We start from the raw sequence: 144179 nt of genomic DNA, 5'->3' as shown, positions 1-144179 counted from the left end.
CCTCATCCTTTTCTGTTGCTCCTTCATTTTCCTTCCCCTCCCTTTTCTACGTCTCCTCTCTTCTTGTTGTTCTTCTGCCCACCTGCCCTTATACTACTGCTTTTCCTTTGTTATTCTTCTTTTTCATTTTCTTCTTGTCCTCATTCTCTCTTTTCGTGTTCTTCTTGCATCTCCTTTTTCTTTATCTTCCATTTTCCTCTTCGTATCCTTCCTCATCATTATTATTATCATCCCTTTTTACTGCTCCCCCATTCTACATGTACGTCTGCTCGTCCTTCGTAATTCTTCTCCTCCTCCCACCTCATCGATTTATGAAGATAAAATTATAAGGAAATGATAGAAATGCTAACGAAGATAATACTTATAATAGAGAAATGAAGTAAATTCAGTAAATAAAATCATATCCTCCACTTTTCCTTTGCTTTTCTTTCCTCCGTTTTTTGTTCTTATTTATAGAACTTTTGGGAGTCATGGCCCCATCCTTCCATACACAGTGCTGAGCGGTTGGGGTCCGGGGCGGAGCCCCCGAAACTTCTTGATATCAAAGTCATTTAAACCTCGCAGATTGCCGCTATTTTAATAAATGTTGTATGCAGTCCATCTTTTTTCCGCTCTTTAATTTCAATTATCGGTAGCCCGGTCGTTTTTTTTTTCTTGTCCTTTTTCTTCGTTTTCCAATTAAGCTTTTTATTAATTAAATTTTACCTTCGTTTCCCGCTATTGTTACCATTTTGTCATCTTTTTATTTATTTCCCACCGTGCTTTTGCATTACATCGGCCTAGTTCGGAATGATTTGTTCAAATATTCTTCTTTCGTACATTTTCCCGCTTTCCTTCCTTTTCCATTAAAAATGTTTTTTTCTTCGTTTTCTTTTCCCTTTCCCTTTCCTTTTCCTCCTTTCCTTCCCCTTTCTATCTACCTCCCTTTTTTCTTTTTCCCGTTTTTCTTTTATTTTCCCGGTGAAATCCGCCAGGGGGGAGGGGGGCAACTTGCCCCCCCCCCTCCTGCCCCCCCCCCCCCGCCTGTTACGCAACTGGCTACGGCATGGTCTTCTGATTCATGTTAAATTAAATCGACGGGTTGGTTCCCCCACAGTCATTCCAATCGGGCGGAACGGGTAATTATCATAGGTCCAAGAACTCATGGGCAATGACATAGCTAGGGAAGCGATCTGCAGATGTAAGAGGGTTTCCTGTTTGCAATTCTCCCACTCCATTTTTGTCACTTGTATTTCTTATTAATCTTTTTACCTCCTCATTTCTTTATCCCTTCCCCTTGTCATGTTTCCTTGCATTAATTCTTCTTCCTTTTATCTTTGAATCTTTAATCCATTTTTTCCGTCGCCGCAAATAGGAGCCCGCTTCAACCCCTATAATCATGTTGCTTTTGTTATCTTTCCTATCCTGATAATTACTGATGTGGTATAAGTGCTTTAGGTTCCTACATTAGCAATTCGATAACTATATTTCTTCGGTACACGATTTTCCCTTTCTCTTTCTCATGTTTTTCTTAAATCTTAGTATAGTTATTTTTTTTTCTTCTCTAAATTTCCTTTGACTCATTTTCCTTTTTTATTCACTTATTTTGCTCTGTATATCTTTTCATGAAATATTGCTAGAAGGGGTTCGCAATCAGATTAAATTTGCGGCCAATTTAACTCCGAGCTTTTAGGCTTCATTTTTCTTCATTCTCTTCTTGTTAGCTGAATGAATAAAGAACCGTTTCAGCATGGCCACTCCATGTCTAATTTCCCTCTGTTCCCCTTTCACTCTCTCCCTTCCCCCCTTTATTTCTCCCCCCATCGTCCACCAGCTCTCTCTACTTCTTTCCCCTTATTTTCTGTCTCTATCCATTTCAATATTATTTTGTCCCCCCTCTCCCGTTGATTCTCGATCCTAAATTTCTTCCCCTCTCAAATTTCCTTTTTTTTTTCTCTTTCAACTGTTTTCCTTCCTATTTTTGTTGACCCTTCCTCTTCTTCCATCCCAATATTATTTTCCTATTTCTCTCTGTTTCCCCTTCCTTTTCTTTCCCTATGACTTGTTAGTTTTCTTCTTCATCTTTTCACCTTCCCTTTTGGTCCCGCTTCTTTAAAACAAGGAGATAAAGAAATTATCCCGGGGAAATGGTTGCCCGTCCAAAAATTGAACAAACTATTAACAACAGTTTCTAATAAATCTTTGATATATCTATGCGTAATAGTGTCAAGCTGTTCCGGTCATATTTATTTTATCATTCTATTTCCTTCTGTCTTTTTTTTTGTTTGTTTTTGTTTGGGGGGGGGGGCTCCCGACATTTGTTTCAGATGCGAGTTATAATGAACATTACAAATTGACGTGAATTCTACGAATGGCTTGGGCCTATACGAAACGAAAATGTGCGAAATCTTATTTTCCCACCTAAAACATCATGAATTGACTTTCTTCCAATTGCACAAAAAAAGAGGTTTTCATGGTTATTGCAGCAAATTCGAAAGATCCATAACGATTTATGAAACGTGCGTGATTTTTTATTAAGCTACCGTGGCTTTATAAATGCACCCGAACTTCCATTACAGACATGATAGATGCGAACCACAGTTCAGAACAGTGACCCGAACTCTCCGATCCGACAGTCAATATGAAGGCACGCATTTGTTTTGGTCGTAGAGGGAGCTATTTAGAATAGATTCTTCGATATTTCGACAGAAATTAAGACTTGCAGGAAAGACGAACAAAAGAACGGTGGCATCAATGGGCCTTTGATGGCGGCCGTTCCTTTGAAGAGAAGGGAACGTTGGGCAGGAAAGCCGAAGCGAAAACCCGGATGCAGTAAAGACGGTATAGAACGGTGCATGGACTTTTGACAAGCTCCCTTAAACAGAAAAAAATCAAAGAAGCGGATCAACCAAAGTTTGAGAAAAATTGAATAAATAACAAGAAAGTTATGAGCATATGAAGTTTAGATCATTATCATAATGTAGATCCTCCAGTTGGCATTGCGACAAAGATGTGTGATGTCACTTGTGAACAACTTTCCCATTACTTTTCTATATATTTCACTTAAACTGCCTCTTTAATCACATATGTCAGTAGATCATGTATTCATTCTATAAGAGGGCATGTAATATGGATTTTTGAAGAATACATAATGGATAAAGAGTTTGTATCCCTCTAAGAAAGAACAAAAAAGGAAATTTTAGGGGTATTTTATAGTCCCTCACAGGGAAAGTTGTTCACATGTGACATCACACATATTTGTCACATTGCCAATAGGAGGATCTCCATTTTGTCAGGGAGACCTTCCCTTTCAAAACAGTGTGAGAGGAGAAAGATAAAAAAAAACCGATCCGTGAAGATAGAATAATGTATAAGGCAAGTGAGGGTCTTTATTGTATTGCCAATTGTCAGAAAATAGCATTTTTATCATTATGATAAAAAAAAACTGCAAAACATCTTGGGAGAGTTAAGATACTAATTACAATCGTCTTTGCCTTAAGTCTCTAGTTTAATAATGATCCATTTATTAAATATCATCGTGTACTCATTTATTCACTTCCTCTAGTCGCCCCATGGAAATAGTTTACTAAGATTAGATGAATGTTTATTACAAAAGTGGTGGCCATCATGTTAATCCCCGTGTTTTTGGAAAGATAAAAATTAATTAAACAGAATGGTGAAAATTTGAAAGAAATCGGACAAGCAATATGAAAGTTATGGGTGGTTTAAATTGAGATCCTAAGACAATGTAGATTTCAAATCGGTAACTGGGTAAGGTAAGTAAATTATGACAAGGGGTAATGACAATTTTCCCATAGGCCATGTTCTTAACTATCAGGGATTTGTGGTTTTCTCTTGAGTACCTATTACCCTGGGGCAGTAATCTAAATATAACCCAGGTAATATATTGTTTCATGCCCTCATGAAAGAAAAAATATGATTCTGAGAAAGACTTTTGAAGAAGAAAATACATTTTATGTATTGGAGTATATGGACGAGCAGTCCTTACCTTGCATTACTATGACATCACATACGCCGCCAATATGAAGTCTCCATGGGTATAGTGATTTTCATTGTTTACAACTTTTAGAAATTCATAACTTTCTTTTGTTTGTCCGATATTGTTCAAACTGTCACCTATCAACTTGTCAGATTTGTATCTTTCCTCTAAAAACAAGTTTCTATTTGGGTTGGCTGCCCCTTTAAGATGCCATCGCGAGCATTGGGGGAAAAACACCTTACAAAGGTGACATTTTGATGATAATCGCGTCATTCTCAAACATTTTTTTGGTAATTACCTACACTGAATAAATCAAACGAAAACAAGAATTACAAACAGGTGATGAATTTATTGAAAATACGCTCCTGCATTAGAGAAATTTCCTTCTATTTTTGACGTATCTAAACATAGCCATGTGGGTGTATTGCGCCATCGAATGCGATCTCACGTACGCATTTCTAACAGAAAATCGATTAGTATCTGTTCATAACAATGTTAATAGGTGTTCTAAATCTACCGCTGAGAAGTTAGTCACAAATTCGGCCAGTTGACTTATTACTTTTATAATTACTAGCATTATTATTGTTAAATTATGAATTATATTACTTTGTTGACGTTGTCATTACATTCTTAATCATTATAAATTCTAAACTACAATCATTTTGTGGACATTATACCACAGTACCATTTTATATACATGTATGTATACATAAAATCATTGATTTTCATAAAAAACGGTATGTGATCGTCGAAAATTTGTGGACATCAAATGATTTTTGTCGGAATAAAGCATATATATACATGTATATTTACATACATGTATACTTATATACATGTATACTTATAATCTCCTAGCAGATCATTTGACTTTGTATATATATATATATATATATATATGTATAGTGTGATGATAAGTTTACTTCTACCAATCGCTGTTGAGTTGTGAATATTAAACATAATCAATTTTTGCAAATCACAATAGTCTGTAATTACAGGTATGTCTTTTTCATTTATATCATTATTATTTTAATTGAATTAATTATTAATTATTCATCAATTTATTTATCTGTTCATTCATTAATTTGTCATTATGGAATATATTCAACTTGGTGATAATTCATTGATGTGCAAAACAAACTTGGATGTTGTATCTCCTAATATTTTTCAGACGCTTCTGACGAAGTCTCAATTAAAAGACGAAAGCTAAAGCAAATAATGGTGTCCTGCGTCATCTGTTGAGTTGGCCTCGCCTCATCTCATTATATATATATATATGTATATATATATATATATATATATGTATATATATATATATATATATATGTATATATATATATATATATGTATATATATATATATATATTTATATATGTATACATAAAATGTATAGCTTTGATCCAGCTGAAGCATGGCGGCTTGTCACTGTTCGAAACCCACCTTCACCCGACAAAGGAAATTATAATTGGTATAGTGTCGAAAATCTGTCTATCTGACGGTCAATCGGATCGGGGTCGCCCTAGCCACTAACCCGTCTCTGTGGTCTAGTGGTTAAGGCACCGGCGTTCAAAGCTGGGGGCCCGGGTTCGATTCCCGGCAGAGACATTTTTTCGGCATCACCAATTTTTCCAAAGGGTAGATAGCTCTGGGGAACCTTGATTTAAGCTACGCCTACCATTGTTCTCTTCATCCATTTCTTTACAATATTTAAATAAAAGAGTTGCCAAAGCTGTTGTACATGTATAACTTTACACATTTGTATACGTTCTCCCTTACGTGTACTGTATCAAAGCAATAGCTTTGATCCAGCTGAAGCATGGCGGCTTGTCATTGTTCGAAACCCACCTTCACCCGACAAAGGAAATTATAATTGGTATAGTGTCGAAAATCTGTCTATCTGACGGTCAATCGGATCGGGGTCGCCCTAGCCACTAACCCGTCTCTGTGGTCTAGTGGTTAAGGCACCGGCGTTCAAAGCTGGGGGCCCGGGTTCGATTCCCGGCAGAGACATTTTTTCGGCATCACCAATTTTTCCAAAGGGTAGATAGCTCTGGGGAACCTTGATTTAAGCTACGCCTACCATAGTTCTCTTCATCCATTTCTTTACAATATTTAAATAAAAGAGTTGCCAAAGCTGTTGTACATGTATAACTTTACACATTTATATATGTATATATATATATATATATATGTATATATATATATATATATATGTGTATATATATATATATATATATATATCACGTATATATATATTTATCAGAAGCTCGGTTAGTCTTGGATATTCTTCCCGAATTTTCCTAATTTTTGCATGAAAGTCTCTCTTCAGTTTCTTCTATTTCATTCGAGCAAACTAAACTCCTCAAAAAAGTTTGGAAATCTGACTTTGATCGATAACCCCTCCTCAGTTTTAGTAAATATTAATGCGTAAGTAATATCAATGAATAGATCATTTAATTATCTTTAAAATTATAACCTACATGATATGATTATGGTTCACATGGAGGTACAGTGCTTTGAAATGTGGGGCAAGGTCAAAATTCAAAAGTTGAAAAAATGACACAATATTGAAAGTCACTGTTCTTTTTTCCGTGGTGATGAGTGAGTTTCTCAGCTGTTTCTTTTAATTGTTTTCATGCACTTTAACATCAACATTATCATGCAATCAAACACACCTCTGCACAAGCAAACACAGAAGAAAGAAACAAACATGCATGGGTATTTCAAACCACGACTCAAGCCATGTTATCTCACAGAACCATCACTGCATAAACCACAACAAAACATAAAAATGAATAAGCAGGGGCTTGATTTGAATGGATTTTCATTTCTATTGACAGAGACAAAAGAATCTTGTTCTGCATTGACCCTTCATGACTATTTCTGCCCGTTTTGCAGCTTTTCAATGCATACCTCATCCAACATTTTTTAATCCTGCTCTTTTCGTTATGGCACGATCATAACAAGCGTGGTATCATTTTAAAGAAAATTAAATGATCTTTTTAATGATATCAAATATTTATTATGTAAAATTGGGAGTTTGGAGAAATTAATGGCCAAACTCAGATTTCCAAACTTTTTTGAGGGGTTTATTTGGTTGGGGTTACATTTCCGTCACCATAAGTGAACGATATTGCTTCTCGAAGATGATATTTTCACTTGTAATGCTTTGTTAATTTGTTTGTCAATGTTTTTTATTCATATTACCATGAAAAGTATAATTACGGGCATTTTCTTTCCTTATGGTATAAGTACGCATCAAAGTTTATGTACGAAAAAGTGAAATATTTGCATTTAAAGAAAGCTTAAATCCTAAACTTTGCTTTTCGATTATTAAAAAGATTAGCATTGCCCTAGGGGATATAAAGTAGATAATCTATTTTCGTAATAATTATTCGTATAACTGTTTTATTCGATTGCTAGGAAACTCATATCTGTTTGCAATATCCATTAGTATTTTCTGGAATACATTTCAGAACAAATATTCATTAATTCATTTTAATTTTCAGAGCGGGGACTTCAATCTCGAAAACCGTTTTATATTATTTCGCCTGTTTTGAATCCAATATCCCTTTTTCGGCTCTCTAATCCTTTGCCATTTAGGTTTATGATACAAATCCTCCAATTTGAATTATTACTTGCCATATTTCGGATCATGTGAAAAAGAAATACGATTCAAGGCGAGAGACCATCCGGCATCCTTGTGCATAGGGTGGAAGGAGTCGGGTCGGGTCATGGAGAGGACTTCGAATGTAAAAGAATAAGATAAGTGCTGAAGCACATTAAGGGAAGGATGAGAGATGACAACACAAAAATGAAGCAGAATCGATTATGACATCAAACCAAAATATAAATTTTGATTGGAAATTGGCCAAGTAATTTTTCGATGAAAAAGAAGGATTAAAGAAAAAAAGAGATCAGTGGCAGCCGTAATGAAAACTTGTACGTATGAATTTCTGATTTCACAACCAACTAACAACGTACCATCTCGGTGTATCTACTCATTACTCTATTGTATCTTATATATAATAAGAAATGGTAGTTTTTAGAGGTATAAGTGAATATTTGCATATCATGTCATTCGTGAATAAGAATTTGTTGTCTTTGACTCAATCTTAAATTCAGGTATAACTTAACCCATATAATAATACCCCTACGGATGCTTGCAATAGAGTCAATAACACCAAATAAAAGCACAACATTAAACCTCGCCAGAAACTGTTACACCACCTTTTATGGCGCGCCAATTGTCCCATAAAGACAATAAACTCAGATTATTGCCGATAAACTTAGCTCTTTGAACGAAAAACTTAAACGAACAAGATTGAGAAATCGAGAAAAACTCAGTTTATTACCGAAAAACGGAGTTTTCATGAAAACCTAGTTTATCGCTCAAAAAAAAAAAAATCAGTTTATCGGCGATAAACTAGGTTTTTAATGTGATAATCTTTTTTTTTCAAATGGAAATGTGAAAAACATAGTTTATTGTGTGATAGACTGAGTTTACACTTGAAAACTTGATTCATACTCTGTTTATCAAGCAAAAAACTCAGCTTTTCAAATTCGAAAAACTAAGTTTTTCGATTAAAAAAATCTAAATTTATTCACTCTCATTTATTCGGCTGTGCAGTCACAGATCAACGGGGGGGGGGGGGAATGGGTGTGGGTAAGGGTTTTAACAAATAAAATCAATAACATTTTGGGGTCTGTCAAAACTAGTTTTTGGTTGAAGATAAAGCGATCTAAAAGGAGGGATCATTACCTTGGGGTAAAAGGGCGCTAGAAGTGGGGGCAGGAGTGGCACTTGCCCCCCCCCCTCCTTAAAAAAATGACAAACTCGGTCACTTCGTTCCCTCACTTTCGAATTTCCTCTAAGATCTGTATGCATCTTGCCCCCTCTAGGCCCCAGGACAACAACAACAAAAACATCGCATAAAGCATAGGGAAGGGGGCAAAAACGAATGTTGCAACCCCAAGGGTTTATTGTTGGGAGGGGTTAAGGGGGGGGGGGCAACTTCCGCCTCTACTCTACGCTTCCAGCGCCTTTGGCCCAAATGACAAGGATCCATCCTTTTTTAAGCAACTTTACACCCCTCCCCAAAACACGTTTTACCACCCAAAACTTTATTTGTAGGGGGCACAAGAACACCTTCTTCCACCCCTGCAAACAGCACCCTTGGACTCAATGACAATGATCCCCTTTCTTTAAATAATCATACCCCTCCCCCTGCTGATCCCTGACTGCACAACCAACATAATGAAATAACTCTGATTATCGAAATAAACACAACTAAGTTTATCAAATTCGATAAACCAAGTTTTTCAAATTCGAAAACACAATACAGTTTATCGAATTCGAAAAACTTAGTTTATCGCCGCGTTAATTTCAGTTTATCACTTGAAAAACTCTGGATTTTTTTTAGTCGAAAACCATAGTTTTTTGCAAAACTCTGTTTTTTCAAAAAAAAGTCGATTGTAAAACTTAATTTTTCAATTCGATGAACTAAGTTTTTCAAATTAGAAAAAAACCCTCAGTTTATGACTTGGAAAGATCAGTTTTTTAGTCTAAGTTTCATAGTTTTTCGCGAAACTCTGTTTTTTAATTGAAAAAAAGTATATTAAAAAACTTAGTTTATAGCTTTAAAAAATTAAGTTTATCGGAAAACCCTTTTATAAAACGAAAAACTAATTTTATCGATTGAAAAACTATGCTTCGAGTGAAAGACTATGTTTAAAAGATAAACTGAGTTTCTCTTAATAAACTGGGTTTTCGAGTGATAAAATGAATTTATCGGAGAGAAATTGAGTTTTTCGAGAGAAAAACCTAGCTTTTTTATCAAAAAATTGAGTTTATCGGCGAAAATGTAGCTTTTCTCCTTTACGGGACCAAGGGCGGCAATAACCTTCCCGATATATACTCTTTTCAAAGCAGGTCTTCGTGTTTTTCTTATGTCTGTGAATGTCCTTGGAGTGAATGTTTAGTAACGACTGTAGGTCCAGGTGAACTCGGATCTCAAAAGCGAGAAAAATATGATTTACAATGATAATACAAAGCGTACGTATATGCGAACGGTCATAAACAGGGGAGTACCAAGAAATGTGCATCTTGCTCGTATTTCAAAGTAACACTTCCAGAAGACAAGCGGGTCCCATGTTACGTCATAATTATGTTTGAAAGACGTCAAAGGGGTGTAACATTACAATATGTTTACCCTCTTGACTTATTATAGTCTTAAGTTTCTTTTTTCGTCTGGGACAACACTTGTCAGCGAGGGTGTATATTTGGCCGCAGAAGGATAGCAAACTACGAATACAAAGAAGGGGAAGGGGATAAGTCTGCCGGATATATATATATATATTTTTTTTTTTCGAGGAATGCGGGGGGTCGTTATCATTAATTTCCATGACTGGCTATAGCTCCTCAAAAACTAATAAAACATGGATGTTTTTGTAAAAAAAAAGAAAACTATCCGATCATCACTAACGGAAACTAAAATTTCCCAAATTTCAATCAGACAATAAAGCACACATTACAATCGCGCTTCCCCTGGTGGGATCACGTAAACGTTGTCTGTATAGTCGACGTGCTGGTATAACCTTGGGTAGAACTACAGAAATGGAGCCCTCGCTTTAATTCAGCAATAATTTCGCTAAAATGTAGTAATTGAGCGATAAAGATAATGTGTGCAAGATCCTTTCTCTACAGACCACCCGGTTTCCAGTTGCAACGTAGATTTTAGCAAAATTATCAATTAGTAACGATTATGGGCTACATGGGGATACCCCATACTGGCAATTACGGGACTCGGGTGGTGGTTTGTTTGTCACAAAAAGCCACAGCGTTTATGCGAAATTTAGGGTTAAGTGATCGATGCTTTCATCAGGTTTCCTTTTTCAATTTAAGGGGTTATGCTCGTAAAACGCAGAGAGGCGAATCGGTTCTAATGAAGGGCAAGGAGCTGCTGCTGCTGCTGTCACTTTACTTTCGGGTATTAAATGGCATGTCGTCCCATGAATCTTTCAACGTCCACATTGAAAATATTATTTTTCCTTTTCCGTTAATTGTGAAAAGAAGACCCCCACACAAAGTGTGAAAATTCATGTTTAAGATGGAACCCGAGTGAAACAACATTTCTCTTAGAAATTATCACAGTTTTGTAACAGATGTGTCAAGAGGTCTCCTGAAGATATAAAGAAACCTCAACGGCAGTACATTAAACTCCCTCAAAGATCTTCGCAGGACTTTTTTTTCTCTTTTGAAACAAAAAATGGAACATTTCTGTTGAGTCGGACATATTAAATGGCATACGACGAAACACTCCCTGGTCTACTAAGGTTTTGTGAACTGATGAACATGTGTTTATGTATTAAAAACCACCCTTGTCTACAGGGGCCGGTAAGACCCTGTAGCAGCGTATTAGGAATTGTAAACTTCATTTTACTCACTACTTGTTTTACTTGTGAAATTGGTGAATTCGATTACTCGAAATGGCGAATGCGAGCATTAATTTACAGCTTGTTAATAGGAAGGATGGTGCAGTTATCACATAAAATATTTTAATATGATTTTTAATCAATCGCTTTGACAATTTTACCTTAATGTAGAATGTTTCCGTTACGTGTAGAAACCTTTATCACGTTCTTTTCTAAAATTATGTTTTGCTTATGATATTCCGTTGTTGTTATTGTCAAGATCACGATTGTCGTAATTAAATTCGTTATTATAGTAACATCTTTCATTCCGTAATTTCATTATCATTACCCTAGATGATAATATAAGATAAGATATGATTAGATTCTATTAACTATTTAGACCCCCTTTAGGGATATAAGAGTATTATATTTACAATGAATACCATCGACCATAATAGGCATAGAAAACATGAACATGGAATAACAATTGAGATAAACTTTAGCTACACGAATACAAGGTTAATGCCATTAAAAAGCCAAACGTGCAGGATTCTTACCAACCCTGCCACTACAGGTAACAACACTCCTATATTTTTTTATTTTTTTATTTTTTTAAAACAAAATTCACCTGCTTGGGTTCGTGTGCAAAGTGAAGCATATATTTTTTTTACAAATTGCACATTCTTTTCAGATGGCAGCTTTTTTTCTACAGTAAATAGTTTATTTAACTGTAACATACAAACTCGAGTCCAGAAAATCACATCGTGTATACAAAAAACATTATTTTGCTGTGTTTGTTGTTAGTTTTGTTTTGTTGTTTTTTGTGCATATGAGCTTGATTTTATAGAGCGCCAGAGAAATGCTTGAAGAAGCCGTCATTTCTGCCAGCACTAACGTCGCCGCCACTATCATTACCGGGGTTACCGTCTTCATCGACATTATATCAAGAAATATCGTGTCCGACCCCTTTAGGTATGACAGAACATGTAGGTGTTGTGTAAGGGCGGTGATCGTGCTTGTAATCCTTCGCCTTGAGGAAAAGATAACGCCTTTATCCACCAGGCTTACCATTTGTCATTAAGACTTTATTTCTATCAAATATTCATGAACAGTGATTGAAAAGTATGACAAGATATTTATGTTAGCGTTTGTCTACATTTAATCTTTGCAATTGGTACAGCAGTATTTAGGCAAATCCATGATGATTTTGTTTTGCAATTGTTAACGAAAAGAGCTAAAAATTGTTTCAAAGCATTAGACACATTTGAATTGATTGATATTCAAATTCGTTAGAAAATATATTTTGTACACCTAAATCAGAATGTAAATATACATCAGATTCAGTACAATTTCATAATAATGTGCAGATACATCTTGCGTGTTCAAAAAGTAGAAATCCGGTTGTGTAAAGCACTGGAGAGAGGTGGAATATTTTACTTTGCAGAAGGAGAGTTGTGGAGCTCAACGACAGGCTTTTTTTGTTCAAAAGCTTGTTAAAGATATTGAAATTGACTACAGGTATGATTATATCACATTGATTAAAAACAAAACAACGAAAATGTTTAAAGGTATATATAACGTATCATATCCGGTAAAAGGGTTATCGGCAAAATCCTTTACGAAAAAAAAACCAAGTTCCTTTAATTTTCGCCAAAGTGAAATAAACTTTTCCGCTGACTGAGGTAAGTCCTACGGAACTGAATCCGTCACCTTGTTAGAACTTCGAGGTAGAGAATATTATAATTTTGTTTCTGGACTGATACCAAGGCCCCACTGGAATCCAGAGAACAGTAGGGACTATGCATGTTCGCCACCAGCTTTGCTGCATATATGTGCCAGAAAACCAACCACCAGTCGGTATCAAACTGTCCATGAAATTCACTGGCCTTGACATTGATGAACATAGTTGGTAAATTGATACCTGGCATAGACAGAATACATGAGGTCGCCACTAATACCGTGTTTACACTTGATCGGCTTTTGGTTCAGAACCGCGAGCCGATGCAAAAAAACCTGAAATGATACGCACACCAACAATATACGTCATAATGAAGACAACGCTGGATCCGTGCGCTTACAATTACGTCAAAATGGTATACAAATAATGAATGTGTATGCGTGCAATGGGAAGAATATTTTCATGAGATGAAAGATGTAAAGTTCCATTCAACGAGGCGTTAGCCGAGTTGAATGGAACTTTTAATCTTTCATCGAATGTAAATATTCTTTCCATTGCACAATTATTTACATTCATTATTTGTTTTATATAGCTCATATAAAGCCCCTTTCACAATTGACGTACGACCATTTGCGACCTTTTGGTCGTGCGTCAGGCTGCAACAGGCATCAATCGCTAGTCATCTCATAAGATCGCACAGAGGCTTTCACAGTTGCAACAGCTGTCGTACAACAAAAACAACCAGTAAACCCCGTTGCACGAGTAAGTCGCATATGCTCTTATTGTGCTCGTGCGATCACATGCGAGTGTTGCACGAGGGATTGCGAGTGGAACGGTCGCATACATGCGAATGAAACGGTAGTGCAATGTTGTAAGCCGTTGCGATCGGTCTTGCAACAGTCTTATGGCCCATAGTATTATCGCAACCAGTCGCAAGACAGGTCTCTGTAAATGTAGGTCGCTTTCACATGTGCAAGTGTTGTACGACCTCCAGTCAAGTAAATGCGACTACTTAGTCGTACCACCTCTCGCACCAAGTCGTACAACGTTGAACAACACTCGCACGATGATCGCCCGAGCGATGGTACGACCCCGGGTACGGCCTGATGCGAGTGAATCGATCGTATTTGATCGCGTTCGGATTTTGAACATGTTCAAAGTTCAGATGTGACCAGTCACGACCACCTCGAGTTCGTGCGACCGTCTACAACGACTGCGAGTGCTCGCAAGACACCAAGAGATCGATCGTGCAACAACAAGAAAAAACTGTTGCAGGCGGTCGTAAACTGGTCGGACGTCAATTGTGAAAGGGGCTGAACGGTCGCATACAAGCGAATGCAACGGTAGTGGAATGTTGTAAGCCGTAATTTCGATCGATCTTGCAACAGTCTTATATTATCGCACCCAGTCGCAAGACTGGTCTCTGTAGGTCTCCAGCACATTGGAAGTGTTGTACGACCTCCAGTCGACTAAATGCGACTATACTTAGTTGTGCCACCTCTCGCACCAAGTCGTACAACGTTGAACAACACTAACACGATGGTCGCCTGACCGATGGTACGACCTGTTGCGAGTGAATCAATCGTATTTGATCGCGTTTGGATTTTGAACATGTTCAAAGTTCAGATGCGACCAGTCACGATCACATCCGACCACCCCGAGTTTGTGCGATCGTCTACAACGACTGCGAGTGCTCGCAAGACACCAAGGGATCGATCGTGCAACAACAAGAAAAAATTGTTGCAGGTGGTCGTAAACAGGTCGTACGTCAATTGTGAAAGGGGCTTAAGTTACAAAGTTTTAAAAAATTTAAAAAAAGGAATAAAAAAGATAAAGATTAGGGTTGGCCTATTTCCAGCAACTCCTTTTCTCAGATAATTGCTAGTCGGTGGATTACACCATGTATCGACAGTTCATCAGCCCTTTGCTTTCATGTTTGTGACGCGCATTGCTTCATGGATCTGAGTCGAGCGCGCACAGTCAGTTTGATCTGCGCTAACTTCATGCGCGCAAACACACACACTACACAAAAAGGTAAGTAGACATACACATGATTATACTGAGGGAGCGCTAGCGCGCGTACCGTGCAATGGAAAAATAAAAAATGCATGGTCACCGTGCAATGGAAAATTACAAAATGCACGCAGTAAAGAATGGACCAAATATTGAACACCTTTCAACCAATCAGATGGCAAGAATCTTCGTTTGAGTTATATAATACAGTATGAAATGCGCACCAACTGCCGATGCAGAATCGGCTTTCTGTTTACACGCAGTAAAAAAGCCGATTCTGCATCGGCCCGCGGTTCTGCACCTACTACTTTGGTGGCGCAAAATTGCCGGTTCTGAACAACGAGCCGATGCAAGTTAATCGCGTTTACATGCACTATGAAAAAGCCGATGCAAAAGCCGATTAAGTGTAAACATTGTGAAGCGCTTTGAACAGCCGTAGATTGATAAAGCGCTATATAAATGCAAATTATTATTATTATGTTTTATTATTATGTTTGTTGTCTGCTTATCATTATCGCCGTTATTATTATTATTAATTATGTTATTATTGATAATATCATGAATATTATTATCATTATTATCGGCATTAGTAATATTATTATCATTATCGTCAATATTATTACTGTCATCGTACTATCATCATCCTAATAATTACTGTAACCATAATTAATTCTACTAAGACTACTTCTACTACTGCTATTTTTGCTTCTAAAATACTGCTACGACTGCTGCTACTACTACCTTAATTTAATGTTAATGATCATTGTTTATTTCTGATTCATTTTAATTGACAGTAAGATATAATGGTATAATATAATGGCACATACAGCAGTCCGCTGTATGTGCCGCGAGTCGTCCGTGGCGGGCAAAGAGTTAAGAATAGCAACAACAAATAACCCCCAAAATATTATTATCATTATTTTCATTGTTTCATTCATCATTTTATTATGGCATCTCTTTTCATCATCGATTTAACATTGCATTCTTATTAATTCATTGGAACAATAACAGTACAATAATATTTTTAATAGAATTCGAATCCAATAGAAATGTTCATTTTGACTTACACCCTCATTGATAAAAAATGTCATATTTTGTAATGACATTGTTTAAACCTTTTTGATATGTGATTATTTATCGATGAAAACAAAATTTCATTAAAGAAAAGGATATTGATAAAAACCCAGATAAATTTGTTAATTATAGCAGCGCTAGAATTATACTAAATGAAGGTGAAGCCGAAATCATTATTTAACCGCATTAGCCAAAGAACGTTTCTGCAAAGATGGATTCAATTATTATTTCTTGATATTGGCGGTCTCAAACGGTTTAAAATGAAAACACGTTGCTTGCAAAATCCATTAAATTAGTACAGAAATATCATTTAGACGCAAATTAAGCGGACAAGGTCTTGGATAGTAGTACATAAAAGGTATTTCGAGAGAAAGATAATGGTATGATTTTGCTCAATCTCCATTTCGAGGACAAGACCTGCTATTGTCAATTGACAAACAAAATGGACTAAAAACCCACGGTGATATGACTAATGGAGATTTTTTAATATTATTTCCATTTTTCTTTGAGCAATATGGATGCTTCCAGAATACGAAGATGGCGGGTTAACACAATAATGTTGCCTCGCATTTTCCCTTCCCTTCCATCCGACCTATCGTTTTGTAAGTAAGGATTGGTGAATTTACAACATGATTTCAGCGGATAAATTCAAGAATTATAAGAAGATTATTTTGAAATTGGATCGGGCTAATGATTCATTTCATTACCTACACTAATTAAAACACGATTTAGGGTGTGAGAAAAAAACAAGAAAGTTATGAAAACGCTTCCATCACCACGGTCATTTTGGGTAATTCCTCTTAAATCTATAACAGTTCAAAAATATATATGTTTATTTTTTATTTTTTTTCTTGAATTGGTGGGAAATAATATAGTCTTTGGACGAGATTGAATCTATCCAACCTCCGTCGTCAGATTACCGCACTCTATGGTATCACGGACCACGAATCATGCATACATTTGTCATTTCGCAGACAGGTAAAAGACACGTGAATTTAGGGGTTTAAAATCAATAGGATTAAGTCTAACAAAGGTAGACGGTCACTAATATTCAGCGAGACATCAATACTGCTTTCATGCCAATGAAAACTAAAATCAATAGTTGCCATATTAAACTAAAATAAGACAAAAAAATCAAATAGAAATAAAAGGTAAGCTAATGTTCAGGATCGTATGCCTTTACGATGCCTATTCTGCGTATAGAGGTCACTGCGAAATTTCTAGAGTGTGAAAGGGTGCACTCATGAGTGGTGTGCATAGAGGTGGTTCGCCTCTGCCGTGCTTCTACCCGAGTAGTGTAACTGCGCATGTCATGACATCGACAAATGAAATAGAATCTTAAAACACAAGTTAGAACAGAACTTGCAATAGAAGTAATCATGTATACATGCCCATAACAATGAAATGTAGCAGTATCAAATTCAATACCAACTATTGTGTCATGAAATATTTTGCCTCTTGGTGATTTTTTTTATTTCAGTTTTTTGTGAAATTGTGAAACCCCATTTCCGTGTATTGCCGTTGTTCCGTGTAAGAATAATGTTAAGCCAAGCCTCAATATTTCAATTTTGGATTTCGTTGTTAAAGCAACATCGGTTAGAAGTACAAAAGACGCACGATATTTCATTGATAAAACTAAAAATTAAATATTAGCATAGTGTTTGAATGTGCCAGTTAATTCACAGTCTGAAATGATAAAAGTGAGACGACCTATATTCACTTGAGTTAGATAACCGTGTTAAAGAAACTTATAGCATTGGGTGTCCGATTATTTCAAAGATTTATTCCGTCACATAGAGCTTGTCTAAATTATAAAAAATAGACAGGTTAAAATTTAAATAAGAGACAAAATTGTAATGTACCTTTTAGGTGTTACGTGTTTTGATTAAGGATTGTGGGGACTAGTGGTTACGACTCTCGTCTTTCAATTAGAGGGACGTGGGTTCGAATACAAACCATGGCGTATTTTCCTTCAGCAAGAAATTTACCCACATTGTGCACTCGACCCAGGTGAGATGAATGGGTACCCGGTAGGATTTATCCCTGGAATGCTTTAGCGTCTATATGGCTGCTCAGCTACAGCCAGGGTACTAATATTATAACAAGTATCAAGCGCAGTATATATGCAATTGCATAAATACAAATGCGCTATATAAATGGACCATATCATTATCATTATTATTATTATTGATAACAGTAAAGAAGCCAAGGTACGAAAGAGAGAGTCTTAGTACATTCGTTTTTTTTTTCTTTAAACCAGATGTGGGGTTGTTATTGTTTGAAATTTAAGGTTTCATAACTAAAAATACAATGACAGAAAAAAACAAACTCCGTTGAAGATGTAGTGTAGCAAAAAGTTAAGAACATTTGAATAATTTAGTATAAGCTATGAGAAATCATGTCAAGTGTTACATTTTCAAAGTAGGAAACAATAAAAAAATATAGAAATATTGGGAATCAAATACTTGTAAAATACGAAAGGAAAAGTGAGAGTATAATGTTATATATACAGAAGTTGCGATGCATATGGCTACTTAATGTAAAAAGATAAGCGTTTCGTATAGTTTTAACGGTTATTTTAAAACCAGCTTTAAATAATCTATAAGTGCTGTGCATTTTTACAGCTACTTTCCTTTTTCAAATAAAATGAAAGGTACGTATGGACTTGGCCTATGAGAGGAAACAAATTAATAAGAATAAACAAGACATTAAATTAGTTCCTATTCCAAACGATGACATTATTACTTCTTTTGTATGAATACGTAAGCGTCGTAGAGGAAAAATAAAATATTTTCTTTATCATTAAGGAGTTAAGTTCATGATTAATGTATTTGCGAAGTTACTTAAGACAAACTACATGTATAGTACTTTATTTGCTTTACCTTTTTAAAAGTAATTTCTGTGGCTTCAACAGTTTTTATCTCCCACTGGTTTTTTTTTTATTCTTTGTGTTTATCCGGTAATAATGAATGTGAAATAACGTAAATGTGATATTTGATGAGGTGTGAACAAATAGGAACAAACTGCGAACATCGGAGCATTAATGAAAATTCCTACCGACAGAGATGACTAACGTAAATTGTTTGAAAAATCTTACCTCTTATCGTTTCAGCTTCTAAAGGCACTTTTGGTAGCTGCTTGAACCAACGACCAATGATAAAATACTGATGATATTCAGCTATAAAACAAAAGCTTTTCCAGTTCTACTCTGCTTCGTTTAGGTCAGCGCTTGAATTAAAGTAGATGCGATCCCATAAATGGGAGGACGTGAGTGATGGTGGCGCAAGGAGATCAATGTAGTGAATAACTTGATGACTATATGAGCACAGTATACTCCTTTGATGTGATTGGTGTGATTGCGGTGGATTAATGATGGGAATTGCCGATGTGGGAGGCCGTTATAAACCTTTCCACCACGTGAGTCTTCGAGCAAATATCCAGGGCGGGGCAGGGGAGGGGGCGTGAAAATCACCACGACCTCTCACCATATAGACTTTTTAGAACGCATCAATGAGCACGTCCAGCATGACAGTCCAGTGTTCTTTCATATTAATTGTGCATTGAAGTCTTTCACGAGTTATTGTTTGGTATTGCTCTGTCTGTCTTTCATTTGTGAACTGTTCTGTTTCCCTTCCAAACGCATATAATTGACTTCACTGCATAGTTGTGTATTATGCGATTCATGAGGGTGCTTACACTCTAAAATCACTGAGTAAAATTTTACCCAAAATTGGGTAGAAAGGGAACATGCATGTTTGCTGGATAGTTTTTTTTTTACCCCATATTGGGCAAAATCAATGTTTTAAAGGTAAATTTCAACGCTACCTTGCGTAAATTTTACAAAATATTTGGTATCCTTTTACCCAACCAATATGCATGTTCCCATATTACCCAATATTGGGTAAACTTTTAAAAAAGTGTATATACCGCTGTTGTATTGAAGATTTCAGTTCTTCTTATATCGTAAAATGGTGTTTCACTTGTAGAGCATACAGATATCTTTATCCGGAACCAAACACTGTCGATCATCCACGATTCCCAATTTAAATCCTGCTCCCCTCCTCGAAGAAACTTATGTAAACCACTGAAGGATGCATACTTCTAAGTAAATCGTTGAATTTAACATATTGTAAGTCTTTATTTCATTTAAACCCACTAGAAATAATGTGTACATATTTCCGGCTGGTCCTTGGTACATTATCTATTATCAGTGAAGCGTAAGGGACACGCGATGAGTTATTTCAAGTAGTCCTATTATATCTGATTGGATAACAATAGTGTATTGATTATGTGGATTGATTATTAGTGCGCTCCATTTCTCATATATAGTCACGGGTGGCGGAACGCCTCTAAGACCGTATTGACTTATTGTATTCATTTGGATTGGGACATTGCACCCTATTTGACCTATTGTCTCTTTCAGTTATACAGTGTATGTGTGTGTGTTGGTGGGGGGGGGGGGGCAGGTTTAGTTAGTATACAATTATATACAATCACAATATTTACAAGTAATCGAAAATTATTTAAAACTGTCCAACAGTTATAAACATCACAAAAACAAAGATATAAATTAACAAAACTACAAAAATGACATCATGTAAATCAAGGCAAAACAATAGTATTGTATCGGAGTACTGTACCCCCACCCCCCCCCCCCAAAAAAAAAGACACTTGTCCATGTTGTCGGTTTCAAAGCCGAAAATTCCTTACAGGGATACAAATCAATTTGTGGGGAGGTCATGCAGAATAATATTTTGCATGTATGATCACATATTGCTGTGTGCATCGTACTAGTAATACAAATCACAAGTTAAGATACAAAAACAAATACATGTAGAATGGAAAAGGGGCAAAATATATCTATATATTAAAATGAAAATCATATACCAAATTAATTATTTTTCACATGACAAACATGTATTATATATATATATATGTAAATGTGTGAAATTATACATATGCAACAGCTTTGGTAACTCTTTAAAAAAAAATATTTGTGAAAGAAATGGATGAAGAGAACAATGGTAGGCGTAGCTTAAATCAAGGTTCCCCAAAGGGCAGATAGCTCTGCCCATGATATGACAAAAAAGAGAAAACAAAATCCGTTTCTGAAACAGTCGTGAAAAACACGTCTGTTCATGGACATACGGATTGTGAAACTCACCTTTCAAAGAAATCAATGCGCTGAAGATGGAGGAAGCGCACCGTAAAAGACGCATCTAAAGACGCGTTACCATGACTGCAAGATGACAATGGCGAATCTCCGGCTCCAAAACAGGAAAATCTGAAAAGGGCCTCACCGCCAACAGTCGAAGTTTAGCAGTAAAAAAGTACCTGAGTAAATATATACATATTTATATATATATATAAATATGTATATATATATACATAACTGTACTTTCCGAAAGTAATGGACGTATTTGTCTTAGTAAAGGGTGTATGTTTATGTCGGTGGTGGTGATAATGTGAGACGAAGAAAGTAAAGACGTTCCTCAAGAAATAGTTATAAAACACAATAAAAAAGTGTGTGACAGAGGAAGAGAGAGAGAGAGAGAGAGAGTCTAGAAAGAGAGGGAGAGTGGCTGAGGCAAAGTTTTGCAATGCTTCCTTAGGTCAATCGGGGTTATACCCTTTACTCTCAATTTTTCAGAATTATGGTATTTCATCAGGGTGGATAATATTCTGTATTAGCTTATCAAACACGACTAATCTACGGTAGATGTTAACATATAGATAATATGATCGATTCAGACGTCATTCTATTCTACGTTCAGAATATCTATCAATCTATATCTGAATCTGATCTTATAACTTATGTAAAATCTGGAAATAATCAAGGAACACTAACATTAAGTTTTATGAAATTATTATAAATTTCTATGTGCTCCCCTACCAAAAAAAAAAAAAAAAGGTTTTTAATTTGAACATATTTAACTCAATTATAGCTATATGTCTGATGAATGAAAATTAATAATATCCCTTCTACTATCTTTCCCTCTGAGTAAAAATTACATGCTCTCCTAAAATTAGATATCTTGCTAAAACAAAAACCATAACCCTGTTTACGAGGAATTCGCATACAAAGTATTCACTCCATTTTAATATCTATATACAGTATAGTGTTAATTTATGTTTTAAGCTTTGTTGCTGTTTTATGAGATTGAAAATAAAGTGAAATCAAAATTTAAAGTAAAAGGTTTATGAGTCGAACAATGGCGGCACCAGGATTTTCGAGGGGACAAGGGTGGGAAAACATTTTTTGGGGCATTTTTTTTTGCCAGTTGCCAAAAATGAGCGCCAAGCGTAGGTTAAAATTTGTAATATATGCCTTGCTTGAAAACGGACCTGTCAAGGACTGTTTACAGTGACTCGTGAAGATGATTTCACCAAATTAATAGTGCGAGCTGAAAATGCTTAATATCCTGAGATGATAGCTGGATGTTCTAAGCATTTTTGTAAACATGAACAGGATAGGTAAATTTTGAGTTTCAGCACGCTTTGTAATAATGAACACACAGGATGCATACATCGCTAAAACAATTATGAAAACCCGAAACATGAAAAAAATAATGTGTGCATATTGACCTAAATACTGGATTTTTAACCCCCACGTTATCCTATTGAACATATTATTTATTTACGTCAATCAACAGCCACTACGAGCGGAAAGTGCGAGCGAAATTATATATATATATGTATATATATATATATATATATACATGTGCATGTATGTATATATATATATATATATATATATATATGAGCCAAACATTTTGAGGGGCGAAGCATGGATAGAGCAAAATTGATGGCAAAAAAAATTGAAAGCGATTGAAGCGAGTAAAAAAATCACCTTCTTACTGTAAGAAAATTTTGTGACAGATTGTGACAATAATATTACACTAACCCCCTGGCTTATCATGTCATTGACATAGCCCATTTGGATATGACAAAATTGAAGATTGTGTTCAAGTTTACCAAATCTTTTCAGAATATCATTTAGACTTAATTTAATTCTTGCTGGCCAAAGAAGATAATAGAAGGAAAATCCTAGTGAAATAGAACATCAACATTGTTATGTTATCATTCTTTAGAGTTAGCTATTTTTAAAGTATGAAAATCGTTGCTAAAATTGCAATCAGGTGTGTCAGAATAATTCCTGTCATCAAATCAGTGTTATCTTTATAATTGTCATTTTTACTGTCATTATTTTCATTATTATTAATATTGTCATTATCATCACTAGTCATCATTGCAACACATTACCGATAAATAATGTTATTTTTCATCACTGCTGTTTTCTTTGTTACATTTGTGATGATAATTATGTGATAAGTACACTTGGTGACACTGCTAGTAAACTTACTACTACTGCTGCTGCTACTGTTGGCTGGTAGTTTTTACCATTAGTGCCATTAAATAATACAGAACAATTGAAACATTTATAATTACTTATATAAAAACAAATGAATATACAAAATACAAAATGCATTGAAAAAGCTTTGAAATTTCAAGGATCAACATCCTCAAGGCCAAGGCCCTCTCAAGGCCAAAGCTTGAATGTTCAAGGCCAATGCTTTGAAAAAGTAGGCCTTAAAGTCGCCCTACAGCCAAGGCCGAGAATAAAGGCACTACAACACTGGTCTGCGATATGATCCAACTCTTTTCTAGAATGTGAGCGACAATGCTTTGATATGCATTTTGTTTGTTTTATTCTGATGGCAATGGACAATCAGACAGTCACTCTTTTAGTATTACTACACTTACGTAGCGCATTTGATGCTAAAGACCACACCAGACTTCTGGAAATTCTGCATAATTGTTTTGGTATCAATGGTGTTGTTCTCAACTGGATCAAGTCATACTTGTCTGATCGGCATCAAAATGTTGTTGATGGTACTGTCTCAGATTCTTTCCAAGTATCTTTTGGCGTGCCCCAGGGCTCACGATTCTTGTCACTGTTATGCCGACGACACACAATTGTATATATGTTTTAGGCCATCTTCTACCTCTGCAGACACAAGTGTTCAAGTGTTTTAAACAAAGTTAATTTCATGTTATTTTTTGTATTTTATTGTATTTCTTAATTGTCATTTAGGGCCTCAAATATTAGCACAGGATGCTTTTCCAGAGGTCCTGGCTAATTTATATGTGTCTGTTTATTTTGTAACTTCTTGATTTTTTTATTTTGCCAATTAAATTGAATTGAACGTATCATTTTTATTCGTAGTTGGATGCTTAATGATAATCTGAAATTAAACGATAGCAAAAGTGATTTTTTGCTCATTGGCACCTCACAGCAGATCTCTAAAATTAATATCAACTGTATAAAAATTGGAGTATCAAATGTCGAACCCTCTGATACTGCAAGGAATCTAGGAGTTTATTTTGATACAAACCTCAATATGGAAACCCAAGTCTCAAATGTATGCGAATCAACATAATCTCCTCTAAAACCTTTGGCGCATTCGCAAATACTTTGATCAAGAAAGTATCAAACTGGTGGCGCATGCTCTGATTACAAGTAAGCTTGACTACTGTAATGGTTTGATGTTTGGAATGCCTGACAGTCTTATTTCTAAGTTACAAAAATTCCAAAATTCATGTGCAAGACTAATCTACCGTGTCCCAAAGTTCAGTTCCACTACACCCCTTCTGAGAGATCTCCACTGGATGTATGTACGTCAAAGAATTTCATATAAAATTATGTTAATTGTATATAAGACATTAATCGGACAAACCCCACATTACATTACAGAATTAGTCAAACTTAAACCCAATCACACATGTCGAAGCCTGCGAAGTTCTACAGACAAATTATTGTTCCAGATCCCATTTCACAAAACAAAAGTCACACTAGGTGATCGCGCATTTGTACTTACTGCCCCCAAACTATGGATTAGCCTGCCAAATGATATAAGAAGCTCTCCATCCTTGACTCTCTTCAAATTAAAATAAAAAACATATCTCTTTAGTAAAGAACATTTTCCGTGTAGACATAAGTAAAAAGAGCTCTGAACAAGCGAAGCTAAATATATCCATATAAAAGCTGCGCTGTACAAATTGATGTTCATTATTGCGATAATTCCATAAGTTTGGGAATCGGTGTTCTGTACGAAGGGAAGAAAGGCATTATTATATTAAGTTTGTCTTTTCCCTACCTATTTGGAAGCAACGATATATTTAACATATCAATTTAAATTAAATTCATCCTCTAACAGGCTAGTGCATTGAATATACAAATTTCATGAATGAAGGTGTATATTTACATAGTCTGCGATCGCTCTGCGGGGGTTTTCACGAAGATCGCTGACCGTATTGTTACATGCACGCACTCACCCTTCTCCCATAGATACAAGGATATACTCAAATACATTCAATGCAGACATTTATAGTCAAATTTTGGGTTTAATCTTACAGTCAAGATCCAAACAGCTGACGTTGTTAAAACTGATATTTGACTTTCCTTACATTAGTTAAAGGGGTAGATATACGTATGTAGGTTTCATTTGCGACGTCTTATGTGAGCAGCTTTCCCATATTTCTTGTCATATACATTTCATAATGTCCATTTATTTGATGGATCAAAAAAACTGTTATTCTTTAATAAAAGGGAGCGGGAAATGTCCACCGCATAAATAAAATGATTTTCTTTTTTCTAAAGGAAAATTGTCTTGGACGAATTATCATTGAAGATTTACCAATATGAACTTCCCGTGTAATCAAATATAATTAAAACAAAATAATAATTTAACTCTTAAAAATAGTCGTTCGGAAAATCTGGGTTAAAATTCAATTTTTAATCATTTTTACAAACGGCCTTTGTTTACAGGTCATCGGCCATCGTTTTACAAAATGCAATTTAGTAATAGTAAGATATTGGCAAGCAAGAAAAAAATATGATTATATGGGCTTCCCGTTAATCAAATATATTATAGACAAAATAATAATTTAACTCTTAAAATATTTGTTCGGAGAATCTGGGTTTCAATTTTGAATCATAATCCCTATAAACAGCGTCTTTTTACAGGTTTTCGGCAATAATTTTATAAAATGGGATTTCGTACTAAAAAGAATATTGGCATGCAGGAAGAAGAAAAAATGAATATAATATTATCCAAAGCTTCTTCCTACCCGATGGAATTCTAATAAATGAATAAAACCAAAGTAAACGACTATCAATTCTCCTTTGTCTGATTTTGCCATCTGTGCTATCTTTGATTCCTAAGAACTTGTAAGAGTTTATTAACTTAAGATATTTGTTTGAACATGAAAACATAAACATTCAATCATACATTTTAGCTAATTTAAGAGTTTACCCCTGCAGACAGTTTTTTTTTTTTATAAGAAATGAGAATTTGAATAAACAGAACACTGCAATTTTATCAAGATCGGATGTAAATTACGAAAATTATGACATTTGAAAATTGTCCTTTATTTTTTCTGAGAACAGTTGACAAAACGGTAATATGAAAATGAGAGATCCGATGATACCACTCACTTACTATTTCATTAATATTTCACTTGTTGACTAATATATTACCCCCCCCCCCTTTCGGGGGTTGTTGATGTAACAGTATATGGATACTCTCCATCTAATGATTCTAATCACATTAGGTTACAACAATGGCAATATCAAATATTCAACGAAAAACTAAACTTCGTTTCACTTTTTTCATTATAAAAATGAGAAGAATAAAAATACTTCATATATCATGTAATGAAATACAAAAGAAAAAAAAATCGAGTGGTGACCTCCTCATCTCACTCATTTGCATACCGATCAGGATTTCAAAATATCTATTGTGGGTTTTTTTAGAGGGGGTGTGGTCAGAGTTTTAATCTCGACTGGAGGTAAACATGTAGACGAGACCAAAATGAAAAAAAAAACATGTAAAACGGAAGTTTTTTTCCGTCAATTAAGAGGAATAATAAATTGATTTCGGCGATTGGCGACCGTTTACAAAGTGCGTGAAAATTAAAGCGGATTTAGAAAGCGATTATCCACTGACTACACCAATATAATGGACGTGCTGTCCTTTTGACAACCGCCTATATGGTACAGTACATATATTCCTCGAAAACAGGATGGACTTATTCGAGTGATTTGGATTATTTTTTTTAATGCACCGCTAATATACTGGTTTCAACGAAGAAAAAACAATAACACGACGACGCTGCAAGCATACATCTGACGTAGCCAGTAAAGGCGTGCTTAATGGAGCCTTAAAACTAGACAAGAACATGACATCAAAAGTTCTGCAATAATATACATGCATTTATAACTAAGTATCAAAGAGAGTTCGTGAATATTTTAAAAAATAATAGAAACGAAATCATTTAACTATATTTGCGTGAACTATTTGGCAGAGATTATGTGATCAAAACAAAAAAACAACCAGCTTCCCACCCACGGGTCCATTTAATAAATAATATTATAATTACGAATTTGAATCAGGTTAGGTTACTGAAATACTCGATTTGATTGGCTGACAGTGAATGTGTTATAGATATTGTACATCTGTTACCATAACAAGGCTTTATGAATCAGAACCCAGCTGGAGGATTTTTTTTGTGATAGTGATAATAACAGTAACAAATGAAGAGCTCAGTTGCAAAAGGGGTTAGGTCCATTTTTCATCAAATTTGATTTTAGTAGCTCTATAAGATGATACCAACTAAAAGTTGAAATTCCCATTAAAAAGTGAACAAAAATGGCAAAGAAAAATCCCTTTTTTTTTCAAAAGGGGTTAGGTCCATTTCAATTTTGTTGAAAAAGGGGTTAGGTCCACAAAGAAATGTTATGAAAAAGAATATTTCAAAAATATGAAGACAGGTAGATTTATTTTATACCCAATTTTATGCTCACATTGTTGGGTATCATGAAAATTTACTTTCGCATAAGAATATTGCAGTATGGGAGAATAAAAAAAACGATTTTCTTGGACTGTACCGAACCCCTTTTGCAACCAAACTCTTCTGAAGACATCCTTTGTCAAAAGAGATTAGGTCTATTTTTCATAAATTTTGTTGTTTTCTGTCTCAAATCCTATAGATTTTTAGTCGCTCTGATGATATTAATGTAAATTTTAAATTTTCATTGATATCATCAGAGCGACTAAAAATCTACCTAAAAGTGAATAAGAGTGGCAAAGAAAAATCACTTTTTTATTCCAAAGAGATTGGATTCATTTCAGTTTGCTTGCAAAAGGGATAAGGTCCACAATGATAATTTTTGAAAACATATATAGAAAAAATTGAAGACGGGTAGATTTCTTTTATAACCAATTTTATGTTCACATGATAAGGTAGTACATCATACCAAATTAGTTTCTCATAAGAAAACTGCAATAAGTGAGAATAAAAATCGCGATTTTTATCGGAATGGTCCAAGATGGATCTAACCTCTTCAAATGATAATAATAATTATTATTATAATGTGACTTATAAAGCGCTAAATCTACTCTGTATAGTGATTAAGGCGCATAAAGAGCTTAGAGTTAAATAAAAAAAAGTTTAAATAACAAAGATTAAAACAAACAAACAAAAAAATAAAAGAAAAAGAAAGGGAAAAATAGAGTAGTTTACAACACGATGTGTAGTGTATGCAGCCATGCGGAAAATAACAAAGTCAAACTAATTACGCAAATTTAGAGACACCTGCATGTGTAAGTTTAAATTATAGAATCTTTTATTAAGCAATGCTTACTTGAATAAATAATAACTAATAGTATTTTCTACAATCTAAAATCTAAAATTGCAATGGGAAGACGAGAAGGACTTAGATGTGGGTGTGTGTGCGGGCCTAAATATGTATGTGCGTGTGTATCTTGCGCGCGCACGCGTGTGTGTGTGTGTGTGTGTGTGAGAGAGAGAGAGGGGGGGATTAATCCTCACTGATTACAAGTCACGGATCAGTGGGCCAAAGTGGTTTCGTACAATATATTGGTCTATTCATTTCTTCGATTAGTAATGAAAGTAATAGGCCTATTTATATTTCGCGAGAGAACAAGGGAAAGGGAGGAAGAGGGATTAGACAAATATGCAATTGAGAATAAGGGGATTCACATGCTTACATGTATTATGCTTGTGTCACTCTTTCTTTCGAAACTTCCACTGCTTCTATCTTCGCTATACTTCCCACTACCACCACCACCGATACAGCTTTTACTACTGTTACCACTACTATTACTATTACTACTACTACTACTACTACTACTACTACTGCTACTACTACAACTTCTACTGCTACTGCTGCTACTGCTTCTGCTGCTACTAATATTACTACTACTATACTACTACTACTACTACTACTAATACTACTAACTACTACTGTTACTACTACTACTGTTATTATCACCACCACCACCACCACTGCTATTACTACTACTACTTCTACTACTGATATTGCTTACGACCTTTTGACAACTTTGAGTATTCAGCTTAACGTTACTTTTTTAAACATTTTTTTTAAACCGGAACAGGAAGATCCGCCACGTGCTGTGTTTCGATTCTAACGCCACTAGTGGTCATACAGACATAGCGCGCTTAGTTCCTTTCCCACTGCAGAACGTAAACAAAATCATGAAAATTAGATGACATAATGTTGGAGAAAAGAAAAAGTCCCGGGAAAACCCCAGGATAGAATGCTTAAACGCTTTTACCAGTCCCTTCATCGGCATAATCAAGCGATGGTGGTATCCGATACTAATTAGCATACATGCATTCGTGAATTCTTGGTAGCTATTTGTCAAAGCGAACCATACGAGAATCGGAGTTCCCCAAAGTGCTAGATTCCGCGTAATAAATAATGCAGTATTTAATGCATTTGTTTATAATCTAGATCGGAGGTTCCCATTTAGTGGCGCACGCACCATTCGTTATGCATAAGGCCTTACAAAAATGCCACAGGCAAGTAGTTATGAATAAGATGATAAAAACATTAAGTATTTTTTTTATCAAATGTTGGCAATTGTATGTATGTTATGCTATCATAAAAAAAAAAACATCAACAGATTACGGACCAAATAACAGGCCTAGTTTCTGAGATATTCGGGGAGGGATTGGCCTCTCACCAATATCATGCAACTTGATGCAGAAACGCCCCGGCAATTTATATAAGCCGTCATAATGAAAGAAAATTAAAAGCATAGGCTAATATTAATTTGACTTTAAAAAATCTCAGCTGCAAGGTCCAACTTGACACCTGTGTCTATGATATGTAAGCAAAATGAAGCCCAGAAAAAGATTGCGTCCGAAAATCATTATTTAGTGTTTCAGAAAAGCAAAATATAAATTGACCGGAAACACCATCTTAATTCATCACATACACTATTTGTGTTCTATGAACGACTCGAATACCTGAAATTATAAGATAGCGATTTGCATTCTGCTTACATTTTATCATTCTCACTAGCAGAACTTTGTGTTCATTTTTTTTCTCCAAAGTTTTAATACACGCACTCATACACTTTGTTCTTCTTGGTTTTAGAGTTCGCAAAGGTAGCGACTGCCTTTAAAGGCGTACTTGGCAATTATAATTAAAAATGTATACACACACACACCCTCCCTCACACACGCATATATATATACAAATATGTAAGAATTGCAGGTAAAAACGGCAAAGGCAAAAATTGCAGAGGTCGAAATGCCAGATGTATTAATGGAAGAGGTCAACAAAAATACACACACACACAGGTACATTGGCAGAGGTAAAAAAGGCAGAAATAAATATGGCAGAGGCAAAATTGACAGAGGTAATAGCGTAATGGCAGAGGCAAAATGTTTACAAAATGACAGATGTAAAAAAATGACACGCTACATCGACAAGGAAAGGAGAGAGCCTTTCCCCATTATATCAGTCATAACTATTGACCTTGAACTGTCTCTTTGTCGACTAAATAGGCTATATGAGTTGATCACATATTATTTGTGTTGTTTTTCCTCATGTTTTTATATGTTATTATCAGTTGATATGATTAAACTCAAATATTTACTTGCCAAAATGACCTCAAATAGTTATGAAAGAATGTATCTTGCTTAGTTCGTAATATAAAAAACCAATGTGTGCTACCTTGAACCCACTGAAATCTAAATGTTGGGGTAATAATTCGAACCTCTTGCACGAGTTCCATTCCTTTACCGCCTAAAAAAATACGCGCCAGTGTGAAAAGGTATGCAAGGCCATGGATAACAGAAAAATAATAAAACATTCTGTAATTAAAGTAATATTTTATATTTTTCATATCATAATGCATCCAAATAGATATTAACATGGCACGTATAGGTTTTTTTTAACGTGTAGCGAATCAGGGATTCAAATTTATTGGTGTTTCTTTCATATTACGTATCATTCTATCTACCTGTTTTAAAGGGAAATTCACCCTAGAGAAAAGTTTGTTGTAAAAATAGGCAAAAAATATAACGGTGAAGGCTTGAGGAAAATCCATTAAAAGAAGAAAAATATTAGAATTTTAAGTTTTTGATCTGTGATGTCATATACAAAAAGCTGCGCCATACTATATTCACTATAAAATTTATACTTTTTTTATATGTTGGTGGTTCGTGATGGCTTAAAAAATGTTCTTTCAGGAGCGGATGTGAAATGATTTGTTTGTTGATATACTGAAGATACAATAAAAACAACCTTTTCTAAACGACATTTAATTGTTTTTTTTCTACACGACTTGTGGAATCTGCTAGCAAATCACGTCTCCATTAAACATCAAATATCTTCGCTGATGTGGTTTACGGTAGACCATGTGAAGTTTTATAGAATCAGTGGATAGAAGAAGAGAAGAAATGGATAGGCGAGAAAGTGGAGATTTGAGAGTAGAGTATTCTTTCTTGAAAGTAGTCCTGAAAAGGACTGTAAACCAGGAAAGATTGATGAGTTGAGAACAGCTTGAGTAGTAGAGCTAATGAAGAGATGCTGGCTTGAGTCGGCGAGTAGAGATGATGAGTAGTAGAGAGACTCGACGTTTCCGGGCAGGCGTGAATGTTCGCTCGGCGTGCGGCGGTACTTGTGGAGTTCGTGCGGACGTGGGGGAAAGCGCTTGGCCGGCGGTCACGGCGGGCTGACGTCGTAGGTAGGATCAGGCGTTGCTTGATGATGTCACATGCTTGGTCTACAGGTACGCTGGTGAAGAAGGAGACGACATCAAAGCTGACGAGTGTGTCGGAGGGCCGGATCTTGGTCTTGGAGACGACGTCAATGAAGTGCTTGGAGTTGGTGACATGGTGCTGGGTCTGGCCTACGAGTGGCTGAAGGATGTTGGCCAGATGGCGTGCTGTGTTGTAGCAGGGTGACCCGCGGGTGGAGATGATAGGACGGAGAGGATGATAGGACCGTGACGGAGACGGAGAGGAGTGTTAGGCTTGTGTATCTTGTCCAATCTTTGATATATTTCCTCAAGACTTCGTCCATATTTTTAACACTATATTTTCTGCTATTTTTACATTAAAATTTATTTGAGGGTGAATTTCACTTTTAATGGATTAAGTACAATACTTAGTACCTAGGATCCAAAGTGTGCGCCAAATCTAAATATTAGTTGAGCAATTTTACATGAGAAGGCCGTTGGTCCAGCAAATAGTGTACAAGTACAAGCCAACCTAAGGGTTATCTATTGGGTGCCGACGATATATCTATTAAAATATCAAATAAACTTCATCTCGTGACACGACACTTATTGACCTCCAAAATCATCTCCAGCACTAACATTAACATTTCTTAATAAGGCTTTTGATAATTAATCATAATATGTGTGGAAGAGTCGTAGTGTAGCGATTTTGACTCTCGCCTTGCAGTCAGAGGGTCGTGTGTTCGATTCCCACCACGGCCTAGCGTCCTTTGGCAAGGCGTTAATCCACACGTTGCCACTATTCACCTAGGTGTTAAATGGGTACCCGGTAGGATGCGAAAGCCTATGTAGTATGCCTAGCAATTGAGTCTTGGAACTCTTGTTGGAATGCTCCCCAGGGAGTGGAGAAAGGGCATACATTGTGTGCGGGCATGTCAGGATCCGATGACCGGGGTTATAATAATTGCAATGTAAAGCTCTTAGAAACAAAGTGTAATAAGCGCTGTATAAATGTAACTATTATTTTTGGTATTATTATACGTGGTTTTGCATTTTACTGTTTTGATGACTATTTACATGTCTTTGATCTTTTCAATTATATTGTATAAAATCATGTTGTAAATTGACATAAGAGGGTCCAGTCTATAGTTCCCAGGGCACAACACGGCCTCTCCTCTTGTTAATGTATATTGAAGTTTTATGCATTTTTTGTAATTTTTCCAGGTGACAGGATATTAATTATTTTCAATTGTGATTTCGATATACTTGTGAAACATACAATTGAAGCATTTATCAAGGTTGTTCATTGGTTCCAGGTATATCAATTGATATAATTATCTATGATTAAACACATAATATGTATTTTTAGTAAAGAATATGGAAAAAGTAATATTTTTGATGACAACACATTTATGAACGAAATCCCCTGAGTTGTTCGAAAAGCATTAAATTCCTTGGAATTACTTTACATTACACATTTTCCTATAACAGCAACCGCGCTATTATATATAATAAGATATCAAAATCATATTGGTATTACCCTTAAAAACTCCGTAACATTTTGCCACAGAACGAGTTATATACATATATGATATTCCGATATAAGTGTCTTACCTTATCTTCAATATGGGAGTAATAATAGGCGAATTTCGAAGCAACAAAATTGGAACCCTTTTCATAAATTGCAAAAGAAAGTTTTAAGAATATACAAATTCACCTCTTAGATCTCATTCACCACCTTTATTTTGTTCGCCTCATAGCCTTAAATATGAAATGGTATAAAAACAAATTCAGATACTCTCTAAAATTGTTAGATTAAAATAGATTGCAATCAGGAACCAATCCAATGTTGGTTCGAAGTTTTTCAATCTAATAAATTTTTAATTCAGTCTTATTCGATTGAAACTTTCGATCCAATTTTAGATTGTTCACTGACCCAAATCTACTAGATTCACTTTCAATCTATGGAATTTAGAGAGTAGCAACTATTTCGAATAGTCCGTAACATAATATCTGCAAGAAACAAAATCCCGAATGTTTTTCATAAATCGTTTTTTTCAATACTCAGTAAATAAATGAATATACTTTTTTTTTCTTGTCTTATCTTGCATATACTGATCCCGCCCTCATTGTATATATGCTGGCGATCGTTCATGCTATATGAACGTTTTTTGTATATATATAATTTATTCCATGCTGCTAATTGTGAGTGCGTCGTGGTCTAGTGGTTCTTACTCTCGCCTTTGAAACAGAGGGTCGTGGGTTCGAATCCCAGCCATGGCGTGTTTTCCTTCAGCAAGAAATTTATCCACACTGTGCTGCACTCGACCCAGGTGAGGTGAATGGGTAACAGGCAGGAGTAATTCATTGCATGCACTGAGCACCAGCGATGGTAGCTCGAGCTAAAGCCGGGGTAATAATAGCAGCGCTTTGTATCCTCAGGCAAAAAGAGCTTTATAAATCCAGCTGTTATTTTTTTTATTATTATTAATATGTATCTCATTTCAATTTACCTGAAACTACCCTCTGCAAGCTTTAATCAAATTTCCGCAGTTTTAGTTATTTTTCTTATACATGTTGATTGTCATTCCTATACATATTGTTCAAGTTCAAGTTCAAGTTTATTTAAACCAATCAAAACAAGAGACATATTACACAGTTTAACACAAAATGAGAATACATGATAGGTTTGGGACCCCATTGAAGCAGAGCTTGTGAGAGGGGCACCTTATAAAGTACATTACAACAATAATGAGATGAAAAAAATATTTCCAATGATAATCTGGAGAGTAGATAAGAAAAATACATACAAACAAACACACACACACACATATGGTTTATCAAGAATCAATTTAAGATATTTTGTAATCTTTCAAATAAATATTTTCGACATAAAATTTAAAATATGGGCAGTGTTGGACTGGATCTAAAGCTTTGTGGTAACTTATTCCATTATTTTGTACAAACTATCACTGACAAAAGAATTCAAAGCAGTATTTGTTCTTGTAAGTGGTTGGTGGATAAGATTTTTCTGCCGTGTATTGTACAAATGGACATTTGAGTTAACAGTAAATGCATCTTTTAAAAATGAACAGTTTTGAGAGGATTGTGATTTGTACATAAATATCAAACAATTTAAGGAGACTAAACCATCAAGAGGCAAAATCTGCAATTGCAGAAATAAAGGAATACTTGAACATCTGTAATTCGAATATGTTATGAGACTCATAACTTTCTTCTGAAGAACTAGCAGTTTGTTTAAATGGTTCCTATATGTATTTCCCATGCAACATTACAATAATTTAAGTGTGGCATAATGATAGCATTGTAAAGAGTTACTATTAAAGGTCTGCTGAGGTAGAGAGAAACGTAACTTATAAATGACACCAACACTCCTTGATACCTTAGTACAACATAACTGAGGTGATTTTTCCATGATAAGTGATCATCAACTACAACTCCCAGAAACCTTACATCTTGACTTCGATTGATCTGATGGCCTCCTATTGATAATGGATTAGTATCTTCAGGGACTCTTTTACCCCTTGTTCTAAAGACAACATATTGAGTTTTACTAGCATTTAATAAAAGCTTGTTACAGCAAAACCATTTGAATATTTTTTTAATTTCATTGTTAGTTAAGAATATGAGAGTATGCATATCTTTTTGATGGGAAAGTAAGCAAGTGTCATCTGCGAATAGTGAATAAGTAAACAATTTTGATGAATTTAAATCATTGTTGTGCTGAGAAAATTAATAAATTGAATTGAATTGAGCTATTACATGGATGAAGAATGTAGAAAATAACAGATTTAATATAATTTAGATTTAGTTCTGCCGTTTCTTAACTGAGATAGACATGCATAAGACTGGTCATTGCAGTGAATGGACTGATTGGATATAAATTACATTCACGTTTGTAGTTAAGTGCTATCGACGAGTCCATCATGTCTACAGAGACGTTCTAATGCACCCATGAAACGTCTTTCTTGACATCATAACTTGAAGAGGCCAAACTCAACTGGATACTTAAAAGATTCCTGAGATTAGTGTTTTAGGAAAAGCTGTAATAATAGATGACCAAATCTAGGTTAAAGATGCACTTTTTAAAGTTCAAAGATATCAAAGGTTTCTCAACCTTTTGCCCGGATGAAAGGAATCTGCATTGCTAATTTGAAACTTTAAAGCCCGTCTAATGCTTACATAGAGGGCTATTATTTGTGAAATAGACTCGTCTATCGTTTCACATTATGATATCTCTAAAGTGTAGTAGCTATCGAATCAGTGCCCTCTCTCTAGGCGATGTTTTTGCTCTTATTTTTATTTATCTATTTTATTTGTGTATTCTTTATTTTATACTGCAGGGTAGGCCTTTTCAGTTATGCAAAACTGCTTTCCAAAGGCACCGTGCAGTTTAATAAATAACTCAACAATATGCAACAATAGGAATTCAATGTATGCAACATAACAATAAAATAAAAACAGAATGCATTATATACATATAGAGTGAATCAATAAGTATCATAGAATCCCTACATCAAGTTCTGAGAATTTTAATGATTAACAGTGCTTTTTCATGCATGGAGGGACGTGCACTTTTGTATATCACAAGGGAGCGAATTAAATAAGATGAGAGCAAAAAATTCCAAAAGATTTTCTTATATAATCCGTCCTTGGGCAGGGTATTTGAAGGAGACATTGTTCAGAATATCGTGTTTTATAAATTACATTACGTTTGCAGATAAGTGGTTCCAGGTAGGCTGGTGCTACTTCGTTTTGTATTTTGAAAGCAAGAACACAATATTGACATTTGATACGTTCCTCCACTGTTTGCCATTTGAGTGTTGTCTAAAGAATCAATTTGAACACTTAATTTAAAGTTTCAGTAATTGTAAATTAGGAAAAAAGTATATCATGAAAATGTTCAGCCGATTCTAAACTATTATATAAACAAAAATAGATACGCGGATACTATTTTTTGATGGGGCTCCGATCGGGATTATTGTAGTAAAATCGATGTATTGAAAAAGAATTAGTTCATATCATTTACATTATGACCGTTATACAGTTCTTTTAGGGTACATGCATTCCTATATTTTAGTAGAAGTAACATGCATATTTTTTGGAGGGGAGGGGGGTAAGGGTTTAAGAAAGCTCATGGGTAGTCTTTCAGATGGCGGCAAATGCAATCATTTCCGAAGGAATGGCAAAGATATTGATACTGATCTCAGTAGTAAAAGAGATAATGATAATGACTATATTGCTAAAAAACTAATAATAATAATGGCAGTGGCAATAAAGAAAATATCATGTCTTCCCTAGAATATCACTTAGTGCAATTGTTTTAGCGATACATATTGTCGACACAGATGTCACTATACAATTGTCGGGTGCATGAGCGTTCAAAAAATCTCTTTCTACAGTGCAGAACAATAAATCATCGCGTCAAGGAAGAGTATTACATGAAGGTTAACCTCTTTCCAAGAAATGTTGGTGTTGCTTCGGGATTCGAACCCCGGACCTTGTTGTTCGGAGATTGGTAAGACATATGCGTTCTACAACAACACAGCGTTGCTCTAGCAAAGTGATTCAAACTTTATGTTTTGTTTATTGCCTCCATAATAGATGAAGATACAAAGTTTAACCTTACTAGTCAAGTTTTTGAATAATATGTTTCTAGGTCCCCTTTCTTTCACTATATCAGGTTATTCTGTTTAATCTGAGACCTGGTGTGCTTTTATTATCACGTGTTAGGTAACTTCACGTGATATGTTGAGGCATGCGAAATGTGAAACGTGTCCGCCGGTCACGCCATCGGTATTATGTCACTCTGTTACAAGATCTGCAATTAAATATAGATATTTTAAAGAATCTTATCAGCAGTGATTTCATGACAACTGAATTTTCCGCTATAACGATGTGCAGTCTAAAGCAGGTAGATAATAGCAACCTTTCGCAATCCTCACGGACGCTAATATTAGGGTCCCCTAATACAAAAGTTAACGCTTAATCATACACTTGATGTTTAAGATTGATTGTACATTATAGTCAATATAATCAAACGTAGAAAACTGCTCTACAATCAATACTAAGCTTTGTGTTACAGGGGGGGTTACAGGCCCTACAGATCTGCTTTTCGTGTGCAAAATTCTTTCCTGCGACACCCGCACCATACATGCATGTACATTACGACTGATGGCTGGAGATATTCGAAATGCAGGACCTACAATAGATTATGACATGGATAAGAAAGTGGTTTTTCAAACAAATCGAGTGATATTGAGTGAGGAAAAAGTTACTGAATTAATGCTGAGATATAGATCATTACAGTCCATCGAATCGATATTGCATTTAATGTGGATTATTGGTGGATCTCTGGCAATTGATTCCATGGGTCAAATCACCTCTCCAGCCGAAACCATTTCGATTATGTACACAGCATGTATACGTCTGAACACGTACCAGCCTTTTGTTTACTCCTACACAAACGATATACCTCTAAAACACAATGTAATGGGCATTATGTTTTACTTTCCCCAGAAATGGGGGATTAGATTCGAATTCCCGGGGGGCCACTTCCATAAATGAGTGGATACCAGGCACGACCATGCGGTTTCGAAAAGCACCCTAAACAAGGGAAGCAAGGCTTTTCCAGATTATGAAAATGCATCTCTTAACAAGTATTTTGCTTGTGAAACCCTACAAGTATTGAAAACATATCCTCCTTTTCAGTATTTTAAACATCGTTTGTGACACCCTTATAACGTTACATAGGCCTATACCTAACGTACTTGCCCACTCTTTCCCTTTTTACGCGTGGTCGCGCCTGGTATCCACTCTTCAATGGAAGTGGGTCCCCCGGGCGGCCTCTCGAGCTCTGGGAGGAACCAAATGTGGCTTTGGAAATTCGTCCTAAATCGGATATATCGCTGTTTCCATAGTAGCAACCAGAATTTTGCACACGAAACGCAGATTAAATGTTTCCGTTCCAGATGCGAAACGAAAAAAAATTTCTCATGTCACACAATTTGCATTGCAGGACAGAGTTTTACGAGCATGACGACGGGCCCAAGTCTCTTCCAAAATCAACTACCGTCGCAAATAAGCGTTCGCGTTCTCCAACGAAAGGTCGGGAATATGATTATTTACGAAGTCAATTAGCAACTGAGCCCCTTTTTCGAAAACTAGGCGTTTCAGAATTATATAAAATATAATATCACACTCAGAGAATGTTATCTTAATATAATATAGATATATGTATCATGCCTAAAATGGAACCAACCTAAAAATGGCTTCTCTTCCTAAAAAGTAAGAGGAAAGGATCCAAAATAACGAAAAAGGAACCGTCGAGCAAGAAACAGTTTAACCTTTAAGCAAACACCAAAACAAAAATGAAGCAAACTCCTTACCGCTACTGACAAGAACCTTATACATAGAAAACACATACACGCCCTTATTCACCCTCACACATGTACCCCCTCACTCACACACACACGCACACCCACATCGACACACACAATTATTGCCGACGAAACAAAAAAAAAGTAAGAGGAAACAAATGAAAGGGAAATTAACTTTTTGTCACGTATTTCACGAATAAAAAAAACCGGCTTTACATATTTTCTTTGAAGATGTGTCTATCTTTGCCATGATCTTTATCTACCATTCGAATTCCAATGGCTGAAGGGAATGGACAGATTAATAAGAGGTGTATTCTTGTCACCAAAGGCTTTTCATGATGTGCAGGGAGTGTAAATGGATGGTACCGACCCAAACAATGGATTTGACTCTGACGCAGTGTTAAATAATATTGAATTTCTATTATAATTTTTTTTTTGAACGTTTAAATGGTTTGAGAATAGGAGAGCTTTGTACAGCTAAATAACTTACGATAGCAGATACTAAAAACACTTCTCTTTGATTTTAATGCGGCATCAACGTATCAAATCATGTATTTATTGATTTTTCTCACCCACGCGTTTTCCAGGATCTGTATTCATTAGACCCAAGAATGCCAATTTCGGGGTGCTACGATAGAGCGTGGCTTGTTACGCAAACCTAAATTAGCTCTGGCGAGGTTTGTGTAAATTCCGAGTCTCCTGGGAATATGGTGTATTTGGCTTCACCCCACGACCCCATTTATACCACCACTCTGCCCAGAGCCTTTCGTAATGTCAAGTATGTAGGGAAGGTGGGCGGAATATCGGCTCTGAAGTGAGGGTTTTATTTGTCAAACCAAGCCATGCTCATGAAATTCGTAAAACAAACAAAGTGATGTCCGATCTCGAATCAATATGAAAATTAATAGCTCCCAGGCATTATAAGCTACAAAAATTTGAAAAAGAAAAATATAGAAATGAATAATTAAAATATAACGTATACAAAAATAATTAAATATTGAAATGATAAACTTCAGGATTAAAAAAGTTATGGGAAGGTAAAAAATTTGAATATAAAGTCTAAATAAACATAATTAATGACAATGATATTGTTAATGGTGGCTGTGATGGTGTAGGCCTACGTTTTCTTTCGTATATGTATATACATATATAAAGGCCTATATACTTTCGGGGGGTAGTCAGAAAAAAAATGCAGGTAAAATTTGCCGAAACGTTTCACAGTGATACGTAGAAGTCGGAATATGCATTTTGGATGAAGAACTGGCGAATCTTCCATAAACAACGTTATACACATACACACAAACTCACACACACACCCCTCCCACCTCCAAAGGCACAACTATACCGCAGTCAGTAGAATAGCAACATGGGCAAAACCCAAAGCCGAAATCATGCAAAAGTGCGATCCCTTCTTCATGAATAACCTCTAGATTAGATTAAGAAATTCCAAATCCTTATAACTAAGTGTAAAATCATTTCCGCTAATACTCTAGTTTAGACCCCGTTTTCGTGTACCTTAATTTACTCTGTAACAAAATGTTATATCCATTGTATTTTTTAGTCTCATTTGTATGTTTTTGTAAATTTTCTTTTTGTCGAAGTGCAAGTCGCCACTTCAGAAAGGCCTCCATTCGTAAATAAAACTGAAATAAGTAAAATATGTGCAGGGACTAGCTACCTCCATAATGTTGATCTAGAAGATTGGCACCTAAGCTCGACTTCAGCTCATCATGCTCATGGTGTGCACGAACGCATCTGAAAATCAAAGCAGGTATATGCTTACTATTTTTCAAGTTATAACCGGTTAAAGGTGAAGAAAAAACATGACGACAGTTTTTTACATAATGAGTAGATATACAGAAAGCTCATGGTGTGCACGAACGCGTCTGAAAATCAAAACAGGTATATGCTTACTATTTTTCAAGTTATAACCGGTTAAAGGTGAAGAAAAAACATGACGGCAGTTTTTTACATAAAGAGTAGATCTACATCTTTCATCCACTGACGAATTATATGAACTTTGCTTTGTTTAATCTTTCCCATGGAGAAAACATCAAATTGAAAATGCGGCTCTGCACATTTCACAGCGGTCTGCAAACAGGTAGCGAGGTTAATTTTGAATTGTATTACTATCAGATCATTGCAGTTGGCGCTGTGCAACCTTGCATTATGGAAGACATCAAATTTATCTATCTCGAGTTCACATAGGCCTGTCCGTGTGAGGATGTGTTTCTTTTACAGCTAAGCTTTATTTTCTTCCAAGGAAACTGACGAACAATCGCGCCTAAAAGAAATCTAACGGAAAGACATTCTGTAGAGGAAAACAGGTACCGGAAAGGGAGCAAATTGTTGCAGTCTCGCCTTGTACCAGGTCGCTTCTGAGTCGCCAAGCTCTTAATTGCACCTGATTTAAGCCAACCTTTAATTCATTTAGAAATAAAATGTGACCAGTCACCTCAAAACTAACAATAAGTCGCCCAAATGAATTTTGCAATTTTAATCAACCTTGGAAAAGGAAATCCTAAGCTTGAAAAATTTGTCAAAATCGAACCCTCTCAAGTACTTTATTGAAAGCAGAAGAAACTCAGCGAGAGGTTCGAAAACGAAGGAGTAAACAAATTTTAAATTTTAGATTCACTCAACCATGAGATGTGAACACAGTGGAATCTCTGTAAAACATCTAGGCCTACTCCGCAAAAACTGGCGTATAGGCCTACACTCTAAAAACAAATCAGTCACAAATGACTAGTTAATAGGGTCAGCTGGGTGCAACTGATATTCTAGTCATATTTGACTATTTTCTAGTCGCATTCTACTATAATAGAGTTATTTCTGACTAGAGACGGCAGGTCCCAAGAAAGTGGCTTCTTTCATCCAAGTGATATTCATGACTTGAGATGTTTTGCATATTTAATGAGCTTGATGCGGACCAAAACACCTCTTTTCATTCGGTCATTGCTGCTCTAATTGTGCATCGAATTTCATGATTTTGGTATCATTGTAAAGAAGCAGAATCATTCTTTCAGGTCATGTGTTTAAATTTATTCAAAATTTTTGTAATATAGGTCAAATTTCGATCTAAAATATGCTACAAAATAATTATTTTCACCTGACAAAAGCTGCTATTTTCACACTTTATTTTGTTTGAGCCCAAATGATTTTTACATCATGATAAAGCTGAAAATGTATGCTTTAAAATGGTATAGGTTTCAAAATAAGAATTGGTTTAATCGGGTCAAGATCACACTTTTCATTGGCCAAGTACATAAAGCAGCTTGAAAACAAGAATACTGCACTCTGATTGGTCAAAGAGACCACACACTGGCAAATTCCAACGGTTCCAGTGCCTGGGTTCATGGGAAGTCACACTTCCCATGTGGTAATCTCCTCAAATTCCCCACGCCTGTTGTTCTGTGAACCTTATCCAGCCAATCAGAACTATGGATTTCATGCAAGTACAAAATTTCAGAAATCTCGTCTTGTACCTTGGTGGAAAACGTGTGATCTTGACCCGATTAAAAGGTGCAGCATATCAAAATTGGCATTGTGAGAAAGTACAGAAGTTCAGCTTTATGGTGATGTATATATCATTGAGGCTCAAAATAAAACGTTTTGCACAATTTGCAAAAGAAAACAGAGGAAGAAAATTCAGTTATGAGGCACATTTTCAGGCCAGAAATTTACTTATTTAATAAAATAGTGTATACAAAATAAATAACCAATATGAAAGAGTAACATTTACTCTATCTGATGGTGCAATAATATTTCATTTAACTTGAGGTTAAAACAGGTAAATTCTTAAAGAAAGAAAATCTCACGAATCACGAGATTTTGCAAGGAGGATTCAGCCACGAGATGATTTGGATGAATCTGGCCTTTTTGCTCATTAGCATAGGGACCTGCGGTCTGACTGAATGTGACAGTTGCATCCAGTTGACTACTGGTCTAGTTATTTCGGCCGATTTGTTTTAAGAGTGTATGGCGTAAAATAATTGTTTAAATCTCATCCCTTGTTCTAGTTTACATCTTCCATTTTTTTTACAGTAAGAATTACAAAAAATTTACTTTTTTTAAAATGATATTTTAGGGCAATTTACTATATTGGCTATTTACAGATTACATTCCCTGGCGACTTTTGTTGGTTTTGGGATGGCTGGTGACAAAAATGTTGTTACAAAGAGATATATTGTTGCATAGAGATAGTGCTGTATGTGTCATTTCAAATGATTTTCTGACACGTTGAGTATCTGGAAGATACTAGCTACAAAAAACAAGAAACAATCATGCAATCACTGGTTCGATTGTGTTGTCTCATACTATAAGTACGGTTAATAAAATCAATATTGCATTGATACGAGTTTATTACAAATATATCTATAACATGACATTGTATAAAGCTCGGAGGCAAATTAACAAATTACACAGTGTTGGACAAACATGTCCTTTTCAGACACCTTGAAAACATGTGTTTCGTCGAACGAAAAGGCGGGGCTTTCTTATAGCATTTGAAAAGAGTTGACTTCGCGCAATGCTTGTTGGACAATTTGTTAAAGGAAATATGGGTTTCTCACTCCCGCCCCCCTTCCCATACCTGGATTGGGCCCTAGTTTTGAATTAGCTTTAAATTATAATGTTCACTAATCTTATACACTTTGGTCAACAAATAGGTGCATAAGTCTACTATTGGTGATAACGTAACTAGTGGCAGATCTCCGCGGAGGGGGGGGGGGGGGTGGATATGGGGTTACCCCTTCGGGCTGGAAAGTAAATAGAATAATGACCTACATTTTGGAACCAATCCCTAATGACCTCCATTTTGTAGTGAATCCTCTTTTTTTGCTTGAAATAAAATTATCGGTTCCAAAATGACCTTTATTTGGTAGTGAACCATATGTACCAAAATGACATTCTTTTCGTACTGTGTAGTCAAACCTTACTGTGTGTGTTTTTTTGCTTGTCAAATTTATTGGTCAAACCCCGGGGGGGAGGGGGTACTCGGCCAAAAACAGTGGTAGGTATGTGCCGCCGGCAAGACAAAAAATGGGGGCCTTGGACCGGGCTTATCGTAAAAAGGAAGGTGCTCGGAACGGGCTTCGGAACTACAAATGTTTGTGAAAACGGGGGTCCTTGGAACAGGTCGCCTGCGTGTGAGTGCGTATATACATCACTCAAAACGGGCATACGTGCATGCAGCTAGCCCGGCGGCACGAGCGCCGGGTGCGCTCTATGGTCGGACAGTGCTCTGTGGCCGCTTTTCACCAAAATTGCAGCTCATTTAGCAGATCAATGCGGCCGGAACGGCGTAACGAAAAATATGCGAAGCTTTGGAGCGGATTTCGTTCTTCTTTTTTTCTCGATAAGAAGAAAATGCTTTGCTTCGGAGCGGCTTTCTTTGTTCTTTGTCTCGATAAGACAAAAATGCTATGCCTTGGAACGAATATTTGAGTGTAAAAATGGGGATCCCCTCCGCGGCACATACCCACCACGCATTATATACTGAGTGCCCCCCTGGGTCAAACCTCATCCTTTGATTTACTCAGCATTTGTTTGGTAAATATACTACATGTAGAATGCTCCAAAGCGTCTAGCCACGTCAGTCTTGCTATGGTACCAAAACATCAAGGTGACTACAATTTTTGGGTGTAACACAAAATATTCCTATTCATTTTTTCTGTGTGTTCATTATAAAGAGAGTCATTCAACTTAACGCAGGCGCTGAACCGGTGGGCTAAGTCACAATAGTTTTGAAGGCTGAGTATGGTATGCAAACAATACGGCCCCCGTAAAATTTGTGTATCCATCCGAGCTGGATCTACTAAATGACAATCATTCAAAATAAAATACAGCACTGATCTGTCAAATGTCCCAGTTCGTCTCGTTCTCTGTTTACTTCCCGAGATACCCGAGATAGGCCTCCGTGCATACTTTTATAGGGCCACTCAACCTGACAATGTTTTACCATGTTAGAGCCCCTTTATTCTTGTTAGTTAAAGGACAAGTCCACCCCGACAAAAAATTGATTTGAATAAAAAGAGAAAAATCCAACAAGAATAACACTGAAAATTTCATCAAAATCGGATGTAAAATAAGAAAGTTATGACATTTTCAAATTTCGCCTAATTTCACATAACAGTTATTTGCACATCCTGGTTGGTATGCAAATGAGGAGACTGATGACGTCATCCACTCACTATTTCTTTTGTATTTTATTATATGAAATATGAAATATTCTAATTTTCTCCTCATTGTCAAGTGAAACAGTGATTAATTCCTCCCTGAACATGTGGAATTAGCATTGTTTATTACTATATGATTCAGTTGAGACGGTCCATATGGCCAAATCTGTAAAAAATGAAATATTGTATAATTCAAACAATAAAAAACAAAAGAAATAGTGAGTGATGGACATCATCGATTGACTCATGTGCATGTCACTGAGTTGTACATATCACTGTTTTGTGAAAAATAAGCGAAACTTTAAAATGCCATAACTTTCTTATTTTACCTCCGATTTTAATGAAATTTTCAGTATTATGCTAGTTTGATTTTTCTCTATTTATTCAAATACACATTTTGCTGGGGTGGACTTGACCTTTAAATCCCTGTCACAACTCGCCGTTTTTCCCCCTAAGAAGTGTACGTACGACGTAGTCTGCTGTGCAAACCCTTCACTCGAGTAAAGGGTCTGAATTGCAGCCTACTCATGCCTTGTTTACTGAAGGCCCTCCCGCCTGAATTGAAACAGCAAGTTTGTATGTTCTAGTATTTGCGTGGAGACACACTTGTTGATGAAAGTTTCAATCAGGGTCTGTGGTTGCAGACTACGTACGACGTGCTTAGAACCCTAGACTTCCGTGCGATTGAAACTTTATCGTACTATTGCCGTTACTACATTTGCTGTTCAAGTAAGATAGGTTTCACAATTACTCGTGCGCTCGCTTGCGATCATTTGGTCACAATATATGTTGCACAGAATCGCAACGGTTGTAAGCAGTCGCACCACCAATGATGAAAGGGGTTATTTACGCACAAAAAAACGATTATTCTGCATTACAAGTGCATGGCCTTCCTTGCAGACCAGCGCCCCCCCCCCCCTTGATTGTAACACCAATGATTATGCTGATAAACCCAGAGAAATACTAGAAATAAAAAAAGTTGGAAATAGATTTACTTGTCTCCCTCTGCTTTCTTCAAATTCGTTGGTAAACTTTGATGAATCTACAGTGCTAATATCATTTATATTTTTTTCTGAGATAAACCATATTTGGGTCAATTTACTTGTGTCAACAAACAATGAGAACTCTGGCGCCATTTCATGCGGGTCACTTGGAACGCACAATTGGTCCGAATTTGATACTTTTTGAGGACAAACAAATAGATTTGGGGAAGACACATTCAAAATATGTTTACTCATTGGTAAATAAATAGCGAATAGGCATGAGTGCGATGATGGGAGATTTTGCATGACGTGACAGAAAGATGCTCTAAGGCAATTCCATGAAATATGTATGTCCGACCTCTATATGCGGGACCTTCATGAAATATTCTGTGTCTGATTTCTTGTTCTTTTGACAGTCTGTAATGCTCTCAAATTACCATGAATTGGTCAGTATATGAAGTGAAGTAAAACTTGAGAAAAATGGTGGTCGGGTGTACAAAAAGGTTGATTATTTTATGGAATTGCCCTCTATTCTACTCGGCTTACGCCTCGTTGAAAAGAGCGTCTCTTTCTTTCACCGAATGCGAAATCTCGCACCATTGTACGAATAAGAATATTCGCTATTTGTGTTGTACAACGCCTCAGAATCAAGCGAAAATACGAAAGAAAAAGAGTTTCTCCCTGCAGTAATCTATGAAAAGGGAGCAAAAATATTGAAAGCAAAAAGAAAAATCCCACAAGCGCGCATGATCCTGGGCAGCATTGCGCATTTAGACAGCATACGCGTATTGCACCTTCATTTTTTACTGACCGCAATTAATTAAATCGTATTGTGACGTCACATCCTAAAGCCATGCAACGGTTCATTTTGGATTGTACGTCATTTGTGCAACGATACGAATGTTTGACTTTCAGTCTCCCATTTGCTCGCGTACAAGAAGCTAAGTAGGCGTTGTAGAATCATTTCTATTCAAGATATGACTAAAATAACTGGCTTGATATTGTATTCTAAAAGTTGGAGTACAAAATGCTGGCAAAATAGGGGTAGGTAAAACCCAACTGGAAATTCGAAGTCACCACAGTGATTCTTGTCAACAGAATAATGTTCAAATTCATGAACACAATATGGGTACGATATGATATGTGAATCACATAGCAATGACACAAAGTTGTCCACGCAGTGAAACCAGTCTGCAAACTCTTTCACTGTGTATTGGCGACAAACGCATTGTATTCAGAGAGTTTGGGCCATAATGTGAAACGTGCAATTATTCCATAAAGAAAATAGACATCTTCTGGCATAATTATGGAGAGGGTGGTGATGTAATAGGTGCTTCTAGTGATTCAGGTGCTAGCAGGTGCACTATGCACACTGTGTTTAGTGCAGTGTGCAGGTGGTGCGTGTGCGCGTCCCTTCTTTTTATATACTTCACTTCTTACTTCTTAAAAGGGGAAGTTCACCCTGACAAAACGTTTTATTGTAAAAATAATGAAAAGATATTTGTAAAGGTTTTAGGGAAATCAATGAAATATTTAATTTATTGAGTAATATGCGAGCAACTTCCCGTGTTTCGTGAATTAAAAAAATAAATGTCATTGAAAAAAAAATGTGTTGTATTGTTCCCTTAGTATATCAACAGACAAATTATTACACATCTACTCCTGATAGAAGAAAAATTTTCGTCATAACGCACCATCAATATACATGTATATATATATATATATATATATAAAATTAAAAAAGAACCAACTCCGAGCAGAACATTTCCACTTTTTATTTATAAATATTTATATATATATATATATATATATATATATATTAAAAAAAAAAAAAAAAAAATATATATATATATATATATATATATATAAAGCGAAGGAAATGATATCTTTCTTTCGCAGAAGGGGTTACCCGGAAGATGTTATCGCAAGTGCTGTACGCAATGCCTCCAAGTTGACACGTCAGCAAGCACTTCAGGAGAGAACTCGTCAAAAAACCAAGAGGGTACCTCTAGTGATGACTTACCACCCCCAGACAGTCAAACTCGTCTCCAACGTCATGAGCAATACCTCTATCCTTGAAAGAGACCCTGAAGTGAAGAGGATATTCAACGAACCACCCATTGTTGCCTACAAAAAAGACAAGAGTTTGAGGGACTTACTCGTTCACTCCAGAATGAAACCACTTGCAGTCAATCAATCCCAGCGGCAAGGAACAACATCTTGCAGGAGACGTAGGTGCAACACGTGCCGTTTTGTTTCTGATTGCACTTTGCTGAAGGGGCCGAATGGCACGTGGGAAATAAGGGAAGATTTTACCTGTACCACCACCAACCTGATTTATGCCATCGTCTGCTCTCGCTGTGACTTGATCTATATCGGGGAAACCAAGCGTAGGATGGCCGACAGAGCTACTGAACACCTAAGGTCCGTTAGACTCAACACTCAAGGTCTTCCTGTGGCCCGTCACTTCAATTTGCCTGGACACACCATAGATGATATGAAGATCTTCGGAATTCTATCTTGCAAAGGAAGTGATGAGGACAGAAAGCTTTTGGAAGAGAAGATTATCCATCGCCTTGGATGTCTCCAACCCAATGGACTCAATGTTTCTTTCCACTCATTTCGTCTGACGTAGATATTTCTTTTCTTCTTCTTTTTCTTTCTTTTTATTTTTCTTTTACCCACTCTTCCTTTATTTCCTTTTCTCTTTCCTTTTCTTTTTCCTGCTCATTTTTCTTTCTTTCTCCCCTATCTCCCTCCTTCTCACCCGCTCTTTCTTTCTTTCTTTCTTTCTCTCTCAATGTTTCTTTCCACTCATTTCGTATGACGTGGATATTTGTTTTCTTCTTTTTTTATTTTTCTTTTACCTTCTCTTCCTTGTCTTTCTTTCCTGTTCTCTTTCCTTTTCTTTTTTCTTCTCTTTTTTTCTTTTTTTCTTTCTTCCTTATCTCCCTCCTTCTCACCCACTCTCTCTTCTTCTTTCTCTCACGCGCTCTCTCTCATTTTCTCTCTATCTACTTCTCCTACTGTCTTCTTTCGTTTCCCCTTTATGACGTATCCTTTTCGTCATCCTTTGTGCGCTTTTGCTCACTGCTTGGATACCGCGCATTTTTATGATGCATTATTTTGACGCAATCTAATAAATTTGTCATAACTTGACAAAGCCCTATGGGCGAAAATTCGTTAAAATATTACTATCCACGGAGTTTTTATACTTTTCTTTGTTTGAACCTATTTATAATCTCCGAGCAGATCATTTGACTATATATATATATATATATATATATATATATATATATATATATATTACATAACATATAGGACATCTGCTCGTATATGACCTCACAAACCAAAATTCTAATAACTTTTTTAATATTTGATGGATTTTCCTCGATAATATATTTTTTCTGGTATTTCTACAAGGAAATTTCTGTTGGGGTGAAGAACTTCCCCTTAAACTTTGTAGGCCATATCCTACACTTTCGCCCAATCTGATATTTTTTAAAGATCTTGCTGGAGAATTCCGTGGTCATCTTTTTTCTCAACTTGGCGATACAACACATAATTATCAGCAAAGAGTATGATTGGTGATAAGATGCCTTCACAATTGCCATTGACTTACATCATGAATAATACCTGTCCGAGTACTGAGCCATGCGGAACGCCTGAGAAATACAGGCTAGAGGTGAAGATGTTCCATCAACACGAACTTTCTCAGAGCTGCCAAATCAAAGACATGAAAGGTGTCGCACTTTTATCGCAGTGAAATTCACTCAAGATTCATTAAATTAATGACATGTAATTGCTCTTTCTTTTACAAAATATGACAAGTAAAACATTTGATGAAGTCAATGAAATCAAGATGCAACATGTTTATAAATCTGAAAACGAGACAACATTAATTGCTTCCTTCTATGGGCTATGGCTTTCTAGATAAACATAAAATATTTATTAATTTGTTTATATATTCTTTTTTTTTTTGGGGGGGGGTGGTGGATACAATTAGAATTGTTATAAGTTTTGGTTTTTTTTTCTAGTTAGTTCACGAAAATGTCGTCGTCTTATTGCAATATTTTGTGTATTTACAAGGCAAATGCAAAGTTAGCGGGGTTAAAGCATGGGTAAAGAGCAGACAACAATAAGCAATATCTTGATTTTAAAATATCATTGTTCGGGAGCATACGGTAGAGTGAATTCAAATGAGGGGAAAAGGTTGGGTGCATACTACTGCACGTAGCCTTGTACAAAATTGTAATTGATAAATGATTTAGTTGGCCTAAACTACAAGCAACACTAATCTGGATTTCTAATCATCTGACGAAAAGAGTCACAAAACAAACTTTCAGCGTATACATGCTTAGTAAGTAGGCGCTACCAGATTTCAGATGCAACAGAGAACGGGAGAAAATGCATCGCCTTTTGGTCATATCGGTTATTTGCACATTCCTCATAATTACTGATCACACAGGTATTTATTAATGTATTTGTTGGCTTATTTATTTATCTTTTTTGTCTTTATTCATTAATTAAATTTAGCGTGTTTCGTTTCAATTTTCCTCGGAGACATGAAAGATAACCCAAAAGAGAATTCCAATGTAATTTGCACATATTTTGCCCTTTTTTTCTTATTTGTATTATTTATATTTCTTTTACCTTTCTTTCTTACTTTCCTCCTGATTTATTTTCTTTCATTATTGAAAATCAATTTAGAGGGTAGGGGTGTCTTTCCGGTGCCAGGTAAAAATGGCAGAGATAAAACTGGCAGAGGTAATAATGGCAGAGGTAATAATGGCAGAAGTAATAATGGCAGAGGTAAAAATGGCAGAGGTAATAATGGCAGAGGTAAAAGTGGCAGAGGTAAAAATGGCAGAGGTAATAATGGCAGAGGTAATAATGGCAGAAGTAAAATGGCATAGGTAATAATGGCAGAGGTAAAAATGGCAGCTAGAGGTAAAATTGGCAGCTAGAGATAAAAATGGCAAAGATAAAAATGACAGAGGTAATAATGGCAGAGGTAAAAATGGCAGCTAGAGGTAAAATTGGCAGCTAGAGATAAAAATGGCAAAGGTAAAAATGGCAGAGGTAAAAATGGCAGAAGTAAAAATGACAGAGGTAATAATGGCAGAGGTAAAAATGGCAGCTAGAGGTAAAATTGGCAGCTAGAGATAAGAGAAACGGGAAAACGGATCGTGAAAATTTTTAGGGGTCATATTAATTCTGGCGAAAATTTGTTTAGGGGCCGAAATTTGTAAATGAAGCCACCGAAAACTTGATTAGGGGTATATCTTACACACAAAAAAAAACTCGTGTAGGGGGTGTCTGGAAATAATTTGGTTACGCATGTGTACAGCAATAAATATGACTGCCCCCGTGGAGGTAATAATGGTAGAGGTAAAGTGACGGAGTTAAAAATGGCAGATCGAGGTAAAGGTGGCAGAGGCAAAAATGACAGAGGTAAAGATCATGACATGCTAAAAAAATGTTTCAGGAACGGATGTGAAATGATTTGTATGTTATTGTACCTTAAGTATATCAACATACAAATCTTTCAGGAGCTGATGTGAAATGATTTGTATGTTGATATACTCAAGGTACAATAAAAACTATTTTTTTTTTTTTAAGAAAATGACATTTCATTGAAATTTTTATTACATCATATGTGGGAAAAACTGCTCGCAAATGACGTCACCATTAAAAAATAAAATTCTAATAGCTTTTTAAATCTTTAAAACCCTCATCAATTTCATTTTAACTATCTTCTGCTATTTTTACAATACACTTAATATGTCAGGGTGAATTTCCCCTTCAATGAATTAAGTACAATACTTGGGATTTAAAGTGTGCTTCAAATTTGAATATTAGAAGAGCGATTCGACAAGAGAGGGCCGTGCATGTAAGTCCAAGAAAAAAATAAGTAATACCAACTCAGGTGTTATCGATTTGACTCAGAAGATCCAAAGTATGATTTAAAAATGTTACCCTTTCCATTAGTCCAACATTATAATTCTTATTTTCTTCTCAGAACCTTTCTTATTTAATCAACTGTACATGGAGGGGCTTTTGGATTTTTTGGCATGGGAGTTTCAGACTGGCCATTTATACCTCTGCCGTTTTTACACCGAGCCGTCTTTCCAGCCCATGATAAAATGAACCACAAATATGTGTAAATCTTGATGTGTTTGAGTTGAGGTTTGGCCTGAATAGACACTTTGATATTATTTCACACAGTGGCGTACCGTGGGTCGAGGCATGCCCCCCCCCCCCCAGCAAATTTTTTAGTCACTTAGTGGGCGCGAAGCGCGTGTAAATGCCAGGTATACTGACCTAATAGAGACATTTTAAGGACTGTGCCATTAAACGTATAGTTATCTCACTTACCAAATAACGCGAGCGCGAAGGACGAGCTGAAAATGTTTGTATATATTGACCCCAAAACGACATTTAAGGACTTTCTTTTAGGAAATTATAAAGAGCATACATATCTCGTCATAGTCATCTAACGCGAGCGCCAAGCACTTGCTGATTTTGATAGAATTACACCTAAACACATGAAACACTTTTTGTAGTCATTTCAATCATGAAAAGATACGTATTTCACTTACTAAATGATGCAAGCACGATGTGCGAGCTGAAAATATTTGAAATTCAGACCTAAAGAGGTGCATTCTAAGGCTTATTTGTAGGAATTCACTAAGACCATATGCATACTAACTTAAAAATTCGAGCGCGAAGCGCGAGCTGAAAATTGTTGATATATTCACCCAAAAAGACAATTGTGACTGTTTTTAGGAAATAATGAAGAACAGACGTATCTCACCAATCCACTAATGTGAACGTAATCACGGAATGGAAATGTTTTATATTCAAACCTTAAAAAGGGGCAACCACTTTGAGTAGGCCTAGTCATGAAAAAGAAGAACATGTCACTACATAATGCAATAAGAACTCGAAGTGCGAGGAAATATATTTGGTGCATTTTAACTTGAAAACGGGATATTCTATTACAGCTGGATTATTTTATTAAACTGACAATGAGCACCAGGATTGATGAACTCATAAGCCCGGTGTATTTCAGATTTGTCTAATGCCAATTCGTCCAATACTTGCCAACTCATCTACTGTCATATGGTCTACCATCAGCTCATCCGCACATGTCTGATGCCTTTCTGTATGATAACCAGTTGGTTCAATAGCCATTTAGTCCATATACCATTTGGTTTATTTGGACTAAGGGCTAAATTGTGCAAAATGAATGAAAATGGAATTGATATTAGAATAACTGGTCATTAGACGAAATGGTAAAAGACGAAATGGTGATTAGACCAAGTGACGATTGGACCAAAATGGTTAATGGACCAAATGGTCTTTAGACGAAATAAGGATTGACGTAAAGGCATTAGACTAAATGAAAGTAGACCATGTGGTGAGTGGACGAGTTTGCAGTAGACGAATTGGCATTTTACCCATAAGCTCTATGGCCTACTGAATTTATTTTTCATAAAGTTATGAAAATTTTTTTTTATCTAATATGATATAGCATAATAAAATATACAATAATTTATTCTCCCCCCACGACGTTTTTCTGTCTTTCTCCCTTTTTTCTTCTTCCCCCCCCCCTTTTTTTTTGGGGGGGGGGGGGGCACGCGTGCCCCCCGTAGTTACGCCTCTCATTTCACACATCTTTTAACATAGATATAATTTGAATTATGTTCACACTCGAATATTGATTATCGGAATTCAAGACAGAAATTTATTTGACGTTAATCAATGAAAAAAGATATTATTCTTTAAAAAAAGAAAAGAAAAAGAAAGTACAAAACATGTATGATAATGCAATAGATTACCATTATGAGCGACCAATGGTTGCATTGTTTCATTAACATATTCATACATAATTCATTTATTCATTTTGTTTTAATTTATTGGGAATTGTTGAAATGGCAATATTAGGCTTACATAATTCGGTAAATAGTGGTTGGTTGCATGACCGATGAATGTAAAACTGTGTGGAGGAGCCGTGATGTAGTGGTTCTGACTCTCGCCTTGTTAACAGAGGGTCGTGTGTTCGAATCCCACCGCGGTCTGGCGTCCTTTGGCAGGGCGTTAATCCACACTTTGCCACTCTCGACCCAAGTGCTAAATGGGTACCCGGTAGGATGTGAAAGTCATTGTAGCTTGTCCAGTTCTGTGTGCGCCTCACCGGCGACTCAATACTCCCCAGGGAGTGGAGGATGTGCACACTTTGTGTGCGAGAGCGATTACCGGGGTAATAATATATAAAGCGCTAAGACGCGTCGTTCCGATGTATTAAGCGCTATATGAAAGCGGATTATCATTATTAACTCAGTACAAGAATCAGTGTTGCTGCACGTATAAAATTTGTTCGTTAAAAAGAGTTATCAAGATTATTGTAGAACAATGATTGCTCGCAGTATTTGATTTTCCCTTTTCATTCTTTGTTTATATTGGACTGCATGCTCGATAAAAGCACATGGATACTTTAAATTAAAAAAAATGGTTTTAACTTTTGAGGAGGAGGGGGTTATACTATTGATTTTGGATTTTTTCAGGCAAAATTTGGACAAAGCAAAAAGAAGTGTGTACTCATTGCCCATACACTGTACAAAAAAATATTGGGTAAAATTTTTACCACCGTGAGGGTAATTATGTGTCCAACCAATTTCGGGCAGTATTTTACCCAATGCGGGAAGCATATTGTCTAGTAAGGTTAAAAAATAAGCAGCAATTTCTTAAGAATGGGCAAAATTTTTATCACACTGGATAAATAAAAATGCCCAAAAGAAATGCCCAGTGTTGGTTGGAAACGTAATTACCCTCATGGAGCACTTTTACCCAATATTTTTTAGAGTGTACGTATCAATTCGAGTTTAGGATCAAAAGTTCTGTGCTAAAATTAAGGGGGTGCAAAACAGATGCTGTGTGCAATGTGTGTTCTTTTTTTTCTTCTTTTTTTGTGTGGTTGTGTGCGCCTGTTGGTGGCCCTTTCCACATAGCTCTTGCTTTTCTTTTTATTTTTTACAATTTGTGTGTAACTTTATTTACTATTTCTTATGTCATATGTTTGTTATTGTGTCAGGAAGCAGGTACATTCCGACCTCTCTTATCCGGATTGGTGCTGGTCCCAACTAATCCGGATATTGGAGGTGGGACTGTAAATTATTTTGAGTGTCTGGTAAGCTGGTATTTGAAAGTAATATCCCATTTTGTTTTTTTGAACTTGAACTCTCTATTCACTGTAGCCATTTTTACTACACTTCATGTGCAAGTGCATTGCTATATAAGTTTACTGTTTAGTCACTTTTGTTGAATGCTCCTTTGTTACTTTGACTTTGTAAGTCTGTGCTGCAGCTCTATTATTATCTTGTTAGAATCTTGTACAGAGCCAGCATGCCTGGTATCTCTTGGATTTTGTTTAATCCTTTTGTGCTGTGGTCAGCTCTAGCATCATGAATGTGCTCTGGATTTTATAATCCGACTCTGGTTCCTTATAGTTGTTCACAAACGTGTTAAGACATGGGGGTACGGGCTTTTGCTCATGCTGGCCCTGTTCACTATATGATCCCCCCCCCCGTTATCCGTGAATGCACTTCCATTGACACATTTAAACGCTACCTTAAGACGCGTCTATTCAATGCTTAATTGTTCCTTAATTTATCATTGTATTCGTACTTTTCTCTTTTTCTTTCTTTCTTTCTTTCAATGCGCCTTGGCACTCTGCAGAGTGGATTTAGCGTTTCACAAATCCCATCTGTTATTATTAATATTATATGCGAGTTTTTTTTTTTTTTTTTTTTTTTTTTTTTTTTGGGGGGGGGCAAACTTAATTATGTATCATAGAAAGTCATAGTATTATATTAATCATTTAGTTATCAACATTGTTTTACGTTATTCAGCTTTCAACGTTCTACGACTAACTTCCACGAAGGAAATGAAGCACAGAAGAAAGACTGTCTCGCGTGCATTTTAACGAAAATAGGACCCCCATTTTTTCATTCAAAACACAGTAGAATATCAAAATAGTAGATTATTGATATTTAGGTATTTTATGACATCATCAAAATGGTGTCAAAACACTCAATTACTACTTTGCGTTTTATGACGTTATCAAAATATGCAAATGCAAATTCCATGATCACTGTGGGTTTTTCGATTGTTCTGTTTAGTTATTCGCCCTATTTCGTATTTTTTATATCCGAGACAATAAAAGTTATATACTTTAAAGTCTTCATTTTATTGTATTTTCTCTAACAGACCACCCAACTCGTCGCCATTGCCAATTGAATGTCAGTTTTTCTCTAGTTTATTTCTCTCTGGGTTTTGTTATGGATTTATGTTGTAGGCTAGTTTAAAATGAGGAGAATTTATATTTGATATATCTTTTGAAAAATATCCTCGAAATTATAAAATGACGAAGATTAATCACGGTTGTTTGTGTTATTGTTATCATCATGGTTCAGAGGCTTCGGCAAGGCGGCGGCGACGACGGGGCATTGTTCCTACCCCTCCCCAAGGTAAGCACTGAAAAGCTTGAAATTCTTTCCTTTACGTGTCCTTGCAATTTTGAATAATATGAATTTCACAGTATATCGCTATGCCAGGAAGGCGTTTAGATACTTTACCATCGTTGAAATCGATTGTTAACATGCACTGACCGCTGTTGGTTGAGCGGCGGGTGTGTCCATTTACAAATGACATGATCACAACCTCTTTAAAATGTTTGCCACCTATTTGTGTTCGAAAAAATTAAAAATCTTTTTCAGCTAAACGTCATGGATAATAATAAAACATCAACGTTTCAAATCGATCTTAATTCTTGAGCTCAGCTATTCTTTGTATTGTATTGTGTGTATATTGCACCTTGTCGAAATAAAACAAATCAAATCAGGGTTACCAAAGCCGAATATAAAATCAAAATTGCCTCGAGACGTTGTGTGTGGGTTGTTATTTTATTTTATTCTTTATTTATTATTATGATTATTATTATTATTATTAATTTTTTTTTTGGGGGGGGGGGTCATAAAAAAAGTTTGATAGCATCTGTAGCTCTTATTCTTTCTATGAGTGACATTGTGGTATTTGTGTGCTCGTTCATTCGCCACTTATCACTCAAGGCTTGACAGAAGTAATCAATTACTGTTGTAATTTTTTTGCCAAATTATTTTGCTTGAAAGCGAAAAATTGAACATTGTATGTTATTTTGGAAAAGGGCAGATATATATATTATATTTTTTGTATTACATGTATATGACTCTTTTCAACATTTCAGCATGCTTTTATTTAAGTTACGATGTACTCAATTTGTAATGATCTATCCATCTAATTATACAGATGTATTTTGTCCGGTTGACTACTGTTCACCATTGAATAATACCAACAGTCTGTGTCCCTCAGGAACAACCATACCCGAGAATACACGATGTGAATTTAGCTGTCCTACTGGGTACAATCTCGTTGGGAATTCATCTGTGCAATGCATGTCGAATGGTTTGTTATCTGACGAGATTGGATGTGAAAGTAAGTAAATAATGAAATTTACTGATTGTAGGATTTGGTAAGAAAAAAAAAGCGCTTTCAATATGAAACCAAAATCCGATAAAGGCAAGCGAGAGAGTCTCAGAACATTCTTCATTAGTTTACATATGTGTTAAATTTTTTCGAAATTATTTAATAATAGTGGTGTTAGCTTTAAAGAGATTGAAAAAAAATCGTATTTTCAAGGTCTAAGGGTGTATCCACTCTTGTAAAATACTAATTAGTAAGTATTGAAATGAATAAAAAAGAGAGTTGATCTCCATTATGCGTTCTTCATGCAATTCGTTGATAATGGGAGGGGGGGGGGTGACAGTGACCAATTTTTCATGGTAAAGGAGGCGGCGTAGCCCGGTCGCTTAGATAGGAAAGGACGCAAATGTTCGTCAAAGAGTAGGGTGTCCACCCAGTGTATTGCACTTGTTAGGTCACCTCATAGTCCTGAATATATACCAGAAGGTGGTCTGTACTCAGGGAAGAAGACGAAGAAGAAGAAGACTAGAACTGCAATCGTATCAGAACGATGTACATGCATTGACGTCTGTGATTTAATAGAGGGCAAGAAACAGAAGGAGGTAGAGAGAAAACTATAGATGATTTACATTTTCAAAATATTAGAGGGCGCTATTTGAAAATTTAATGGTTACTGATGCGTAAAAAGCATATGGATTATGAAGAATGATCATAAGCCAGCCCTGAAAATACAAGACCGAAATGAATGATAACAAAGTTATGGCAATTTTACTATTTTCCGACTTTGCAATAGAGGGCGCTATTTCTAAAAGTTATGGTCACTGATGCATACAAAAACATTTGGCATTTTAGGGATGATACCATAAGCAAACCCTGAAAATATGACACAAATCTATAAAAACAAGAAAGTTAGAGCCATGTTACTATTTTTCGACTTTGCAATAGAGGGCGCTATTTATTAAGGTAATGGTCACTGATGCGTAACGAACCAGTGAATTATGAAAGATGTTACCATAAGCGAACCCTGAGAACATGAGACCAAAATGGTTGAAAACGATGAAGGTAGGGCAATTTTCAATTTTGAGACTTTTCAATAGAGGGCGCTATTTCTAAAGGTAATGGTCACTGATGCGTAAAAAAATGAATCATGAAGAATGTTTTCATTAGCAAACCCTAAAAATATCAGACCCAAATGAATAAAAACAAGGAAGTTATTGTCATTTTAATATTTTCAACTTTTCAATAGAGGGCACTATGTATTAAGGTAATGACCACTGATGTGTTAAAACCATTTTCTATATGAGGGATGATACCATAGGCAAACCCTGAAAATATGACACCAAAATGTATAAAAACAAGAAAGTTAGAGCAATTTCACTATTGCAATAGAGGGCGCTATTTATTAAGGTAATGGTCACTGATGCGTAAGAAAACGTTCGAATTATCAGGGACGGTACCTCTAACAAACTCTGAATATATGAGACCATAATGATTGAAAACTAGGAAGTTATGGCCATTTTACTATTTTCAACTTTTCAATAGAGGGCGCTATTTCTTAAAGGTAATGGTCACTGATGCGTAAAAACATATGGATTTATACGAGGAATGATACAATTAGCATACCCTCAAAATATGAGACAGAAATGAATGATAACAACAAAGTAATTGTCATTTTACTATTTGTTGACTTTGCAATAGAGGGCGCTATTTGAAAATTTAATGGTTACTGATGCGTAAAAAGCATATGGATTATGAAGAATGATCATAAGCCAGCCCTGAAAATACAAGACCGAAATGAATGATAACAAAGTTATTGTCATTTTACTATTTGTTGACTTTGCAATAGAGGGCGCTATTTGTAAATTTAATGGTCACTGATGCGTAAAAATTTGTTGAATTGTGAAGGATGATACCATAAACCAGCCCTAAAAATATGAAACCGAAATGAATGATAACAACAAAGTTATTGTCATTTTACTATTTGTTGACTTTGCAATAGAGGGCACTATTTGTAAATTGAATGGTCACTGATGCGTAAAATTTTTGTTGAATTGTGAAGGATGGTACCATTAGTGAACCATGAAAATATGAGACGGAAATGAATAAAAACAAGGAAGTTATGGTTATTTTACGATTTTGCTACTTTGCATTTCAATAAATATGAACATTTTGAACGTAAACTATCTTGGATTTGAATTTAGGGCAAATAGACGGCATTTTGAAGGGCAATCGTAGTTTTTATATGAACGAGCAACTCTTAACCAATCTATTGCAATTTGTTAGAAGTATGTAGCATGCAGGATAAGGGAGTTAGGACGGGATTAGGAATGGTATGCAAATGGACTTGAAATTTACAAAATGGCGCCTGGATGGTCATGCATGAGTGATTTTGGAAAATGGAAGACGAGGTGCACAACTAATGATGCTGGACAACATATCTCTCAAATTTGGATAAATTTGGACGAGGGACGGAGCCAGGGCAGAGCTAACAAAAACTACGTGTTAAACGAATTGGGATTTTTTGGAAGAAGCAGACAGAAGAAGACAGAAGGAGAAGACGACGGAATAGGAATACGGAACAACAACAGAGCATTGTCGCCTGTAGGCGTCAATGCAAAGAAGAAGAAGGCGGAATAGGAATACGGAACAACAACAGAGCATTGTCGCCTGGAGGCGTCAATGCAAAGAAGAAGTCGGAGTACGTTAGGCTGTACATCCAGGGCACCTTACTAATGAAAGGTCCTGTCGCGTTGCCGTGACCTTTCCAATAATCTGACATGGACGGTATTTTGTGCACACAAACATAAAGTAATATAAATATGATATATAATTAACACAAGGCTAATTAGAAAATTGATGTCAGAAAGGTGGTGTGAGATGAATTTGGGTCATATAGGCATAATGGAAAAAAAACCGGTGGCTTAATTGTGATGCAGGACAATCGAAGAGTAAGAAATAACAGAAATTACAAAAAAATACAACGACTCTCATATTTTTTTCTTCAACCCACGAACAAGTTGGTTGAAATATGACAATTGTTGTCAGTAACATGTAGAGTTTATTTCAAGATCTTGGCCAAGGTTATTCAAGGAGACCGTGAGCCTATTTAGCTTTCTAGTGTTAAAAGAAATAAATTTTGCATGTGCCCTTACAGAAGGATCGAACATTAAAAAGCGAATGATTAGATCTGCTACAATTTTTTTGGGAATATTTTCAGCCATTGCGTGTCCTGTTTGGAACTATTCTTCGCCTGTAAACGGATCGTGTGACTCGGACTCAATTGTTGATTGGTCGACGGAATGTACATTTGAATGTGCAGAGGGATATCGACTCGAAGGGGACGATATTGCAAGATTGGGGATGATGGACAACTCAATGGATCCCTCCCAACTTGTACAAGTAAGGCACTCGCACTTGTATTTTCTGATAGATAAGAACATTGCACAGATGAACCTCGCTACTGGAGGGTAAGCATACGCATCAAAAGTTGATAATAAGTCTGAATTTTTGGTTGAGAATCTGGGACCGTTTGAGGATTTATATTCAGACGATGTTCTAATTGGATGACATTGCGCACTTTGGCATTAATATATCTTAAAACCATATTTTTAATTTGTATATCACAAGCAGTGGCGTACCTAGGATTTTCCACAGGGGGGGGCAAAACCGTCCGCCAAAAAAATTGACAAGCAAAAAAAAAAAAAAAAAAAAAAAAAAAAAAAAGGTCTTCGGTCACAAATAAAGGATTTCGTACCAGATAAAAATTGACAAGCAAAAAAAAAAAAAAAAAAAAAAAAAAAAAAGGTCTTCAAGCTCGTCAGGGGGCATTGAAGGTCTTAAAGCTCGTCAGGGGGGGCAAAAAAGGTTTTTCAAGCCCATCAGGGGGGGCAAAGATACGTTTTTGCATGGGTTGTGACTCGTTAGGGGGGGAGAGTGCCCCCCCTGCCCCCCCCCCGTAGGTACGCTAGTGATCACAAGTCTATAAGATATGAAAAATCCTTGTCATTAATCAACGAGTCCTGCTTTAACTTTCAGATCTGTTGAGATATATATCCGGTTTTAAATGCAAGTGCGGAACAATCGCGTATGCATAACCGACACTCATGTTTCTTTAATAACTATATAACGCAATATTTTGATATTGGAAATGCAACAATTTCTTTTGCGATATTTTCAGTTATTACCTGTTCTGTCCCTAACTATAATACGCCTCTGAATGGGTCATGTGACTCAAACTCCAGTGTTGATTGGTCGACTGAGTGTAGGTTTGAATGTGCAGAGGGATATCTCCTTGAAGGTGACCTCGCTACAAGGTGTGGAGATGACGGACAATTTAACGGATCTCTTCCGAGTTGTACCAGTAAGGCACTCACGCTTGTAAGAAGGAATTTTCTGATAGATAAGAACATTGCAAAGATGACCTCGCTATTGGAGGGTAGGCATACGCATCAAAAGTTGATAATAAGGCTGAATTTTTGGTTGAGAATCTGGGACCGTTTGAGGTTTAAATATTCAGACGATGTTCTAAGTGGATGACGTGGCGCGCTTTTGCATTAATATCTCTTAAAACTATAATCGTAAGCAGTATATTACAAGGCTACACGATTTAAAATCCTTGTCATTAATCAACGAGTCCTTATTTAATTTTCAGATCTGTTGAGATATATATCCGGTTTAAAATGCAAGTGCGGAACGATCGCGTATGCATAACCGACACTCATGTTTCTTAACTTTATAACGCAAGATTTTAATATTGGATATGCAACAATTTCTTTTGCGATATTTTCAGTTATTACCTGTTCTGTCCCTAACTATAACACGCCTCTGAATGGGTCATGTGACTCAAACTCCAGTTTTGATTGGTCGACTGAGTGTAGGTTTGAATGTGCGGAGGGATATCTCCTTGAAGGTGACCTCGCTACAAGGTGTGGAGATGACGGACAATTTAACGGATCTCTTCCGAGTTGTACCAGTAAGGCACTCACGCTTGTATTTTATTTGTTTATTTATTTATGTTATTTATTTATTTTTGCAAATATGAACAATGTGAGGGTGAGCCGAATAAATTTATTTCCTAGGCATAGACAGATCTGTTGAAATAAATGTCTTGTTTGAAGGGCAAGAGCAGAACGAACTCAACATGAATAAGCGACTCTATCATTCTCCCGAACCATTAGCCAAAGTTTGAATAATTTGATATTCTCATTTATTTTGAAACATTGTCAGTCATTACCTGTCCTGTTTGGGAATATAGCTGGCCTCTGAACGGATCATGTGACTCGAACTCTAGTGTTGATTGGTCGACTGAGTGTAGGTTTGAATGTGATGAAGGGTATATCATTGAAGGTGACAATAATGCAAGGTGCGGAGAGAGTGGACGACTTAACAGATCTCTTCCGACTTGCACAAGTACGGCAATCACGAATGTATTTTTGATATGTGAAAATGAACAGATTTTTTTTTCTTTGTTATCATTATTACTATTATTATTGGGAAGGCTTACAAAGGCCTTAATTGAAAAGGAAACCCAATCCAATTCTAACCAAAATTGTTTTTAAAGGTAAATATGGCTGCATCTTATGAGAAGGAAATCAAATGCACCATATCGCATTAAACAATTGTGCTTCTTTAGACAAGATAGAGTAATGTTCTGAATGCTTTCCTTTTTCAATTCTAATTGTTTAAACATCAGAAAACATGTATAATAGATTTGATTCACTGAAAAATGCTCTAAGTGGATTTAGCTCCTTTTTCAATAACATACGTCTTGTTTGACGTGCAAGAGCAGAACGAACTCAACGTTTATGAGCGATTCTATCATCATGATCATGCTCCCGAACCAAAATAAAACGTTTGAATAATAGGATATGCTTACTTTGTTTAAAATATATTTCCAGTTATTACCTGTCCTGTTTGGGAGTATACGTGGCCTCTGAACGGATCATGTGACTCGAACTCTAGTGTTGATTGGCCGACTGAGTGTAGGTTTGAATGTACCGAGGGATATCGTCTGGAAGGGGACGATATTGCACGATGTGGGGATGACGGACGGCTCAATGGATCCCTCCCAACTTGTACAAGTAGGCACTCGCACTTGTATTTTCTGATAGATAAGATCATTGCAAAGATGACCTCGCTATTGGAGGGTAGGCATACGCATCAAAAGTTGATAATAAGACTGAATTTTTGGTTGAGAATCTGGGACCGTTTGAGGATTAGATATTTAGACGATGTACTAAGTGGATGACGTGGCGCTCTTTTGCATTAATATCTCTTAAAACTATATTTTTAAGCAGTATATTACAAGGCTACACGATATAAAATCCTTGTCATTAATCAACGGGTCCTGATTTAATTTTCAGATCTGTTAAGATATATATCCGGTTTCAAATGCAAGTGCGGAACGATCGCCTATGCATAACCGACACTCATGTTTCTTAACTTTATAACGCAAGATTTTTATATTGGATATGCAACGATTTCTTTTGCGATATTTTCAGTTATTACCTGTTCTGTCCCTAACTATAACACGCCTCTGAATGGGTCATGTGATTCAAACTCCAGTGTTGATTGGTCGACTGAGTGTAGGTTTGAATGTGCAGAGGGATATCTCCTTGAAGGTGACCACGCTACAAGGTGTGGAGATGACGGACAATTTAACGGATCTCTTCCGAGTTGTACCAGTAAGGCAGTCAACGCTTGTATTTTATTTGTTTATTTATTTATGTTATTTATTTATTTTTGCAAATATGAACAATGTGAGGGGGAGCCGAATAAATTTATTTCCTAGGCATAGACAGATCTGTTGAAATAAATGTCTTGTTTGAAGGGCAAGAGCAGAACGAACTCAACATGTATAAACGACTCTATCATGCTCCCGAACCATTAGCCAAAGTTTGAATAATTTGATATTCTCATTTATTTTGAAACATTGTCAGTCATTACCTGTCCTGTTTGGGAATATACCTGGCCTCTGAACGGATCATGTGACTCGAACTCTAGTGTTGATTGGTCGACTGAGTGTAGGTTTGAATGTGATGAAGGGTATATCCTTGAAGGTGACAATAATGCAAGGTGCGGAGAGAGTGGACGACTTAACAGATCTCTTCCGACTTGCACAAGTAAGGCAATCACGAATGTATTTGTGTTATGTGAATATGAACAGATGTATTTGTCTTTGTTATTATTATTATTATTATTATTGGGAAGGCATACAAATACCTTAATTGAAAAGGAAACATATAATCCAATTCTAACCAAAATGGTTTTTAAAGGTAAATATGGCTGTATCTTATGAGAAGGAAATCAAATGCACCATATCGCATTAAACAATTGTGCTTCTTTAGACAAGATAGAGAAATGTTCTGAATGCTTTCCTTTTTCAAATGTTTAATCATCAGAAAACATGTATAATATATTTGATTCACTGAAAAATGCTCTAAGTGGATTTGGCTCCTTTTTGAATAACATACGTCTTGTTTCACGTGCAAGAGCAGAACGAACTCAACGTTTACAAGCGATTCTATCATCATGGTCATGCTCCCGAACCAGAAGACAATGTTTGAATAATAGGATATGCTTACTTTGTTTGTAATATTTCCAGTTATTACCTGTCCTGTTTGGGAGTATACGTGGCCTCTGAACGGATCATGTGACTCGAACTCTAATGTTGATTGGTCGACTGAGTGTAGGTTTGAATGTGCCGAGGGATATCTCCTTGATGGTGACGATACAGCAAGTTGTGGAGATGACAGGCAACTTAATGGATCTCTTCCGCGTTGTAACAGTAAGCCAGTTCCCCTTCTTTTTATTCACTTATCAATAGGGATACTGCAAAGTGACTTTTTTGTTATTGGAAAATCTTTTGTATCAAAATGTGATTGAAATTCTGCATTATTGAGAAAACTGGACTATTTCGGGAATTATGTCTTTGGCTGATGTAATTCAAAGTGGGTGTCACGTTTATTCGGCAGTGACATTTATGAAAATAATGCTCCTCTTCATCTACATATTTGTGGGCTGCACCATTGATATGTTACATTGTCAATTTCTCATATTCAGGACTTAGTGGAGAGCTCAACGTATCACTTCCATATTGTAATAGTAAGGAAGACACGCTTATACTTCTCTAGTCAAAAGGAATATTGTAAAGATAGGCGGGAGGGTATAGATATAATTTGTGCGCTTAAATTCGCCACTCTGAGAAGTTTGAACTGGGGCTACTGACGGAACTCCGGCTTGCTTCTGCATCTTTTGAAATAATACTTATTCAATCTTTATACCATAAGCATATGCGATAGAACAGTTCCGTTATCAGCACATAATCGAGTCCTGTTTCAGAACATCCAATAATGCTATTCAAAGTGACTCGTACTCTATATATATCTGGATTTTGGATCTGTTGAGAAAAAGATGTTTTATTTTAAACTCACGTGTAAAAGTGACTCTATTAATATTATTCTCTAACGCAAAGTTTAAATGATTGCATATTCTTTAATTTCTTTTGGGGGATATTTTCAGTCATTACCTGTCCTGTTCCAAATTACACTACACCTCTGAACGGGTCATGTGACTCGAACTCCAGTGTTGATTGGTCGACGGAATGTAGGTTTGAGTGTGCAGAGGGATATCTCCTTGAAGGGGACGATACTGTAATGTGTGGTTTGGGTGGACAGTTCAACGGATCACTTCCAAGTTGTACTAGTAAGACAGTGACGCTTTTTTTTTTTATATCTATATGAAATTGTAAAGATGAGCATTGTTATTATTGTGTATGATTTTGTACCAAAATTTGATAGCAATGCTGAATAATTAAGAATATGGACCTTTCGGGAATCAAGACTTTAGCAGATGTAGTTCAAAGTGGATACCATGTCACTTTGGCATTGACATTAATGGAAACGATGCCCTTTTCAAGTTTTACGTATTTCAGGACTACGTAATTGGTAGGTTACATTATTACTGTCAGTAAGTAAGCCATATTTTTGGGCTTGAGTTAATCGAAAGTGGTCCTGGTGTTATTTGGCGTGCCAGATTTTCATGAAACAAATATTTTGTGTCAGTCAATTAAAGGGATCGTTTCACTTTGTGAGCAGACGATTTAAAAAATTCTCAAACTAAGACGAAACATGTGTATGAATGCCTGTATTTGTCCTCAAAAACCCTGAAGCAGACCACAATATAGGATGAAAAACTATGATTTAGATACAAGAGGCAATTTATAAGCCTGATTTTGAGAACCGTCTCGTAGACGGGTTTGGCGTATGACCAATTTTCTCCAATTCCAAAGAGTCCGTTGGCTGCGTCGACTGCCTTCTGCTGTGTGTATCTCCTATACCACACTATTGTTAGCTGCACTAGACATTCAATGTATATCTTGTACACGCTGTATGTAGTTCGTGCTGTGTTAATCTAGAGTTAATGCGTTGAAGTGCACAGATTCGCTGTATAGTCATTGAAACCAACCCTAAATTATTTTCAAACTTTGGTTTACATATCCAAGATTTAAAAATTGTTCGTGTAGATATTATGATCCCTTGAAACTTTTGGGATGGTATTTTACACTACAAGCCTAATGTTTAGCCCATTTTTAAGAACCAAAATAATTTTTTTTTAAATCAGAACAAAGTGAAATTACCACTTTAAACACTACGTTAACATGAGTGGATATGCTGCCATTTCTTCTTGCCAGTTATCATCTGTCCTGTTTGGGACTATACTTGGCCGCTGACTGGGTCGTGTGACTCGAACTCTAGTGTTGATTGGTCATTGGAGTGCAGGTTTGAATGTGCTGAAGGGTATCTCTTTGAAGGAAGCGATACTGCAAGGTGTGGACTTAGTGGAGAGCTCAACGGATCAATTCCAGATTGTAACAGTAAGACAGCCACGCATTTTTTGTAATATAAATATTGTGGATATGAACTTTGTTTTTAGTTGGTAGACACAATCACATTATAAGTCGATCAAAATGTTGAATAGTGAGTTAAGAATCTGAGACTCTTTTTAAGGATTATGTACTTTGATAAGTAAGTCGCATCAATTTTCCATACGAATTTTTGGAAAGAACGTCATGATTGGTATGCTACGTTGCCAGTAAACGACGAAGTCCCGTTTTGGGCTGTGGCTAATCAACGTGGGTGTTTTAGTTTTTATTTGACTCACTAGATATTGTTAGAAAGCAATACTTGTTTTCAAGTATCGGTCGATCGGAACTAAATCGCCCAGATCATCGCTTTGGTTTAGAGTCGGAATGACTCTAAACCATAGCGATTGAATAATTGGATATACAATTTCTTTTGAAATATTTCTAGTCATTCCCTGTCCTGTTGGGAACTATATTCCGCCTCTGAACGGGTCATGTGACTCAAACTCAAGTGTTGATTGGCCAACGATATGTAGGTTTGAGTGTGCACCGGGATATGTCCTTGAAGGGGGTGATATTGTAATGTGTGGTCTGGGTGGACGGTTCAACGGATCACTTCCAAAGTTGTACTAGTAAGGCGGTCACGCTTCTATTCCCTCTCTATTTTTGCAAATATGTATAATTTGATGAGCGGAATGATTTGTTTTTTATTGGTTAGGCCGCCATACGTATGTTGAAATAAAATATCTTGATTGAAGTACAAGAGCATAACGAACTCAACATGTACGAGGGCAGTCCCATAAAGTTATCAACTTTTTTGTACGTCCGACCCCCATTTTTCTCAAGTTTTACTTCACTTCATAAACTGACCAGGTCATGGTCATTTAGGGGAATTACAGACTGTCAAAAGAACAAGAAATCAGAGACAAAAAAAAAAATCATGAAGGTCCCACATATAGGTGGTCGGACGTACATAATGCACTAGCGTAAATCCGGTCCGAGCAGTGGGGGGGGGGGGGGGGGGGTGGGGGCAGTGGATGATAGCAATATATTGATCTGAAAATTCAAAATTTTGGGGACACCCCCACACCAAGGGCTGTGTACGTGTATACGGTGGTTTATGACCATATACATAATTCCCCCATATTTCAGTTAAAAGCCTATAAAGATTTGTTATAGCTATAAAGCAATGATTTACAATTAATATCAATATGCGAGCGAAGCGAGCGAGCAGATTTTCAGTAGTTGGAAGACAAAATGATGCCCAAAAACCTCTTTTAAGTGATCACGGGGTAATTATCACATCACGGGCAGTGTATACGTATGTGTACATACTGTAAATGTGTACATTATATCTTTCAGTTAAAAGCCTATCATGAATTTGTTCGAAGGCTATATTGTAATGGATTTGTTAAGATATAAAATATGAATTACAGTAAATATGCGAGCGAGCAAATTCTCAATGTTGGAATAAAGAATGATGACCAAAATCGTCTTTCAAGGGGTGTGTAATGATGGAAGAAATGCTTCGAGTGAGCGAAGTCGGCGAGCCTTGAAAAATTGCTTCAGTCTTTCAAAATGGTGTGCATATAATTACAGAATATGATCAAGGTAGATTATCAATAAATTAAACTACATAAGAAAAGGAAAAGGAAATAAAAAGAGCAAATAGGTATTGAACGGTCCATATTTTGTTCAATGAAAACTCATTTGCTCACCGGTTAAATGTGGTTAAAGATTATATTGGGAGGTGATGCAACAATAAAAATATTGGGGAAAAATCATGTTTGAAATATTTATTAGATTGTTATGGGATTAATGTGATTTAAACCCTCCTATAAACAGATAAAACTGTAAAGTGTGAGGGAAATATTGCTGTCCTAACTTGCCTCTGTGTTCATTAACGGTATTAATTTGGTCAATGTTATCAGTAACTCATCGTAGGCCTACTCTTAACTGGAAGTATAAAGTATACCGATATTTTTTTGTACAGATTATCCCCCGCATCCACAAAGATGCTAGGTTAGTATGACCCCCTACATTCACGCTAGTGTATTCAAAGGATGTTTTAGTTGGTTTATGATCAAACTATATTTAAAAGTTATTGATATCTTACAATTTGTACATGGACGTATTATAACCATACTTTCATGATGAAGGGGATATAATATTTGCAATATGCTAAACGTAGGGATTTGTCATGGCCAAAATCCTGTAAGATTACATTGAGCGCGGGAGCGGAGCGAACACACAAGAAAGTTTGCATTTTTAGAATGCAAAATTGGGCAATTTAAGCACTTTGACTGCATTTAAAGATGAATCGACGTTTTAATTTACGCCCCTGATTTTATGGAATTGCCCATCTACAATGCTCCTAACCATAAGAGAACATTCAAATAATTGGATATGCTCATTTCTTTCGTATTATTTCCAGTTATCATATGTCCTGTTTGGGAATATACTTTGCCTCTGAACGGATCATGTGACTCGAAATCTAATGTTGATTGGCCGACTGAGTGTAGGTTTGGATGTGCTGAGGGATATCTTCTTGAAGGTGACGATATTGCAAGATGTGGAGTTGGTGGACAACTTACCGGATCCCTTCCGCATTGTACCAGTAAGCAGGGGCGTCGATCCATTTTTCAGATTGGGGGGGGGGGGGCAAAATCATTAATCAACTTTCCAAAGGCGCTCGATCACACAAAACAAACAAACTCACCCGCACACACACACACACACACACCCTTATATGCCTTTATATATATATATATCTATACACACACACACCCTCACACACACACACACACACATATATATATATATATATAAATATGTATATGACTCATGAGATAGAGACACAAATCTCAACATCAAATTAATGCGAGCGCGAAGCGCGAGCTGAAATTTTTTTGTATACTGATCTGATAACAGGAAAAAGGTGCCTGTTTAGGACTGTTTGTCATGAGGATACATATCTCACTACACAGATAATGCAAGTGCCGAGAGCCGGAGGTGAAATTTCTTTATATTCTGACCTGTAAGCTTGATATTCTATGCATTTTTGGTACCAATGATTAAGATGGGTATCTAAAAAACAATAGATGCGAGCGCGAAGCGCGAGCTGAAAATTATGATATTTTGATCAGAAAAAAATTGAGATTAATGGACGTTTTTAATTAAGAACAAGATATATATCCAACAAAAGATTATTGCAAATCGAACCGCGAGTTATTTTGAGGCTTAGAACTGAAAACGGGACATTCTATTCACCTATTAATCATGAAAAGTATGGGTTTTTGCTACAGAAATGATGCGAGCGCGAAGCGCGAGCTGAAAATTTTTATATTCCAATCTGAAAAGCGGACATTTTGAGCATGATTTTAAATAAAGAACGAATTGTGTATTTCGATCTCGCTTGCTGATTTATGTGTAACATTACAATCTTATTTTATTTTTTACACATGCGGAATTATTGGGGGGGCAAAACGATATGTTTGCCCCCCAATATTTTCATTGGTGGGGCGATCGCCCCCCTGCCCCCCCCCAGGATCGACGCCTCTGCCAGTAAGTGTAACTGGAACGACTGTTTTTCCCCTCATAAATAGATCTACACATTTTATAGCAGACCCGTCCTGACGTAAGATTAAGATCAGTTTTTCCCTCATCCATTTGCCTTGAACATCGGTACCTTCGAATTTAACTAGAAATCGGACCGTTACAAAAGATCAAGCGAAAGACTCAAATACGCTTGTTTCATTATTTGAAAATAAAGTCCTGTTTGAATGTTTGATATGTGTTTGATGGCAACCCTTTTTTAACGGGTCAATTAATTTTAATCGTACTATTCTATCTGTGCTCAAAACTTGAGCAAAGAATGGATTGAGTAGAGTCATGTTAAGTAAGATTTTTTTTCGATATTAAATCATATTTCGTTAAACTTTTCTCCCAGTTCTCTGTGAAGTTGACTACATATCCCCACTAACCAATATTAACAGTGCATGTCCGGCAGGAACGAAAATTACTGAGAATACAGAATGCGATTTTAGCTGCCCAACTGGATATAATCTCGTCGGGAATTCAACAGTTTATTGCATGGCAAACGGTCTTCTATCTGACCAAATCGGATGCGAGAGTAAGATTTTTTTCTTTAATAAATATTAATATTTGCAAGTTGGTTGTCAACTAATTTTCTTTTCCTGTTTTTCCCCATCTCCCCATTCCATTCTTCTTAGGGTTGTATGGATAAAACGGAGCCATTATTCTTTGGACATTTTAAAATATAATATTTTACTGAGGTGGCAATTATCTTACCTCCCATTTAATGTTACAGTTTGTACGGGAGACGGGAGCTCCCACCGTCATTAGAAGTTGACACCATGCTTGTCCATTAAAGGTATACAATTGACAAAATAAGGGGTATAAAAGTAAACTTTTCAATACGATTGATCTCATGGTCTTAAAAAGGGTATTAGTCATGAAAATATAATATGAGAAATTGTATGGGCAGGGAAACGTTACCAACGTTTAGAGTACCCTGAGATTGATCGAAGAAACCATTTCTTGTTGTTGTTTTAGGTAATTTTTCAATCTATGGACGACTATAATTTACACTTTGCCCCCCCCCCCTCCGGGCGATGATAAGATCAGTATAGGCATTTACTGAGGAAAAGTATATACTTATACTTGCAAGGTTGGTTTGGATTCCTGAATAATTTAGGCTTTATGCAAACTAATGCAAATAAATACAGCAAAGAAAAAGATTAAAGGGACTATACAGTGCGTATCAAAAAAAAGTTTACACTTTGAAAAAACCCTGGGAATTAAAAAATATACAACATGTGGGTAATTTTGTCACATATAATCTTGGTTTTGGGTCTTATCTATCAAATGAAAGTAAAAGTTTTGACAGAATGTTACACTTGAGTGAGCACTGTCCGTTTTTGTAAAGCTCGCAGAAATCTGTTTGCGCAGAAATGCTCGTTTTCACGCTGTGTCAAGGGGAAAGGGCGAAATCAAACTTACCCTGCGAAACATTTCTCATACATTGCCCTTGCAATTTTAGTCAATTGAAATAAAACGGATACATTCAAGCATTTTGTAACAATTTTGCCACCCAAATTGAAATTTCAACACTTAGTAAGCACGACCTTTACCCTTTTCGTACCAGCCGGATCTGAGGACATAACTGAATCTGAACAAAAGTTTATATCAGACATCTCCAGCATTTTTTCACTAAGTTTTTATCATTTGAAGTGGGTTTACATTTCATTTTTCATTTAATACTTGTTTCTCCGCACTTTTTCAAAGCTTGACAATGATTAACAAAATGAAAATCAAGCCTAAGCCATTTCATGTAAATCACAGCTCAGTGTAAAGCAAATATCGTCACGATGGCCTCCGTGTGTGGGGGAGTGGGGTGGGGCGCAATGCACCCTTCGAAGTGTTTTGGGCAAGGAAACAAGTTTAAAAAGGTAAAAGATATCTTCAGATCAATTTTACTAGCTAAGTTATACGTGTTCTTCATGATTAAGGTATACTTTTAATATCATAACTATTTCAAAGTTCTGCGCAAATCATTTTTCACTAACTTTTTAAAAGTAAGTGGTGCTCACTCAAGCGGAAATATTTTTCGACAGTTATATCGTCATTTGCTTAAATGGATCTGTGGAAAAATCTTCAGGATATTACAAATGTATAATTTTACAAGATTTTTTCAAAGTGTAAACTTTTTTTTTATACGCACGGTACAAACCGATCACAACCCCATTCAATATAATGTTAATCGAATATTAACATTATTCATTGTGGTCCTAGATAACATGTACTTTTATTTATATACCGCTTTCATCGTCGTTTTGTCAACAGGTATCAATAAATGTTCAACTTTGCCATGCAGTGCTGATGCTAACAGTTTCTGTGTCAATAGACTGGGGACTTTCCAGTGTAGCTGTTACGAGGGATATGAGAATTCCATAGAAAACCCACAGTGCAGTCGTAATATTACTTCCCTGTCTTTTTTATTAAAAGATATATCATTACAAGAGGGCTTAGAATTACATGCTTATATTGATTAAATTATAATTGTACCGTGTTCAGATAAACCGTTATAGAAAAAAGGCAATTTCTTGGACAGTTGCTCGCAGAGTGCCCCTACCCATCATGCTAATGATGAGATGAATTTGCCAGTTTGCGAAGTAGATTATTTTGCTTTATTTCACCTTGATGATACGTTATCAATGTGATAGTTAATTAGACATTAGATTTAAATGTCTGGGTATAAATTCCCGTTTCTCGGTTAATACTTTAACGTGATTTGTAACACTCCTGTAGCTTTATAAAAACGAACATCAGATATCAATACTTTGGTACTGTCATTATACATGCTATAATTGGTAGCGTAACAAGGGAAATATAGTTTGAAAATATGCGGGAATCGTTCAAAATCTTCACTTGAAATAATCGAAAAAAAGAAAGAATATATATTTATATATATATATATACTGATGTCACTACGCACGTTGTGTATATATTGCTTTGTCCTTGTACAGCTGGTACTCCAACAATAGCATGTCAAATCGATTCATGTATGAACGGGGGTACTTGTAATCAGGAGCCTACAACGTTTACCTGTACCTGTCCTTCCGGATTCACAGGCATGATGTGCCAAAATGGTAAATGTTATTCGAATTCCTTAGCAATATAACAATTACATTATAATTACATTATCTTGTATAATTCACCCCAAACCTTTAACTATTCCTCTTTCTTCTCAACATGAACATCATGTTGAAGGGGTTCTATTTTCTACCTGCAAGAGGGCTCGGGATTGAACCAGACTTAATGAACACGATGAAGAATATTATTACTTTTTGTGAGGATTGATTTACTTAACATATTAGGAATCATCCAATGATCATAAATTAATGATACCCCTAGACAGAAATGGAGTTTACTTGATTCTACTAATATATACTTCCATACTTTTCTTACGCTGGGAATTAGATCTGAGGTGCAATGACGTAGTTTGTGAGGATACTCAGACTTGCTTCCAAGGAGTATGCGTATGTCAAGATGGCAGAGCTCCTGTGAATGGCGTATGTGAAGGTAGGTCAGTTTGCTTTGATTCAGATAGGTCTATTACTGCGTGGAGTACAGAACATAAGTCCACTTTGGGTATCACCGTGATCATATGCAGGAATAGTGCTGAATGCAACTTTGAGCTGATTGACTGTTTTACCATGTGGATTAACTTAGAATATTGGGCAAATAGTGATTACAAAATATTATGAGTGTCTGTTTTTTATCAATATAAGATTTTATGTTTTATTTTATTAAAATGACATTCCTGTTCGGTTGCACACAGTGTACCTCACTAGAAAATAAGGACTTCTCGGTGTTCAATCAATTTAACTTCTGAAAATGGTAAAAGGAACTTGGGGGCCATTGGTTATTTTTTAAAGTTATGTTGATATAGTTTCTAAGATAAAACAACTTGTCTAGTTCAAAGCAGAATTAAATTTTTGGAACAAGAAAGGTTGCATGAAAACAAATGACATTTAATGGTCCCATCTGATATTAAATCTTGGAATTTGGATTTTTAACCAGAGTCATGTTCCCAGAGCTGTGTTTTGGAACAGGAAAGATGTGTAATCTCTTCGTGCCGATGTCGAACCACATGGTTCAGGAGAGAAATAGGAAATGGTGTATCTCGATGCAGCAAAGGTGAGGGCCAATCCCCCGTTTGCTTACTTTTAGTAGATCATAATGACCAATAGAAGATTTTGTATAAGTATGAATAAAAATACTATTACAAAGAATGGTTGGGGTCATAATTTCTAGCCACAATTCAGTATCAAAGAAGTTGTTAATAAAAAGGATAGCCATACAAAAAATGATTGTCATTCTTACAGGGGAATTTGAAAAATTAACAAACAGACATAAAACTACACACTTTTTTTTTACAATTTGATAGAAAAATCTTGCTTTTTCATATATATTTCAGTTGGTCAATCTCTGTGTCACACCTATACAAGAAGATAGTAAAATTAATATAGTAAAGAAGTAAATATTATATTTCTATTTTTGGGCAAATCGTAATCTAATGTCCCATTGATTTTTTTTTCAATTTCAGGCAGGAATTTTGAATTTAATATTTTTTCACTATAAAAAAATGCTAATTCCTTAATGTTACACAATAATTTAATTACACACTTTTAAACGATCTAGGAATAATATAAATATCACATTTAAAAAAACCAAGTTTGAGGAAAGCTTGAAACATTTTAGCCATGGATTCTATATCTTTATTATTGGATTCACTAACGAACTGCTGGTACCGCCATTTTTTCACCTCCTCACAGCAAGTCGTCTGTTAAGAATATCCTACATTCTCCTTGCTATCAACGGTGTTCAAGTAAACTTTGACGCCGCGTACAGAGATCCGCAGAGCGCAGAATATATCGCCGGTGCAGAAGTAATTAGATATGTGGTAAATATCATATCCATGATAATTATACTAGTCTTGCTTATATACCACTTACTTTATCAGAAATATCTGACCACTTTAGAGCAATGCAGTGTTATCTGATAATTAACCTTGTTTTTTTAAGTAGAACAACTGTCACGCGCACTGCGTTTCAAGGGATAGGCCTACATTCCTGCCAGCTCCCCACTTACCCAATATGGGTTGATGGCAGCATTATATTGAAAGATTTCCTGCTAGAAATGTCTAGATGTACTTGGGTAAGGTACATGGGTTCCTGGCAGGAATGTATTCCTTGAATCGCAGAGCGCGTAAAAGCTGAAGCCTTTCATATAGAATTCCAACCATTGTAACTTAGTCACTTTGAGAGACGAATACAGTGATAATTAGACATAATAAAACGATTTGATTTTACATTTAGCATGTTTAGCGGAAGGGGATATTAAAGTTATTTTGGGTCTGAATAAAATAACAAACACGCATGATGCAGTCATTTGCTTTATTTTTATTACGAACATCTTTTTAAAACAACTCAAGGTCTTGTGCCGTTTCTGATATTAACATGTGATTTGTTTATAAGAGAACTCTGTTTCCAAAGCTTCATCACATTCTTGGGAGATTTAATCTCTAGCACTGTCCAAAAGAGAATAGACTTGTTTTTAAGAGGTTATTATTATTATCATATTTCTTTTTGTTATTACCGTATTATTTAAGCATTTAATTTTGTCATGTTTACTCAAACAACACCCTGTTTATATGTATTTTATCCTCCCATTCAATGGTAAGGTCTGTTCTGAATATGTGTAAAACCAGGAGTTGGGGCGTGCGCCTGTAAACTAAGCTCCAAAATGGAGGATAGAATTTCGAGATTGAAGCCCTTGGCCCCGTTGCATAAAAGTTACTCTTAAAGTCATTGTCATCCAATGGTATCTTTCATGGACTCCTATACTGATTGGCTGTTAATCATTCTTGCCATGGTGGGTACTATGGGGTGGCAAAGTTACCATTATAGTAACTTTTATGCAAGGGGATCCTAGTCACACCTTTTTTTTTATTGTGACATGAAATGATTGATACACGTTTTTTTCAAAACTCAATGACATACACTTATGACTGATTTCTGTACAAACTCTGTCACGTTTGTCTTACTTACAGATACCGAGGGTATTAAAAGCCAGAGGTGTTGGGGGTGTCATCACTTCTGTGGTCTTGGGGTATTTCAATGGTAGTCTTGGTGTAGATTCTGCTGTCTCCGTAGATGAAACCTTCGTCGGTGATGAGACCACTTTGACCGACGCTCTCATGCAGGAAATGATAGAAGGCCAAGATCATCTTACAGCTGACAATACCAGCCTTCGTATTAACATGGCATCACTTAATGTTGCAGGTACGTATAGTGGTGGGGGTGTAGGGGGAAAGAGCCTAACTTGATTTTTTTTTTCGGGGGGGGGGTATGATGTTCGATTTTTACTTGCCATTTTTGTTTGTTAAAAGATGTTTGCTATTCCTGGTAAGGTTTTCTGGGTACGTTACCGTACATATACGTATATGCAATTTAGCTGGGAAGTAAGCTGCCATGTTTTATTTCCAAATGTATATATAAACAAGTGTTTGGTACTGCAAAACCGTAAAATAGCGTTTTTAAATGTATATATATTTTTTCCAATATCTTTAAATACTGATATTCCAACTGTCATCAAATTTTTGTAAGAATATTATTACACATCATAGTATCAACTACCATCTTTATCCTGATGATACCCAGTTGTATATTTCATTTAACCCTAAAATACCAGGATATTTAGTTGTTGCTTTGTTTAGACTCCAGAAATGCATTTCAGATATTAGAAATCGGATGACAGTCAATAAATTGAAATTGAATGACACAAAAACAGAATTCTTCGTAGCAGCCTCTTCCCACACTTTACATAATCTGCCAGATCTGAAAGCTAAAGGTTGGCGATATATTCATAAGCCTTCAGTTACTGTCAAAAATCGTGGTGTGATATTCGATAGACAAATGTCAATGTTCGATCGTGTTTCTCAAATATGCACTACAGTAACTTTTTCACTTAAGGAATATTTCTCGGATAAGAAGATATATCAATCAGCCTGTAACAATGCAAAACGTTTCTCGTTCTGTCTCGCTTAGATTACTGTAATGGCCTTCTCTCCAACATACCTGTTACTCAACATGCTCAATGAAATCGTATTCAACGTCTTCAAAATTGGGCTGCTCGCCTGATTTATCAAGTAACAAGATTCCACGCGTCCAAACCACTCCTTGACTCGATACATTGGCTTCCTCTTTAGTCCCTTTTACACCTTCACGGATGCAACACGGACCATCCCGGATTGTCAATCCGGGGTCATCCGTGTACAGTCAGGGATTACACCTGTGTACACACTGGCTACTCATCCGGCGCCATCCTTGATGTACCGGCATATCCGAGAGAAAATTGAACATGTTCAATTTTTCATCCCGGGGTACACGGACGGATAATCATCCGTCTTTATCCTTGTAGCCACCTTGTACATCCGTGTAGCTACCGAATGCATCCGGGAGGCTATATCCGGGGTGGAAAATTCTCCATTGTTTGCGTACATGAACAATAGTCCGTGTTCATGACCATGTATGTGTACGTTGAAAAATAAAAATAAAACTTCAATCTTGGTCAATGCTCTAGAGATATCCCAATAGAGACCTTCAGCCACCGTGAGGTCCATGTAAGGACCATGTAACATCCATGTATTCCGTGTGGACTCCATGTAGCGTACCAAGCAGATCCCTATACTAGTGCTACCTTGGCTATCCTTGTAGAAACCGCGCATTTCCGTACACCTCCGTGTAAAGGCATCGAATAGTTTTCAAGTTACTTTTGTTAGTTTTCAAATCTCTTAACAAACAGGCACCTCAATATCTAAATGATTGCTTGACCTTGTACACCCCTCGCATGAATGTACGAGCCTCCAGTGACCCACTTCGGCTAACCTACAAAATTACACGGAAACTGGCTGGGGATAGGACTTTCACTGTACCTGTTTCAAAATATTGGAACAAGTTACCTCTTTCACTCCGACAGTCACCATTTCTCCCTTCATTTAAAAAGGGACTAAATACTTTTTTTTCATGTCCAGAGTTTTAGGATTACAATTTCAATCTATACTTGATGTCTTCTTTTGTTGTAAGCGCTTTGGGCCAATTTGGGAAAAGCGCAGTACGTAAATAATAATAATAATGATAATAATAATAATATAAAGCATACACTATCACTAATTTCAACTTTATTTAATAATTTCGTATCTGTGATGTTCTTAATTTTCTTTCCTATTATTGTTTTTCCTCCGCAATGCAATTATAACTTTAGGCCTCCTATATAATGCTAGATATCCCCACCCCCTTCATTTCTTTTGCATCTCTGATGGTTATAATAAATTCAAGAAATTCAGAAAATATATAAAATTTGTCGATTGCACAACCTTGTAGGAATAGGCAGGTTCATGTGTGTGTGGGTGCGTGTTTGTGTGTACAATACATACCTATTTTTTTGTCTTTATAGAAATCACTGAAGTAGATGAATGCGCTGATGGAAGCCACGATTGTGACACTAACGCCCTTTGCATCAACACCGATCCAGGACTTGGATTCGGTTGCCTATGCAATGAGGGTTATGACGACCTCTACCCAGCTTCACTACCCGGCCGATATTGTTTTCTTGGTAGGAACAGTATTTTCCATAATGTTTCCGGTTTCCCCCCGTGTGCGTGGGAAGCATAATGATTTGATATCTAATGGATGTACTGACATTAGTTCTGATCAAATTGAAATCATGGCATTTTTTTATAGTTATTGATTAATTGTTTATTTATTCGTATCTGCATGTCATTACCATATACACAATGAGACCATCATAGTTTGTATTTAAATATAAAATACCGGTTATCGTAATTATGAATATTTGGAGGATGGTTTAAATTTTTAACAACACAAAGCTTTCTATATTCTGTTCACGTGTTCATATGGTCTCAATACATTTAACATCTTCGAATCATCACCAAGACTGTTTCATTCATTAATAAAAATCTGTTGATTTATCCTATAATCTTATCCGATCTCTCATACTTTAACCAGACTTTTTTTTCACGTGTTTTATTTGTTTTGCAATCACAAACATAATCACAATATTTACAATGGGGAAAACAAGATAATAAGAGCAGTACATGTAATAATAACAAGCGTGAAAAGAAGTATATTTCGAAGAAAAGAAGATAAAAAAATAGAACAGCCAGCCACTGCAGTTTATCTAGCAGAGAACAAAACCCTCCTTTAGATGTTAGCACCCATCATTGGTTAAAGCAAACTTTCTTTTTCTTCCCCTAGCATCTCCATCTGACCCAGACGAAACACGAAGTGATATCGGTGAGTTTCAAACTTATACCGTCCTTTGTAGAACATAATAGCACATTACAAATCACACGCAAACTATTTCATAGAGTAGAAAGTGTATATTTTTGCCTGAAAATGTTCAGGTTTCAATTCTTTCAATGGTTACAAAGTCAAAGGCGTAGATTCATAAAAGCGTAGATTCAAAACAAAAAATGAACTAGCAGAATGAGCACGTCAATGACAACACACAAGACGTTTAGAGTATCAGGAATCGAGTCTGTGACCGTAATTTTTAAAAAGGGTGTGACCGGGTCCAGTTGCATAAAAGTAATTTAAAGGACAAGTCCACCCCAACAAAAAATTGATTTGAATAATAAGAGAAAAATCCAACGAGCATAACACTGAAAATTTCATCAAAATTGGATTTAAAATAAGAAAGTTATGACATTTTAAAGTTTCGCTTAATTTCATAAAACAGTAATATGCACATCCTGGCTGGTATGCATATGAGGAAACTATGACGTCATCCACTTACTATATTTCTTTTGTATATTATTATATGAAATATGAAATATTCTAATTTTCTCCTCATTGTCAAGTGATACAACGATTAAATCCTCCCTGAACATGTGGAATTAGCGTTCAGTCAAGTTGGTCCGTATTGTCAAATCTATAAAAAAATGAAATATTGTATAATTCAAACAATAAAAAACAAAATAAATAGTGAGTGATGGACATCATCGACTAACTCACCTAGTAATGCTGTGCATATCACTGTTTTGTGAAAAATAAGCGAAACTTTAAAATGTCATAACTTTCTTATTTTACATCCGATTTTGATGAAATTTTCAGCACTGTGCAAGTTTGATTTTTCACTATATATTCAAGTCAGCAATTTCCTGGGGTGGACTTGACCTTTAAGGCACATTATACTCTATTAATTACCCTTGGCATATTACAAAGGAAAATGTACGTCGTTGTCACAATCTGTAGCAACCATGATGATGTAATTTGACAAGTATTTCTCATTTACTGTTTTCGAAGCGACTCCAAATAGTCTGAAACAATGCATTAATAAAGGAACGACGACGTCATTAGGACTGCCTTATTGGAAATCTGTGTTACTGTTTGCAACTACTCTGACATTCCTTCAGCAGGTGGTACAATGAACGTCGCCCTCATTGCTGGACTTGTTCCAGGGCTGGGAATTGTCTTGGTGGTCATCTTCACCTGCGCATGCGTCACATTCTTCCGCTCCCAGCGTAAGAAGAATATGGCGGAAATGATGTTTGGAGATCGACCTACCTCCTTAAATCACTATTCCAGGAACGATAATGACGAGGTCTGTCCATTTTAGTCACTATTTATTTTTCAGGTGTTTACTCACCTTTATTGGCCCAGATAAAAATCGTATTTTTTCCCAAACACCTAAAACTTTTAACAAAATTACAGAGCATTTCAGTATTCATAAGTTTTTAGCCCCCTTCTAACATGTCTAATTTGTCAAGTTAGCTATTCATTCAAAATATGAACTTGAAAACAGATTTAGGATATTTGCTTTGCATAGTGCATGCATACAGGTAGACAGCAATATTACGGAGAGCGCCCCACCCGCTTTCAGGAACCTCACTCTAGCTGATTCAAAACATACTCATGGTATAGAAAAAAAATAAACTTGGGGTATGCTGACAAATTAGGTAAATAATATAGATCACAGGATATCTTCTATTAAAAACATTCATAAGTAAAAATGCACCGATTTGCCCTAACAAAGTCATTTTTTTACATTATCATATCGTCATAATCACCACAACCATCACCATCATCTTCATCATCATCAATCACTACTACCACCACCACCACCACCACGATCAACACTATCATCATTTGAAAAGTTATCATTATCAACGTCGTTATTATTTGTGACGGTTATTGCAAATCTTTAACTCGGTCACTCCTTTTAAACGAGAAATTCATTACGATATGTGCATTAATGATTAATTTGCATATTTTCCTTCATTTAAGCTGTCGTACCGAAAGGAAAGTTCACAGTCGGATGTCTACTACCTATATCCTGGTTCGAGTGGTAATTCGAGCATAAAGACTGGATATTCTCATCGAAGTAGGAATCCCGTATCTACTAACAGACGATCGGTATCGAGCGCCATTTACAACAAGGCGGTAAGTCCCTACCGGAAACGGCACGATGTCCCACAGTGTGTGCCGCAGTGTGTTCACAGTATGGAACACTTCACACTGTTAGAATAAACAGTGTGGTTCATATATCCACATAGTCGACCATGGAAACACCCTGTGAACAGTCACACTGTCGGGGCGTCCACAGTGTGAAAATATCGTCATAACTGTTGAATTTATTAAAGCATTTTGACAATGTGAATAAAAAGTTAACATGGTCCACTATGCGAACATATTGTGATCCCGCAATGTGACACCGTTCTTTCCAGCACAGGTCATCTTCAACTTTGGTTTGGTTATATTGTGTGTTCGCCGTCACATTGGTTATGTTGACCATTCCTCTGCGTTAACATTTCTCTCTCTATCATTCTGAAATTATCATCGTTGATCTTGCTGTATCTTTACTACATTCACCTTCCGAACTGACATGTCCATCTGAGGCTTTTGATCATTACAACACCTGCCTGAGCTCTCTGTTTGACAAGCATGCCCTCTTCAAGTAAAAACTGTCACTGTCAGACCAAAATCTCCTTGGTTCACTGATGATATCATAGAAGCCAAGAGACGAAGGCGGCGGGCTGAACGCCGTATGATTCAGTCTGGATTTAATGCTGACAGGGAACTCTGTCGCCGAGAAAGCGAGTCCTACGTACAACGAGTGTATTTTCAATGCTAAGTCTACATACTTCAGAAATCCTATTGCAGAGGCGGACACGAAGCAGTTATTCAATATCGTCAGATCGCTTCCATCAACAGAACATTCTTCAGTTCTTCCAGATCATTCATGTGCAGAGAATTTCTCCAAACGGTTTGCCGAGTTCTTCAGGGAGAAGGTATCGAAAGTGGTATCATCCTTCAATCCTGCTATCCCGGCTCCGACAACTACACCTTCTACAGAACATAACTTCTCACGATTCCGTCTCATCAGTGACCTAGATATCCAGAAGCTCACCGAGTCATTACCATCTAAACACTGCAATTTAGATCCGATACCTACATGGCTTCAGAATAAATATCTCGAGGAACTTATCCCTGTCATCACAAAGTGTATTAATATCTCTTTGTCAACCGGTATTGTTCCTAGAGCTCTGAAAACATCACTCTTACTTCCTCTCCTCAAAAATTTGATCCTTGATCCAAATAGTATCGGCAACTACAGGCCTATCGCTAAGGTCCTGGAGAGGGTCGTGACTTCGCAGTTAAAGGATCACCTTGAAGGATTTTTAATCAGTCAGCTTATCACAATTCTACAGAGACTGAACAGGTGAAAGTTTTCAGTGATCTTCTTCTGGCTGTTGATAGGGGCCAGTCAGTTGGCAAGCCCTGAAAAAGTAGCTTCTTTTATCCAAGTGATATTCATGACTAGAGGGTTTTTGCATTGTTAATGAGCATGGTGCGGGCGAAAACACCTCTTTTTATTCGGCCATTGCTGCTCTAAATATTGACCAAATTCAAGGTTTTTGGTATCTTTAAAAAGTAAAAGAATCATTCTTTCAGGTCATGTGTTTGGATTTTAAAAAAGAATGTGTGATATAGGTGAACATTTGATCTAAAACATGAAAGAAAATAATTATTTTCGTGCAACAAAAATTGTTTTTTCCTTTTAATTTTTGTTTGAGCCCGAATGATTTTTTGATTGTGATAAAGCTGAATATCTAAGCTTTAATATGATATAATTTTTATAAGTAGAGGTATTTTAGATGGGTCAGCAGCCAGCTTTATATAGGCCAAGTACATTTAGCAGCTCAAGAATACTGCGCTCTGATTGGTCATAGAGACCACACACCCACGCAAATTCCAATGTTCCCCACATAGGTCACACTCACCATGTGGTAATCTCTTTAAATTACCCGTGCCAGTTGTTTTGAAAACATTATTCAGCCAATCTGAACTCTGGATTTTATGTTACTCAGAAATTTCAAAAATCTCGTCTTGCATCTTGATGGAAAGAGCTGGCTGCTGACCCATCTAAAAGATGCCACATATCAAGAGTGACATTGTAAGAAAGTATAGAGTTTGAGCTATTTGATGATGTAAATAATGTTTTTGCCTAAAACACAAAATTTTGCAAGTGAAAACAGAGGAAGAAAATTCTGTTTGAGGCATTTTTTCAGGTCAAATTCACTTATTCATCAAAATATTTTATTCAAAAGAAATAACCAATATAAAAGAGTAACATTTACTCTTTCCTATGGTACAAAAATAATCAATATTACTCAAAGAAAAAGGGTTTAATTCTTTGAGAAAACAGTCTCACAATTCACGAGATTTTGCAGGGACATGAATTCAGCCACGAGAGGACTTGGATAAATCTTGCTCATTTGCTCATTAACATGGGGGCTTGCAGACTGACTGGGCGAGGAGGCAGTGCTCATTCTGCTTGATTACACTGCTGCATTCGACAACATCGACCACGAACTGTTGCTGTATCGCCTGCAAAATGACTTTGGTATTACTGGGACTGTCCTTGATTGGCTCCGTTCTTACCTCCACAATCGAAGTCAACAAGTTACCATGAACGGCACCCTATCGGCAAAATTCCCCTTGGTCTGCGGCGTTCCTCATGGTTAAGTGGTCGGCCCACTTCTCTTCATCATGTATACAAGCCCTCTGTGAAGATTTATTAATTCTCACCAGGATTTTCGACATGCCATGTATGCTGATGATACTCAGATTTTCATTACTTTGAAACCCACTGGTAAGGATTAAGCTGCACGGAAGCTCAGTAGCTGCTTAGAAGACACCAAAACTTGGTCACATGATAACAAGCTCTGTCTAAACGAATACAAGTGTGAAATGATCCATATTTCCTCAAAATGTAGAAACACAGAGTCCTTCCCAATGCTCTCCACCACAGGAGCACTGACAATAGTCATTTGATCGGTAGTGAGTTGGCAAGGGATCTTGGGGTGACACTTAACAACAAGTGGAATGCCTCTGGCCGTCTCACCTGCATCACGCGATTCAATATAGCAGCAGTGCTGATTTTGAAAACTACTATAACTCGCACAAGATGTTCAGTGATACTTGGTTACTCTTATTTCCACGTTTTATGAACTATACCAATACACTTATAGAGATATGATGGCAATTCAACAAATACCCCCAACGTGGCCAAAGTTCTTTGACCTTACATGACCTTTGACCTTGATCATGTGACCTGAAACTCGCACAGGATGTTCAGTGATACTTGATTACTATTATGTCCAAGTTTTATGAACTAGACCAACACACTTTCAAATTTATGGCTGTAATTCAACAAATACCCCAATTTGGCCAAAGTTCATTGACCCTAAATGACCTTTGACCTTGATCATGTGACCTGAAACTTGCACAGGATGTTCAGTAATACTTGATTACTATTATGTCCAAGTTTCATGAATCAGATCCATAAACTTTTAAAGTTATGATGGTAATTCAACAGATACCCCCAATTCGGCCAAAGTTCATTGACCCTAAATGACCTTTGACCTTGGTCATGTGATGTGAAACTCATGCAGGATGTTCAGTGATACTTGATTAACCTTATGTATAAGTTTCATGAACTAGGTCCATATATTTTCTAAGTTATGATGACATTTCAAAAACTTAACCTTAGGTTAAGATTTTGATGTTGATTCCCCCAACATGGTCTAAGTTCATTGACCCTAAATGACCTTTGACCTTGGTCATGTGACATGAAACTCAGGCAGGATGTTCAGTAATACTTGATTAACCTTATGGCTAAGTTCCATCAACTAGGTCCATATACTTTCTAAGTTATGCTGTCATTTCAAAAACTTAACCTCAGGTTAAGATTTGGTGTTGACGCCGCCGCCGCCGCCGCCGTCGGAAAAGCGGCGCCTATAGTCTCACTCTGCTATGCAGGTGAGACAAAAACCCTACATTTCAACAGCATATTAAGAATATTTGTAAGTCTGCCCCCTTTGGTATTTTTAAGATTGGAAAAATGAGGAAGCTACTCGACCAAAGCACAACTGCTAAACTTACCAATGCTTTTGTATCTTCCCCGGGGGAGGGGCCACTTACATTGACGGATACCATGCGCGACCCCCAAAACACGTAAAAGGGATGTCTTTTTCAAGATGGGGCACGTTACGTACGTAACGTAATAAGGGTGTCAAAAAAACTAAAATAACGAAAAAAGGGTATCTATTTCGCTAGGAAAGCTATACGTGTTTAGGGTCAAATTTGCGAGGGTATAAACAATTAAGACTAAAATGTTTTATAAAGGATGTACTTTTTGCCACAATGTCAGTCAACCCTGTTTAGAGTACGATTTGCGCGAGGTGTGGGAGGTGGGGCCTACTAAACCAAATGATGTAGGTACAGGTAATAACGACGACCGATACATAACAATTAAAATATCGCTGTACCTGTTTAGGGGTTCAATTCAGTGAATACTTGCCAAGAGTATGGTTTGGTTTCCAATACTTGTTAAGGGTATGGTTTCATACGCAAATACTTGTTAAGGGGTGCATTTTCAGAATATGGAAAATACTTGTTTAGGGTGCTTTTCGAGACCCCATGGTCGCGCATTGTATCCACTCGTCAATGGAAGTCGCCCCCCCCCCCCGGGGCATCTTCCCACCTTGATTACTGCAGTTCTGCTCTTTCTGGTATCCCATTCTCACATTTACGCCCACTCCAAAGAATTCAAAATAGTGCTTCAGGGCTTCTTACTCTTTCAAAAATATCTGAACATGTTTCACCTATTCTGATATCACTTCATTGGCTTCCAATACGCCAGCGCATCATTTTCAAAGTTCTTATGACGTCTTAAATATAAACAACGGCCTATAGCTCCTAAATATTTTTCTAACCTCATCTCTCTCCGCTCTTCGAGCTCACTCAGTCTACTTCATTCTTCAACAACCTTGCAGCTTACTTTAGGACCACGTACAAATACCATTTACGGTGATTGAGCCTTCTCGGTTTTTTCTCCAATTCAGTGGAATAAATTACCATCTTATATCCATAATGCCAACTCCCTTGATCAATTTAATACCTTGCTAAAGACCCACCTTTTTAATGTCTAGATATCAGTTATGGATTGGCCTATATGGAGGTTCACATCTTAGTTGCCTTTCGTTTCTTTTTTTTTCTTTGAATTTTGTTATGAATTTATTAAGACTACTTTTTATTTCCCCCGGTATTTTGATTAATGGGCATAACACTGAGCGCTTAGAAACATCTGTATTAAACGCCGTATAAATTTTATAATTACTATCATTAACTAAATATCATTTTACCTCCAACCTAGCAATAAAAAAGATACAATAGGCCTACGATTGAAATAAAGAAAAATCAACAATATCATGAATTCTTATAATGTTTCATCTATGGATCAATACAAAAATAGGGATCCATTACTCTAACATGTTTAATTTGCTTGATTTGAACAAACTATTGCACGGGCTTTATTCTATTTATTCATTTAAAGACGTCATCTTCCATGAGGAGCTCACATTACGACTATCCTGGCTCTCGCACCAACAATTCAACCACGGTTAACGGTCAACCAAAAGGAGAACGGGGTTCGGGTTCCAGGCGTTCGACCACGAGTACGATCTATAACAGCATTGCTACGATCTATGAATGATGGTTTAATTTGACTTACTAGGGTCCACCGACATGGCAATAGATCCCCCTCCCGTATATTTTTTGTTAAGGGTATTCTGATAACTGAACTGAATTGCATTTGAATAGTTATTTTCTTAATATAACAAATAATATATATTCTTACGGCATTATATAAATGCAAAATATACTTCTGATAATTGGTTCTAGCTCGGCTTAATCACCTGCTTATTATTTGAAATGTGTGTTTTATATATAAAGCCCGAAGTTTTAAGAGCAAAAATGAAACTTCAGAGATATATGCCTTCGTTTTGATAATACTCTTAAAACCGTTGCGTGAATAGGCAGTCATAATAATACTAGATGAGAAAGAGAACTCTTAGTCGTAAAAATGATAGTCATTTGTAAAATACGTCAAATCCATTAGGATTATTAGAATATTTGAAGTATATGAAATGATCCTTTCTGGGGTTTAATTGTATATCGCCTTTATCTTCACCTTCATTATCCAAATTATGAAATGATATTTTCATTGGAAACTATAACCGTTCTACTTTTTAAACGTATTGATACTATTATTATACTTTTATTTCTACGGGGCGAGCTCATATTGTATTGCATTTGATCAAAAAAATGAATTGGAGAAAACGGGCAGCCTTAAACGTAATCGTCTTTAAATTCAATGTTGTACTGTATTCAACTAAATATTATGTGTTTTTTATGTAAATAATACGGATTGCTGATCCAGTTTTAAGTGTTACAATATTTTTTTAATATTTATATCACAGTGATTGTAAGTAGCCATTGTAATTGCGTGGTGTTGTTTGCTTTACATAAAGTCTTAATGATGAATATAAAATGTGGAGAAAATGCAAAACCCCATTCCATTGAAATTACGTTTCTACATTATATATTAATGCTTATTAATGTCGAGAGCCGTTTTAATTTATTTTTATTTCATATATTTTGAATAACGGAAATGTAATCAAATGATAACACACAACGATTTGTAAATGTTACCTGTCTTTTATTTATCTTATTTGATAACTATACTACCAAACACCCTTAATCAAGTGCCCTGGAAGAAAATAAGGAAATTCGGAAGAATCATTATGTCGTTCTTATGAGAATATTAAATACAACAAAAAGGTCAGATTTACCAGGGTTCAGTGGCGTAACTACAAGGGGGCATGGGGGCACGTGCCCCCCCCCCCATCAGCTGGCCAAAAAAAACAACGGGGAAAAGGAGAAAAAGAGGGAGAAAGGGAGAGAAACGTAGCGGGAAAGAAGAATCTATTGTTAATTATAATTATAATTATGTTATGTTATATTGCTTAAGAAACATTTTTTCATAACTTTATGAAACATAATTTGCTCAGGGCCTATGTCTTCATTGTTCCTGGTGCTCGCACTGTCTATTTAACGAGATATATAATCCTGTTGTAGTAAAACCTCCCGTTTTCAAGTAAACATACACCAAATTTATTTCCTTGCACTTCGAGTTATTATTGTTTTATGTAGTGACATATGCTTCTTTTTCATGACTACTTAAAGTGATTGCCCCATTTTAAGTCCTTTATATAAAACATTTCTTGTCCGTGCTTACGTTCGCATGAGTTGATTGGTGATATATATCTGCTCTTCATCAATTCCTAAGATCAGTCCTTAAAATGTTCCTTTTTATAATCTGAATATCAAAAATTTTCAGCTCGCGCTTCGCGCCCGCACCCTTCGGTTAGTGAAATACGTATGGTCTTAGTGAATTCGCCTAAAATCTAGGCATTCTAAATACATCTTTTATTATGAAAATCAATAAAGCGAGCGCGAAGCGCGAGCTTAAAATATTTGATATTCCGATCTGAAAAAGGGTTAATTTGTGGATCGCTCTTAATAAAAAACTGGGGTCCGTTTCATAAAGAATAACAACTGTGTAACCTTCCCATTATGTCAACTACCGTGACAACAGGGCTCAGCAGCCAATCACAATCAATGTTACCATGGAAGTTGCCATAATGGCGAAGAAGGGACAGTTTAATTATTAAATCATCTTTCTTTCCTCTTCATTTTCTCCTCTCTTTTTTTTTCTTTCTTTCCCCTTTTTTCTTTTTTTTTCTGCTCCGCTAAGTGCTCTAAACGCGTTTTACTAAAGCGGCAAAGGATTAGTTGAAAGATTTAAGCTAAAAATATGGGGTTTTTTTATCAGTATTATCGTTTTCTCACATTGAGATGGATTGCTATTCCTTTATTTAACAATTGTTAGGGCATTCAGGACACTATTTAGAAAAAAAATCATAACTTATAATTCTGAGGAAACTCGTCATGGCTTTAGTTGGAAATGTAGTTATTTTTTATAGTGAAGAGACAAACATAGCCGAACCTGGGGGGGGGGGGGGTGAAATATTGCACATTTTCAATTAAATTAAATTAAATTCATGAACTAATCACTTTGCCATTTTGAAAATAAAATTGTGATTTTTGTTTAAGCATTTTTTGGGGGGGAAATGGTCATTCACTTTTCGGAGGTGAAAAAATGGGGTGAAAAATGTTAAAAGAATATTTCATATCTTACGTAATAAAACAAAAGAAATACGGAGTGGGGGTGTCATGGCTACAGTCACGTTTGCATACCGAACAAGATGTGCTATATAGCCTAACTTGCATTTAAAATGAAGCGAAACTATGTAATAACTTTCGTATTTCTCATCCAATTTTGATACAAACCAATTTATTTTACGATGGATTTCCCTTTAACATTTTATCAAACCAAAGAAACATGCAGTATTTAATTTCATTGAAACGACATTGACGGAGACAATCTCTATGAATCCACTCACAATAAATAGTCAAATTGACTGGTTGCCAAATAAAAAGAAGACCCCCCTCTCACAAAACGACGAATGTCCATCCTTGATAGGTCTATTGTTACGCACTGAGGCGAAATCTAGCGATGAATGGCGGGACATTTTTAAAAGCTGCGTGGCAGAAGAGAGTGATGAATTTCGCCAACAGGACGAGTACGACAAATAATAACTACCGTACTTACAACGACAACGAGAGAAGGATTTAAATAGCGGGCATGTATTCTCAAACAAAAATGGGCATCCTTCTGATAATCATTACTGCGTACGATCGAGAGTAAAAGGATGGGAACTTTAGGAAGCGATTTCAAACATAGGTTTGGTGATAATCAGGTAAGTGAAATGATTATTTCAATGTCAAAAACATTGTTTTAAGGACGTCTTTAGAAGTTGCTCAAGTGGTGTTTTACAATCACCGAGATTCACTCTTAATATGTACAAGTTTATGACATAACATTCTGCTCGGTAACCACTGTGTGGTGAAATAAGATTGGTAATGTTTGGCTTAATTTCCTTTGATCTAGTGGGTAAATGCTTGACTTCGGGGCACAGTCAGTTTAATTTCTACCACAGTAATTCATCATTATATGCCTTGGTTAAAACTAAATTAAAGCCTTTAAAATGTTTTTTTTCTAATCATAATACAAATTCCATCGATAGGGGTCTCACGAAAATATGCTTAATTTTTTTCAGCGCTTTGGTATGTTTGGTGAATACATAAAAATAACACCAAAATTATAGAGAAAAACGGGTCATAAATGAATAAACTTTAGTATTTGCCTGTTTAAAAAAATGATATCTTGATTTTTTGTTGTATATTGCCGTAAAAATGTTTAATATTTCAAGGACATTGTTTACGACCGTCACTCTAAGTTACCACTATTGTTTAAACTAGTAACCTTTAAAAACAATTTGTTTAAATTTTAAGCAAGTTGTTTGAGAAATGAACAACTTGTTTAAAAGTTTGATCAATTTATCTTGAGTAAAAAAAAACACGTATAAGATATGTATAAGTTTCTATCACGAAACAAATAATGCGAGCGCGAAGTTCGAGCTGATTTTTTTTCAAATCAAGATCTGAAAACGGCCCAAATCTCATAAAAAAAATTGCAAAAACAAAGCGCGAGTTGAAAGACTTTGATATATATTGACTTGAAAATGTTTTATTGTAGACATGGATACGATATGTCCTATCTTATAGAACAAACATGCAGACGTGGAGCATATATAATGTACTGACCTTAATACGAATATTCTAGCACTCTTTGTAATCGTCAATGTGATATCTATTCCAATAAAGGAATATAACTACCTCGAAAGCAGTTTGGACAATTTGACAAATTCCTACAAATACTTATCTTAGTAAACAAAAAAATGCAGAGGGGGCAGAGCGAAGTACAAAGAGGGGGGCACATGGAGAAAGGGCACCTTTTCTTTAGAAGAAAAAAAAGGCTTATCTACCCACTCACGTGACTCATGAAACTTTGAAGACACAGACCAAGCCCAAAAGTGAAATTGACATATCATACCAGTCGAAAGCTTAATGAATATAAACTCATATGGGCATTTTCACGGTAACTGACATTACACGGCACAATGTTTTCACACCTTTCATTGTGTGTATCTCTAAAACAACAAATGATGGGAGTTTGCTTTTGATAGAGTTAATAAAGTGAACCTTGCTGTATACTCTGATACTAAGTTTTCTTATGTAACATTATTTTTTTACGCATCAGCAAGCAAAAATGTGTCGGTAACTGACATTACGCAAAAGGACATGCAATTTCAGGGTGTTCATTAAAATTGAAATATCTCATGTCCCTGAGTAGAAAGAGTAATAATTTGAATATGTTAATATACCTCCGTTACTAGGTTAAGATGTGTCAAAATATTAAAGAATTTGTTTTTGTCTTTTGGGGGCTATGATAATTTTTCCACAACCATGCTGGTAACTGACATTACGGTAACTGACATTACACTTAATTTGCCATAGAGATAACACATGTAAGTCAAATGTGTGGAATCATTGCATTGTATCTTCTGTGCAGGGCTTCACATGAAAGTGAGCTTGATGTGGAAGTATACCCGAGTATCTAGGAACATTTCAATGAAAAAACTTTTTCTTTTTCTTAATTCCTTTCTTTGATTTGAACATTTTTATAATTACTTGTCGGTAACTGACAATACACATTAACATTTACCAGTGCTATATAATTTTCAAAGGCATAATTTTCTTGGTACTTATATGTAAGGCTTTTTAAAATCATAAAAGTTTCATAATACTTCACATTTTTAATTATCAAAAGATAAGAAATGTATGTTTTACTTACTCGGGGGGGGGGGGTGGGGGTGGGGTCATAGCTGCTACATGTTTTCCTATAGTAATTTAATATTGCATTGACTATACACATGGATTTTTCTGACTATACACCCATAATATATTCATCAGTTTTATATTAACTTTTTAAACCTTTTCCTTCTCCAACCTCCCCCTCCCCTCAAAAAAGGCAAAATGGATAAGGGTCTCCTCCCCTAGGCTACACGTACCCCTCCCCCGAATCTCATGCAGCCATGTCGTTTTATTGATTTCTATTCTGGTCAGTGCAAGCAATGCTTGTTCATATCTGTCGGATTTCAATTCTCTTCATAATTTGTTTAATCATTTTCTTTGCTAATTTCTTTTTTAAGCTGTCAACAAAAAATAAACTCCAGCTTCGAAACAGAAACTGAACTATTTGTAAATTAGAAAAAAAAACAGTTTTAGTAGATCCATGCAACATTGATCAGAACTGTCAAATTTCACTTTTCATCTATACTTGTAAACCAAAAACAAAATTGTATCACACATCCACACTACTAAAAGGTATAAAAACCAGGAATTTACTTTTAGCGAGGCAATGCTCAAGAGAATCCTAGAAACTAAAAAAGGGACCCTGGAAATCCCCTTCATCACAATGTTAAGCTTAAAAAATGTTGCAGATTTAGGCAATAGGTTGGGAAAAGTACCCCCTACCTCCCCCCCCCCCCCGAAAACCAAACAAAAAATTGTCTGATAGAAACAATTAGGTACTTGGTAAGTTCATGTACAAAACAATTTCATAGTAATTTTTTTTTGCACAATGGGAATGCAACTTCCTTCATAATTTCATATAGTATTCCTTGTGAACTATACCTTTTAAAAGTCAATAGCAAGCTCCTTCTGGTGTGACTTTTAAAGTGAAAGACTTAAATAACAAGTATACAATATTTCTTCACCATAAAATTGACCACGTATTTGCATTTCAATATTGGTAACCAACGTTTTATCATGGTAACTGACATTACATCTCGGTAACTGACATTACATTTTCCACTTGGTAACTGACATTACATATATTTGATGGTACCCTATGGCTTCATTGTTAATTGGTAATCTTTAATTTTGGTGTAGAAGGGAGGGGTGTTACCTAGAGAGGAAATCTACCAAGTTTCATATAATATATCCTCTTTTCCAGGAAATGAGAAAAAAAAGTTCATGTTTTCGGTAACTGACATTACATACCATATCACATACTTCATCAATGTTTTTTTATCAGATGAATGAATTACTGGTGTTTCTTTCTGTGGGATTTTAAAAAGTGTTATAATAGCAAGCTAAATCACAGGCGAAAACATCATGATCAAACCTGTTCTTTAAAAATCTGTCAAAACAAAATATGTATCAGTATACTATTTTCAACACTAATTTGTATCCATACTTTGGCAGCCATTTTGAAATAAAAAATGGCTGCCAGAGTCGGAAAAATTTTTTGTCTCAGAAACTTCAGGTCTTGTTTTATAAAAAAACATAAAGCATTTGACATGAATATCAATTTGATTTTTTTGCCTCTGTGTCCATCTGTGGTGAAAATGCCCATATGCATTAACACAGAAATGTCAGCTTTCTGCATTTTCACCGCTTTCCAGCTGATTTTTTTTAAATATATTCTGATCTGAAACTGCGTATAGATCTAAGCATACTGTAAATAAAAAAACAAGCTGCTAATCTCGATAAACACACGTGTTCATGTTTCACATTTAGACCTAGAATCTGGCCATTTTAAATATATTTTGTATCATGAAAATCAATAATGCAGCGCGAAGCGCGAGCTGGAAATATTTGATATTCCGATCGTAAAAAGGGTCCATTTAAAAACCATTTCAAGCACTGTATGGGAAAATTATGAAGTGGATATGGATTGCACTTGATAAATGATGTTGACCTAGGACCAGGACATTCTAAGGACATTTTCTCATATGAAAAATTGTTGAATATCTTCCTATTTCTCTTCCTATAAGCGCGAGATAATGCTTGTTGATATTCCTTTCCGAAAAAGGGACAATTTCATTATAAGGAATTTATGAAAATATTGTTATTTTATTTATTAATGTAATGAACCCAATGAAAGCGCGAGATTTTAAAACACTTGTAATTAGGAATAGGAAGAATGTGTTTATATATATATTTTTAACATTTAATGCAAGCGCAAATCGCGAGCAGAAAATAAAACGGACATTTTACAGATCACTGTTTGTAATTTTGTAAATTTGTAAATCACACAAAATAATGAAAGCTCGATGTCCGAGCTAAAAATGTTTTGTATATTGACTTCAAAACTGGACATTTTAAGCTCCATATCACCCTATTCATTTAGCAAGATATGTATCTCATCGAACTTACAATGCGAACGCAAATTTAATAAAGTGATATGAAGATTTTGTTTTAAAATTATTTTCCAGGGGAGCGTTTCATCAACATTTTCGTCCGACGAGTTGTCAGATCTGACATTTTTCCTTGAATCTTATTGGCTAAGAAGCACTGTTACTATGGTAACTGTCGGACAAAATGGGACTTGTCGAATACACTCCCCTGGTCTTCCCCTCACCTTATTTCATTCACTCGAAGTCTTCCTCCTCTTTTTTCCTCTTATTTTTCTTCCCCCTATTTCCCCCTTTTTTTGATCCGCCGATAGGGGGAGGGGGCCGGGCCACTCACCCCCTGGATCCGCCGATGGAGATTTCAATTTCCCTTTTTGGTCTGGTCTGGGTCTTCAAGGCACGTAGGATTATTCTTACGATTTTTCCCCTTCATTTAGGAACACTTGTTCTCAAAGAAAAGGAACGCCATCAGAACATTAACAGAACAAACTAGAACAGAAAAGGGGCATCTATCAAAAGTATATAAATAAGGGTATATTAAAATAGGGCATTTAATTCCACTCTCCCTTTTCCTACTTTTTCCTTATCTTCCATTCTTTTCATTCGTTTTCTTTCCCTCTCTTTCGTTTTCCCTAATTTCCTTCTCTTTCTCTCTCCTTTCTCCTTCCCTTTTCTCCCCCCTCTCCATTTCCCTTCTCCCTTTGTTGTGGGGGGGGGGGGGGGGGGAGTGGTGCCTTGTGCATAGGATGTTTCGTAGATTTTTGAAAGAACATTATTAAAGTTACTAAGCTCCGCCTCTAGAAGTGAAGTCAACCTCAACAAAATTGGTTTAATAAGCAGGGAAAAAATGCAACAATCATAACGCTGATCAAAATCGGATGTAAAATAAAAAGTTACGCCATTTTTAATTTTCGAATTTTCACAAAATAGTTATGCACATCCTTCCTGTAGACCTATGACGAAAAAGATGACGTCATGCACTCACTATACATTTTGTATTCTACTTTCATTTTTTATAAGAAATAAAAAATATTTGAATCCATTCCCCATTTTAAAGCATAATCCTCCATAGACATGTGGATTTACCATTGCTGTAATTGTGATTAAATGAAGAGCTTCCTTATTGTCAAATTTACACAAATCAAATTATTGTATAATACATTTAATGAAATATTAAATAAATAGTGCTCGTGTGACACCATCTCTCTCATTTATTGCATATCACCGTGTTTTGCATAAGTTAATTTTATTTTAAAAAAATAAGCGATTGTTTAATGTCATCATTATATCAGCCATGTCCAGCTCACTGCAAGGTGAAGGCCTCCTCAAGTTGGTGCCAAAAGGTGCTTGTCTTGTGCTGATGCAATCCACTTTATGCCAATGCACTTTGTGAGCTCGTCATTCCATTTCAGTTTTTTGTCAACCCCGATTTTGTGATCCTAGCCATGGTCTCCATTCTGTGATGCGTTTGGTCCATCTATTGTCATGTGATCTTGCAAGGTGGCCAGCTCATCACCATTTCATTGTTTTAATTGCTTTGATTATGTCTATTACTCTAGTCTGGCTCCTAATCCATTGTATGATTTTCCTGTCAGGTTTTGATATATCCGTAGCATTGTACGTTCCATACTGTGTTGAGTGGTTTTTAGTTTCTGTTCTATTTTCTTTGTTACAGACCAAGTATCGGAACCATATGTCAATGCCGGTAGAACACAGTGGTTAAAAACTTTTCTTTTAAGTTTTAATAAGGTAAATTGGCATATTGCTCTTGATAATGTCATTGAAATTCCCCAAAGCGTTCCATGCAGCCCTTGTCCCACTTTTAACTTTTTCCAGTTCTTCATGATCCATTCTGATGTGTTGCCCAAGGTAGATGATCATATAGTGATCTACTCTCTCAAATTCAGAGTTATCCATTGTTATGCCCAGTGGCAATGTATTTTAATGTATCTTTAGTTTATTTTATGAAAAATGAACGATTTTTTAAATGTATCTTTTTTTGTTTTACATTAGATTTTGATAAAAATTTCATTGTGCTTGTTTATTTTGCTGTTTTTATGCAAATTGCAAATTTATATTTTCGAGTTGTCTTAAACAGCAATTATGTGTGTCAACAGGAACCAACTTAATTAGGTTGCAGGGATTTTTCAGATTGATACGAGATTAACGAGACTCTAGGAAAAAAAGAGTAGAGTCTGTTTTTCTTTTAGTGTTAAAACTATGACAACTTTGTTAACTTTGTTAACTATCACTGAAACCATGATTGTCATTGGCTGATGGAAGTTCTCAATGCAAACCATAACGTTGTAGCTCTTTACAAAGGGTCTGTTATTTTGTTCGATGACATAGAAGAAAACACGGAACATGTATCAGATTGTTTCATTTGTTTTCTGTTCTGTTTTTCCATCAGCAAAGAACCAATCCGGAGTGGTCCAAGACTTTCAATAAGATCGATTGCCGTCTGTTGCAAGTACACCCTGAGCCACAATAGGAAGTGGAATAGATCTATACCCTCGAGAAGGCTACACATCACCATCCATGCGGCCTGGTCAGCGAAGAAATTCATGGAGCAGGTTTTCATCAGGAGATAATGGCTGGTATAGTGGGTTAGTTGTATAGGAGAAAGTTGCTTGGAACTTGAAAGGCATCCGCCCATCTGCATGCAGCTATCTGATGGTGAGATGAGGTTTGATGATGTCACTGTTGAATGGCCATGCAAGTCGACTGACTTCCTCCATGCACGAAAGGACCAAGTTTTACTATGAGAAGGAGTAGGACGTGGATTGTAGACTTCTGTCGACGAGTATCCTGAAAATACCTTGGTGGAAAGTTCTCCCGATGTAGTCCATCATGGTGAGGAGGTAATCCAGATCAAGTTGATCTTCCGCTTGCCTGAGGAACCCTGGGGAGGGAGCGGGGAAGGGGGGGGGGGGGTACTGCCATTTAAGGTGGACAACGACATCATGCTCTTCCAGAAAAGCGTGAAAAGGTATTCGCTTTTCCTGGCCGAGAGATGTGGGAGCGTAAAGTAAAAAGGGTATAAAAAATTCCAAACTCAAGAAGTAATCTCCAACTCTGGATACGTGAAAATGGTATTATAAAGGCCAGGGAAAACATGAAAAATACTTGGGTCCCTTTGAGAAGGGATCTGAAATAAAGAATGTTTACTTTAGGGTCAATTTTGAAAGTCCATGGACGAGCATCCATCCATTCGTCTATCCATCCATCCATTCAACCATTTATTCATTCTGTTGTGTTGTCGTTGGGATCTATGCTCTTTTGCTTTCAACCGGACTTAAATGAGACGAAATCAAAGCAAGATCATGTACAGATACATGTATTTATCAAAGATGATAACTTGATGATGATGAAGACAAATACATGAGTAAGTCTGATGGTGACTATACTCTGAAGTATATAAAATAGACTCTGCAAAATGATGTAGGGTAGTATACTTTTCTGTAACTCTAAACTCCAATCTCTGAAACTGATGTGGGTTCAGAGGTAAACTTTACTCTGAATTGGGGGAGTTGACCTTTTAGTGAGAACATGAAATGTAGTGAATAAGAAACCCATAAAATGATGTTTGCGTCAGAGGTTTAGCTGGAAGAAGAATGAGTAATACTTTCTTAAGAAAGTTGGAGTTGGTCTGCTTCCTGTAGAAGTATTGATTAAGTATTGGTTATGTATTGATATATTATTTAATATGTGAGATATGTCTTATCACATAACGATTCATCTATCCATCCATCCATTCATCTATCCATCCATTCATTAATTCATGTATGCTCGCATAAATGCATGCATTCATTCATCCAACCATTCATTCATTAGTCATTCACTCACTTAGCCATTCATTCGTTCATTCACTCACTTAGCCATTTATTCATTCATTCATCCACTTAGCCATTCATTCATTCACTCACTTAGCCATGCATTGATCTGTGTATGACCACATGCATTCATTTATTTATTCATCCATCCATCCATCCATCAATTCATCCATCCAATCACTCATTTGTTCATTCATTCGTTCATTTATCAATCCATCCATCCATTCATTAATTCATTTACGGATGTCAAATGAACAAAAATTATAATACATATATTATATATATATATATTTATAAATTGTAATTTTTTATATGTTTTCTGATATTGATTTCTCCCTCTCTTGAATTAATGCTTCTTCAGTGCTTCTGGAATATTTACTTTTTTAGGGTGGTTATCTTCATTCACTCTTGGTGCACAGGTCAGATGCAGAAGTGTAGAAAATTTGTAGACCATACCCCTTCTCAGATGCAAATTCAGATTACAGATTAAAGAAAAAAGACTGCCGGTGATTAGGCAAAATTTTCACTAGACCGGTTTGAAGTGAATTGATTTAATGGACATTTCTATATCTCTTTTTTTTTTTTGGGGGGGGGGATTGGGGTGGGACTAAGTAACGATATATTTTTGATATCTGCTCTTGATGAATTAGTCCATTCTGTACCGACCGCACGGAAACGTTGTTAGTCTAACAGAACGTTAACAGTAAGCCCAGTCACATCTTCCGGATTGTGAAGTCAAAACATTTATTTCAATGTGTAAATAATGTATTGTTGTAACATTAGGCATCGCTGCCACATTACCTGTTGTAACAGGGCCTCTGTTAGCGCATTGTTAGCGCTAACAACGTGTCTGTGCGGTCAGTACGGTTATCACCTGACAAACTTTAAAGTCTTCAAAAATAAGTTTTATAGGTATAGAATTTGTCAAGTAAAAATGTTTCGTTGTATGCTTCCGATTGCTCCCTCTCCCCGAAGAATAAGTTACGGTAGGGCTATTTTTATAAGTGCACTTGATAAATCAGAACTATTAGTTGCTGTGTAAATGAAACATGGCCAAATTTTTACAGATTTATTTTGCCTTGATTTATTAATAAATGATTGTGTTACAACTATTGGCGGTGATTCCGGGGGAAGGGAACATGCCCCCCTTTTAAAAATTGTGTACAGCAGTTTATTGAAGAGGGTTGTCTCGTCCACCCCCCCCCCCCCCCACCATATGGACCAAAAGTCCCATGAAATCGCCGCCAATGGTTTTGGGTACTTGTATTTATTTTAGTGCAAAACTTTTTCCTATCTGCCATTTCTCCCTCTCTTTCTTTCTGTCCATCCCTCTCTTCCCCTCTGTCTCCTTCCATTGTCTCTCTCCTCCCTTTTCTCAACTCTCTCTCCCCCCTACAGAATCTTGTTTGCTCATGAGCAAAGAAGATGATGATCTACCTCTGAAGGGACTTCCACATTTAAGTTTTGCGACCGTTTGGTTACATTAAAATTTGCACTTGATAGTAATGCCCGCAACGGTCGAATGACTAATTTTAAATCCCCTTTATGTATATTCTGCCTACCTCATTTTCTTACGGATTTTATAAAATAAACTTAGTGAAATGCATCTTCACATGAATTAACAATATTCAAATATTGAGCAAAACATCTTATGATAGATGTTACAAACTTTGGAAAACTCAAATTTGTCTAACTAAACATAACCGTTAACGTTGCCAATTTGAAATAATATTCATTTTTGTTTTGTAAATTCCATATAATCTTTATGTATTGCATTTCTTAATGCATTGATGATTATTTAAAAATATGAACCAAAAAGGTGACAAAATACAGCTCATCTTAAAATATTATTCAAATTTAAAATCTAGTTTAAAAATCAAAATGTATTTAATAAAATTATTTTCATTTTGTGAAGTTTACACTCTTCTAAAATATTAAAAACTGAAGATATTTTTAAATGTCGAACTGACAAGATTCTCGTAACTTATAAGCTGAAATTGTTGTGGTTTCGCATTTCACTAATTTTACAAGATCATCACCTGCAAATTGCCACTAACTTGAATATTTGGCTTATACAGTGCAGAAGGTAATTTGAATTGTGAGGGCCATCGAAAACGAGACGGAACTCACCTACTCCTTATTACAAATGTTCAGTGACGTATCACTCGGTTAATTCATAACTTAAAATTTAATCTCCGCCTTCTCAAATCTTGGAAAAGATGAAAATTGCACCTGGAAAATGTAGGCCTTAGAAATTTACTTTTAAAAAAAAAAATGGAAGAATACAATCGAGCATATTAAAGCCTTCTAATTTTTGGTTTACCTTCTGCACATTGTACAACCTAAAAGCTGGCCGGTATTCTGAAAATCATATTTGTTTTGCATATTGCTTATATTCGATATGAAAAAAAGGGGAAGCACAAAAAAAAAGTCCAGGTTACTTGCCCTGGGCCCTGTTGCATTAAAGATGATATAAAATAGCGTTATGGATCCTAATCAAATGATTGGCTAAAATCTACCACATGATCAGTAAGACATTTTAGCTAACAGGAAAAATTGCCAAAATTGGTGCTACTAATGATCATATTTTCTATATAGCGCATATCACACATCACTATTTCTCAATGCGCTCAGGAAAAAAAAGGTTCTTTTGACCGGTCATGGTGAAGAGATGATGGTTTATCAAATAGGAATCCATATCACTATCTTATAAAACAAAGCACATCATTTTGCTTGGGCATTAGAATTATTGCACGCACTTGTTACTTTAGAAACATTCCAAACACTCGGCTCTGCCTTGGGCATATTAGAACTTCTCAAAGTAACATTGTGTGTATGATTCTAATGCCCTCCATGATGTGTAACGTATAAGGTCATACCATCCAATGGTAGCTAACATGGAAACATTAGATGGCAAAATGACTATATAGTAATTTTATGCAACAGGGCCCTTGGCACCCCCACTCCCAATAAAAAAGGGAAAAGGGGTGTCAAAATGGATGAAAAAGGGGCAGGTTGAAATTGATAGTGGGGGGGGGGGGCAGGTCATATTGATAAGGGAGGGGGGAAATTTGTCACAGTATATAAATACACAAATGAGACTAAAATAAGTTTTAATTTCTAAGACGCATTTATTTTTTCAACGAAAGAGTGAACAAAAAAAACAAACCAGCAGCCAAGAAGATTCATTCAAGTATTCAGGATACCATAGCAGCTGACCTCTGAATTCAATGGGGCAAAACCCACCCCTCACAAAATGACCAGCAGCCTAGTCCGAGCTGGGGTCTTCTTGACAAATCACACAATATGTGACATCACCACTGAGAGACCTATTTTTCAGTGTACAGAGAAGGGCACTGGATACTGTTGTGCATGGTATACAACTTGCCACAATGAAAGTGCTTTGATAATGATTTTAATGATATTTTATGCAGCCCATAGTATGCAAGACAATCCATCTACTTTTCAAGTGATTGTGTTCCTGGGGGCAACCGTTACTTTTTTTTTTTTGGGGGGGGAACTTAGTTCATATTCATCTAAAATTTGCCTCAAGAAGCAATTTCTTTTACCCCCCCCCCCTCAATCTTTCCAAACTACTCCCCTTCCTTGCCATAAGAATCGGTCTGTTAATCTCCTTTGTATTCTTTTCATTCGCCCTTGAACAAAACCACCACCCTTCCTTACAACCCCTCCCCTTTCCCCCATAACACAAATAGCGGTTGAATCACTGATTGTGCTCTCTTTGTATACCTCCCTGTTCTATCCATCCAGGAAAGCATTTCATGAAGATTTGTCAGTGATTTTCACCAAAAAATCCTTGCATCTGATTGGCGTAGAGCAAATAAGTGATAATCACTAACTCCCTGTATCTGCCCATTTTCAATCATTTCACATCCTTTCAACATTAACTATCCATGACTGACCCTACAGTGTTCTAATTTTCAATTTAATATTTTTTAGTATTATTACTAATCATTTTCACAGTTCATATTTTCATTAAACAAGTCAATTTATATCATCACATTAGAAAAAAAAAAAGAATTCGTTGGCTATTTTTTTTGTGCTTTTTTTTTTTTTTTTTTTTTTTTTGGGGGGGGGGGGTTCTTTTCCAAAGAGCAAATGGAATATATTAAAAAATATATTGCAAATAAATATACCCTTTTCCATACATGATGCAACAGCGTTTCTATGAATTTTGATCAAAATAGAAACCAATCGGGAAAATACTTGACTATTTTTTCCCCTGTCAAGCTAATTTATTCATTCACCATCATACAAGAACTAAATGTTTGCTTGCATACTGTATCCATCATGCAACCATGAACCCTGAGAGATCAGGCGAGGCACCGACAATGAAAGATAGATCTAATGGGTTAGGACCTCAACATAGGCTTGTCCTGTGGGAGTACACTTCATATCCCACAATGGTCTATAATCTCCCATCAATCATTACAATACAATGCATGAATCCTAGCAGTGAAGCAAAATGTCAAATTTCAGAGAAGACATCCAATAAATTATTCAAAAAAAATCTTTCCATGGATATATTCAGCCAAATGGTCATCAAGAACCAATGACAACTCTCACAGACAGCACCCAATAAAACTGCCCAAAGTTGTTCCAGACTGGATGGAGGAAACCACTTCTTTAGCCAAAGGGTCACAGAGAGTTGGAACAGTCTACCAAAACATGCAATGTCAAATCTAACAGACAGCACCCAACAACATTTCCCAAACTTGTTCCACACTGGATATAGGAAATCATTTCTTTAGCCAAAGGGACACTGTTGGAAAAATCTACCAATCATTGCCCTACCCACAGACCAGAAGATGGATGAATGAACAGCCTAGCATCACTTCATATCAAGCTTCAGGACCTGGCTGAGAAACTTCTCTGACATGATCAGAGGAACTATAAGCAAGAAGAAGGAAATAATTATATGATGGTCTGCAAATTATGCATTGTATGATCATTGCAAAGAAAATGAAAGACTCACAAGTTCCCATGAAAGAGTTTTAGATCGCACAAGATCAAAGGATAATGAAATTCAGAATCATTGAGTGGACGCCCTTCTCCCAAAATAACTGCCAATGATAAGCAGGCACATGCATAACTTAACCCTATCTAGCCCGGGGGGGGGGGGGCTTTTTTTTTAAACTCATATTTAGATCACATCTAAGTATTTTACTTCATACAGCCAAATTTAAGCAAAATACTAACAACCACTTTGACATCATGATAAAGTTTGAGCCAAATAACGCACAATGTATGTTATCATCTGAGCACAGAATGTATGACTGCGCATATCACGTTTGTAAACTATATGCAAGCCAGACTTAAGTCTGGTATGTGTCTGACTTGCATGTATATTTAAGCCAAATCCAATTGAATACCAAAGATGGATGTGTTTTTTTTAAGGCAAAATACTGAGTAAAATACTAGTACTTAAAATTAAAGTATCAAATTGAATACCGGCCCTAATCAACGACCAAGATCTTGGGGGTGGGGTGGTGGCTTAAAAGACTTACCCCCCCCCCCTGGCTATGCAATTTCAAAATAGCCCTGGCTATATAGGGTTAAACACAGTAACTTCCTTTCATTGTAAGGGATTACATTTCTGAATACCTGAACGTGATGAAGTTTCCTTTACACAGGATATCTATTCAAAATTCTTTGCAAAGAAAGAACGTTTCCTCCTGGACACAGAAAATGAATGCTGATAAACATTTTAAGATTCTGCCTTATTAGAATTCAAACAAGTGCATTTTGGTTTACTAATAGAGTTACAGACTAAGCCAGAAAATGTATCAGATGTATGAAGCTTCCCTTTTGGTGCTAATATCGGCATGCATGAGGAGCAAAAAATTGTCTTTATTGACTCTGACTTTATAATACCAAGACATCACATTGCCTTTCATTTCATCAGAGGCAAATAAATATGGGAAAATCTCATAAACACAGGAAAATATCAACAAATGGCCGGAAAAGACACAAATGACCACCTGGATCTAGATCCACTGAGAATTCCTCTAATGCCACCACAAAGAGGCCCACACTCTCACAAGATATCGGCATTTGTGAATCCAAAAAGTATGCGACTTGTATGAGGTTTTGAAGAGCTCTGGATATCATATGCATATTCTGAAAGGAGCTTCATTCCTTGTGGTCAGACAGTGATTGAAGATTACCGCAACATTACCAGATTCCAAACACCAAATATACAGATGTCACATGCAACTTAGACAAATTTCTGGAAGTCAGTATCCCTTCTCTTCAAACATACGTCGCCAGTTCCCCTCTCTTTTCTTTGAGTAGACTAAGTGGTTACCTGCGTCAATTTGGAGTGCAAACCAGTTTTTGATCGATCTTGACAAATGTCACTGAGCTCCAAAGCCATATTGGCTAAACTGCTCCATCAATATTTCAAATATCAATATGGGTCAACTTGAAACACTATACTGGCAACTGGCAAGGCTCTAGAAATCAAAATTTGACATTGCACTTCTAAAACAAGATTCCAGACTTACAGATATATTGCTTTGATTGAAGGAGATTTTTTTTACACACCGTGGAAAAACCGATCAGGTGCATAATCCTCATAAAAATGGGTGAAAAATTCATATCCGAAGTTGAAGATTTGGGCAAACAAACCTATATTGAAAATCTACCTTATCATCACATATCTTAACATTCGTGCAGTCCACATTATCTCTTCTCATTCTGTGATTTCATGATGGATACACACTCGGCACTCGCACAAACCTCGTTTGTGGTGGTGCCATCGGCTTTAGCACAAACATGAGGTTCATGAAGGTAAATGGTGAAATGACCGCGATAAAGTTTGAAAATATTAATTCAAATTAGTCTGACCCCAAAATTAACACATACAGAAAAGGAGAATAAATATTTTGCAACATAATTCACATTGCTCTATCATTGCTTTGCAATAAAAATAACATGATCAAAGTCTGTATATATAAATATATATATATAAATTTCTTATAAAAATTGTTTATCCTTTTACCAAATTATTAAATCAGTCATGGCAAATATCATGTTGCAACAATGTGAAACAAAGATATAGTTAGAACAGAGAGTACTGGGAGGTATATAAAGAAAGACTACACCCAACAAAAGGATACAGGAATGGGAAGAAAATAACAGTAAAGGTGAAGAGAAGGGATTACAGTTATTAAAAGAAAAGAGAAAATCCTGATATGGGGAAAATTGCCACCCAATATTTTCACAAAGGTTATTGCCCTCAGTATGTAATTACTGGAAAACCGATTGCATTGTCTTGCATACTCTAGGCTACACAAAATATCATTGAAATCATTATTAAAGCACTTACATTGTGGTAAGTTGTGTACCATGCACAACAGTGTCCAGTGCCCTTCTCTGCATACTGAAAAATAGATCTCTCAGTAGTGACGTCACTAATTGTGTGATTCTGGCAGGAAGACCCATGCTCAAACCAGACAGGAAGCCATGCTTGTAAGGTTTAGGGCCTACCACCATCAATCAGAGTCAACTGCTATGGTCCTGCAACTTGAATAAATCTTCCAGGCTGTTGGTCTTACATAATTTTATAAAAAAATAAGTATAAAATCATGAATACAAAACAAGTATATATGTAGTACAGACAAGCAAACATTATTGGGCAGGTCCAAGCTATCTGGCATTATATGTGACATAAGAGACAAATCAAAGGAGTGTTTCACAAAGATTTGAGAAAGTAACAGATCACCATATTGATTAAATCACCCTCAGAAGATGCACTCTACTGTGTATGAATCAATAAGACTGCACATGAAATATCATATGCACATTAACAATTAGGCAGGACTTTCAGTCAGATTTATATATTTGTGAAACAGTTCCAAGAATTGTTTTGCTAAATTCATAAACTTTTCAAAAATCTAACACTTTGACTATATACTCTGGGTATAATGAAACAAAAAGATAAACACATCACTAGCAGTCTAGCACTATACAGTGTGTATAAAAAAAAAGTTTACACTTTGAAAAATCCCTGGGAATTAACAAATATACATGTGGGTAATTTTTTCACATAAAATCTTGGGTTTGCTTTGGGTCTCATCTATCGAATGAATGTCAAAGTTTTGACAGAATGTTACACTTGAGTGAGCACTCTCCATTTTTGTAAAGCTCGCAGAAATCTGTTTGCGCAGAAATGCTCGTTTTCACGCTGTGTCAAGGGGAAAGGGTTGAAGTTGAATCTTCACACGGTTATTTATTTTTTCATGAAAAAAGTATATTTTGGGGTACCAAATGACCTCTGTGATCTTTGACCTATGACCTTTTTCATCTCGCACATCTTTGGGACCAATTTAGTTTACTTCTTTCAATAACTTTTGATCTGATATTTCGATCTATATATTCTTTCCATAACATATGTTATCCTGCAATGAAGTGTACATGGGTGTTTTTTATTTGTGTTAATGACATCATTGAATCCTTTGAAATATCAAATTTCATTATCTATGCAGACGATACAAAAATATTTTATGAAATCAAAATAAAAACTAGACTGAATTAGCTTAGAACAAACTTTGCTATTCCTGCATTTGAAATAGCCTTAATCTCTAATTTAGAATATGAAATTAAAAAAATTTATCATAAACTCTCTTTGTATCATAATAATTCATGAAACTGGACAGAACATGTTAATGATATTCATGGAAAATAAGTGTATATAAAGCTATTGTGCTGCATTGCGCACAAATTCAAATCAGGGGGGGGTCTTGTGTTAAAGAGGAACGCAAGTCATAAACCATGGTCCACTGTGGAACTTTCAAGTAGCCTGCAAAAACTAATGTCAAAGAAACTCTTGTATCTATTTTTTTTTCTATTTAACTTTTCTAATCCAAAATTCTGACAGTATGAAGAAGCTACTTTTTTGGCTATTTACAGAGAAGCTTCCATTGCAACTTATTGTTGGTTTGGGGGTGGCTGGACACATGAAAAAGCAAATTACAAATAAAATCTGAGAAAAGCCTTAAGGGGTATCACATGATTGGCGCAGAGCCATCCAGGTGCAAAGTAAATTTTCAATTTGAACATATAAGTGTAATAGATGGAGTTTGTTTGGATTAACAATCAAGAGACCAGTTAAGAGTCTACGACGAAGGATTGAAGAGAACTTCGGCAACTTAAAATAAATAACGACCCTTGGATGGGTTGAATTCGCGCTTTCCAATTTTTGATTTCTTTTAATAATCCAGTACAGTATTATTATTGTGTGCATAAAGTAAACAAGCCTTTTGCAAATTGCTTACGATCCAATTTCCCCCATGGTCCGGGACTTACATCCCCCTTTAAACAATTATTCTACGGCAAGTAAATCCAGGGTAAAAACCAGAGATAAATTCATTCGAGGAAAACTCTGGAAAACCTTTGGGTTCACTTTTGCAGAATAGTAAACACAAAATTAACACAATTATTAACTTCATTTAAACCGATATAACTCCACAAAAACCTACAAGCCATATTAATTATAAACCTCATGATACTTGAAAATCATTTGTAACCTTTAATATGCACATATCATTTTCTCCTAGTAATCATGCCCTACATAGTATGCATCCATTGATGAAACAACAGATAATTCAGATAATTTGGAAAGTCAGCAAATAATTAGGGACAGTAGTTTTCTGTTTACCAGTCTTAAAATCAAAACGAAAAATCTGTTTTGGTTCTATACTTTTAAGGAGAAAACTCATTGCAAAATGGAATTCATGCTTTTTATGCGTACGTTTTCTCTCAAAAACAGAATTTCATTCTCGATCAAGTTTGAAATAGAATAAAATGTTTCAAGAAGAGAAAAGGACTTTCTTTAATTCAAACTGAAAATCACTGTTCGGAGATAATAGCTTGGACCTTGAACCTTTGAGATACACAAAAGTCATCATAAATACCTAAAAATGGGTTCATGACAGTGTTGGAAAATTCACAAAATTGAACACTTTGGGGAGCTAATATTGTCTAAAAATTGTCTAAAAATTAATATTCTACATACACCCCTGTACAGCAGAATGATGAGAAATGATTTTGCAGCGTAAGTGCTTGTTGCACAAAAATGTAGCTGTTAATATGAAAGAAATAGCTCCCAAAAGTCAGCAAAAACCCCATTGTGGACAAAATAAGCCCCTAAAAATAAAAAAAACATTTCCCATCCTGGTTCATAAGTAGCGAATGCAGATAGTCTTTCAAACTGGCATTTGGTTCATTCAAGTTGAATTACATGGTGGAAATTTCCATATTAAGAACATATAGTGGAGCACCAAAAACAGACTGTGTATAATGTCTGATGTCAAAGTACCGGTCCCTGATAGTCATTCTCTCAGATATAAGAAAAAGAGGTATTTACAAACAGGTTCCTTTGTTGTACATGTATGTTTCAAAGGATATAACATTTGGTCTTTCTGAGAAGGTGGTCTTTCTTTACAGGTGGATTATACATCATGTCCATGTATGTACCAACAAATTATCACACCAGACATTCAGTGCAGATGAAGATGTCAAGATTGTGTCACATCTTTAGCTCTGGTAGACTTTCCCAGATAGGGGGTGCATCCATGTTGTACACCGAGTGACAAGACTGCAAGTGTATTAAAGTGAAAGAACAAAACATTCTAATTATATATCCTTTTCAAAAACTTTCATCACAAGTTGAAACACTTACACACTATAAACAAAACAAAAGTTTGCATTGGGACAACTCTTCTACTGGTAAACTACCCTGAAACACTTAGGTATATATTCAATTTGGGGATTTGCACAATTCAAGTACATATATCATCAAAAACATTTCCCAAATTTACTTGTCTAGTTTTCAAATTTGCATATTGCAGTATAAGGCATGATGTATGTTCATACACACACATATATATTTCCAATTATAATATAATTATCGACACCTAAAGATACAATATGCTCACTCTGTCCATTTCTCAGCAATTACACATTTTCTACCAGAATAATTTGGTACATATTTTTTTTCAATAATACATACAAACACTTGGGTGGTCAGCTATAATATGATTCAGATCATTTTTCAAACTAACATTAGATGTGATGGAAGCCGATCAGAATCGTGCTTGCAAACTAACACCAAACAGGAAATTACTCAATATTGCATTATTGGCTTTCCTCAAGATTTACCTCCATGGATTTGCAACTTTCTTATTTTTAATATACTCACTTTAAGTATTACTTTGTTCCATCAGCTGTGTAAGACTCCTCTAAGCTGCGAAGTAAAGCTGTAAACCAAAGAAAAGAAACAAAACTTCAAGATGAAAATTATAAAAGCTTTATCTGAGGTAGACCAGTGATTAAAGTAAGTAAACTTGACTGTACCAACAATCAATAGAATGCATAGCTCCTTTCAATACAAATGGCTAACCCAAATTTTACTACTATGACAAATCACTCCCATCTAAATTTCATGGAAGACAGAGGATATAAGGTTGTGACAGAGTTAGGTTCAGAATCATGTTTGAAAATGAGACCCCTTCATAGAATCTTTACGAAAACTAATCAAAATGAAAAATAATCTTTCAAAATTAAAAGAAAAAAAATATATATATTATTGACAATAAAATCCAAAGTTCATTGATCTCAAATAACATATGAATATCGCTTGGAAGCATTATATTCATATACTAACACTAGTGATATCCAATAACCATCTCACCTAAAAGACATTGGAGAAAATATTAATTTTAATCAAAGTGACCTGAGGCTCAACATTCCACAGCAGGTAGCCTTTATGGGGAATTCATCAGATCTTTGTGCATTGTGCAATATACTCTGATCTGGCACAGACAAACCACTCATACTAAAACAAGCATATTTAATGCACCATATAATACTCATTACAATGCATAACTTACCACTGGATCTCGTGGCATATTTCTGGCATTTTCTTGACCTTTGACCTGAGTTTGTTGAGTCCATCGTCCAACGGTGACAAGACATTTGCTCCTGTGACAATTACTTCAGGCTTTATTTTGTGTAAGATGTAGGGTTAGGGTTAGAGTTACATTAGGGCTTTATGTTACGTTTAAGGAAGGGTATAGTGTCAAATCCAGGGTTGAAATTAGTCATTTGTTTAGTGTGTAGAATTTGTAGCGGAGCAATTGTCGCTGGAGCAAATGTCAGGGAATCCCTCCAGCATGACATTGACTTCTTCCTAATCTACATGTAGCTCCGTATTGCGCTTCCTGTTGGGTGACTTCTGCCAGAAGAAGCTTAGATTTCTCAGCTTTGCTCTCATGGATAACAGTTTATGCTTCCTGCAGAGAGAAACAAAAATTTGAGACAAAAAAATATAACTCTCGTTAATGAATTTGAAAAATGGAAGAAATTGTCACTGTAAAATTATATATAAAATGCATGAAGCATATGAAGCATTTATATGCATGAATAATCAAAATAAAAAAAAGAGACTGAATTCTATGAAATGGTAGTAGGTAATTTATTATATTTGCAAACATATCACAATATAGCTCACAATGATTATTCCAACTTTTTACTTTCCCCCAAATTTCATTATCTTTAGGGGTACATTGGAGGGAGAAGACTAGGTCACAAAAAAATTAATACCATTGGAGAATAATATCAGATATCTTTCTTGTGTGGACAGAAGTTTCTTGACACAGGTAACTGTATTTACAAAATAAAGCAAATATTGAGCGAAAATATATGTTGCACGCTGGCATTTAACCCTAATTCTCCGGGGGGGGGGGGCAATTTTCGCGATATATCTGCTTCGCAAAATTTTTTGACCTCGCCGCTCACTGACTTTTTACTTTCAAGTCTCGCGCAAATTTTGAGACCAAATTTGTGACGCACGGGTACGCGGTTACGACGTTACGCAACATTTTGTAAGTGCATGTCATACCCAAAATTGCTCATAAACGTGATTTCATGTACAAATCCAATGCAAATTGTGTATTTAGCCAAAATTCATAAATGTATCATTATTTCTTCTTTTACTGATTAAACTTAATTAATTTTGCCTTGTTTATGATTAGAATTAAGTCTGGAACGATTTCCATCGAAAAAACAATAAAAAAACAAAAAGTAAAAAACAAAGAAATACATAAGAAATTAAAAAAACAATAAAATACATAAGGGCTATTCCACGGATACCCACGCTACATTTGGAGACACCTTGACTCATACTTGGAGCTGTAACTCCATTATTATTGATAGGAACTAAACATCTCTTTATCACAACAAAGTACGCAGTCTGACTATCCTTTATATAAAAACAAACTTTGGGAAATTTTATTCTGCTCCTGGCAAATCTTTGAAATGTGTCGGTTACTCATGTTACATGATTTGGACATGCATAAAATGAAAAGTCAACATAAGTTAAAAGTGTCCTCATACAAGGCTTTTATGAAAGTTGATTATAAAATATATCCATTTCAAAGAAGTATATTAGGGAAACAAACTTTGTATATAATTAAAAAAATAAAGAACACATGGTTTTTACTAGGGGTGCAGATAAAGTGGTTATTCACATTACGGTTACTCACGTTACATTTTGTCCATGTATGGTCAACAACATAAATGTCACTAAAAATTCAATGATGTGTGTAAGATTCATGTTTCTGTTTCTGTAATAATATGAGTAGGACTTCAGACACCAGTTTATGTTAAAGGTAACATTCTAAATAAGTTTCCTCCTCTCTTTTACTTATTGGTCAGTACATTGGTAATGTAGTCACTAAACTGTACGAAATCTGGCTTGGGCTGTGTAAATAAAAAAATGCCTCAAGCCCTCAACATCAATTAAAGAACCAGCAATAAGTATAAGTAAGGCAAACACAATTAAAATGTACAGTTCAGACGGGCTATATATTGAATTTGAATGTTTAAGCTCATGTCCACCAACCTATGGAACTGCCCATAAGAAATCGGTCTTGGTACCAGAATTTTTTTCATTCACAATTGTTAGGAATGCTATAAAGAATATTTTCACCAAAAAATAGCATTCTAGGAGCTTTATTAGTGAATCAGAGTAAAAAGTATGATTTCATGAATAAATTAGCATAATTAATTCATATAAAATAAAAATATATGAATTCAGTGAAATTTACCAATGCAACTGCGTAGATTACGTCATTCTTTACCATCATGCAAATTTTTTGTTGTGATCGCGCAATCCGCGTCTGAGATCTTAAGGGGGGGCCATAATGCCCCCCCCCCCCCCCCGGAATGACAAGAATCAAAATACCCCAGGAGATTTAGGGTTAAAGCATTAATTGATTTATATGTATGCTTTGCCTTTCAGTTGTCATGGTGATTACACCATTTCCTCTTGCTTTGTTACTATAAATACAAAGTGAATTAGTGAAAATGAACTTCCACTACAGTAGGACTGGCCTGTCCCTCATAAGGAGAAAAAAAGTATCATGATAGGTGGTGGGTGAAGCCATTGTTGACAACAGAAAGGAGGTTTCAGTTTGGACAATACGAAACACATGCAAGAACTCCAAGCTGAAGATGTACAGTCATTCAAAAGGTACCTGACAATTACCCCAGCTATATTCGACGCCTCGACGGACCATGTCATTTTAAAGCTGGCAAGGGCGATATAAAAGATGCGCTTGCTCCGCCGCCGGAGAACGTAATTATGTGAAGTATTTTTTACATTGTCGATGGTATTTTATTGGGGCGATTCTGAAATAAATAGTCGCCCCAAAGCATTGGGTTTTGAGAATTTTTAGGGGCGATTTGGGCTGTCATGGGGGCAAAATCGACCGTCGCCCCCGTGTAATTCCGACCCTGTTCGACGGACCATGTCATTGAGTACATCATCGAATGCAGAATCAGTATACATAGTTTGGAAGAGCTATCCCTGCAGGCCTGAAGCTGGCCTTGAGGTTAAGGTACATGCCAACTGCTGATACCTACACTTCACAGTCACCGCCTTCCGGACATCATCTGAATCAGTATGCCATTTCGTACCCGATGTATGCAGAGCCTATGCTGCTTAATACAAGGAAGAAGTGCTATCCTGCCTCCTAACCCAAGATACCATTGTAGATGGCTCGAAATTGCCCATCAATATCAACGAAGGTGGAATATACCCCATGCTTTAGGAGCATTAGATGGCAAGCACATGTCATGGCCATCAAGAAACCAGCTCACTTCGAAAGCCTTTATCACAATTAGAAAGGTTTCACTAGCATTGGTGGACAGTAACTACAATTTCATTAGGTAAGATACCAAAGAATTGGACCAACAACCCGATGCCGAGATCTATAACAACTGCGAATCGAAGGACAGCATCAAAGACATTAGCAGTGGGTTTCCAGATCTATCACCACTCAACGAAGGCAGGACACTTAAACTTTTTCCATTTGTCATACTTAGGGATGACATCTTTCTTATGAGAACCACACTGATGAGAACTTACAAGAGTGCCAACCTCACACATCAATGGAATGTCTTCAAATTACGGCCTCTCACAAGGATGACGAATTGTCAAGAATTACCAAGCATTCAGGCAATGCTTCAGCAAAAAATACTTTGAACTCCAAAGGTCGTGAAGAATATAGCCACTGCTTGTATTTCCTTCACAAGCCAATTGGATTTGGTCAGATGAATGTAGAAGATGAAGTCCACAACCTTGTTCCAAGGTAATGGAGGGATAAGTACAGATGGAAGAGGTAGGGCGAACATCAGAACATCAACAATGTGGAAAGGAAGCAACAAAGGGAGTACCTAGCAGCTTGCCTGTATTAGAGTTATGAAATTCCCGTAAATTTTTGTGGTGGAATTAAACAGGAATTTTGTGGGAATATTGGGAATTTTGGCCAATCTTCTGGAATTTTCAAGAAATTACTTCATTCACTTCTTTATACCTGTAACCTATAACAGGTTAATGGAAGCAACACACCCCGTCAGATTTGGAGATATGTGGACGACACATCTGTAATCATTGATTGATTGTGATCATATCAACTAATTCATCTATTTAAACAGGGCTCCACACTAACCCTTTTTTCTACTGGTCCAATCTGTTCATGGCAGTCCAGTAGATACACCCAGTTTTTCAATATTTTACTGGTCCGAAACTAAAATTTACTGGTCCCCAAAATAAAGAAAATTGTCTTATCTCTGTAAGAATTCTGTGAATTCTGCCAAATGATTTCTCGATTTCAGGATTTGCTCTTGTGGATAGCAGTCTGAGCTTGTTGCAGAAACGTAAGTTTAGATCAAAATTTAATCATCAGCAGTGAATTTGAACAAGTGGAATGCCTCTGGCAGTCTCGCCTGCATCATGTGATTCAATATAGCCGCAGGGCTGACTCTGAAAACAACTAAGATGAATAATCATTCACAAAAACACTATTCAAATGATGATTAACTCTTTGCCCGCCACGGACGACTCGCGGCACATACAGCGGACTGCCAACGACGACTCAAGTCACAGTTCGCACACAATGCATACGGAACGCATTTAATTGTAATTGTGTGCACACACATACAATAGCAACGTGTGTATTGCATTGTTTACGAATCTAGCTTTTGTGTTATAGCTTTGGCCGACGTTGTTAATACCCCCATCTCACTAGGAAGGCGATCGTGGCGACCATGGCGATCTGTGTAAATCCCGCAAATCGTAGCAGAATCTTCCTCGAATTCTATTTTTAGCCTGCGAGACGATTGCACTGCAACTTCTATGCGACCGACCTGCGCTGAAGGCGATGGTAATACGCTGAAAGTACGACGATGCCACTTTCTTGCGACGATTCGAGGCAGATGTGATGCGCTGCTTCTGCGATCAAAGCGATCGTACAACGAGGCTCATACGCTAATTAGGACCTCGGTACGGTGGTGCTACGAATGAAGCGATTATGTTACGTTCATGATGGGCTCTTGAAACGATTTCAAGCAATCGGCATACTAATCGCGGCACATGACACATTTTTCAGTCGATTGCCAACCTCCGACCAACATGGATGTCCAGAATTTGGTTGGACTTATACATCTTGGCATTCTAAAAGAACATCAGTTAAAAGTTGAATGCGAGGACAGGAGAAGGAGGAGGCCAAAAAGATACAGGGTCTGATACTGGCTGTCACCTAAGTCATAATATACAATATTTTAAAAATGTCATTCAAAAGATGTCGATGAGCCTAATAGTTAATATGAGGGATGCATCCAGAATTTCATAAAAGAGCATAAAAATCTTTGATATTCTGTTTATTTTTTTCCACAAAAGTTTGTCACTCAAAAATATTTGGTAAATTCCTATCAAATTTGCTGACAAGAAGTAGTCTACTGATGTGAGAGCACTCATAAAAAGGGAGGGGGAGGGGGGCACAATGCCAGAATCTCCCTAAAGATTGCCTTTCCCAATCAATACATTAGTGATCGAATCATTAACAAAATTTAATGTTGTCTACTGTCACTGTGGTTAGAATTCAATTTATTTTTAAAACTTAATCAATTTATTTATTTCTGCAGAGGTAACCCATTTCGTCATCAAGACATGTGAGCGTCTTTTTTTCTCTTTCCAGCTGGCTCAGCAGTAAGATTTTCATCCTCCTCCTGTACCCCCTCCTCCTCCTCCTCTACCACCACCATAACCCCTTGATCTTCCTCTTCGACCGCCGGCCTAAGAGGGGTAGCTTGGGCAGCTTTCCCTTTTCTGGTCCTTTTTCTGGGAGGTATGTTTGAAAACGCTGTGGTATCGCCTCGTAATCTGTTGCAAATATGATAATCCGCCACCATCGGCACGGCGTTTTATAGCAGCGCGGACGGTTGTTGCGCAATCGCTGCCCAGTCATCAGCGGCGCAGCAAAAGCGCAACGCGAACGCCTGTAGCGGGCTGAGAACGTGTGCCACATGCCACCCAAAGAAGGAAGCGTCGTGGTGGAAGCTGTGTGAAGCGTGTCGAGCGCAAGGCAGTCGCCTTGTAAACGGAAGCAGCGTAGCAGAATTGTATTGGGAACGGGCCTGAAAACCACGGGCGATCGGTGCTGCTTTTAATGCGCTTATACTACGCTTTATGCGTTGGGGCTCCGTTACAGCTACGAATGTGTCGTTTGTAATACGCTCATGACTCGATTGTGATGCGCTTTAGCACCTCCGCGATCTCGCTACGTAAGTTTTGAACATGTTCAAAATTTTGTGGCGACCAGGAAGATGGTGGCGATCCTTGCCGCTTCAGAAAAGATCAAGGTACGACGGAGAAGATTGAAAAGATCAAGGCACGATCAAGCTACGTTATACCACGCTTTGTCGATTTTTGACGATCGCAGTGGAATCGCCATCTAGTGAGATGGGGGTATTACATAGAGATTTTTCGGGTAAAATTGAGTTTTTTTAACTGCTTTAGGATATATTTAGATGAGCTTTCAATAGCTTGCACTGCTTTCCTTGTAATAAAAGAATGATACAAATTGCCACCTCCCTATAGCAATAAGGGGATCAAAGTATCAATAGACGGAAGTCTCCCAGGACGGGAAGTCTATTGAGAAGTAGCCAGGGACCATTTCAATAGAAGAGTTTAGTTCATTGTCAGTTTACTCTTTTTGAATGCCCCATTTCAATCCTAAACTGCTTAGCTCATAATGACCATAAAGACATGGATTTGGTATGTAATGAAAGCTAAAGAACACATCTTTTCAATGAATTAACTTAGAAATTTAACCTTCATTAGGAAGTATTGAATATAAGAGGTATAAAATACCCTCCTAAACGAAAAATTGGAAACAGAATGTAAAGTTAAAATTCTCAAAGTCTATGATATTATACATAGCAAAAACGATACCATTGGCAAGAGTATTTATTTCTCTAAAACTTTGCTACACAATTTTTTTCAATACGACAAACCAGTAAAAAGTTATTGCGAGTTGAATAAGACAGTGCACGCAAACCCCCTCTGAATGTGGCACCCCAAAATTAATGTGGCGCAGAGGGGATAGTGTACGTGGCGGGCAAAGAGTTAAATACTAAGTTCATTGACCCTATTAAATGACCTTGGACCTTGATCATGTGACCTGAAATTTATGCAAAGTGATCAGTGATAATTTATTACCCTAATGTTGAAGTTTTATGAAAAAGGTTGATATAATTTTAGAGTTATGACATTTTGAAACCTAGCCTTGGTTATTTAAAGGTCAAGTCCACCCCAAAAAAATGCTGATGTGAATTGATAAATAGAGAAAAATCAAACTAGCTTAGTGCTGAAAATTTCATCAGAATAGGATGTAAAATAAGAAAGTTATGACATTTTAAAGTTTCGCTTCTTTTCCACAAAACAGTGATATGCACAACTATGTGAGTCAGTCGATGATGTTCATCACTCACTATTTCTTTTGTTTTTTTATTGTTTGTATTATACAATATTTCATTTTTTATAGATTTGATAATAAGGACCAACTTGACTGAACCATATAGTATTAAACAATGCTAATTCCACATGTTCAGGGAGGAATTAATCGTTGTATCACTTGACAATGAGGAGAAAATTAGAATATTTCATATTTCATATTATAAAGTACAAAGAAATAGTGAGTGGATGACATCATAGTCTCCTCATTTGCATACCAGCCAGGATGTGCATATAAATGTTTTGTGAAATTAAACATCGATATAAAATATTGGCATGAACACGTGTCATAAGAATTGCCTTCATGATATGGAAAGCATTGATTTGTTGCAAATCTTCTTTATAATCTTGGAAGAATTGGTCCAAGGACATTCCTACGTATCGCTCATCTAAACAGGCCCCAGGGGAGTGTTTCATCAACATTTTCATCCGACAAGTTGTCAGATCTGACATCTTTCTCTGATGTTGATTGGCTGAGAGGTACTGTTACTATGGTAACTGTCGGATAAAATGGGACTTGTCGGATAAAACGTCCGACAAGTCCTTTCATGAAACACTCCCCTGAACTTTATATTAATATAAAACACCATCCATAGAGGTGTTTCATACAGGCACCCTGGTTCCTATCTTCAATATTGGAAGAAGAAATTAGTTTATCTTTCTTTCGAAAGAATGACTGGAGAGGGAACAGGGTAGGAAAATAACAAAAGGTAGTTTTTTAGTTTGTAGTTTCATAGCTTTACTATTAAAAAGCACTTAAGTAATTATTATTAAAAAAGGTCTTGACCAACCTGCAGGTTCTCTGCCTCTTCTATAGCATCATCTCTCTACTTCTGAAGATTCTCCATCTCTGCATAATAACCAGGGGCCGGGGCTACCATTGGTGGTGGTGGTGAAGATTCTCCATCTCTGCATAATAACCAGGAGCTACCATTGGTGGTGGTGAAGATTTTCTCCATCTCTGCATAATAACCAGGAGCCAGAGCTACCATTGGTGGTGGTAAATATTGTCCATCACTCATAATAATCAGGAGCCGGAGTTACCATTGGTGGTGGTATAGATTCCCCATCTCTGCATAATAACCAGGAACAGGAGTTACCATTGGTGGCGATGAAGATTTCCCCATCTCTGCATAATAACCATGAGCCAGAGCTACCATTGGTGGTGGTGAAGATTCCCATCTCTGCATAATAACCACTGGTATTGGGAAAGTAGGAGGAGAAGGGCTGGGTAGCTGGAGAAATAAACAAAGATGTTTAGGTTGATAACATTGTAAATATGGAAATTTTTTAGTTTTGTACAACAGCTACAGCTGCGCGTACGAATGTGCCAGCCAATCTGCTGGCACATCCATACGCTCAGCTGTAGCTGACGGCGATCGAAGAAGAACCAGGGTCCTGGCTGATCCCGATCTGTTTGTCATCAAAATTCGCTATTTCAGCATATTTTTTCAAAAAGGTGGTAAGCTGATTGTATTTGATATAAATTCATCTTTATTATTTCTTCCCTTTTCCCCTATCAAAAAGCAAAATTTAGGAGTGATCGAGGAGGCGGTGCAAAAGCGCAGCCTGTCTCTATAGATGCTATAGTTAACATGGTTAAGCGTAGACAGCTGGCAGCCGTCTGTTTCGAGGAGTTTTTTAACATTTTTTTTTTATTCTCCTCGTACACAGACGGCTCGCTAGCGTGCAGCCACCATTAGGGGACTTGCAATGCGAAATCCCCCCGTCGGGGCTCTTCAATTTTTGTCTTTAATGAATAAAAATTTTGAAAATTAACGCGACCAAAATGCAAATTAATATTCCCTCTTGGCATTAATTGCCCAAAAACGGAAAAAAATCAAGTTAAAAGGAACAAAAACAGTGACTTACCTCGGCTGTCGCGCAAATTCACTTCCCCGTTTTATCCGATCTTAAGTACATAAACATATGGCCATTGAGTCCCCTGTACAGATCGCGCTAGAACTTCGGTCTCTGTATTTGGTGAGTGAAGCCAACGGAGTTCAGCTGAACAACCAACATAACAGAGACCGAAGCTTTTGGTCTAGGTTAAGCGGCGGTTGTTTGATCCACCATTACGAGCCCAATGGTCATCATTCGTCTGAGTAGAAGGGGAAAAAAAAATCAGAAAATGTTGAAAAACTCCTCTGAAACAGCGGATTTATTAGTCTAACTTAAAGTTACTCTCTAACTTACTCTACATGTCAGTACTGAGCCTCCGGCATCCTGAGTAGCCAGGACTCAACGTTCTCGCTACCACGCGTCACGGTTGGCGGGCGCCGACAACCCTGAAAATTTTCAGGGCAAATCCGCCAACCGTGAACTTCCCCGACAACCGTGGCCGACAACTGTAAAACAGGCCTAGATCCACCCCAAAAACTGAATAATATATTTAAAAGAAAAACAATCTGCTTTTCAGATCCTAAAATAAACTTGTCGATTATTTCTTCCACGATTTCTTCCCGGGATTTCTTTGCTCGCTACTATGCTGTATACGATACGACCTCGACTCGAGGCCCAATTTAACTCTCTCTCTCTTATGTAGGAAGTGCGAAGATGTTTACCTCGCATTTGCGTATCGCATTGCTCTCATTATTTACGTCTTTAAAATGGTAGTAAAATACGCTCAAAAATAAAGTGAGAAGAGAGGGGTACCGTGGGTTACTGGGTTGGGCAATGTAATTTAGATGTTACGAATTTCAGTTGATATTGTCATTTATTTTGTCAAAAGTAAAGTGTGTCAAAAATAATATAAAAATTCGATCGAAATTTAGTTTCATCTCGTCCCAGGCCCCAGCCTTATTATAGCTACATCTACATGAATTCATTGAATGCATTTCTGATGACACTGCCGTAGAACGAATTGAGAAAATTATTAAAGGGGAAGTTCACCCTGACAAAAAGTTTATTGTAAAAATAGCAGAAAAAATAATAAAAAATATTGCCGAAGGTTTGAGAAAAATTCATCAAATAATTAAAAAGTTATTAGAATTTCAATTATTTGATTTGTGACGTCATATGCGAGCAGCATTCCTACATAGCGAATGGTAAAAAGTCAACGAAATGTCATTTTCTCAGAAAATTGAAAATGGTTTTCTCTGTACCTTTTGTATATCAATAGACAAATCATTTCACACCCAATCATGAATAGAAAACAAAATTAAGTCATCAGGAACCATACAAAATTTGAAATTCATGCATTTTATATTACATAACACATGGGGCAGCTGCTCGTTTATGACGTCACAAATCCAAAACTTTGAACTCTAATAACTTTCTTACTCTTTAACGGATTTTCCTCAAACCTTCACTAATATTTTTTATTATTTTTTCTGCGATTTTTACAACAAAGCTTTCTTCAGGGTGAACTTCCCCTTTAAAAGATCACGTTAATAATGACAAAGCCACAGGAATGGATTGATATAATGTCCAACTCATTTACTTACAGCAAAATGATTATTCACATTTATATTCCAATTTTACTCCATAATTTCCAAAGTCTTGATCTCTACATCGATCTTTTGAAAGTGTTGATTAATTTCGCGACGGTGTGTCTACCAAGTTCTGTGTCACTGCACTCGTGCTCGCCACGGCCACATGCATAATACAAATCGCACATGGCATCAAAATCCTTGATCCACGGGGATCCGAGTCTTCCAAAATATTAGATGGGATCCCAAACCGATTTGAATGTGTTTTTTTTCCAGATATTCATTGAATCTGTTATAATTTTCATAAGTAATAATCTTTATAAATTTTATTCACGCTTTTTATCATATTACGACTCATTTTTTAATGTGAGTTATACGTACAGTGTATTTTCATTTGTATTGTTCTTTATTACTCTTTGCCTGCCAATTAAATAAAATATTATTTGAAATTAATTTGTGTAAAGGAGAAAGAGAATAATGGGAGGTGGTCGTGGGCAATGTAAATGAAAATGATGGGATGTTTGTGACTTTGTGGGGGAGGGGATTGGCGAAAAGAAGTCAATGTTCGGAGCGAATTAAATTAATATTCTTTTATGGATGTGTCTACTGTGATTCTGGCTGCATAATCTTTATGGCGAGTGGAAAATCAACCCTTGGACTTGGTCGGGAGGGGTACGTGATTCAATAGATTTCAATAGAAGTACACATACAACAAAGTGGAATTGACAATTCATTCACAGATATTCATTTCAGGGCCGCGGAAACAGGGGGGGGGGGGCTGGGTGGGCTTCAGCTCCCCCACTTTTTTTTTCCAAAACCGTGTACAAAAACAGGACCACCTGATTGCGTTTTTTGCATGATGGTCAGCCCCCCCCCCCCCCACTTTCAAGACCTTTCCGCGGCCCCTGCATTTCAAGTACGAATTATTGAAGTTGATATGTGTGAACGTTTTAGAGGATATGATTTCGTTTGTCCACGCCCACATGAGTCGCTATAGTATAATTTGAATATCGCTGGATGAATTTTTCAATTTCACTTATGTCGTTTTATGTTTTATATCGGAATTGTGTTTTATATAGCGTTATCTTTACAACGTCGTTAGCCTAATTACTGCGAGTGGATTATATTTATGAAATGAGTTGGAATGTGAACGAGACGCCCCAAAGCCGATGGCACGTGATCTAATTAGTATTCACTTTCTGGGTTGAGCCAATCATTGTGCTTGAAAACGGGTTTCCCCGAATTCCCGCCCTTGGAATGACTGTGTACCATGTGCGTGACCTGTTAACCTGTTGTATGAATGCGAATCAGCTGGTTTCGTGACCTCGAATATTCTTCATGTTGTTTACGCTGGATGGGGGCTATAAAATTAAGATCTTTCTGACTCTTTTTTTTTTTCAATTTTAATAATCTGTTCGTGAATTTCTGTAACTTGAAAACTGATGCAATTTATTGAATCACGTACCTCGATCTTCCCACTCATGGTGCAAGAAAATATTTTTAAAATTTAAAATCGCCAAAATATACATGTAAAGAAAGACTATTCAGCCGTCATCATCAGTAGTAGTATAGACATGTCTATAAATATGCATTCGCTTCGAATATTGACTTCTTCACCAATCCCACACACACGTACGATCTCAACATCCCCTTGTCATTGTCCACGCCACGACCCCTCCCCTTTCGCTCTCCCCCTTCGACCATCCTAGCTACAACCCCCCCCCCCTCTTCCTCTCTTTTACACACGCTGTATTTGTAGGCCTACATAGTGCATTATTTAAATAAAAAAACTGCTTTCCTGTCAATTAAGCTTTACTTTCAAAACATTTTAAATCGCAATTAATTATAATAAGAACAAAATCGTAATATTAAAGTATGATGAATGACTAAAATATTTCTCCCGCTCGTGATGGGCACATTCATTATTTTATAGGCGAGTATAGAACAATACAAATGTACATAGCAATAATTGACAGTGATAAACGAATCTTGATTGGATATTATTAGTATAAACATCATCAACAGAAGTCTTAATTATGAGAGTTATAGTTTCAGTGAGTATCTGAAAACAAAACAAACATGCAAATTATATCGTCTCATGAATACCGATGCCCATTATTTGGAAGCCTCGGAAGTTTTCTTCCGAGGCTTCCAAACAAAGTCGGAACAATCTTTGGATTGAGTAAGGGCGTGGCGCGGCGCGCATGCGGTCCGTAGATGTAGTCGGTCATTGACACGCATTCACAAAATGAATCGCACTTTCTAAGGACGTAGCGATCTAGACATTGGAAAGTATGGAGTACATTATCGATGTCATCGATGTGAATAAATCTATAAACTGTAAGTATAAAATGAGATTGAATTTAAATCTTTTCTTTTGACCTTTTTCATCAGTACTTGCCTTTCTGCTTCAATCGATCGCAATTCGCGCAACCGTTACGGCTGTGTGGCCGGAGAAGCATTAAATAGACATAAAATGTGGTGCATTTAGCAGCAATCTAAGCTCGTCAATATTGATATTTTCGATAGCTACCGCGCTCCGCGCGGGAGGGGGGACACCCCCCTCCCGCAACCCTCCCCCCGTGCGTGCTTCGCACGCACGAAGGCCGCTGCGCGGCTTGCGTCGCTTCGCGCCGCCAAGCGTCAGAATGAACCTGGCGAGAACGTTGAGGCCAGGAGGCTCCTAGAGATTAATTCATTTACTATGTACATGTACATGTAGGTTAATCTCCATGGAGCCAGGGATGGCATGCCATTGCAGTACACGGACCATTCTTTTCCCATGATTAAACTTAAGCTCCTCAAAATCACGTCTTTTCTTTAGCGTTTTGAGTCCAAACTTACGTAAATGGGCTACAATAATCCTTTTAACCCTTTTGGCACAAATTTGTATGTTAAAACAAAATTACACTTAAAAAAAATAAAATCATAATAAGAAGAAGAGCATTTACTTACAGATGTCATTGTTGCCATCTTGTCTCCTTTGTTATTGTATCCCGCGTGCTAGATGACCAGTTGGAGCAGGATTAGCATCGAGGTGAGATTCATGATATTTATCTGCAAATGCAGGTATTTTTATCTAGCACCACTCATGATGTTGCCGCCCTCAAGATGCGTCTGGTAGCTAGGCTAAAATAACAAAGACAAGATGGCGAAAATAACATCTGTGAGTAAAGTCTAAATGCTCATCTTCAGTCATGTTAATAATGTTTCATCTATTTAACATGTAATTTTGTTTTAAAATGATCAAAATTTGGGCCAAAAGGGTTAAAAAGATATTGGAAAGAGTACCATATGCACCCCCCACCCAAAATAACAAAATATTGTTGAGACTTCCCGTTCGTTCACTTCAGATTTTTTTCTATCATTTTTTACTGTTGCTTACCTTAGTTGGGACTCGAACTCACCTCGTTGTATCGGCAGTCAAGACCTCTTCCCGCTATGCTAGCGAGAAGCGCTGATACTGAAAGGGGTATGCATGCTGTTGTCTTGGCAAGACACAAAAAAAAAAACAGATGGCGACGTAAACACGGTGACAAGTTTTCCCCGTCTTTTCATAATATTTTTCTCATTTTTTTAATGAATTCTTGTTTAAAAAAGAAATCAACATCGTAGAAATGTCGGAAATGAAGTTGTATCCCATTTACATGATTTAGGTAGGCCCTAGATTTAGGGCTAGATCTTTTAGAAGGAAAGTAGAAATCTAGGGGGCAAAAGTTTCTTTTTTTTCACCGTACACGCACATGAATGAGATGCAATCCCTGGCTCAGTGTAGCCTGGAGAGTAAAAATAAGTCTACTATACTTACTATACCTAGGCTTACTATCCATGGAGCCTGGGACAGGATGCCATACGCCCACACAAACCAAATATTTTGGAGACAACAATGCTGCTCCAAAATACTAGTACTCGTTATCTTTAAGGTTTTGAGCCCAAAAACTTACAAATGTAAATGGGCTAAAATTCTATTTACCCCCCACTCGCCACTAATGGTTCGTGTATTTATTTTTTTAAAATTAGTAGCGGTAGTGAAGTGTAGTGGAGCCTATACGAACCATCGCTTGAGGTCGGATGCCAGTGAATGCACTAGACCCTACATTGTACTACTTTTGTAGTGCATTGAATTCCGAACTGAGCTCAGCTCAGTCTAACCCAGGGAGCTCAGGCCCGCAAAGCGGGCCGGACGCGGAGCCCAGGAGTCGTCTGTGTAATACTAGGAAGACATGGGTACTCTTCAAAATGGGGTCGCAATAGCACTCCAAATAAAAGGGGAAAAAATAAATTACGCACTATAAGGATGAAGTTCTATCGTGACACAGAATCCTGACATCGAGGCACCAACTGGACCCTCAAAAAATGGGAAAAGTTAGATGTTTATGTTGCGTTCATTTTGGTATCGATCGGCCATTTTGTTTTCAATTTTGACAGGAGAACGAACGAGACAGAACTTTTCCATTTTTTGAGGGTCCAGTTTGTGCCTCGATGTCAGGATTCTGTATCTCGATAGTCGGATAGACCTTCATCTAGACCTATATAATCGACGCAAGTGCATAATTTATTTTTCCACTTTTATTTAGAGTGCTATTGCGACCCAATTCTACCCCATTTGGGAGAGTATATGTTTGACTTTGACTAACGTTAGTACCGTATTACGGACGAGTCCTGGGCTCCGGCCCGCTTTGCGCGCCGGAGCTCCCTTGGTTAAGCACTATTAAAGGGGAAGTTCACCCTGACAAAAAGTTTATTGTAAAAATAGTAGAAAAAAATAATAAAAAATACTGCTGAAGGTTTGAGAAGAATTCATCAAAGAATTAAAAAGTTATTAGAATTTCAATTACTTGATTTGTGACGTCATATGCGAGCCGCATTCCTACATAGGCTAGCGAATGGTAAAAAATCAATGAAAAATTGAAATGTCATTTTCTCAGAAAATTGAAAATGGTTTTCACTGTACCTTTTTGTAATTGTAATGTACGGTTTATCAATAGACAAATCATTTCACACCCGATCATGAATAGAAAACAAAATTAAGTCATCAGGAACCATACACAATTTGAAATTCATGCAATTTATATTACATAACATACCGTATCATGGGGAAGCTGCTCGTTTATGAAGTCACAAATACAAAACTTTGAACTCTAATAACTTTCTTAATCTTTAACGGATTTTCCTCAAACCTTCACCAATATTTTTTATTATTTTTTCTGCTATTTTTACAACAAAGTTTTCTTCAGGGTGAACTTCCCCTTTAAGCAGCGGCTGCTTTAATAGCCTTAGTATAGGTATATAGGTAATATAGGGTAATATAGGAGCGCCTTGAGCACCCAACAAGGTGGATATGTGCGCAATATAAATACTCTATAGGCCCTAATACTATATTATTATTATTATTATTAGGCTTAGGGAAGCAGCCTCATTTTATCAGTTTTCGTCAAGATGTATTATAATCTCAATCCAACACTGACACTCAGTGACACCACTCATTCAATGAACAAGGTTATGATAAATCATGTATAACCTTTTTCTCAGTTACATGTACACTCCATGTGTGGCAAAATAAGGGGTGGCAATGTTTGGCTTATTTTATCTTTTTCTTTGGGACAAATTCTTGATTTTTTACAGACAGCTTCCATTACACCTATTCGTCATACAACTTGGCTCTTAAGTAAATTTGATTCTTTAAATTATTTTTTTCTTTATCAAAAATATAGATTAAAAAATGAAAATTTTCTTGCCATATTACTTTCCACCAATAGAGGGCGTACACAAAAATATGCCGAAAATCAAGTTTTTGAGCACTCTGGTGAATAAAAAAATTATTCCCAAGTTACTATTGAAAAATAAATTGCAACTGTATGGAAATTAGTAATTTTGGTCACAAAAGTGATATTTTAATGATTTTTTTAAAGTGTGTGCTCTGTACAACATTGGCATACCATAGTGATAGTCCATACTATATATATATAAGTCTATAGTCCTAGTACTAGTACTTGTAACGTTAGTCGATTCCCCACAGGCAGGATGGTTGCACTTGCAGTGAACAAGTGAGTGTTACAGTTCCAACTTCCAACTGAACTAGAGTATTGACAATATCATTCAGTTATATGCAATTAAAGAGCACAAAAATATCTAGATTAATAAATCAGGTCGTGAGGTACACTCACCTCTAAAGTACTATTGTACTGCAAGAAAGAAAACAGTTTTCAAACACGTTTCACTCCCTGTATGGTACTGACTCTACTCTAGCTACACGAGCGAGTTGGTTAGCTAGCTAGCTAGCTCAGTATTTCAAATATGCCGCGGCCAATTATAGTGTCGGCAATTGGCAAAACGAAAAAAAAAAAAACCCGCTAAACACGTTCTACTAATAAAAACTGTATCCTCTCTAGTGCAAAGAAAGAAAATAATGATGTTTTAGTTTAATACGGTTTTATAAAATGCAGATAAATGTAAATATATAGACTAAATACGCAAATCTCAAGATATATATCATGATCAACTTATGGAACTTAGCTTCCCCATCATATTGATGGTAATAGCAGAATAGGTTGCAAAACTTTTACGCGGTATACTTGCTCTCTTGAGCTTGCATTTGCAAACAAATAAAATTTCGTACAGCTGGCCCGTAACCCCTTGTCACGTTTTCGTGGACGAAATAATTTTCGATTAAAACTTTTTTTTTTTTTTTTTTTTGGGGGGGGGAGGCTTGTCAAAGTTTTTCTTTGGGAAAATGTCCGCCCCTACTGACAACAGTATTAGGCCTGCAACTTAGAAGGGTCACGTTTAACGTGATATTGTTGTGCGAACTATGATATTTGAACGATCATTTTTTAGAGTATGATGAAGTGCCTTTGATGTAAAATAATAGAGGCGTTTTAAAGTTAAACAGTAGCCCTATATATAGTATATAGTACATATCATTTTAAATTTGAATATTTGTTTGTTCTTGTACTTCCTATGAACATCTATAAACAGTAAATGTCGTGCAAACTTTTATAAGAATTGAATTTCTGATTATTATTTTGAAGAACGCGAGTCCAGAATATATAGAGTGCCTTTGTTGATGCATAAAAACATAATATTATTCAGTGGCGTAATGAGCCCAAAATTTAGAGGGAGCTGCTCGATATGGCGTATCTCGTAAAATTAATAAGTTACGAGCGAACGAAACGAGCAAGCAAATTTCGACATTTTTATTACAAAAATCCAAGTTTGTGATGAAAGATTTTGACATAATGTTCAGAAAATAATATTATACTTTACCCTTATCCCTTTTTTTCCTTTTCTCTTTTTTTTCTTGGTCGTGAAAAAGCCCCCCCCCCCCCCCATCTGTACGCCCATGATATAATTTATAAGTCGTTGTATAGCTCAAACACCAGTTTCCAGTTCAGCAAAACCTCAGTGGCAGTTCCAAGTACGTCCTATGCCCCCCACTCTTTAAGAGCCATAAAACAAATAAAGTACTGGAAAATTTTCGAGCATACATAAGGTCATAACGTGACATAAAGATCACTATAATTCAGGAGTGAAGACCCCCCCCCCCCTCCCCTCCCCTGTAAAATCCTGGATCGCTTCTGGTCAAAACAGGATGACCCTCATAAATTATTATTACATTGCATAAAGACCTAAAGATCATGCTAATGAGCTAAACATACTTTAATCATCAAAGCATAATGAGGTGTGAACTTTTAATTGACTTTAAAGTTTAGTCATAATTTTGAGAGTAAGATATTCCATGTTTCAACATTAACATCAAATTCTACTACACTGTAAAATTTTTATTTAGAATTTTGAGCATGTTGTTTAAGCCCATCACTCTAACAACAATTGTTTAAAGTTTTAAACAAGTTGTTAAAAAGTTGAAACAATTGTAAAAAAAAATTGAACAACTTGTTCAGTGTTCAGGTTGTTGTTAAAGTGACAGACTTAAACAATTTGTTTTTTTTTACTTTGTATGTTCTAAAATCGGGTCGCGGATCGAGCAATCGTAAGGTGTCCTTTAAGGAGCAATGGAAGAGAGCTTAATATGCGCCTTAAGGCTTGAACTATTCAAAGAATTGAAACAGGAAGATCCGACACTGAAATATGGTTCCGCATCCGCATCAGTAGCTGCGGAATGAGCCCAACATTTTGAGGGCCAGCCCCAGACATGATGTAGGCCTACGTGGGGCAAAGATTATTAAAAAACACCCTTTGTAAGTAAAAAAACCTATTTTTTGTAAAGGTCTTTACATAATATTCCGAAAATAGTATTAGTATTTCCCAATTTTCCTTTCTTCCCCCCCCCCCCTTAAGGACGTTCCACAGTTGAAATGAAATCCATGCCATTTTCACCAAATATTGCAGAGAGTTATATACTTTAAGTATTCCAAATATGCAAACATTAATATGGGTTCATGTGCTTGAGTTTTTGCTATCGAGCTTTGAAGTTCACTTTGAAAGGTCTCGAGAAAAACGCAATAAAAAAAATAAAAAAAATTAGACCTCACGAGACAACGACGAGTTTATACCTCTTTCATCAACATTTCACCAAATTTTACATTATAGCTCAGAATTAGATACTAACGATAAAGAATCCACTCATATTGCTATTCGTTTGCTCTTTAAAGAGTAGCATCACCTTCAATTCCCTTCAATTTTAAAAATAAGGTGTAAAAGACGACAAACACATATCTAAAACTTCGAAATTTCTATACCAAATTTAAGAAGTACAATATAAATGCTGCATTTTATTCAAAATCCATGTCATTTTCACCTAAGTTTGCGTATTTGTAGAGAAAGGTACGTATACTAAAGATCGAGGTATGAACTTTCAAAATTGGGGGTTTATGTGCTTGTTTTCAAAATATCAGTATACTTTTGTTGGAGCAAATCTGCTTTTAAAAACACAAAAAAGCGTCAAAATTCTTGTATCTACATAAAAGAAAATTCTACACCACTATCCCATTTAATCAAACTCGAGGTCATATTCGTCATACTTCGCACCACTGCAGAGTAAAGTATTGTGAAGAGGTAGAGGCATTTGAAAATTTGGTCTATATACTATCTTTAGCTAATATATTCGTAAAATAACATATCAGGATTTGCTGTTAGAGTGCCGATGAATGAAAAAAAAGCTGATACCTGTTGCTGAATACTTACCTGTTCACTATTGTGACGTCAGCGCGCAATTATGAAATTTCGTGCGAATTATCAGGGAAAAAAATATTATTTTGAAAAACTCGCAAAACGTATCAAAACGGCAAGTTCCTCATTGTGAACTTTTACTCGAATTTGGCCATAATTTGAAGTCAACATCGCTATGGCGGAATGTTGAGCTCCAATTTCGGTTCGAACTTCGATCAAGCATAATGTTGAAAGTGGTGTGTGTTTGAAGTTGAATAATTTATAAATTTTTAAATATATCTCACAAACTAGTTGCGCACAATAAGTAGTGTTGTCACGACCGATGCCAAGGAAGGCTACAAAAGGCAGCAAACCTCAATGGAAACGCAAGCATGAAAACCAACGCCTAAAGACGGCACCGGGGGGGGGGGGTGTTGTCAGGAGTGTTGCCCTCGACCCCCCCCCCCCCCCGAAATTTAAGGTCAAGTCCATCCCAGAAAAATTTGATCAAAATCGGATGTAAAATAAGAAAGTTATGGCATTTTAAAGTTTTGCTTAATTTTCACAAAATAGTTATATGCACAACCTAGTGACATAAAAATGAGAGTCGATGATGTCACTCACTCACTATTTCTTTTGTTTTTTATTGTCTGAATTATACAATTTTTCATTTTTTACAGATTTGACAACAAGGGCCAACTTGACTGACCCATATAATATTAAAATAATGTTATTTCCACATGTTCAGGGAGGAATTAATCTTTAATCGTTTCACCTGACAATGAGGTGAAAATTCAAATGTTCTGTATTTCATATAATAAAATACAAAAGAAATAGTGAGTGGATGATGTCATCAGTCTCCTCATTTGCATACCGACAAGAATGTACATATAACTGTTTTGTGAAATTAAGCGAAACTTTAAAATATCATAACGTTCTTATTTTACATCCCATTTTGATAAAATTTTCAGTGCTATGCTCGTTGGATTTTTTTCTTTTTATTCAAATCGACTTTTTGTTGAGTGGACTTGTCCTTTAAAATTCAATGTGATGTTTATTATTATGTCAAAGAAGAGCGCCATCTGTATAATGTTAATGTGTTATTTTTAACATAATGTTTGATAGTGAAACTTCGCATGATGATAAATCAGCTGAACATAATATGAGGTCTTATGAAATATTGAAGTAAAGGGCGTTTGTATGTTTTCACTTGTAAAACTTAACAAATATATGGCTTAAAAAAACACAATGTATCGCAGAGAAGGGCGTTGCGGATGAGGGAGAATAGCAGCAGCTTAATGAGCGAAAATAACTAGCCATTTTCAAAAGTAAATATACACAAGTCGATTACATTTTGTTTGCGATGAGGGAATGTTGCAACCAAGCAGAGATATTTGATTTTATCACCAGATAAATTAATACATTATGTTGAAACTAAAAGGAGAACATGCGTGGCAGTGAAAGGGCAATTTTAAGCAAGGTAGCATAGGCGACTGAGAGACAAAGTTTTACAATTTTAAGTGAAGTTAGTAGCACTTGTGCCAGTTCACACACTTCTTCTAATTTTCAATATTTTCATATATTTTCCCCTATTTTTAATAGTCCATCTTTGAGTCTGTCTATAAAGTTCCTCATTAAAATTTCATTTTTTATATCAAACGGAAAATGGAAAGTAAGTAGTATATACACAAGTTGTTAGTTTTTGTTTTATCTTTGCACATTTTATTCGTCACAAAAACAAACAAAATATTTTACAAAATATGCGTTGCATTTCAATTAAACAGAACATTGATGAACTGTTTGTTGCATAAAAAATATCAAAGTTTTCCTTTGACAACACAAGGTTTTAGCAGTAAAAAATGAGCTTTTGTTTGGAGATACAAGTTCACCTTATGCGTCAAAAGAATAAATACAGAATAATAATGTGCATTGTAGAAATAATTATAAATAATTATAATTAGTCCCATACTTCTTTTGTTACTGATTGCATATTCATAGGTATGCCGGTTTATTTCAAGTGTAATGATGGTACAATATTGTTCACCGTCTTCAATTATTTCAATTGACCAAAATTTATTTTCCTGATTGGTAGATTTTGTAGAAATAAAAAGGAAATGAAAGAAAATAGAGCACTTTCAGTTCGGAAAGGGGCACTAATCATGCGTAAAGAAACTTTTTGGGGTGCTTTGAAGTTTGATAGCCTGGTTAGGCTACACTGTTATAAAATTTATCCTTAAAATAAAAGAAGTTCCTGCAGCAGAGTCTCTAGAACACCTGTAATCATACCAGATTGCGTAATCTTACATTATATCATGTAAAATTACAGGAAATTGGTATTTGGTGTATGGAACCTTACAAATTTCCCTAAATAAAACATAATTTCCCCTTTTTAAACAGACCTCTTCTGTTAAATTGTACTGAGAAAAAATCCTGTTTTATGAATTTACAGAATGATTCTGTTATTGCTTTTTGCAAAATCTTCTTTTTTTCCTGTAAAATCAGGTTTTTTTTAACAGTGTATAAATCTCTCAAATCCAGTTTCCTGAGTAGTTAATGGATAGACCTCATCCTACTTGACCTTTGACCCGGTCAGCCATGACCTTTGACCCGGTCATGACCTTTGACCACATGACCTTTGACCACATGACCTTTAGCCCGGTCAGCCTTTGACCTTTAGCCTGATCAGCCTTTGACCTTTAGTCCGGTCAGCCTTTGACCTTTAGCCTGTCAGCCTTTGACCTTTGGCCCGGTCAGTCGTGACCTTTAGTCCGGTCAGCCTTTGACTGCGCATGACCTTTACCCCGTTCAGCCTTTGACCACATGACCCAATATGTTGACCCAGACTTCCGGCCAGCCACGATGTCACCGTGAAATTTACAGTAATGCAACCACCGTGATGTCATCCCAGGGAATTACCCTTATCGCACCATCGATATTGCACCACCGTTGCGTCATCGCCGCGTATGGGTGACTTTCGGTCGACCTTATCACACGATGCAGAGACGTACGTTGCACGGGCATACGATACGATGCACAAAAAGACATCAGTTTCTTATTTAAAAAGTGATCATTCGCCGCCTACCGGCGGATATGTCAAGCGCCTCGCATGACGTCACCAGCTACGCAAGCACCGTGATGTCATATCCCAGGGAATTACCCTTTACCCGGTATTGCACCACCGTGGCGCAATCTTCATCGCCACGTATAGGATACGATGCGCAAAAAGATATATGATTTCTATACAGTTAAAAAGTGAAAAGTTATCTTTCTCCGCCTACCAGCAGATATGTCAAGTGCCTCGCAGTTCACGAATCGATCACCCCATGCACGGCCAACGCGCGTCATTGAACTTGGGATATCCTATTCAAGGTGAAAACCGACTCTCTCTGCCTCTTCTTACAACAATAATTATTGGTAATCCAACATGTGATTATAATAGTGACATTTCAGACTCGACTCCTTCCAGACTTTTACCCATCAAAACTCTCTGACTTTTCCATACTGTTTTGTTCATACTTCCATACTTTTCATTTTAACTCACATGACCTGCCCGGCTTCCTGACTCGCAAAAGTATACTATATTAAAACCAGTAGATGACTCCTTTAAATCAACTTCATTCATCCGCAGTACAGATGGTGATAACATGAAACACTATATAGTCAAGGATGATTCTTTATTACTATCATCATTTATTCTATTCCATTTGATACAAAGGTAAAAACAATGTAAGTTATGTTCTCAAATTATGTTGCAACAACAAACTAATTGTTAACTGTTCATTGTTGATATTACAGTGAAGTTCTCGTTTTTCCACATTTTCGCTTAACTTAATGGATTGTAACACATGTATATGGATGGCATTCAGAAAATATCGACTATGAACACAATGAAGTTCAATCTGTCATTTATGTTGACAGCGTTTTCTTGGATTATTATTATTTGACAAGCTGATGTTTGTGCCTTTAGTTGTAGGCTCCATCTTCACCCTCCGTTTCTTTTCCGCCATCATCATTATCGTCATCGTCACCTTGATACTGGAATAAACCATCGAATTGTGAACCATGCCTGGCTAACACCCTCTGTACGGCTTTCCGGAATTCTATGCCATTCTCTAATCTTTCCGTGAGATCGGACACGATTTCGTGATTGATGTCAGCGTCTTCGAGGTACACGTTCTGCTGCAAGAACTGAGAGTAAAGATCGAAAAAGATGCGTTTGACTGCCCACAGTAGTTTCACGTGAGCCTTTGCTTTAGCGTCTTCTTCTTCCATTCCTTCTGAGATGTATTTCTGATATTTTTCGTCTCTCAAGTCCTTGGTGGCTGTCATGGCTTGCTCTAACCATCCTCGATAAGCGAGGTTGTCTTCAGTTTCTTCCATGTTTGCTGTCATTGACGATTCGTGTCCATCGCTTTCTGATACGCTCGTTTCGGAACCATCGTTGGATTCTTCAACTCTTTGCATTTGAGAGGATGGGTCGGAGTCTTCATCTTCACTTGTTTCTTCTCCAGTATCATGCTCGTTTTGTTCATGCCTCTGCATATCGTACCTCCTACTAAAGGTTTTATCGCATCGTGAACAAGCATAACGGTTGGACATATCCAACGTATTCATGTTGACTCGATAATCATTTGTTGGGAAACGAAGAAAATTAACGTTCAAACTTGTAATAATAAGTAATCATGAAACGCGCGCGAAAGGACTTTGATTACTCACATAGTTTTACGGATTCTTACGGATTTTTACGGATTTTTACGGATTCTTACAGATTTTTACGGATCCTTACGGATTCTTACGGATTCTTGCGGATTCTTACGGATTCTTACAGATTTTTACGGATTCTTGCGGATTTTTACAGATTCTTACGGATTCTTACGAATTTTTACGGATCCTTACGGATTCTTACGGTTTCTTACGGATTCTTACGGATCCTTACGGATTCTTACAGATTTTTACGGATCCTTACGGATTCTTACGGATTCTTACGGATTCTTACGGATTCTTACGGATTCTTACGGATTCTTGCGGATTTTTACAGATTCTTACGGATTCTTACGAATTTTTACGGATCCTTACGGATTCTTACGGATTCTTACGGATTCTTACGGATTCTTACGAATTTTTACGGATTCTTACGGATCCTTACGGATTCTTACGGTTTCTTACGGATTCTTACGGATTCTTACGGATCCTTACGGATTCTTACGGATCCTTACGGATTCTTACAGATTTTTACGGATCCTTACGGATTCTTACGGATTCTTACGGATTCTTACGGATTCTTACGGATTCTTACGGATTCTTACGGATTCTTACGGATTCTTACGAATTTTTACGGATCCTTACGGATTCTTACGGATTCTTACGGATTCTTACGGATCCTTACGGATTCTTACGGATCCTTACGGATCCTTACGGATTCTTACGGATTTTTACGGATCCTTACGGATTTTTACGGATTCTTACGGATCCTTACGGATTCTTACGGATTCTTACGGATTCTTACGGATCCTTACGGTTTCTTACGGATTCTTACAGATTTTTATGGATTCTTACGGATTCTTATGGATTTTTATGGATTCTTACGGTTACTTACGAATTTTTACGGATTCTTACGGATCCTTACGGATTCATACGGATTCTTATGGATCCGTGGATCCGTAAGAATGCCTAAATGTTGGGTCCAAAATGGTGAATTTCCAAATAAATTAGCAATAAGCATAAGGGGAGGGGTGACTTCCACAGCCCCCCCCCCCCCCCCCGAGAGGGGTAGGCTTCGATGTGCCACTTCTTTAGATGTAGCTGGTAGAAACCAAGTGGTTTCAAAGCAATTAAAGTGGAAGTATTGTATAACAGAAATGCCTTTTGCCTCAATGGGTGCTCCAAAAAACAGTTATTTTTCTAACAAAAAATAAGCAATATACAACAACATGATATAGCAATGGGGGGGGGGGGGGACTTCGACACCCCCACCCCCTGAAAATGTTAGGCTTCGATGTGCCAACATTTTGTTTATGTAGCTGATGAAGAAAAGCCTACTCTTAACACTGCAAGTGATTAACTAGCGGAGATAATACCATTTAAGTTTTAACTATACATTATACATACATGTATTATACATGTTATACGTATTAATCTATGGAAATGCATACAAAAAGCGACATTTCTGAAATTGAAGTATTCAAGTTTGATACCTTATAAATTTGCTAAAAAGAATGATACAGAGTTGGAATTTCATCCAAATGATAATAGTATATCAATAAAGTTTTCAGGAACATTTTAAGGTAATTGATCAATTTTTCATAGAATTATGTAAAATCATGTATTTGTAAAATTTTTAATTTTTGGGAAAAAATTACAAAAATGCAGTTTTCTACTTAAAATCTCAGCCAAATGACCTACTTATCCCCTATAAATAGTACCAAATTGTAGGGAATTTATTTGGCTTTCATATGACACTAATTTTATGGCAATTGAATGCTTATGTCAAAATCTATGAACGAAAATTCAAATTCTCGGAAAATATGGCGGCCATTTTGAAAAAAGCGCCCTCACAGGTTAATTTTCAGGATACAGCCTGTTTATCTCATATATTCATATTCAGCGTAAAAAAATGGTCTAGAGGCACTGTATGAAAATTTCTCCTTCTCCAAGTGGCACCTTGCTCAGTTATAACCCGGACTAAAAGAGGAATGTCAAAATGGAGACTGAAAAAAAAAACTTCTGGTGAATCTCGGATAGTAAGAATTATGATTCATCCACTGCTACTAAATAACCAATCCCAATTATTATCATCAAGTATAATTAATAATAGGTTTGGAAGAATTTGCAGTGACAGAAACAGCAGTGGTCATCCTGCTATCTTACTTTTCACATCTACCTCTATTATACTATTTATTAAGGGAGATATGATCAAAATTATGAGATGCCAATTAAATTATGGACGTCGTGGTTTTTTTTTCACTGCAAGTGGTTGGTATTTGGCTGATTTTCCAAATTGCTCAAATCTGCCAAAATGCATGGGCTCATCACATCAATCAGGAGGAAATGAAGAGCCATAAGAATTTACATGTCTCTGCTAAGCCTAAAATGGTGGAAAATTTAGCTTTTCATTAAGATGGGCCTCTTAAAATGGGAAGTCCACCCCCAACAAAATAAATTACTTAATTTGAATAAAAATAGAAAAGTCAGATTTCATTTAAATCGGATGTAAATTAAGAATGTTATGACATTATATAATTTTGATTATTTTTCACAAAACAGTTCTATATACAGTGCGTATCAAAAACAAGTTTACACTTTAAGAAGGCCTGGGAATTGAAAAATGTACAACATGCGGGTAATTTTGTCACATATATTCTTGGATTTGGGGGTCATCTATCCAATGAAAGTAAAAGTTTTAACAGAATGTTACACTTGATTGAGCACTGTCTATTTTTGTAAAGCTCGTAGAAATCTGTTTGCGCAGAAATGCTTGTTTTCACGCTGTGTCAAGGGGAAAGGGCGAAATGAAACTTACCCTGCGAAACATTTCTCATACATTTCCCTTGCACTTTTAGTCAATTTAGATAAAACGGATAGATTCAAGCATTTTGTAACAATTTTGCCACCCAAATTGAAATTTCAACACTTAGTAAGCTATAAGCACAACCTTTACCCTTTTTGTGCCAGCTGGATCTGAGGACATAACTGAATCTGAGAATAAGTTTATCGCAGACATCTCCAGCATTTTTTCACTAAGTTTTTAACATTTAAAGTTGGTTTACATTTCATTTTTCAGTTGATACTTGTTTCTCCACACTTTTCCCAAGCTTGACAATTATTAACAAAATGAAAATCAAGCCTAAGCCATTTCATGTTTTTTTAATCACAGCTCAGTGTTAAGCAAATATCGTCACGATGGCCTCGGTGTTTGGGGGAGCGGGGTGGGGCGCAATGCACTCTTTGAAGTGTTTTGAGCAAGGAAACAAGTTAAAAGGGTAAAATATATCTTTGAATCAATTTTACTTGCTAAATTCCACGTGTTCTTCATGATTAAGGTCTACTTTTATTCGCATAACTTTTTCAAAGTTCTGCGCAAATCATTTTCACTAACTTTTCAAAAATAAGTGGTGCTCACTCAAGCGGAAATATTTTTCGATAATTATATTGTCATTTGCTTGTACCAATGTTAAAATGAGAAAAATCACCAGGATATTACCAAAGTATAGTTTTACAGGATTTTTTTAGTGTAAACTTTTTTTTTGATACGCACTGTATATGCAAAATGACAGAGGCCGGAGAGAGAGAGAGAGAGACATTGATGTAGCTCACTATTTATTTTGTAACTTATACAATATTTATCCTTTTTTGCAGATTTAACAATGAGAACCCTAATTCAATCATAGCAGGTTAAAATGATTTTAGTACATCACGTTCAGGAAGAAATTAAAGTTTGTTTCACATTATAACAGGGTTCCCACAGAAATTTGAAAACAGAATTCCATGAATGTCCAGTGAGTTATGTAGAATTTGGGATGTCACAAAACTGGGAAAAATGGAAATCATGAACACCAATAATAGAGTATGATCACAGAGTATGGGAGTTGCGAGACAGTGCACGACAAACTGGAAAGTTGCCATAGCAAAGAGGTAAATGTCATTCCATGACTTTTCACAAATTTTCCAAATTCCCTGACTTTCCATGACCACAAATTTTCCAGGATTTTCTATGACTGTGGGAACCCTGTATAATGAGGGGAAAATTTGTATATGCCATATTTTTATATATAGTGAGTGAATTATGTGAAATTGAGTGAAACATTACAAAGTCATAATTTTTTATTTTACAACAAATTTTGATGAGATTTTCAGCACCAATCTTGTTTTATTTTTCTCTTTTTGGGGGTGGACTGCCCTTTAAAGGGATGCTCCGGGCTGAAAATAATCTGATTTAAACAGAAAAATCAGACAAACAAAACACTGAAACTTTGAACAAAATCGGACAAGGAATAAGAAGGTTATGGCATTTTAAAGATTTGCATTATTCCGGTGAATATTCAATGAGAAAATTGGTGATGTCATATCCCCACTTGTTCTTTTGTATTTAATTATATGAAATTAGGTTCATTCAAATTTTCCCTCCAAGAACAAAAAAAAACTGGATTGACAATTGATTTAGTGCGTGAGATATTCATTGCTGCAACTTATTTAATTATAAAGGAGACACATTTAGGAAACGTGATCTGGTATTTGGGCCAGATGTAAACAGGTGTACAACAATAATAAATGGATGATTCGTCGAAATACACGAATATGCCAAAAACATTCGATGAGCCCATTTTTATTGCGATAATCATTTTGAAATGAATGCTCAATCAGCCCAACAGCCATTCTAAAAAGCGTATGAACTTGGACCATTCTGGATTATGTGTTTCCGTCTGGTGCCAATCTATTAAGATGGCATTTCTGTTTAAATTCAATCTTTCCATTCTAGTTCGAAAATGCCAAGGCGTTTTTTTTTCTTTGACAAACGTCTATTTCTATACAATTCTGTATTGTGCACGAAAGCTTAACATATGTGTAGGAAAACGTGACAATATTGTCTTTTTATTTTCTGTCATAATTGATTTTGTTTGACGTCAATAACACCATCTATTTTAAGGAAACCAGATCAGCATTGTTAATCTCCGCGGCCTAGATAAAATTAGAAGGATGGAAATTATTTTGATGACTAATATCAATTGGTATAGTCTAGGAAAGATTACGAAAGTTAGCTCAGTTATCCCATGGGTCTTCAATCTCGGAAAATTGCTTATTGCAATAGGGCGAGACTAAAAATTTGATCTCTTTCAATAACCATACAGTCACCACATTTGGTCAAATTTAGAAAACAAAAACGAAACATATCCGCCAAAAGGTTTTTGATAATAATGAACATGATGAAGAAGAGAATAGTTGGGAATATTAACTCCATTTAACATACACGTTTAAAGTTTCCACTTTAACTCTCAATATGTTGGGTCCCTACAACACGAAGGATCACCATTGATCGTACATTGTTTTAGTGAACTATTTATGATCGCTATCACTCGCCCAATTTCAAATATATTATGGGATATTTATTTATTTTTAATGTAAAAATTAATGGGCCAGATGCATGAAAAGTAGCAATTGCTTCAGGCATAAGCATTAGCTATCCAAGCAAAAGATCATGCTTCAGCAGTTGCTTTATTTCATATGCATCACCCTGTGCTAATGGTTTAACCCTTTTCTTGCCTTCAGAAGGCAACTACTAGCGTTTTGAACAATAGCGCCTTCACGCTGGTGCAGACGTGGTGTCAAACTAACTTGTTTCTTATTGACAAATTTATTTATTTGGCATTTGGTTTGCTGTTAGCAGGAAGAATAAATGTAATGGTAAACCTTGGGGTTCTCTCTCAAGTGCATAGACATTATTAAATAACGCAAACATCCTCATAGGCGGATCCAGCTTTTGGCGAAAGGGGGGGGGGCGCACTACCGAGCGGCGCACATATTTTTGCACTTCATTGGCGCCATAAAAGAAAATGTTAAAAAAGGGGTAAAGTCTGACCCTGTCAAATGCTCTTTTCAAAATGTAGGATTTCCAGTCATGCCATTTTGCATGACCACACGCAGATAATATTTCCGGGGGGCAAGACTCGAAAATTTGGTGCACATCTCACATTTGCACATTTTTCTTTAACTTTCCAAAGGCGCTCGATATCACACAAAACAAACAAACTCACACAAACACACACACACATATGCATATATATATCTATATTTATATGACTCATGAGATGGAAACAAATATCTCACCAACAAATTAATGCGAGCGCGAAGCGCGAGCTGATTTTTTTTTGTATACTGACCTGAAAACAGGAAAAAGGTGCCTGTTTAGGACTGTTTGTAGTAACTCATGAGGTCATGAGGAGGATACATATCTCACTACACATGCAGATAATGCGAGTGCCGAGGGCGAGCTGAAATTTCTTTATATTCTGACCAGAAAGCTTGATATTCTAGGCATTTTTGGTACCAATGATTAAGATGGGTATCTAAAAAAAAAAAAACAGATGCGAGCGCGAAGCGCGAGCTTAAAATTTTGATATTTCGATCTAAAAAAAAATGACAGTTTAATGGATGTTTGTAATAAAGGACAAGATTATATCCAGCAAAAGATTATTGCAAATCGAAGCGGGAGTTCTTTTGACGTTTAGTCCTGAAAAAGGGACATTCTATTCATCTATTTAATCATGAAAAGTATGCGGTTTTGCTACAGAAATGATGCGAGCGCGAAGCGCGAGCTGAAAAAAATTGTATATTCCAATCTGAGAAGTGGATAATTTAAGCACGATTTTAAATAAAGAACGAGTTGTGTAGCTCAATCTCAATATACGACTGGGTGCATGATTATACACTCCCGATACTAGCAACGGGTTTTAGCAAAGTTTTGGGCTAAAATATCGAATCATCTTCATAAAACACTATATAGAAGCTGTCTTAAACTAAAGGCCATAGAGGTGGCATGTGTAAAGAAGAAAAGTGACTGACCTTCTTTTTATTTAAGCATTGGAAAATAAGATCAAAATTAAAGGATTTGCACTACGCTTTTGTATGATTCTGGTTTTTTTTAAATAAATTAAAGATTTCATGACATCTGTCATTCTGTGGGCAACTGCCCCGCCCCAGTCCACTCTGTAAGGGCATGCGATAAGCTTTGTTATGACCACTCAACAATAAAATGTATAACCAGCTAGGTGCCGCTGATCATTCTTGACCGGCGCCGATCTAGATTTGGTTGGCAATAGGCCCTTCTTCATTATTTTACCGGCGCCTATTTATTGGAACCAGGGGACGCTGATTATTCTTGACCGGCGCCGATTTAGAACAAGTAGTGATTATTATTTTTACCGACGTCACGTAAGATTCAGGCAGCGGCAATTCATAATTGACTGGCGCCGATTTAGAACCAGGAGGCGCCGATTATTCTTGACTGGCGCCGATTTTTAACCAGGTGGTACTGATTATTCTTGTCCGGCGCCGATTTAAATTTAGGTGGAGCTG

The 144179-nt window shown here is 36.4% G+C and overlaps 1 protein-coding gene and 2 long non-coding RNA genes across 11 annotated transcripts; 2 read left to right on the top strand and 1 right to left on the bottom strand.

The window, feature by feature from the left end:
• Positions 1-51079: 51079 nt before the first annotated feature.
• On the top strand, positions 51080-90307 carry LOC129261738 (sushi, von Willebrand factor type A, EGF and pentraxin domain-containing protein 1-like). 7 transcript variants are annotated; one of them, XM_064099889.1, is made up of 25 exons: positions 51080-51260; positions 57271-57324; positions 58142-58327; positions 61533-61714; positions 63105-63287; positions 63542-63724; positions 64213-64395; positions 64816-64998; positions 65254-65436; positions 65919-66101; positions 66836-67018; positions 68007-68189; positions 70612-70794; positions 72127-72309; positions 74043-74171; positions 74726-74848; positions 75180-75281; positions 75783-75899; positions 76538-76665; positions 77815-78046; positions 80220-80378; positions 81041-81079; positions 82204-82388; positions 83072-83227; positions 88686-90307. In XM_064099889.1, exons 4-25 carry the CDS (start codon positions 61627-61629, stop codon positions 88842-88844), a joined length of 3447 nt encoding a protein of 1148 aa, XP_063955959.1. In that variant the 5' UTR covers positions 51080-51260; positions 57271-57324; positions 58142-58327; positions 61533-61626; the 3' UTR covers positions 88845-90307. The 7 variants fall into 7 exon arrangements, with proteins under 7 accessions (XP_063955959.1, XP_063955958.1, XP_063955962.1 ...); XM_064099888.1 differs by having other exon boundaries at positions 82201-82388; XM_064099892.1 differs by lacking the exon at positions 63542-63724 and having other exon boundaries at positions 82201-82388.
• A 1494-nt stretch (positions 90308-91801) lies between these two features.
• LOC135154249 (uncharacterized) lies at positions 91802-100474 on the top strand. Its single transcript, XR_010293658.1, has 3 exons — positions 91802-92013; positions 98033-98106; positions 98768-100474. It is a non-coding gene; the product is annotated as an uncharacterized LOC135154249 (long non-coding RNA).
• Positions 100475-108567: 8093 nt separating this feature from the next.
• Positions 108568-129306, bottom strand: LOC129262364 (uncharacterized). 3 transcript variants are annotated; one of them, XR_010293655.1, is made up of 6 exons: positions 129170-129306; positions 125958-126131; positions 120363-120806; positions 112106-112507; positions 111415-111472; positions 109066-110811 (listed from the first exon to the last, which is right to left on the bottom strand). It is a non-coding gene; the product is annotated as an uncharacterized LOC129262364 (long non-coding RNA). The 3 variants fall into 3 exon arrangements; XR_010293656.1 differs by lacking the exons at positions 125958-126131; positions 129170-129306 and adding an exon at positions 121768-122083 and having other exon boundaries at positions 108568-110811; XR_010293657.1 differs by lacking the exons at positions 125958-126131; positions 129170-129306 and adding an exon at positions 121444-121783.
• Positions 129307-144179: the final 14873 nt, after the last annotated feature.

Source organism: Lytechinus pictus, chromosome 5 (assembly GCF_037042905.1).
Source record: "Lytechinus pictus isolate F3 Inbred chromosome 5, Lp3.0, whole genome shotgun sequence".
Classification (NCBI taxonomy): domain Eukaryota; kingdom Metazoa; phylum Echinodermata; class Echinoidea; order Temnopleuroida; family Toxopneustidae; genus Lytechinus; species Lytechinus pictus.
Note: the sequence above shows the minus strand (reverse complement) of the source record. Positions and strands in the feature narration are given on the sequence as shown.

Bases quoted from the DNA above. Each gene is read 5' to 3' on its own strand.
- LOC129261738 (XM_064099888.1), top strand. From the start codon at position 61,627: ATGTGCAGAGGGATATCGACTCGAAGGGGACGATATTGCAAGATTGGG. The intron at 64,396-64,815 runs GTAGGCACTCGC...CGATATTTTCAG, and splicing joins ATCCCTCCCAACTTGTACAA to TTATTACCTGTTCTGTCCCT. The intron at 76,666-77,814 runs GTAAATATCATA...TCTTACTTACAG, and splicing joins CAGAAGTAATTAGATATGTG to ATACCGAGGGTATTAAAAGC.